The sequence below is a fragment of the Psammomys obesus genome, unplaced genomic scaffold, assembly GCF_907164565.1.
Source record: "Psammomys obesus unplaced genomic scaffold, mPsaObe1.curated_primary_1811, whole genome shotgun sequence".
Taxonomy (NCBI): Eukaryota; Metazoa; Chordata; class Mammalia; order Rodentia; family Muridae; genus Psammomys; species Psammomys obesus.
Genome location: NW_026585895.1, coordinates 53,494,631 through 53,635,084, shown reverse-complemented (window position 1 = coordinate 53,635,084; position 140,454 = coordinate 53,494,631). Strand labels below are relative to the sequence as shown.

Here is a 140,454-nt window from a genome sequence, read left to right as displayed (position 1 = left end):
TTTGAAATTAGTTTCACTAGGTTGTCCAGACTGGCCTTTCAATACTTCTGCCTCAGTCCACCGAGTACCTGTGATTAGGTAGGTAGTCAGACACTAGAAAACTTGGTGGTCTTTGAGGATATCTCTCACATAATCAGTTTTGAACCCCACTTCATGTATCCTGGCAACATAGTTTTTAAGGAAGTATCATAGTTGCTCCTTAAAAATAAAAATTAAAAAAAAGTTTTGAGACAAGGTCTCAGCACCCAACCTATAGTGCCAATTTGGGACAGGCTCCAGCCTCTCTGCTGCTCCCCTCCCTTCCCCTAAATTTGAGCCAGGAGCACTCTTGGTTATGGTGGACAAGGGGAAGAACAAGGTATCCCAGTGAGTCAGGAAGAGGGAAGAGGAAGTTAAAGGCTTCACCTACCTACATCACATCCCACAGCCACTGACCACATAGGAGCATGGGGAAAAATGGTTAGAGACAGGGAGCTTGCCTTGCCAGTAACCTGCTTAGTCCTGGGCTCGTGAATGGTTCAGTGGAAAAAGATGCCTGCTGCTATACCAGATAACCCGAGTTCAACCCCTGGGACCCAAAGGGTGGAAGGAGAGAACCAACTACGTACCTCCAAGTTGTTCTCCGAACTCTTCTCTCTTTATGTTGCATGTATGCGTGCGCGCGCGCGCGCGCGCACACACACACACACACACACACACACTTTCTGTCCTTCCAGTGGACAAAGCAGGTTTGTGTATTCTACTGGCAAGGCAAGCTCCCTGTTTCTAACCATTTTTTTCCCCATGCTCCTGTGTGGTCAGTGGCTGCAGATGTGATGTAGGCGGGTGAAGCAGTTAACTTCCTCTTCCCTCTTCCTGACTCACTGGGATGCCTTCTTCTTCCCCTCATCCACCATAACCAAGAGCAATCCTGGCTCAAATTCAGGGGAAGGAAGGGGAGCAACAGAGCAGCTGGAGCCTGTCCCATGACAAAAGATAAAGGCACTGTGCTGCCTTGACCATGTGCGTTGGTATATTATTCCAGGCCTCAGGATATCTGGAGGGAGGGAGAGAGAGAGAGAGAGAGAGAGAGAGAGAGAGAGAGAGAAAGAGAGGGAGAAAACATGTGAAGGTCAGTGGATAACTTGCAATTGTTGGTTCTTTTTTTTCTACCACATAGGTCCGAGGGATTAAACTCAGACCCTCAGGCTTCCCAGCAAGTGTCTTTACTCACTGAACCATCTAGCTCACTGGCCAAGTGCTTTTCTAATTCAGTAGATTTCAAGGAAGCTAAGACTTTAAGTCACAGTTAAGTGCTTTTAGTAGCTTTATTTATGAGAACTTGACTGCCTCACCAACATGAAAAGGGTTATCTCTATCCACTTTCTTCATATGTTCCTAAGATGAGAGCAAGGTCACAAACGGGGCACCACTACCCCTTCTTGCTCTTTTTTTCAGTGGCTCCTGCCCCATTGATAGTTTGTAAAACCAAGGATTGGGATCCAGGACAAATCTAAAGCACATTCTGGTGACATTTGTGTGTGTGTGTGTGTGTGTGTGTGTGTGTGTGTGTGTGTGTGTTCCCACTAGCTGAGATCAGATCTCCTTTTCTATCATGGCAAGGTGGGGACTCCTTTCCCTTGAGACCATGGAACTCTCTTCTGCTCTCTGCTTACAACTTCCTCTACTCTAGCAGTCTTGCTGGCTCTGGAATCTCCCTCACTTCCCCACTTTCAGTAGGACTCACCTCCAGTCACTTCCTTTTGCTCTCATTGTCCTCTTGGCTCCTACTATACCCATTCTAACCTGACTCAGTATCTTTGTGACTGTACTTCCCATGATATTTTCTAGCTGTTCCTACTGCATGGGACAAGGGCAGCAAGTTTTGTTTTGTTTTCTTCAGTCAGTGTTTCAGGCTAGCTGGCCCATGGGCATATGTGTGTGTGTATGTAAACCTAGGGTATCTATACACATAAAATAACTAAACAAATTCTGTTTTCTAAGGAAACAAGAGGAAACTAAAGCTATTGGAGCAAGATGGAGCAAAAACAGGCAACATGAGATGGCCAGGGGCTCCTCTTGAGAAAAAAAGCTGGCAAATAGATGCTAGACCTGTCGGGAGGCTGGAAGGGACAGTACATGGCCAAACATTGCCCCTGCCCTGGCCTCCAGTTGGCCTCTGATCTACCTTTCCACCCCCCACCCCCAGTTTCCTGTAACTCAGGCTGGGCTGAAGTCACTCCATTGTCAAGGCCAAGCATGGCTGATCATCGCGCTTGCCTTCCTGTGCTGGCTAGTTTTATGTTACAAGCTAGAGTCATCAGAGAGGAAGAAGCCTCAACTGAGAAAATGCCTTTAAAAGATCCAGCTGTACACAACCCTGTAAGGCAATTTGTTGGCGGTGGGGTTTTGTTTTGAGACAGGGTTTCTCAGTGTAGCCTTGGCTGCCCTGGACTTATTTTGTAGACCAGGCTGGCCTGGAACTCACAGAAATCCAACTGCTTTAGATTCCCTGAGTGCCGTGATTACAGGCAGGCACCACTGTGCCCAGCTTGAAGGCATTTTCTTAATTAGTGATTGATGGGGGAGGACTCAGCCCATTGTGGGTGGTACCACCATGGAGCAGGTGGTCCTGGGTTCTGTAAGAAAGCAGGCTGAGCAAGCTGTGATGAGCAAGCCAGTGAGCAGCACCCCTCCGTGGCTTCTACATCAGGTCCTGCCTCTGGATTCCTTCCCTGTTTGAGTTCCTATGCTGACTTCCTTCAGTGATGAACAGTGATTCTGAAGTATAAGCCAAATAAACCTTTTCATCCTCAGCTTGCTCTCTGGGTGTTTCATCACAGTAATAGAAACCCTGACTAAGATATGCCCCTCCCCCAAGTGCTGGGATTGCAGGCCAGGCATCATGTTTGTTTTAGGCACATTTATTTATTTAAACTTATTTATTCATATATGGGTCTTTTCTTGCATGCATGTCAATGCACCATATGCATGCTTGGTGCCCATGGAGGTTAGAAAATGCTTCAAATTTCCTAAGGCTGGAGTTACAGATAGGTGCTAGGAATTGAACCAGGGTCCTCTGGAAGAGCAGCTTGTGCTTTTAACCACTGAGTAATCTTTTTAGTCCATGGGTAAACTTTTAAGTTCTCTCCTTGATAGCACCCCCTCTAGTCAGTTCTTCACTTGTGTTGAGGACACTGGCCTTTGACTCTTGAAGATGACCACTAGTGGCACTCCAGTGACAGCCTTTCTGTGTGTTTTTAACACATCCTGATTACAGGCTACTAAGATAGGTGGGATGATCGCAGCCACTCCAGCTATAAGCAGATTAAAGGACTCTAGTGCATTTCTTTGGCCTTGTCTCTGAGTAGCACTTTACCCCCAGATCATTAAATTCCTCTGTTATGGGCTCTTAACTGGTACTCACTCAGCAATACCCCAACGCTGGCCATTAAAATTATCCCTGGATTTGATCTCCTAAGATCTCATCAAAGCTATGGACCTCCCTTATTTCATAGATCACTCAGCCTATGGATAAATAGCATCTTCATTGCTCTTGAAGTCTCTAGTTCTCTGGAAAGTTCAAAACAGGTTCTATTGTAATATTGTACAGTTCTATTTGTCCCTGGAGCTGTGTAATTAGCTGCCTCCTTAATTTATTTCCTTCTTTTTAGAGCTGATCTACCCTCAGGGGTAGATCAGAGAACCCAACTCTATCTATCTGGGTCCCCTGATCTTCTTCCAAGGGCTGAAGTCCAGCAACATTGAAGACATAAACCCTTCTACCCTGTTTCAGCCTGAAGTAGCCAGATCAACTCAGCACTGGTCGCCTATGTGATTTTAGTGTCTACATCTTGAGGGAGTCTGTTACGAAGCTATTAAAAGTCAAGACATTAGTAGGCTTGGTCATTGATGCTGGTTCCTTGCAGTCAGCTTGGACTCCACCTTCTGTTACTCTGACAACACTCTGGTTTTAAGGATGGAGAAATATCTTGATTATTCTTTTTAAGAATGAAAATGTGGTGTGAAAAGGAGGTGGATTAAGGAACCAGGATTCAGTGTTCTACTACAGGAAAACTATTTTCTTCTGGTCAAGCGGGGATAGTTTATAGATCTATTTATTTATTATTACATTTATTTGATGTGTATGTTTGTGTGACAGAGAGTAGAGATCAGAAGACAACTGTGGGAATCAGTTCTCACCATTCATTATGTTGGTCCTCAGAACTGAACTCAAGTCATCAGGCTTGGCAGCGGGTGTCTTAACCCACTGAGTCATCTTACTGTCCTTAGATTCCTTTTTTTTTTTTTTTAATCTACTTGGTTACATGATTTTATATATTTATTTATGTATTTATTTGTTTTGGTCAAAATAGTAAGATCTAGGGAAAAAGAAAAAGGAATGGGTTGTGATTTTGTCTTTGGCTCTGGGTAGAGAAATGGCATTCTAAACTGCCTAAAATATATGATTTGATAAGGTGTGGTGGCACACGCCTTTAATCTCAGCACTTGGGAGGCAGAGGCAGGCAGATCTTTTGAGTTTGACTCTAGTCTGGTCTACATAGAGAGTTCTAGGTTAGCTAGGGCTATGTAGTAAGACCCTGTTTCAAACCAAACCAAGCTAACCCCCCAAACCCCAACTCTATTAAGGTGTATCATGTTAAGTCTGTCTATTCATGGGTTTTGACAATTTGGAGAGCCTCTAGCTAAGACACACATCACTGCTGCCCAGAAGGTTCTTTTGGGTGTCTGCTCTCTCCTCTCACTGCCCCTCCCGTAGGCTGTGTGCTGTGGTTCAGATCAGGCTTTCCAGGCTTGCAGCAGTCCAGTGCCCATTGGCTCAGGCTTCTTGTGGGTGGGTGGGGAAAGGGGGAAAGTGCACACTTCTGTGCTGTGGTTTTGAGGTTTGTTCCTTTTGCTTGTGGTGTAGCGGTTCCTTTAAGTGGACAGGTGTTTCTGGATTGAAAAGAACAGGAAGCTGGTAAGGGGCCCCAGGCTCTGTCCTGCTTCTGCTGAGTAATAAACCTTGATTTTCTAATGGTCTTCTGTTGTGGGTATTTGTGTGGCTTCAACACTTTTTGTTTGTTTGTTTTTTGAGACAGGGTTTTTCTGTGTAGCTTCGGCTGTCCTGGAACTCACTCTGTAGACCAGTCTGGCCTCTGCCTCCTGAATTGCTGGGATTACTTGCCACCGATGCCATTGCCACTACAGCCACCATCACCACTCAGCTAACACTTCATTTGGGGGGGGGGGGGGGGGGGTTTTTTTTTTTTTTTTTTTTTTTTTGGGGGGGTGTGTTTTTTTTTTTTTTTTTTTTTTTTTTTTTTTTTTTGCTTTGTTTTGTTTTTGTTTCTTCAAGAGAGGGTTTCTCTGTGTAAGAGCCTTGGCTGTCCTGGAACTTAGTCTGCACACCAGGCTGGCCTCAAACTCACAAAGATCCGCCTGCCTCTGCCTCCTGAGTGCTGGGATTAAAGGTGTGCACCCCCCCTCCCCTGCAGCACTTCATCTATTTAATTTTTAAAAAGATTTATTTATTATACAATATTCTGCCTGCATGTGTGCCTGTAGGCCAGAAGTGGGCACCAGATCTCAATTTAGATGATTATGGGCCACCCTATGTTTTCTGGGAATTGAACTCAGGACTTTTGGAAGAACAGCCAGTGCTCTTAACCTCTGAGCCATCTCTCCAGCCCCAACACTTCATTTCTTTAACTGAAAAATTTGATGAACATCTGTTTTGAAGGTTATTGACCTCCGCAAGGATCTTTAAGGCTGCCTTCCCCTCTTGCTGGGGGCTTGCTGCATTCTCTTGCTTGTGTCTGACTTAGATGTCTGGGGACCTAGCCTCTGGTTATGTGTGAAGGTCTTTTCCCCTCTGCTTACCCTGCGTCCTGCACAGCACTGGGCACTACAGCATCTGGAAGCCCCTTGCTGACTTCAACTCACAATCTCCTTTTCCTGAACCCGCCACTCCCTGGTATAAGACTCTGGGTTACAGGTAATGGATAAAGGCTGGCCTGGGAGGGGCCCCAGCCCTCCTCTGAGTTGCTAGCTGCCCCTCTCTGTGGACACACCCACACAGGTGGAGGTGTAGCACTTGGCTGGTTCTCTCAGTTTTCTACAGCCCAGCTCTATCTAGTTCTTTCCCAGGCATGCTGCCCCTATCCATAGGTGGGTACTGCTGAACAAAGGCCTCAACTGGAACCGCTCAGAGGAGGTGGTACAGGGGCACACTCCCCCAGGATATGAGACCCCTGTGGCTTGAAGGTAACTACTCTAAGGGTTGTACTCCTAAAAGGTAGATGCCACACAGGGACCATGCAGGTGAGAGGAACGTGGGGATCCAGCTTGAGATAGATCTCAGAATGGAAACACCTCCTCCTGCTTCCAGCACACAAGATCTCAAGTCCTTCCCTGCCCTGAAAAGGGGCTCTTAAGACTGGTTGCCTGGAAGCTACCTGATATAATCCAAGTCTGAGGCGGCCACAATTGCCTTTGTAGATGCTTGGAGCCTCGTAGGAGCCTCCCTGCTGGCTGAGCCTCTGGCTTCCCATCTGTAGGGTGGATGTAAGCTGGAAGCCACTTCACCTGTAGGTGGGGGTCAGTTGGTAGGGTGAAGTGTATCTCCTTCCCAGGCTTCACCCAGCTCCTTCCAGACCAGCCTGACAGCCTCTAAGTGCCCCTGGGAACTGGCAGAGTGGCATTCCGGGACTGTGACTGTGGGGCTAAGTTCTCCAGCATCTCAAGGGGAGGTATGGAGGGTGAATTGAAGCCAGTGGTGGTGCGGAAGGAGGCTCACCTGACCCTTGCCTTCCCAGGGCTCTTCAACAGCCCCCTTACAAAGGAGAAAACAGGAGTATAGGGTCCCTGTCAGGGCTGGGTGGGGTACCTAATGGCCACTCTGGTCTGTAATTCTAAGCAGGGAGTTGGACAGAGAACAAGTGGTGAGTGCACAAATGCAGAAGAGGCCCCATCCCTCACCCTTCCTCCTTCCCACAGATGGGCCGCCCTGGACCCCCAGAGGAGAAGGTCTCTGACACCCAGCTGTCTGGGGCTCCTGATGCCCCTGGAGATGCTCCTGGTGATGACATACATGAGACAGAGGCTTCAGACTTGGTGCCCTCTGTCACCCTGGCCGCAGCCCTCATCCTATTGTTCCTCCTGATATCATTCTGGTTGGCATGGCCACCCTGCCAAACCTCCTTCCACTTTGCCAAGCTTCCTACTAAGTGGTTTCCCGAGTGGAGGGCAGAAGGACAGCTGGGCTTCTAGTCCCGCTCTAGGACAATGCACTCAGTGTTGTGTGAAACTGTCTAGGAGACTCCGTTGGGGTATGGGGGGCTCATACAGCCTGGTCCACAGCTGGACCACTGTTTAGGCAGCTCATGTTCACCTGGTCCACTCTTCTTGATGCCTGGCTTTAGTTGTGTTCCCTATCTTTGGAAAGCCTTGCTGAGGGCTTCAGATAAAAGCTGAATGACTCCAAGCACTTGTGTCAATGAGTGAGGCTAATTGTGTAGTCAACTTCTCCATTTTAGGCCTTAGTTTCCCTACTTTTCAAGGTGTGATGGTAGTGCCTTCTGGATGTTTTGAGGAAGATGCCCAGTGGGTGGCCTTCTCTGTGGGTCATCTCTGTGATATATCCTCTCCCAGTACAATAGCCCCTGACTCTACAGCACTCACCCAGAAGATTGATGGGATGGAGGGGCGGGGGGGGGGGGGGGGGGGCAAAGGAGCCGCCTCCAAAAGATGCACTGGTCTCAGCTGCCACCTGGTGGTCAAAGCATGCAGCTCTATCGCACCTGCATAGATGTTCCCTTTGGGGTGTTCCAGGGATGGGCATTTTTTTTTTCTTTCTCTCCTTTTTTCTTTGTAGGCATGGAATTTTGAGGTTTTTGGCTGAGCACGGATGCCATTGCCCAGTGAGAACTGTTTTGACATTTGCTACTTATGTCTGCTCCCCATCTCAGTCTCTGTGATTGTTGTAAAAAGCCACTAGGGAGAGAGGAGGCAGTTCTCCTGTCTTGAGGTCTGTGTGAAGGGGATTGCTGGTGGTCCCCTCCCCAGGACACTGCCTTCAGTTGAGTTCCATGGACCTTTCTCAGGCATGGCTGATCTTCAGGTAGGGAATCTACTGGTTGGGTCTCAAGGGCAAGACTGTGGTACAAACATATCTCAAGAACCTTGCAGGTATCCACATCCCACAGGATCACTGCTCTGCCAAGCCTGGACAAGGGTTCACTAAAGTTTTCAGAGAATGGAGTAGATAATCCGGGGCTCCTATGGACTGGCTGGTATCTCCAGGAGGGATGTCTCAGACTGTGGGATGTTCTTGTTCCCCAGATGCTGGCTTTCCTTCAAGGAACTCAGAGTCTTGGTGGATTCATAGAAGCAGGAGTGGAGGGGCTAGTTGCAAGGGGGAGTGCTGAGATGTGTTTTCTGAACTATTCTTTGGCCATACCAGGGGCCCAGCGGAGAGTGCTGCTCCTGGGAACATAAAGCACATGGCTGTGTACCCCACTGGGGACAAACTCCTCTGGTGAGCATGACAGCAGCCTTAGTCCAACACTTGTGTCCTGTCTTCCCAAGCAAGGTGAAAAGTGGACAGGGGTTTAGGAGGCCTCAGAGAGTTTTAGAGGGGTATATGGTAGCCCCTGAAGCAGTGCGGATAGGCACTTCAGGTGGTAGACTGAGGGCAAAGGCTGGGAGCTGGGTGATGCCTTTCCACCAGCAGGATAGGAGCTGGTATGCTGAGGAGGGCAGTCAAGGGAAAGAGAAATGGAACTCTCAAGGGACTACAATGGGCCAGACTGCCACAGTGAGGCTCTGAGTGTGAGAAATAACAGAGCATCAAGTATGGCTCCTGGAGCCTCTGGTCTTTTTCTCTCACCTCTATCCCTGTTGGAGAAGAGAGATACCTGTTTCCTCCTGTTCTCTAGGTTTTCTGTCTTGGGCCCTTGGGTGAAGGTGGTTGTCACTTCCTGTCAGGTGTGATCACAATCCCCTCATCTCTCTTAGCACCTCCCCCCACCCACACGGAGAGATGACCAGGTGCAGAGCTCGAGCATGAATGTCCTTTCTCTCGATGCCTGAGATCACTGAGCAAACTTCAGGCATTTGTATCAGCATCATCCTGGAAGTCATGAAGATTTCAGGCTTCAGGGAGGCTGGGGAGAGCTGGGCATTGGGCAAAGCTCTTCCCAGCTTGCCTGCCTGAAATCCAGGCTCTGCTCACAGGTCCAACGCCAACAAGCTCAGCGTGCAGGCAAGGGCATGTGCATGCATTGTTGAACAGGACTCGTGAAAGTGCTTTGTGGTTTCCTCGTTTCCAGTGGCCAGCTCACTCCATCTGGCCTTGTTCCTGGATTCTCACATGCCCAGCCGATCAGCACAAGTACCTGGGGAGAGTACAGGCCAGGAAGAAATTGCATCTGCAGGGAAAATATTGTTTTGTATAATTCAGTGGCCCATTCTGTAAACATTGTGGTTCTGCCTGTCTCCTCCCTTTCGGCTCTTCCAGGGAGCACAAGGCAGCCAGATGCCTGAGGTTACAAAAATATGTGCTTCTGGTGAGCTGGCTGTTACAAAGGGTGACAGGATGGGCTCAGGGACTTTACCAGGTGTGTCAGAGAGTCCAAGAGTAGGGCTTGTTGGAGTCATCCTCCAGAAGCCTGCAGAGAGAGGGTGTTGCTGTAGGTGTGCGTAACAGTGTCTGTACACACCCATATTTCTGTGCACGTGTGTATGTGTCTGCCTTTATCCATGTGGTGTTTCTATGGTGGCAGCAGCAGGGGCAGAAAAGTGGTGTAAGGATGGGGGAGGAGGAGGGGCATGTGTAGCTCTCTTTAGGAGATGAGTATGGATCGGAACTGTCTACCAGCCAGGTCTAACACAGGTGAACATTTACAGGGAGAATTCAAGGGCTCACAGAGGGGCAAGGCCAGTGTCTCCTTGGGGTATAAGTGGATTTCTGTTGTTGGTTTGCTTTTTGTTTGTTTTGCCGGGGGAGGTGTTCTCTGTGTAGCCTTGGCTGTCTTGGACTTGCTTTCTGGACCAGCCTGGCCTTGCCTGGCAATCAGCTTGCCTCTGCCTCCCTGAGTGCTGGAATTAAAGGCATGTGCCACCATGTCCAGCACAGATTGTTAAGAAGGGTAGCTGAAGGCAGGTGGACACTGAATATGCTGTGGTCTTTTCTAGTTATGAAGTGGAGGCTGGGCTCTGGGGCAGGGTTGGCTCTAAGCCCTTGATGGAAACATCTTGGGCTTTCTATCTGATAAACTAGGGCTGTTTGCTTCCTTCTTACTTGAGATAAAGGGCTTGAACACTCTAAGTTGCATGTGGTATTCTCCAGATCTGGGTAACCTCCCCCCATCATTTGTTCATCCAGAGGGAAGGGGGTGAAATAGTGTCACTGTCCTCAGAGGCAGGCAGAGGTGGCTCTCAGGACAGTCTGATTATGCTACTGCCTGGCTGCCTCTCTAGATGGACCAGCAGTCATCTGAGAGGAGAAAGACAGGGAAAAGGAGAGCAGCCCAGGGTAGGAAGCCAAGACCTTCTTTGTGGAGGTGGTGAGCAGTGCCAGGTCATGCACATATGCTACCAAGCACCATCTATGGCTCCAGGGCCCTGGGCCAGCCTCCATCTTTTTTCTATCCTCTTTATCCCCTGTGAGATCAGTTCCTTGTGCTGTAAGATCACAGGCTCTGGGGAGATAGGGATGGGAGTGACAGATGGGGAAGGATAAGGGATCAGCACTGTAGATGGGCAACTGGGCAGAAGTAGGTGGCCAGGGGTGAGTGACTATGTTCATCCTTGAAAGGCAGACACTTGCTTGGGAGCCCTGTCCTGGGAGATCCTTCTGTTTACCTGTATGCCCCCTCCACATTGTACACTCCTGACTTAAGTCTTAGAGACATCTTGCAGAGGGGCAGGAAGAGGGAACAGGTTCTGTCCCCTCTGCTGCCCCATCCATTATTGTATGTGGGACCCCAGGGACAGCTTCTGTTTATTCCAGGGTTCCTTCCCAGTGATCCAGGCTTGAGCCCTCACCGTGTGCTCTTCCCCCACAACCTCAATTTCCTTATTTATAAGATGGGACTGGCCAAGCCTGAAGTCCCAGAAGGGGCAAAGCTACTAAGTACCTGTCTGCCTGCCTGGCACCCACCTCCTTGTAGCCTCAGTTAACAGCCTCTCCTGGGCACTGCCAACTCTTCACAGCTGCTAAGTAGCAAAGCAGCTGCTTTTCTTGCTCAAGAATGACATTACAGTTTTTGGATGGCCAGATATTTCTGGCCGGAAGTGGGCTAAGCAACAACCCTACTGCTCTGTCCTGCTCCCTTTCCTTAGTATTCGCCTCTCCCCTGCTGTCCTGACCAGCTAATGTCAGGGTCAGGCCAAGACCCCACCTGCTTCTTATTCAGACTGAGCCCAGATGGAGCCCCTGGGGCCACAGGTGGCCTGGGATACTTCCTTTGAGTTATTTTTGGCTGGAGCTGGCCTGTGGACTCCTAGCCAAAAGCAATTACTAAATTTTCATCTTGTTTTGCCGACAGTTTAGACTATGCCAAAAAATGTTCTGCTGGGAGGCCTGAGGGCACCTCAGGGGAACAGAGGTGGACGCACTAGCTCCCCTGGGACGGACTATGTGTGGTTGATGAGATGGAGATGTTCAGGGCATCTGAGGTCTGTTTCTTTATCACTATTGTATGACCTATCTGCCTCTACCCCACCCGTCACTCCTCTCTCCTTTGTCCTGTACCAGCAGGAGGCATTGCCTCCCACCTACAGCAGAGGACCCTGGGATACCCAGGATCTGGCCACCTTCCTGGAAGTTAGCAGGAAGGCCAGGGCTTGCTTTAGGAGATAAGGCCTATGAGTAGGATTGACCCCACTGAGAGTGAACTAGATGGGTGTTGGAAAGCTCCAGAACCCAGCAAGAATGTGCCTCTGGGTATTTTCCTTACCCAGGACCCAGGCAGCTTTCCTCTTAGAAGCAAACTGAGATGAGCAACAGACATATCCTTCTACATGTTTACACTGCTGGATTCCATTGCCTGTTTGCACCTGGTGAACTGCTGGGGGTGGTGGGGCAAATGCCTCGGTCTAAAAGTACAGCACATTCTTCCTGGCTAGTGGTGGGAGGGAAGACTTCCCTAAGGGCCCCTGTCATTCTATGGGGACCCATCAGTCAGCACCCTCAACACCTCCAATCTGGGCTCTGGGAGACTGGCAACTGCTCTGTGACCTGACACACTGGGCTAGTGGGAGCACTGGATTTGGAACAGAGTTTTTAGCATCACTGGCTGGCACTACCAGGCTGGTCCAGCTCCTAGATAGCCTAGATTGCAGTACACATACTGTTGAACATTTGTTGAATTTGGCCTCATGGGTGTACTCCATACTGGCATCCCTTTCCATCTGATCTTCTTGCCTTTTTCTGTCCCCTCTCTCCAGTTATAGACCTCACTGTAAGCAGTGTTGAGAGGGGCTGGAAAGCTAGGAATCCTGCCTCGACAGCGGACATAGCCCAGCCCTTCATCCACCAAGCCAACAGCTTGCGTACACAGCTGCCTGGCACTCTTCCTTCAGCCACGGTCTCCTAGGGTACTGTGTGAATGGCATCCATGTGAATATACTATCCTAGTATCAAAGACGGGCTGGCCACACAGAGGAGCACGTCACAGAGATTCTCCCATGGAGACACTGCTGTGGCTTTCTCTGTTTTCTTGAGTTCTCTTAATCTAGATACAGATGGAGAGGAAAATCACAGGCTACCTTTTACTGCCAAGGAAGAGTCATGCCCATCAAGGACGTCCTAGTGTGCAGGGCCTGTGAGTTTTAGGTATGTGTAGCACATGCTGTGCAACGCAGGCTCTATGCAGGAGTTGTGGCCAGCAGGGGGTGCTGCTGTGTTGAGCCTGGAGCTCTGCTGCTGGCATGTCGCAGGGCCCACTGAGATACTGGTGCTCCCAGGCTCAGCACCCAGGCGGGAGGGGCCAGGCTCTTCCACTTCTCTCTCTTGCTTTCCTCTTCTCTCTAGGTAGTACTATAGGTCCTTCTCCACACTGCCCCTCCCATCCTAGGCTCTTGTCCGTCCCTCCTATTTAGAAGTCTAGACAACATATCTACATTAAGGCCTCCAGGCCCTAAGGGCTGGACTGCAGAGGCTACATGGAGTAGCCTGCAGCTCACTGGTACACTGGCTTGAAAATCCATCCCAGCTGTACTTGGAATGTACAAGGACTCCCTCTCTCCTAGATCTAAGTGTAGCAAGCCTCACACACTCCTCTGGGTAACTGATACCCCAGGACATGTAGGCTCTCAGATGAAGGTTAGCCCCTGTACCAAGAGGCCTTTTAAAAGTGTAGGAGGAACTCTCTTGGATATCTGGGGTCCCTAACCCCAGGATCCAGCGCTCCAGCTAACCCATATAATGCTACACTGGTGCTCAGGACTGGCATCTACATGAGTTCTCCTCCCCCATCCCACCCCCAAAGCTGGCTGGCCCAGTCCAGACTTGATGGCCTGGAACCAGCCCCTGGCCTCTGGGAAGCCCAGCTGCAGCTGACTTGGCCTTCCCCCCAGCGGGAGCTGAAACCCTTGACTCCTCCAGTCGCTGGTAAGCAGCAGCCAGGCCTCCTGGAAGAATTTCTGGGGTGTGGTGGCGGCTGGCTGGCCTCAGTACAGGGCATGCATCCCTGCAAGACAGGCCCCCTCCTGGGAACTCCTGTCTGCCTGTCTTGCTCCGGCTGATCGGGTGGTCTGGAAGGGGACAGATGTGAAGCAAGCATGTGTGGCTGCTTAGGTGGGTTCTCATAGGAGATGGCACTGCAGAGACACAGGGTGTTTTAGGGATGGTCCTAGAACAGACACTGGTATGCACCAGGAGGATTGTGGTGGTTAGAGCCTGCTGTCGGAGCTCTAGTCACTTTCCATTGACCTTGGACACAACAGGAAACTTCCCTGCCCTTTAAAAGCCTCAACTGTGGGATCAGGTAGCAGCCCACAACGAAGGGCTATGTTAGAAGCTGGGTGGGCTATTTCCTGTAGTGGATTGGGAACAGCAATGACCAAAGAGACAGACATGAGGGTCAGCAGACTGTTGCAATAGTTGGCTTATCAGTGTGCCTGAAGTCTTCCACCACACATGGGTGACTGTGCAAGTTTCGGAACTCATCCTGAATCATCACTGACCTCTGTGTTGCTTGCAAGTTGGAAGCAAAATTTAAAGTAACGACACAACCTGGACAGTGGGTTGTGGGGATGACTCAGCAGATGCAGGGCTTGCTGTAGAAGCTTGAAGACCTGAGTGTGGATCCCACTCCGTGCAAAAGCTGGGCCCAGGAGCGTTTGTAACCTCACTGCTGCGGGGCAGGGAGAGGCAGGCGCTTGCTGGGAGCTCTAGGTCAAGTGAGGGGCCTTGTTTAAGAAAAAAGATGAGGTGGTGAGCAAAAGAGGAAGACATCCAGGGCTAATTTTTGTCCTTTACATGCTATGGCAAGTACGCCTGCACACACACAAAATAAAAACACAAATAACAAAGAATTTCCTCTTTCTTTTTTCTTCCTTCCTTCCTTCCTTCCTTCCTTCCTTCCTTCCTTCCTTCCTTCCTTCCTTCCTTCTTTCTTTCTTTCTTTCTTTCTTTCTTCTTCTTCTTTTTTTTTTTTTTTTTTCCAGACAGGGTTTCTCTGTGTAACCTGGGCTGTGCTGGAACTTGCTTTGAAGGCCAGGTTGGCCTCTACCTCACAGAGATCTGTCCACTTCTGCCTTCCTAGTGCTAGGATTAAAGGCATGTGCCACTATGCCTAGCTGACCTGGATGTTCTTGACCTGTCGTTTTCTGAGATTGCTAGCTCAGGGTTGAGGAGCTGGAGGGGAAACTGAGTCTGTGACACTGGGTACTAGTTTTTAGGGTTCTGCAAGGTGGAGAGACACCTCCTGAGATGAGTGATAGCAGAGGGAAGGGTTTTCACAAGGCAATCTGGGGGCGGGTGGAGGAGGATGGGAGCATTTGAGCCTTTAAAATTTCAACATCAAGAGGTATGTATGTGTAGGTGACCAGGTGAGGATTATTGTCTTTGCACACATATGTAGACAGGTGGACAGACCACAAAGAGAGAGAGAGAGAGAGAGAGAGAGAGAGAGAGAGAGAGAGAGAAGAGAAGAGAAAGAAGAGAAGAGAGAGAGTGGGTTGAGAGTACATGATGCCTGAGTGGAGGGTAGACCGTGAAATCTGAAGGCCAGAGTGGGTGAAGCTGCCTGTCCTGTTCACTTTTGTGAACTTAAAACAAACTTAGACATACCCTGGAAGAAAAAACCTCAACTGAAGAATTGCCTCCATCAGACTGGCCTGTGGGCATGTCTGTGGGCATTTTCTTGATTGTTAATAGATGCAGGAGGGCCCAGCCATGTGGGCCACAGGGCCTGAGCAGTGTAAGAAAAGTCACTGGGTGAGCCATGTAGAGCAAGCCAGTAAATCGTATCCTTTTGTGGTCTCTGCTTCAATTCCCACCTCCAGTTTCCACCTGCCTTGGCTTCCCATGATGATGGGCTGTAAGCTGTAAGTCAAATAAACCCTTTCCTCCCCAAGTTGCTTTTTGTTGTGGTATTTGACACGGCAACAGGAACCAATGAGGATTCTGCCCCTAGGAGCCATCCAGGCCTGAGGAGGCCAGCAGAGAGCTGAGAAGGGATCAGGAGCTGAGAGTGGATGGTTGTTTCGGGTCTCCTGGTGGTATGGGTGGGAGGGCAGCTTCCTCAAGCCTTGGCTCATAAGCAGAAGGCTGGGCTTTATGGAACATGTTCAGGATTCAGGGACAGCTTGACCACTTTCTTAAATTCCCACAGTGAGACTTCTAGCTACTTCCAAGCCCTCCCCAGCTATCCCCCAGCCCCTTTGGGAGAATGCCAGCACCCTGATCCTGCTTCACAGTCAGATCCAGTTTGGGAGGACCTCAGAGAAAAGCATGCACGTTCCTCTAACTGGGATAAAACTGTCCTCCCACCACAGGCTGGGGGACTGCTTTGTGAAACTGGGATGGGGCCAGGCAAGCCTGAGGACACGCTGTCCCCTGGCCTGGCTTGCTGGAGTGGGGCCCGTGAAGGGAATGGTGTCTGACCCTGTGTTCCAGGCAGGGCTGGAGCAGTGTACTTGGATGCAGCTGTGCCCAGCTGTTCCCTGAATGACAGTGGGAAAGTTCTATGTCTTCTTTAGCAGCTCTGCTGACCAAGGAGTCCCCCACCACAGGTGCCGGCCCTTTTGTGGGGGCTATGACCCTTGAGTAACAGAACAGAGGCTGAGACCTTTTGGCTTAGAGTTTAGGGAATAGCACTGGCGGCTCAGAAGTTGTGTCCACAGCTCTGTTTGATGGTACTCAGGCCTATGAAGCCAGTCAAAGGCCTGCCACTCTCTGTCTCTACCCTCTCAAGTTACAGCAGAGAAAAACCACTGTGACCTTCAACCTTCCTGCTCACAGAGAAGGGTCTTCCAGCCAGAGATTTTCCCCGAGTCTTGCTTGTAGCATCTATCTTCAGGCAAGAGGAAAAGTCTTTGGCTGGGCTGCAGACCTCTACAAGCCAGCCATCTCTGGGCTTTGGGTTTCCATGTGGCTGTCTCCAGGGACTTAGTAGAGGGGACCCACCTTGAGAATCGGGCTGGGTTGCCGATGGGTCCCCAGGAACACTGCTATGTGTTCCAACAGCAGCTTCTTCTCCTAGGAGCCTTCCGTTCAACCCTGTGTCCACTACCATGGGCATGTAAGCACAGCAAGGAGTGTTGCTGCCACATCCAGATGGTCCTCCAGAACCTGGAGCAGGGCTGACTGGGGAAGAATGACTGAACCAATTGGCTCAGTACTCACTCATTTGAGGATGGTAGACATTAGTACTAAAGACCTCAGGGTCAGGATGCCTGGCTTCTGAGGTCTGAACTAATCATTTGCTGGCTTGTAGTGAATTAGAGAATGCCCCATGCCTCTGTTTCCTCATCTATAAAATAAGAGAGAAAATCCTCTCGTCCTGAGAGTAGTTGAAAATACAAATGGGGTTTATGTTTACACAATGGGTTTACAAAGTTGAGTGGGTAGGGAAGAAAGGTGAGGGTGGATCTGGGAGGAATTATGTGTATGGTGTGTGTGTGTGTCTGTGTGTGTGTGTGTGTGTGTGTAAAATATTGTCAAATGCATTGTATAAAATTCTCAAAGAACTAATAAAATATGATTATGAAATAAGACCATAAAATTCCTATTAATATAGAAAATTAAGAGCCTTATAGGGGCTCAGGGTACAACCACTAAGAGGAAGTATCCTGCCCTTCAAATGTGATATACATCTGCCCCCTTGATGGCTATCCTTAGGGATTCCACCCAAGGCTCCCTAACAAAGTCCAGTGGAGGGCTGGAGAGATGGCTCACTTGCATTTCTTGCAGAGGATCTAGGTTTAATTCCCAGCACCAACACTGTGGCTCACAACCATCCTTAACCCTGGTTTTAGAGGATCCAGCTGGTAGGCAAGTAGCACACATACATGCACACGGGGAAAACACTTATACAGCCCAGCATCTACCTCCCTGGCCAAAGCAGCAAAATACAAGCTCTTTCACTAAAACTGAGAAACATTCAGATTGAATAAAAGGTTCCCAGCATACTTGGTTCTGCCTTGCTGCCCTGGCCAGGAAGGGTGAAATGGGGAGAAAGGAATGTGGAGAAGGAAGCTCAGTGGTTAGGCCCCCAAAGAGAGCAATGGGTGAGTTTGGGGGTCGGTGGACAGTAGCCATGTGGACTAGATTGTGGCTAAGCTAATTGTCACTGGTATGTTGGGATGGGCTCAGAGCTGGCCTGTGTTTACTCTTGGGAATAGGTTTTTCTCATGGAAGCTAGAGAATCCAAACTCACTTACTCTCACAGATACATTAGAACATCATGGTTTTGCTGATTTGTCTTTGCTATATTTGGGGCTAAGTATAAAGGGCAAAATGCAGGGCTTGGTCATGTTGGGGAGTGTGGTGGAGCCACCTCCATCGTTGGTGCTGCACCTTACTGTCTAGGTAAACAACAAAATCCATCTGCCCTTGAGTGCTGCATAGACCCTGCCCGCCTCAAGGGCTGGTGCTGTGGAGAGGAGGAAGAAACCTCTCTCTGGGTTAATAGATATAAGCAGATCCTCACGTGTGTATGTGTGTGTGGTATGTATGTGTGTGTGTGTGGTCTATGTGTGTGTGTGTGTGTATGTGTCTGTGGAGGTGTGTGTGTATGCAATATTTATGTGTATGTATGTGTATGTGGTATGTGTGGGTGCTGTGTGTGTGTGGTATGTTTGTCTGGGTATGTGTGTATGTTGTGTATGTTTCTCTGTATGTGTGTGTGATTGTGTGTGTGTAGAGCCTGAATTTACATTTCCTCAATTATTCTGAAACATCTAAAAGAAAGGATGCTAGGGTTCCTACCTTAGAAGCACCCCAATCATTTGTCAGAAGTAAATACAAGCATTCCTAAAGGAATCTTCTTTCACCTCAAGCCTAAACTAACAAAAATCAAAAACAAAATTTAAAAACCCCACAGTTACTACCAAGTATCACAGCAAACAATTTCATTGTTAAAACTCAATGGATTCATGAGAAAACAAGGTAATCAAGATTGACAGCTGCAGAAACACCAGGTGGTAAGGTTCAGTTAGCTGAACTTCAGATGTTAGAAATACCAGAACCAGGAACTGAGATGCATATATTTTGTCCAAGAAATAGAGCCAGTTAGATGGCTCAGTGGGTGGAGGCATCAGCTACCAAGCCTGCTAACCGGAGGTCGATCCTTAGGGCCCCGAATGATAGAAAGTGAGAACCTGAAAGTTGTCCTCTGCCTCCACATACACTGTGGAGTACATGTATGAATAAAATAGATAGATAGACAGACAGACAGATAATAAAAAAACATGACACTTAAAATGAAAAAACTTTAAAGACAATCCTAGCAACAGTTTAGACACAAACTGGGACTCAATGAATTGTAAGATAAAGACAAAAATTGGGGATTTGGCTTGTCTAGTACACACGATATCCTGGGTTCAATCCCCCCCACACACACACTGCATAAAACTGTGGCGTTTATTCATACCTGCAGTCCCAGAGGCGTGTGTTAGCAAGGTCCGGTATTTTCTGCTCATTTGCAGCTGGACCTAAGCTGCCTTGAGGCAGCTTTGAAAATCAATCCCCAGATATTATTTCAAACAGAACCCAGGGCTTTTCACAAGCAAGGCAAGAACTGCATCACTGACCTTCAAACCAGCTTAAAGAGTTCACTTCTCAGTAGCAACTGTGGGAGCCGTAAAAGTGGAAGCGCTGCCTGCAAAGTGCTGAGAGCCCAGAAGTCGATATCCACGAAAAGGGTAAGGACTAGCAAGGGAAGGAAAAGATCAAAGTCTCCCACAATCCTCCATGGGGGGCATTTTACAGGAGAACAGGAAACAGGAGGGAGGTGGCCCCAGACCGAAAGGTCAGGGTGTGTGGTAGGATGAAAATCAAGAGCAAAGCTCTCCTTGGCCAATTGCTCCAGACACTATCAACAAACATTTCGCATGGGGCTTAACAAGGTCGACAGAAAGATGTTCATCACAGAGGAGCTGGGGAGCTGCATGGACGTGAGTTCAGTCCCCAGCACCTATGTAAGCCTGGGTGCTGTGGGGGTCTATAAGCCCACCGGCTAGGTGGAGGTGGCACACCTGGAGCTCACTGGCAGCCGGGCTAGCTGAATGGGTGAGCTACCGGTTCAGAGAGGGAACGGTAGAGGACACCCAGTACCTGCCAACGGCCTCTTTGAGCACACACAGACATAGGCATGAGCACCACCTACTCCTACAAACATGAACACATAAAAATAACTCGTGTCCGTGAAACCGCATCTCAGTGCTGTCCACACTGACTAAGGGTGCTGGAGCTGAGCTGTAGCTCAGTGGCTGAGTGCTCACCTGGCATGTGAGTGGCTCTGGGTTCCATCCGCAGTACCATAAGAACAAAGTGAAAGCTCTTTACTATGTATGTACACCTTGGGCCATTTGTTAGCTTTTGGGGCATTTTGCCCATTTTAAAATTGATTTTTATTATATCTTTCGCTGTTATTTTTGAGAAGTCACTTATGAGTCCTGCTAGAACTCGTGTGTCGAATAGGTGTTTTTCTCTGGTGCTTGTCTTTTCCTTCTTTTTCTTCTTCTTCTTATTCTTCTTCTTCTTTTTTTTCTTCTTCTATCTTAAGTAAAGGACAGCAAAATGGCTGTCTCAGTGGGCAAAAACATCTACTGCCAATCCTGATGAGTGGAATTCAACCTTTGGGTCCAACTCCTGAAAGTTGTCCTCTGTGGTGTCTTCTTGGCACAAGCTGGAGTCATTTGAAAAGAGGGCACCTCAGTTGAAAAATGTCCCCAGTAGATTGGCCCTAGGACAAGCCTGTAGAACATTGTCTTGATTAGTGATTGATGTGGGAGGCCCAGCCCATTGTGGGTGTTGCCACTTCTGGGCAGGTGTTGCTGGTGTTTATAAGAAAACAGGCTTCGAAAGACATTAGGAGTAAGCCACTTAACAGTGTTCCTACATGGACTTTGTTTTTGTTCCTGTCTCTAGGTTCCTGCCTGGAGTTTTTGCCTTGACTTCCCTTTATGTTGGACTACAAGCTGTAAGCTGAAATAAACTCTTTTCTTCCAAAGTTACTTGTGGTCATGGTGTTTTATCTCAGCAGTTGAAATTCTAAGGCAGACACATACACACAAAATTTTAAAACGTTTTAAAAGTTAAAAAAAACTTGTTAGAATGTATTTTGAAGGGTAAAACATTTTAAATGATGGTAGATTAGTTAATTATTATTAGTTAATAATAATAATTATTATTTTAGCCTAGTGACGCTTGGTATCCTGTCGAGGGCTCTTTGCTTAATCTGAGGTTACAAAGCTCTTCTCTGTGTTGTCATATAGAAGGTTCTAGTTTTTAAAGTTAATTTTACAGTTTGGTGTGAAGTAAAAGTTGAGGATTCTTTGCTTCTTTAAAAATGACTTTTAGTGTGCGTGCACAGGTGAGTGAGTGTGTGAGTGTGGAGTCAGCATTCCACATTGTCTTCCTTTATGGCTCTCCACCTTACTGTTGTTGTTGTTGTTGTTGTTGTGTGTGTGTGCATCGCATGCGTGCACGTGGTGCCTTCTGTGTGTGGTAGTCAGAGGACAACTTTGTGTAGTTAGTTCTCTCCCTTCCACCTTTGAATGGTTTCTGAGGCCTGAACCCAGGTGCTCAGGCTTGCATGGCGCCTCACAGCCCTCTCTATCTTGCTTGGTTTTGTGGGACAGGGTTTCTCTATGTAGCCCTGGCTGTCCTGAACTCACTGTGTAGACGAGGTCGGCCTGTGCTCACAGAGATCTTATTGATTCTACCTCCCAAGCACCACCACACCTGGCATCCTTTGTTTTAAAGGGTCTCTTTTCAAGAAAAGGGAGTCTTAAACCATTCCCCAGTCACTGACAGGAAACAAGCATTTTCATAAAGAGAATATAGAAGATTTATGCAACACAAACAGTAAGCTTGATGAGAGAATCTCATCTAGACCGTAGAGACAGGGGCTAGAGGGAAGGCTTCACAGTTAAGATGGCGCAAGGGAGATGGTTCAGTGGCTGAGAAGACAGACTGCTCTCACAGGGGCTCTGAATTTAGCTCTCAGCACCCATGTTAGTCAGTTCATAACTGCTGCAACTACAGCTCTATCGGAATTGACACCCTTTTCTGGCTCTGTAGGCATTTACACTCAATGATACACACGTACACACACATACAGACGCACTAGCATGCATGAGGGCATACATGTTCAGAGGGGCCAGTGAGATAGCTTAGGGTTAAGAGCCAATACTGCTCTTCCAAAGGATGTGAGTTCAGTCCCCATTATCCAAATCATGGGGCACACCACTGCCTATAACTCCAGCTCCAGGGGATGAATATGACACCTTATCTGGCCTCTGTGGGCACCTACCCTCATAAGGCATGTACATGCCCCCCCTCCCGAGAAATCTTCAGTGTGAAGAACAAACATTTCTTGGTATCACACTGGCATTTAAGAGAGTCAACCTGTGGGTCTCAGGCAAGTTACCTGTTTTGAAAGACTGGCTTGTAGGAGACACTTCTCAGACCTAAGTCCTGGTTAGAAGTGAGTGATAACCGACATTGGTAAAATATCTCAGAAACCCCCTTTTCTGAAAGTTAAGCAAGAAGACATTGCAGTGACACTTAAATAAGGGCCACACAGTCCCTTAGGGAGCTGGGTGATAGGAGCGGCACCATCCACACAGCTCACACCCTCACTTCACAGGCCTGGCGAGAGCTCGTGCTGGCCATAGTTGCATGTGCCCATGGTCACTTCGGCTTCGTTGTTCACTTTCTGGTTTATGCAGTTGTGATTTTGCAGGATGCTGCCTGACATGTACCAGGCCAGAGGGGGCCACTGTCCGGCCCAGACAATGGCATGGACCTAACAACCAACTTCTCCCCCTTCAGCAAGCAACGCACAGCAGCTTGTGGTCACAGCAATATCTTCCATGTGTTACCAGAACAGGGTTCCAGGGCAAGGGACAGGACCACAAATGCTCTCCAACTAGGGACGCTTGTGGCTCTTTCAGGGTACTGTCTCAGGTACACCAAAATAGGACAGCTGAGATGGCTGAGATGCCTAATAAGGTTACAGAAATGAGTCTCCTCAGGTGTGTAGTTCACTGTGGAGTGACTGTGATGAAGGGCAGGGTGTGGTTCCTGGGGCCTAATGTGTCTGTAGGAGTGATGAGCCAGACCTCCAGGTCCTCCAAGTTATGCTGTGGTATGGGTCTTTTCTGTCCCTACTGTCCTATGATTTCTGGCTGCTTGGAGGCAGAGTGATAACCTGCTCTCTCTCTCCTCCTGTCAATGGCTCCAGTAGCTTGGTCTGAAGCCATTGCTTCCCAGGAGTGTCTGGAGCTGTGGCAGTGCTTATCAGCTGCTCTTCTGTGGCTGACACTGCTGTTGGTGTGTGTGTGTGTGTGTGTGTGTGTGTGTGTGTGTGTGTGTGCACGCAAGAACATCTTCCAGATGTACCCAGTAGCCTGGCTCCAGCTATGATGACCAGAGCCATCAGTCTTCAGTTGTCCAAACTATTAGGAAAACAAAACCCAATGAAGGCGAGGGAGGCTCAGCACCTGGGAGGGAAGGGAATCAAAGGGAAGGGATGGGAAAGGAAAGGGAAGCCCAACCTGGCCGACCAGGTGTCATGCTTATTTCTTTTCCCCTTGCAACTTCCTGCCTTTGCCAGGCTGCCTGCTTGACTCTGAATGTGGGGTGCTATCTGCCACCAACTCCTACAAAAGAGGCTGTCTTGTGGATAGCCAGAGCCCCTATCCTTTCTATGTCCCACAATGCGTGCTGGTTGGAGAAGTGGAGTTTACAACAAAATGCATCTGGAGAATTTGGTGGCAGCAACACGATGTTCCATGTGTGCCTGGCCCAGAGTTAGGATGAATTCTCTGGATGTTCTTGGGGGGGTGGTAGTTGGCCCCTGTACCTCCACTGTCTCATTGGGTGGCCCTGGCAGAAGTAGCAGGTGCTACTGCTGGAGGTGCTGGGGGCTGCAGAGTGGACACTTCAGCACTGTCTCCATTCTGCTGCTAGGGAGTGCACAGGTCAAGATGGGCCAAAGGCATGGCCTCCGCCATCAGTGGCTCATTTGCTGAGAGTAGACTCATCTCAGAGGCAGAAGTGTACCCTAATCAAGGCCGAGGTGAGAATCTATCTTCCCACCACCCAGTCATCTATGCCTGACATGTCACTCTGGAGCATGGGATCCTGTTGCTAGAGGTGATGTTCTCACAAAAACCATGCTTCTAGACATCCCCGAGTTTCAGGTGTCCCCTGGCCTGGTGGGGAGACAAGTGCTGTAATCTGCTCTGTGTTGAATAAGCTGCCCCTTCCCTCTCCCTCCCATTCCATGAAAGGTTCAGGGAAGCAAGACACTAACGAGACAATGGACATGATGCTTTGTAAAGCAAGTTGTCCCCACAAGCTTTGGGGACAAATGGCCTCGACAATATTCTCAGTAAATGGCAGTCCTGGCAGGCTGGGGCCAAAGCTGAGAGACTCCGTGTGGGTCATCAGCAACTAAGGACCCTCTGGGCTCGGTACCACAGACTGATCAGAGGGTAGCCAGGAGGCCTTCTGGCTTTCACTTCCTCTCTGCCCTCACAAGCTTCTTTTTGCTTGGCGGCATCTAACCACACCTCTTTCTGGCCACCTTTGTCCATGTCTTCATTCAGGTCAGAAGCCCCCTGAAATTTCAGACCCTGGGACCAAGTCCATTCACTATCCCCAGAACAGCCCATGACCAAAGCTCATCTACCTGTCATTTTGCTTTTCTAGCTTTAGTCCCAAACCTGCCTCTTCCAAGATGCCCTCCTGAGTTACGCAGTCTGCAATTCTTAATTTAGAGCATGTTGCTTCCTTAGGAGTGAGACGTTTGGCAGCTCTACTGGGGTGATCCCCCGTAAGAAAAATCTTTTATTTAATTCTAAAACAAATAAACAAACCCTATTTTGGTCTTTGAAAACTTTATTAGTTACTTTTCTGTCGCTGTGATAAAACAAAACAAAACAAAACAAAACAAAACAAAACAAAAACACCTTGACCAAAGGCAACCTAAGGAAGAGAGAAGTTTTTTTGTCTCATGGCTCCAGAGGGATGAGAATCCAGCATCGTGAGGTGGAGGCAGGGTAGCAAGTGGCAGGCGTGGTGGCAGGAGAAGGGAGTAAACACAAAACAGAGGGAGCAGCTGAAAGCAGGGTGTCACTAAACAAATCCTGCCTCCTAAACCCCCTAAACAGTGCCACCAGCTGGAGACCTGGTATTCAAATGCCTAATCCCAAGGGAGCACTGAGCATGAAAAAAAAGCCGATGGTCACCACTGAAAAGCATCATTAAAGGGTGATGGAGATGGCTGAGTGGGCAAAGTGCTTGCTGTACCTGAGTCCAGATCCCCAGAGCTCACTGTAAGGCTGGACATGGTGCCTGTCTGCAAGGCCAACACTCCCACAGTAAGACTATATCAGGTAGAGATTGGAGAAACCCTGGGAGTTCACAGGCCAGAGAGCAACGAACAAAAAGGCCCCATCTCAAGCAAGGTAGAAGCTGACGATTGACACCTGAGGTTGTCCTCTGACCTCCAAATGACCTGCAGTGATGTACTCGCGTGTGCGCATACTCTCAGATATTACAACATTGTAGTCATTAAAAATATTGTGTTGGGACTGCAAAACGGACCAGTGGGTAAAAGCGCTTGCCCCGAGAGCCCAATGGCCTAAGTTCAATTCCCGAAATCCCTGGAACCAACTCCCAAAAGTTGTCCTCTGATCTCTACACATGTGCTGTGGCATTTGTGTGCCTACACTCTCACCTCTCTCTCTCTTTCAATCTCTCTCTCTCTCACCACACACACATGCACATGCACACACACAAATAAAAAGTAAAAAAAAAAAAATCCTAAAAATGGAGAAAACACTGCACTTCAGCCCATTGAACCATTTCCCAGCCCCTACCTGTCTCATTTAATCTTGAAAAGATTTAAATGTGTCAAGTTCTGCTAAAATGCGAAAACTGAGGCTAAGAGGACCTATGATGCTTGCTTGAGGTTGCAGAGCGAGGACTGACCCAACCTGCCTGGATTGCTCTACATCCCATGCCCATCTGCCTAGCCCTCTTCCCTCTGATTCTTCTTAATTTCCTAACACTTTTCCATATCAGCCTATTTCTTAACTCTCTTCAAGGAACAGTAGGCTGAGCTGAGGCTGCTGTCCTATTTTTAAGGGTAAATAAGCAGAGGTAGGAAATGGCTAAGGTCAGCTGAGGTATTGGGGCATGTGATGTATGTGGTCCTGGGTCCCCATGCATGTGCCTACCCAGCTCACCAGCCAGCAGGATGGACACATGGTGCATAGAGCCCGTTCCAGCTGCCCTGGGCCACTCTAGCTCCTCAGCTCCTCCCTCTCCTCTTTCCTTCTGGGCCTCCTCAGCCAAGACCCTGTGGTTGGCCTGCCCACAGAGACCCAGTGCCCAGCATGCTGCCCCTAACTACAATACCAGCTCTTCAAGCAGGACAGTCTGTGGAGCGGGTGGGGAGCCGTAAAGCCCTTTTAAAGGAGCAATAAAAGTTTTGGGTTTCAGATCTCTTCCTGAAGAGGAGAATAACAGAGACAGGAAATTTCAGTAGCAGACTGACAGAGGCAGGCGGCAGCACGCAGACTGCCTCAGACAAAAACACCTCTGCGTGCAGGTCCTGGCGGGCGCCCAGGCGCTCTCCTGCGCCCCAACTGCCTCTCCCCTGCTGGGGGAAGCCAGGCTGCTGCTACAATGGACTGTTGTGTCTATCTTGCTGTAAATGTTTACACTATCCCTCTCCATTTGCCTTGCTGTCCAAGGTAGGGCACACGCTCCTTCGGAGCGGGCCCCAAGTGCGTGTGCCAGGAGGGTACATGTGCACACTTAACAGTGGGACCAAGGCCAAGGCGCACGTGCTCTGGACACTGGGATGAATGTGATCATGCCCATGCCCAGGCCCAGGACGGCTATGATGGTTCTGTGCTCACTCATCTTCCCAGATTTAGAAGTGACAGACTGGGAGGAGGGCCCACCCTTCCAACCATATCCTGTCAGGGAAGCCCCAGCCAGATCTGGGAGTCCCAGACTCTCTGCTTCTGCCCCTTGTCTTAACTTGTGATTTCTCAAACATGAACATTCAGGGAACTTAGAAACAGGCTTCGGGAGCGGGTGTGGGTGAGGGGTGGGAACATAAAACACTAGGTTCAAACTGAGTTAACAACGTACAGCATTAGATTTTGTGTTGAAGTATGTCTTCCGTAAGTGTGCTGGAGTTAGGACACGAACAGGAACCAAGTGAAGGTGGAGGGCCCAGGCGTCAACTCAGGGAAGGCTACCGGCTGAGAACACAGGATGTTCACTCCGGCCTTTCCTCAGCAGCCACAGCAGCCCGCTCTTACTACATACCAAGTGTTTAAGGAGGACTCAGGACCACAGTTCCTCAGATACAAGCTGGGTGTTCTTCTGCACGCCGCCCGGGATCGTCGCTTGCCTAGGTTAGCCCACGCCTGCACATAGAGAAAAATTTCTCTTTCTTTGTCAGGGGCAGCTTGATATCTCTCAGTGCCTCTCCCCTCTCCTCCATCTGAATGCCCCCATTAAGACTTTGCCTGCTCAGTTTGTGCTTTGTGTCCATCGCTAAGACAGAGGGTCCCCTACCACACCTTTGGCTGTGTGTGTGTGTGTGTGTGTGTCTAATTTTCTACCATGTACCTGGCATTCAGACACACCCTGGCATCTGCAGTCCTGCGCATGGCTGTCTCAACCTGAAGTGCTACTTACAGCCCTGACTTGGCTTACCAACGACCACTGCACACATGGTCGCCTGCCCCAAGGCGGGGCCCCGTACTCATACAGCAGACTCCCCCAGGCAGTACGGCTCCTCAGCTCCTAGGAGCAGCCAGAATGGCTTTTCTAAGCACTCTACAGATAGGTGTCTGTATGTATGATTTGGATCTCCCATTATGAGAGATAGGAGAGGAAGTTCTGTCCAGAGTCTTAAGCGGCAGGATGACCTTGGAAGCCCTCTTTGGCTCCTCATGCCATGACTCCCAAATTCCAAGGACACAGAGGCCCTGGGCTGGACAGCACCAGTGTACAGAGTCATTGTCAACTTGCTAGTTTTAAAGCACCAGTGGCCACTGAGGAGCATGGTGGCTCATCTCTTCCAGTTTTCCCCTCCTGATCCAGGTTGGCTCCCAAGATGTCAATGTAGCCCTTGGAGGAGGTGACAGTTGGAGAGACTGGGGAAGCCCGGGGTGCTGTTACTAGATCTTCAGCCACTGTCTTGTATTAGCATCCCTGGTTCTCAGTGTCCTTATCTGCAAATGAGCTCAGTGCTGTATCCAGGACCCTCAAACAGCAATGATGGGAGCTGAGATGCTTCGGAGGGTAAGGCTACTTCTGGAACCTTAGAGGCACAGACTGAGAGCTGGAGTGTGCCTCCTAATCTTCTGTGACTTACGGACTCGGCTGGGTGCCCAGAAGGCTCTCATAAACCAGCAGCACCACCAGGGAGAGCCTTTGAGTGTGGCCCCTCCCTGCTCTAGGGCATCTTGCTCCCTCCAATTTTCCAAGAGTAGCTGCAGAGCTGGAGGCAGGATTGCTTGCTGGGGGTGGGCTAAGACAGAGAAGTGACGGGCTGGGGACACCCTGAAGACACCTGCTTCTGGGTGGGCCTCAGAGGTCTCACCTGGCCTGTCTCACTTGGGACATCCAGCTCTGATTCAGCAGTCTGTCCTCTGGAAGAAAGTGATGACCCAGGAAAGACTTGGCTCCAGGACACCCTGTGACTTCCTGGTGTGTGAGCTTATGTGATACGTGTTTAAAGTATATATGGATATGTCACTGATGGGTGTGTGTTTACATATGCCTGGGTGATATGTGCCTATACTTGACTGGAGACCAGATGAAGGGCGTAGCAGGAAGGTGAAAGAGGCCTTCTTATCTTAGTGCCTTTGTCCCCACTCTGTCCCTTTTCTTCCCCCTCTGGTTTTTCTTTTACTTTATTTATGTTTTTAGATTTATTTATTTTTAATTTGTGTGTGTGTGTGTGTGTGTGTGTGTGTGTGTTTGCTTCCAAGTACATGTGCACTCCACATATGTGCCTGGCCCCTTGGAGGCTAGAATACAGATCTGATCAGATCGTCTAGAAGTTACAGATGTTTGTGAGCTGCCAACTGGGTGCTGGGAACTGAACCTGGATCGTCCATAAGGGCAGTAAGCACGCTCAACCACTGAGCCATCTCGACAGCCCTCTGCTTCTCTCTCCTCTTTAAAGGAGCCCCAGAGTCCAGACTGTGTGGTCTTGGCTTCCTTGCCTGATAAGTCAGATCTAGTTTTCAGGAGCCGGGTTTGAACATTCTGAGGTGCCCTCTGATATTATGGGCGGCTCTATCATTAAAAATCTCCAAGGCCAGAAATGGAATGAGGCCTATGGGTACCACCAGGACCTAGAGTGGTGGGGGCATGGAAGGTGAAGATGCCTGAGATAAAAAGAGTTGTGGATGGTCTAAATGGAGGTAGGCATCCAGAAGGCTTGGCTGAGGGGTCAGCTGGGAAGAGAGGACCATTCAAGCCAAGTGGTGAAGCTGGCTTCCTTAAAAGGTACAGGAGGAGCCAGGCATAGTGGCATATCCCAGTAATCCCAGCACTCGGGGAGGCAGAGGCAAGCAGTTCTCTGTGAGTTCAAGGCAACCTGGTTTACAAAGTGAGTCCAGGACAGCCAAGGCTACACAGAGAAACCCTGTCCAAAAAAAAAAAAAAAGGTCCAGGAGGTGACTGAGGAAAGATTGTCGGCTGTCTGCGTGTGGGTAGCTGCTCCCTTGAAGTGGTACCATCTGGAAACATAAACAAATCCCAGACAGGTGTAGGTAACTTCCTGCTGACATCTGGGCCTTGGGTTCTTGGGAAAGCGGATAGCTGGGGGTGTTGTGGAGATTTAGCCTTGTGAGGTGATGTCTGAAAGCTGCTGTTGTGACTGCAATGCCCTGCCATGCCCTGACCCCCAGGCTGTCACCAACAGCCCACACCATGGCATGGGCCCAGTAAGGTCTGGCCCAGGGGTATTGCTTGCACCCACTTTTCCTTTAGGACCTCAGAGTAAGCTTCGGGCCAACGTAGAGTAAAGACCAGCACTGTACCCCACCTCCAGCCCAGGTACCCAGGCCAGTACTCAGCTCTCTGCCTACCAGCACCTGGCCTTAGGCCAGCTGCCTACTCTGAACTCAGGTGATCTCCCAAGACCAGGAGAGCACACAGATTTGTTCTAGGAACCAGGATGTATGTAAGGTGTTCTGTGTGGCTAATGACTAGTGGCTGATCAGGAGTTTGCGGAGAATGGCTTGATCTGAAACCCGCAGAAGTGATGAGACCCAGGCAGGGGCATGAAAGCTTGGATCCAGGCCAGAGCCGATCCCCCTGGCTTCAGCTTCCTAAATGGGGAGCTTTCAGAGCCTGGGCGAGGGGTAGAAATGGCAATACCAGTTTCTTAGAGAAAGCAGACCGTCCTGGCATGCAGTGCCTGGGAAACAGATAATCCCTGCTGTGAATGCTGCTGGGTTAGGAGTTGTGGCCAGTATCTACTGGCCTAGAGCTCTGCCAGGTACACATGCAGTTATGGGGCCTTGGAGGAGAATTTTTCTTTTCTTTTTTTCTGCAACAGAGTGAAGCAACTGGTGAATATAGTCAGTGGGTCCCTAAGCAGCATTTAGCAGAGATCAGCAGGCCAGCTGGTCTCTTAGGGTGGAGAGGAGACCAGTTCTCATCGACACACCACATGGGAAAGCATAGAAAATATCTTGGGAGAGACAGCAGGGCTGCCAGACAGGAAGGCAGGGGCCTGGAACAGGGGGCTGTAGTCAGACACAAGTGCAGCAGAGGGTGGAAAAGGTCAGCTTGGCGGGGGGCCCTGCATTCCCAGCCTTCTTGTTGACCTTGGGCAGCAGCAGGACAAAGGACATGGCCAGGGCACAGTGGTAGAAGCTGTGAACGTAGGTATAATCCCATTCCTGTGGAGGAGAATGAGTCAGTCTGGGGCCTCAACCCTTTTCCTAAACTAAGTCCTGCTAGCCATCTGGTGCCTCTGCCAGCCACCCCACCCTGAGAATATGGCTGAGAAAGACTCCCTGCCTTCCTTTGTTCGTTGTCTCCCAGGTGCTGGGCACCAGGCCCTAGTCCTTTCCAGGGCATGCATCTTGGGTGCAGGCTTTCTAAAGTCAGGGCCTGACTTGACTCCCTGTGACCTTCCACACAGGATGTGATGCTGGTACACTGGAGATGGAAAGCACCATCTTCAACAGAATAGAACTCATGACTTAGAGCCTCCCTGTGAGAATAGCCTGCTATCCTCCCCATTGACTTGAGCCATTTCCAGAGGGCTCTGGAGGACTTGATCCACTCCCCACAGGCCTGGTACCTCAAAGAAGAAGCGAAGCATCAGGGCCAGTGCCCCAAAGCAGAGGCCAGGGCCTATCTGCTGGGTGTAGATGCTCTTGTCGGGATATAGGCCCTTCTTCTCCTTCATCTTTTTCAGCTGCAGGGGCAAGATAGGAACATCAAAGTTCTCGGAATACAGTTAAGGATCCGTCCATGAGTTGTCTGGGCACAATCCCACTGCTGTCTTCTACCATCTTCTACCATCCCTATTCCTCTATATACCTGAGCACCTCCGTGAGTTCTGCAGAGCCTGCCACCACCACCATCTCCCTCCCCTGCCCATCAACACAGAAAGCAAAACTGGTGGAGAGAGCTTTGCTGAGTGATAGGGCTGGGAATCTCTGGACCAGTTTTCCCTGGGTCCTCCACTGCCCTTACTGGGGGAAGTAGCAAGGCCATTGATGTACTCCTGTCTCTCAGCCAGAGAGGACAGCCATGGAGATTGTTAGCAGTGAAAGGATATTTGGGACTTGTGAGCCCTGCACTTCTCTCTAGGCGGTTTGTGCAGTGGTCTTTGGGACTTCAGTGGCAAATACGATCAGCTTTACCAGCTAAGGGGTCTTCTTCCATTAACCCTGATTTCTCAGGCCCTGATGTCTTATGTGAAGGTCTAGTGTGTGCTCAAGCTTGATAAGATAGGGAGTTACATGGAAGAGATGGGGTGCCCATGGTTCCTCCCTGCAGTGCAGACCCTTGGGCCCAAAGGTATTTTAAACTCAGGATTGTTCAGGTTTCAGCAGGGTAGACCATTACACATACCATTGTCAGGTATAAACTGTGGGCACAGGACAGCAGTCCTGACCTGTGCTGGTCAGAGCAGACTTTGCCACCAAATGGGTGATGATACAGTTTTCAGTATTCTGTAGCTGGCATTCCTAACAGGAGTTGGGGGCTCAGTGAATGATGTCGGTGTTATAGGTGCAGCCGATGAGTGGAGGTGGCAGTGATGATCAGTCTCTCAATTTTAACAGTGGGGCCCCAGAGAAAGGAAGAATAGCGAAGATCACCCATAGGCTTTGCCTTGCCCTGGGAACCCCTATTTTTCATTCCACTCAGCTTCTTCTTCCCAAGTGTTGTTTTCATACTTCTTTCCCCAAAGGGTGAGACATGGGATGGAACTGCAACCCCTTCTAAAAAGTAAGTCCAAACCACCTGCATATCCTGTGGTCTAGGTTATGAGATCTATGCCCCAGATGTGGGTGGCTGCAGCCTCTCTCACTCCCATTCCCACCAGAGACCTAAGCTTGGCATTTGTTGAGGGGCATTAGCACATGTATGCCACCCTGGCTAATCAAGATCTAGTCAGGACGGGCATGCTGGGCTTCAATCCCAGCACTCAGGAGGCAGAGGCAGGCAGCGCTCCATGAGTTGGAGGCCAGCCAGAGATACAAAGTGGTACCCTGTCTTAAAAAAAAAAAAAAAAAAAAAATTAGTCAGATCCAGATCCATTAAAGAGCAGCAAATGGGCCATACAGGACAAAGAGGCTGGTATCAGAGGAAGCCTTTGTGTTTGTGCATTCCAGCTTGTTAATTAGCCACGCAGAACCTCAACACCTCTGCCACAAAGAGGCCCTGGCCTCCAGGGTCAGCTAGGGCCAGATTCAGCTCCTCAGATTAGAGTGAAATGGAAGTTTTCATCTCCCTGAAGCCAAGAGCAGCTCCCACTGCCTATTGGGGCTCCAGGTTTGGCTGAGGAGCCTCCTGTTCACGTTCGCTTCATCCTTATCTTGAAATCAGAATAAATCTGGGTTCCTCAGGGCCCACAGAAGTAGGACTTAGAAGCTTCCTGCCTGATTTTACCTGTCCCTACTTTGCTGCCGATGGATTGGAGCCCCCTGAAGTACTGCCTGCCCTGATCTGCACTGCTGCCACTCTTTGGGGGAACCCCAAGATCCCAAATGGTGTTACACGAGTAAGGCAGAGCCTGGTGCTTGGTACCTACTCTGCTATACGGGCTCCTAACACCTCTACAGTCCCTAGGTCCACCTACCATGTCCAAAGCTGGCTTCCTTTAGACAGGCTCTCCAGATTAATTTAGCTGCTCTCCAGACTAAAGTTGTATCTGTAAGTAGCCGTTGTCTCTTAGAACCGTAATGCCGATAATGGTGAAAATGATGTGGATGAAAAGACTGACAATGATGGTCAAAATGATGAAAGGTCTCCTCATCTCTGGATACATTAAAAAAGATGTCTGTGCCTGTGCTTAGAAGCATTCTGTATGGGTATTTGGACACAAGGCAGAGGCCAAGAGAAAAGAAGTTTTGGTTTTACCCAGGACCAGTAATTACCGATGAGCGAGCAGGGCATGGGCTCCAACATGAGTCACTGTTCTTTAAGGATTCTAGGTGACTGGCCAATTCTTATGTTAGTTCACCTTCATACAAGAATAGGAGGTATAGGACCTCATATAGGAGGAACACAAGGTCAGAGGAGAACTGAGGTTCCCAGGGCCCTGTCAGCTGAGACACATAGTACTTACCCACTTTACAGTAATGATGAGGATGGCCGTTCCTATGGGGCCGGAGTACACACCATAGCCCCAGCGGTCATGGAAAGTCCGCACGGCGATGGTAAGGACACCAAGCATTGTGAAGGTTGATCTCTGGGGTTCATCGAAGTCGGCCAGTGCTGGGGAGAAGCACAGGAATGATGAGCAGCTTCCTTTCTCTCCACCCTTGGGAACCCATTGGGATGTTCTCAGGACCTCAAGGCCCAGCTTGGTCTCCACAAGGTCTGGATTTTGGTTATTTGGAGGAAATGGGAATGCTGCTTCCTTGGAGCAGGGTGGGTGAAATTAAACAGTAGATTGAGTGATCAGTATTTCCTGGGAATCTTGGGACAAAAGTATTAAGACTAGTGAGTGGTGCATAGGACTGAGTCTCAGGAGGGACCCTCAGGTAACATGAACCATCTGTGACAGCATCCACAAGAAACAAGGTTGAGGGTGTTTCCTTTCCTTTCCTTTCCTTTCCTTTCCTTTCCTTTCCTTTCCTTTCCTTTCCTTTCCTTTCCTTTCCTTTCCTTTCCTTTCCTTTCCTTTCCTTTCCTTTCCTTCCTTCCTTCCTTCCTTCCTTCCTTCCTTCCTTCCTTCCTTCTTTCTTTCTTTTTCCTTTCTTTCTTTCTTTCTTTCTTTCTTTCTTTCTTTCTTTCTTTCTTTCTTTCTTTCTTTCTTTTCTTCCTTCCTTCCTTTTTTCATTATGCTTCCCAATTTCTTCTTTCTTCCATCCCTTCTTTCCTTCCTTCCTTTTTTCTCTTTCATGTTTTGGAGTGCTGAAGATGGAACCAAGGGCCTACTGCTCACTAGGTAAGTGTTCTACCATTGGGCTGTACACCAGGTCCAAGATGAGGATTTTGAATGGTCTACTTTCCTAAAACCTAGAGCTGAGATGACCCATGACAGCAAATGCTTCCATGAGCCTGGAGGACACTCTGGGAGGCTAAGTCCCTGAACTGCAGGCAGCAGTGGTCTCCATAGGGCCAAGGTGGGGATACCTTTTCCCTTTCCTTGTATGTCTTTGCATTTCAGGTGTCACAGGTGTTTATTACAGGAGTCACTTAAGAATGGGAAAAGTGAGAGTGCAGACATCTGAGAAATATTCATGTGTCTTTTAGTAGATTAAGCTCTTCAAAGAAGAAAGGAGGGAAAATCCCCCACCTACTGGTAGAGATGACCACTTACCCATCAGTGAGACCCATATGCTCAGGGCTGTCCCATAGATGCTGAAGTACTCCAGGATGTCACGGCGCATGAAACACAGCATAGACAAGCCAGGCCCCTCACAGGCATGGGAGAACTGCAGGGAAATCACATGAGGTCATCAGGCAGTGGGCATCAGTGCTGCCCAGAGGTGGTGGAAACTGGTCCCAAACCTCAGGTCCCTCACTAGCTGTGAGACCTTAATGGCTTTGCGCCTCAGGACATACGGCTGTATACTCTCCTTGCTAGGTCTTGTGGAGATTAAACAGGTTAGTCTACCAGGGAGTCCAAAAGACTTTGTAAATCTCACTTTCAGACTCTCTTAGCACTGCTCCAAGGCTGGTAGTCACTCAGATGAAGCCTGCTGAGGGGGAATTCTAAAATACACCTCTTGCCCCTGGGCTGACTGGAAGTGCACACATGTTCCGTTGTCAGTCTTTGCATGTGAACCTCTTATCCTGGACCCCTGTCTCTTCAATTAAAAAATAAAAAAGGAAGACCTTAGGCTCCCTGAAGCAGGCGCTGATCCTGATACTCTCTTTCTCTCCCCGATACTCTAGCAGGCATGTTCCCCACTTGTACTTGAACAGATTTGCTTTTAAGCAAAAGGTTCTATATGAAGTATTTCCAGGCAGTCAACTTATTTCTTACAGAAAACGACTCACTGTCCCTTTGCTTCACATTTCATCATTTTAAGTAATATTTAATTACATGACATAATTATTTTGACAAGTGCGACTGGCACAAACAAGCCCGGGAGCCAGCACAATCGGCTCTTGGTAAGCCCAGCTCAGCAGGAGGGAGCAGGCAAGCTGGAAAGCAGCCTTGTTTGGAGGCAGCAGGGGCACCATGGGGGACGGGTGCTGGAGACCCTGGATGATGAATGTGTCAGTCAAGCACGTAGAGCCGATTTAGAAGCTTAGGGACCTCCTGCTGATCACAGTTGCAAGGACTGTCTGTCAATCAATAGAGAGCAACCACGGAACGGATGAGGTGGTCTAGCCTCTGTGTTGGGTCAGCCCCACTCAGAGGTTTGGTGTTTTGAGATTTGGATACTGCACCTTTTTAAAGGGACGTTGGCCAAGAGGAGGTTAACCAACCAGGTATGAGCTCTGACTATTCAGCTCAAGGAAAGACAAGCTTTAGGTTGGGCCAGATCAAGGTACTCACTCAAGAGGAGAAAGAACAAGACTCAGCTCTGTGAGGGGATCCTACCTTTTGGGTCCTTACAGAACCGTATCACTCATGCCAACCTGAGCCCTCCATTTGTAGCATTTGTGCTTCCTTCTATTGTATAGGGCCCGTGAATGAGCAAAACTTATTCACCGTGAGATTCCGGGAAACATCCATGCCTCCCCTCATGAGGAACAGAAGAGTCTCACTAGGCCTGATTGTGACACAGAGTACTTGCCTGTGTGTGCCGGCCAGAGGAGCAGAGAGGAGCAGGCTTTACAACAGGGATCTAACTGCTCTCAGGCCCAGACATTCTTTCAAAGCCTGTATGACTGTGAACTTCCTGGGGCATCTCCTGCTCAAGGAAGCAGGGCAAGGGAGTGTGATTGGTACCCTCTCTCCTCAGAGGTGGTGGATCTGGCCAACTGGGGCTGGGCTAGGATGGGCTAGGATGGGTATGGCTGGAGATCCAAGCCTCTAACCAAGTTAGAGGCTTGTCTCTCAGGGCCTCCTTTGTCCAATGGAGTGTAAGCACCTGTTCTGTGGGGCTTCCAGGGGGAACCTAATGGTAGCTGTGTGGTACAGAGCCCCACACTGCAGGAATAATTTTTCTGAGAAATGTTGTTTAAAGTTTGCCTTTAGTAATCAAACTTTCACCCAACCTGAAGCCAAGTTAATATGTGCTTTCAGGTAATTTAGAACAATGGACTCGCCCTGATTGGAATTAGCTCACCTCTGAGAGAAACCTTTAAATCAATCCTATTACGGTTTGAATTTCTATTGTAACTGAGTCTTGCAGGCTCAGATGCATGCATACACTTTGATTAATGTATATGCTCTATTTCCCCTTTGTGACTTTTTCGTGCCCCTGACTTAGAACAATACACGTTTGGGTGAGATGTGGTGACCAGATAGGTCTAAGACCATGTGTTAGAAACAGCAAGGCACTGGAAACATGTTGAAAGCAACATGTGGGTAAAGACTGAAAACATGTGACTGTGGATTTGTGTGCTGTTGAGTCTACAGGGCCAGAGAAACAGCTATCCCCCTGTGAGGCTCCGATCCCTCATTCTTTTACCTTGTTGTGCTGTTCTGCATACAGATACGATACTGTTGTCCAAGATTCTTTGATTATAGACCCTGTTTTTAGACTAGATGACTATCAGATTAGAGCAGGAGTGAGCCGAACTCTTTGGAGTAAATCAGGCCCACTCTTGGGTAAGTAACACCAAGAGTCATTCTTCTTATATTCCACATCATCACACATGCAAGTAGGAGTTGTCATGCAGGGTTCTAGAGGAGCCAGGTGGAAGGCTGAACTCTGTGAGGCCAGAGGACATTTGTCATAAGAGACAGCTGGCCCTGTCACTCTGGGAGGGGTGAGTCAGGCTGAACCTCCAAGGCCAGTGCAGAAACAGCTGTAGGTGAGCCCAAACCCAGGCAGGCACAAGTGACCTAACTGGGGCCTGCGGTTTGCTGGGCTATATCTAACAGGGACCTTGGGGACAAGACCCTGGCTTCTGTCCTTGACCTTTGAGTCTCATCTTGGCTCTGACCTTGGCCAGGTCTCATAAAGAACAAATATGGGACAAAGTATTGTGGGTAGACCAAGATCTCAGAGTAGTGTTCATGGTGAGACTAGCCTTTCTGAGACTTCAGTTTCCTCTTCTAGCAAATGAAAATCACTACCCTAGGCTTATGGGTGATGCTGAGTCTAACCTCACCCTGGTTTCTACCTTGTGGCTTGTCATTGGCCTAATGTTCTCTTCCCGTAAAGTGAACTCAGAGCCCTAGAGTCTCCAGTTCCTTGGAGAAACACACTGTTACCGATAGGACCACCACAACCAGGAGGTAGAAGCATGCCAACCCCTCCCCCACTGTTCTCAGCCCACATATCCTAGTGGCTTCTCCCATCACTAGGAAATCATGCCAGCTGACTCAGGATATGGGGTGGTATATGAGCATATACGTGTAAGCTCGTGGCCTCAACTCACTGAGAGGCAGCTGGATACCCTCACATACTCCATGCTCTTGCCTACTGAGACCTGCTGTAGGAAGGGCAGGCCTAGGGACAGGATACTCTTTTCCAAAAGCTTGGCTAACATGGTACTTGCCAACCTTGGGCACATATCCCATCAATGTGGGGGTCACACATCATACACACTAGTGAGGGAGAGGTGTGAGGAGAGAGAAAGAAAGCTTACAGAACAGTAAAAAAGGTGGTGTGACCCTCTGGTTGGAGGAGAGCAGTGAGGGGCAGTGTGAGTACTCAGAAGGACTTAGGAGCATATTGAGTGGAGGATGATAGGACAGAGAGAGAATAAACGGGTAAATGAATGGATAGGAAGAGATGGTTGGTTAGCAGATAATAGAGGCTAGATAGATGATGGATAGATACATAGAACAAGAAAAATGTAAATGAATAGATGATAGATAAATATATAATTAGATAGATGATGAAATAGGTAAGAGAGACAAAACCAAGTTGGATGGATAGGTAGATAAAGAGACAGACAGATAGGTAGAGACAGAGAGGGTCAGGAGAAGAAACCAGAAAAGAGCAGGCCAAGGAGAAGAGCTACTAAACCTCACAGGGTGTAAGTCTAGAAATCAAAAGAGCTGGATACGGGCAGAAAGAAGGAAACGACAGAGGCAGGGAGAGAATTAGATACAGAACCAGGGAGAGATGCAGAGGGAGAGAGACATGATGGGGGTGAGGAGAAGCAGAGGCTTTAGTGAAGCTGGCCCAGTGCCAGACATGCCCAGGACTCACCCCAGGACTGTTGCCTGGGAACAGAGGGGAGAGGGAACTAAGAGGCAGCCATCCAGACACATAACAGGAAGAGAGAGAAGGACTCAGAAAGAGAGAGAGGCTGGCTCCCCTCAATGGGGTAGTCCCAAGTTCTGGAGTCAGATCCACTCAGGCCCTCTACCTTCTCTGAGCCTAGTGGGTCCATTCCTGGGCTTGCTCACTAACCCCCTGTCCTCTCCAGCTCAGCAACTCATGAAACAGAGTTGGTATAAAGGAGGGTGGAGGGAGCACAAAGCTTGTCTTAACTCACACAGGACTGTCATGGGCTTAGCTTCAGTCACATGTGTCAGCCACTATCTCCACCCCTGCCTCAAATTCCCCGCACAGATGGAGAAACTGAGGTCTATAGAGGAAGACAGACTCCAGGAGCCCTCTGTCCAGTCACCAGGGACGCCCCCCTCCATACAGGCTCTCTCTCTGTCACCTCTCTCTCTCTGACAGTGGTGGTGGCCCTCCCCGTGAGGCCTCTCTCCTAGGCCCCTCACTTACCGCCACGAAGAACATGGTGAACAGATAGACCATGGCCTCCATGTAGAAGCGCCTCTTGGCAGCAATGCTCACGGTAGGGAGGAAGGCCAGGCTGCTGAGGGTGGGCAGGAGCAGTTTGGCTACAACTGTCCCCATGGACCAGGAGAAAGGCACTGGCTGGGGAGAAGGTGCGGAAGGCCTCCTCAGTCTCCAGGGCAAGAAGAAAAAGCCCACTTCTTTGCTTCTTCAGCGGCCCTGACTGCAGCTGTGGCAGTGCCCACAAGGAGGGCTTAAGTGCTCTGAGCCAGCATGTGTCCAGTGACACATGGAGAAGGTCCAACAGCTGATGTACCATGTGGTATGTACTTGCCTCTGATATTCTCTCCTCTCTCTCTCTCTCTCTCCTCCCTCTTTCTCTCCCAGAGGAATTCCCCCAAGAAAGCAGTATTTCTTCTTTTGGAGGTAATAATCCTGGGAGCAATTCCCTATGAATGGGACCCCCCCCCCCAATCTTCTGGTTATTTACTCTCGGGATCTTTGTCCCAGGGTGAACATGTCAAGGGTGCTCCTATTTGGGTCATACATCAAAGGGACACATGAGGTGAGAAAACTTAAAAGTTTAGCCAATTCTCAACACTCAGAGGACCTGTAGATAAGTGTCCCCTTTCTCAGGCCCTTTTTACTCGGAACTGATTACCCACAGCCTTCTCTGATTGGTTACATTGTTTCTTACCGTAAATCAGCAGACAGGACCCCTCTCCATTCTAAAGCTGTTGTCTGGCTTTTAAGCTCTTCTTCCCTCTTTTAACAACAGCTCCTTGGCCTGACTCCAGGAAATCACCTTCTCCTGTTGCAAAATGTCTTAGGGAAGCTGTCTGGCAAGGACCCCTCAGCCCCCGGCCAAGGAACAATGGGTGTGTGGTCTGAGCTTCTCAGGCCAACTCTTTCTCCTGTCAATTTCTGATCAGCTTCTATTGCCATCTGTCCTTGTGCGCAGGGTTTAAACCCACAGCCTGAAGGGTTCTGGCAGGTGCAAACACCTGTGTAACCCTCAGTGCTCACTCCCAGTGCTCTGGGATGGGCCATTCTTTTATGCCCTTTCTGGTAAGCTGTTCTCCTCTCCCCAACGGGGACAGCCATCATTACTGATTTCTGCCTTCGTCTGACTTCATTAGAACTTAGTAGTAGATCACACAGTGTGCACTCTTCAGGGCTGGTTCCTCTTTCACCTGCACAATGACCCTGACATCTGTCCATGCTATTATTCTGGGCATGTTACGCCCAGTTTCTTTGGTGGCTGGCTGGGTCAGAAGGCTATCCCCTACTTCCCTCCTCCTGGTACCTAGACCTTGGGGTGTAGCAGACTCAGAGGCTTCCTCTAGGAGAGGTTGTGGGCTTCCCTACTCTGTGAGGCCTGGCTGTTCTGTCCTTGTTTAACTGTCAGCTCCCACATCCCTTTCTGGAAGCACCTTGTCTGAAGTTGGCTGAGGCCCATTTCTCCTGCTCACAATGAAATATGCGACTTGAGACACCTGGTCCTGTCATTTTTCTGCTTAAGACTTTTCCAATATTCTCTCAGTCCCTGCAGGAAGCGTAACTATTCACAAGATGCCCAAGCTTCTCATATCCATACCTAGCTGTGCACCCCAACCCTTGCACATGCTAGTCTCAGAAGCAGCTTCTGCCCCAGCTGCAGATTCGGGACAGCACTTCCTATTCCCTGCTGTTCCAGCTAAGGCCTGGTTCACTGCCAGCCTGGACGTGTCTGAGGTGAAGCCTTCTGTGTTTGACAGTTAGTGAGCCAAGGGGTCTCTTCGCTCTTCCCCTGGCCTGTCCCCCGACTCCACATCCTTCCTATCCCAGCACTCACCATTCTGATAGAGATGCTTGTGTTGAACTGCTTAGGTTAGATCTGTCTGCCTGGCTCCCTGCCATAGTCCAACCTAGTATTTTGTGGGTCTTCAAAAAAAATACCAGAGGAATGAATGGCTGTTAAAAGAATGAATGAAAATCCAGGGAGGTGGGGCTGATTTCAGTCTGGCTTTCTAGGGTCCAGTTCCCTTTCTAAATGGGAAAACCAGTCCTTGCTATATGAACGCTGGTGATGGGGGCTGGGGAGGTCCATGGTTTCCCCTGAGCAACTCAGGTGGGCTCTCTCATGACTCTCACTGCTCCACAGTCTAAACTCAGCCTCAGCTTCCCACACGTGTTCAAAAGGGGAGCAGGAGACTAGATGTCAGATACTTGGGGAGGTGGCAAGGAGCACATGCCCAAGAGCCATAAACCCCAGAAGCAGGAAAACATTCCACAGCTGTGTGTGTGCATGTGTGGGTATGTGCATGTGTGTTGCAGCTATGAACTCCAAGCCAGGCTGTAAGCTTCAGGAAGAGAGGGAGAAAAAGAAGTGGGGCTGTACATATGTTATAGCCATTAAAAAGGAAGGGGCTGAGGAGGGGACATCCAAAAGCAAGGAGACAGGTGGCTGGGCCTGGGGTAGCAGGAGAAGCCCCATATACAGGCTGGACTGCAAGCTGCCCCCCGAGGGGGTGGATGTGTGTGGCTCCCGTCCCAGCCTGGCCGCCTGGCCCCAGACCAGCTGACTCTGGAGAAGACATCCAGTCTTGAACAGGACTGAAATGACCCTTGGGTCTCTCCAGGGCAGGAGAAGTGATTTGCCCAGGGTCTGGGGTTGGAGTAAGTAGAGTAGAAAAGGCAGAGAGCTGTCCTGGAAGGAGGCCTTTCCTTGGAGACACAGGGAAGGTGCCACAAGTCCACCTGGGCAGTTTCAAGGCCAACAGATGTAGGAACTAGCTATCCTGGTCCTTACCATCTTTGAAGTCCCCACCTACCAGTCCCCTACCTGCTCTGTGCTTTGCCCAACAGACCCCAAGAGCTGTGCCCCCAAACCATGAGTGTCCTGAAGAACAGGAGCCTGGTCCAGAATGTGGCTGTTTCTCCATGGCACTGAATATGCACATGGGTCTTGAAAATTGCATATACACACAAGGTCCATCCAGGGCTAGCCATTGGCCAAGCTGTCTTTATGCTGTGCCTCATAGGTCTCTTGGCAACCAGCAAGTGAAAACCTCTGTCTTTTCCATTTTATGAGGGAAATGAGGCTGAGGGAAGAGCAAAAACTCATTCAAGGTTACCCAACCATATCAGACTCGCTGGTCCTGCCACTTCCTCCCATTTGTCCTGTAAGATGAGAGGGGGCAGAGCTGTTGTCTTCGTGTCTTGGTTCATGAGTGAACCCAGTGAGCTTTTGGAATGACATGGCTTCAGTGGCCAAGGGTCCCAGGTGGAATCTCTTCTCTGCCCAGCAGGTGGCATAGCCCCAGTGGAACCATGTAAGGGTCAGCCTCTAGGCCATAAAGCCTAGAGGACTGACAATTTGGTTCCCCTTTTCCTAGCCCCTCGGCTGAGGGAGTGGCTGGATTTTATAGAGGTGCTGACATGCATGGAATGCTGAGCTCTCAGCCTTCAGGACAGCTGTCTGTCTGCCCAGCCCAGGAGTGCCTTGCCAGCTGCTGTATTGGCCTCTTCCAAATTTTGAACACCCAACCCATAGTAGTGGGTCACTCCAGAGCACAGAGGCCTTGTTCCTGTCTGGGATCTACTGAAGTTACCTGGAGGAAAGGAACAGGTTTTAAATCTCTCTAATTCTATCTTTGAGGTCTGTGCCTAGGCAGGCATTTGGGGCTCTGTCTGTGCGCAACACAGGGATTATAATTGGCAGCACAAGCAAAATACCCCAGCTCCTTAACACTGCTGGAAGGCCATGCAAAGGCCTGTCACTCCTAGCATGGAGGTCAGAGCTGCTTTATGGCCCCATGAACTTCTGCTGACAACTGCAAAGGGCTGAGTGGCTCAGTGTAGGCCAGCCCTCCACTAAGTACTGTGTCGTCTGCTCCATCATTGCTTCACCCTGAGAAGAACTGCCACCTTCTGGACCTGGGTGCTGGAGCAGGGGTGGGTTTGAACTCCAGATTCCCTGCTGTTACCTACCCCACAGACTGTCTGTCAAATGACATCCACTGCATGTGGCCAGAGGAGACAGCCACAGCCAGGGTCTTCTGTGGACCCAGGAACATGAACATGTCTGTGTAAATCTTCCCTACAAAAGTCACATTCTAAGTTTTACTATAGCACTCAAGCTTCTAGAGTTCAATTGAAAAAGCTATTCCAAAGCCACTTTCAATCATTCACATTTGACCTCAAAACTCCTAACTACCAAAAAGGCCTAATCAAATTTTACTTTTTGTCATTCCTTATCGCATGTCTTTTCATCTCTGAATTAGAGAATACAGGCTAGTGGTAGAGGAGTCTGTGGGGATGACCATGGGTCCTTTGGGCAATGGACCTTCTGAATTTGCAGGTCCACTGGGATGTCTCTGGCTTTTGCTGGTGTGTCTTGAACAACCACGGGCAAGCTGTGCTATCCCAGGAGGCTGCAGTACCAACATTCCCTGGCTAGCAGTAGCTTTGGTGTCTAGCCCCTCTGCGTTCTGTTTATTCAGTGCCAGCAACAGCTCACTTCCAGCTACACTAAGATTTCTAATCCTCTCCTTGATTAGATTTGAGGACAAAGAAACCCACCTTTCTTGAGGAACTCAGACAGTAACCTGAGGAGTCTTGCCTAGCCACAGGCCTGGGTTCCTTAGCTTGAGCTTCATGTGTGAGCTTCACAGAAAAGCCAGTATTCCTGAATGAGGTAAGTGGGAAAAACCAGCATTCCTGAATTACATAGGTGGGAAACCCGGAAGTTTGCTTTGTGGTCTAGCTCAGAACATACTACATATTACATGTCAACCTCTGCTCACCCAGGAGTCTACCCACTTCCTGGGCAGCCTGCAGTGGGTGGAACAGCAATGACTCAAGAATGTCCATCCTCCAAGGGAGTCCCAACCTCAAGTCAGAGAGGCCATTCCAACCAAATAAAGTTATGGGTCCTAGTGGGGAGCTTCCCAGAAAAAGAAGCTCCAGAAGAGCATGTTGGTGGTGGGGGGCTGTCTGAGCATGTGGGGAAGAATCAGACAGGACCAGACCAGAGGCCTGGAGCCTCTGGGTCCTTCAGTGACTCTAGGATACCTCAGGCTCCAGAAGCTTGATGGATTGAGTGAGGAACAGGGACACAGTGGCTCCTGGGCTACATGGGACTCAGTATAAAATGTCCCCATTCAGAAAGCAGGAAGACACTTGCTCCTTATCAGTATTTTTCTCTTGACACATCATCACTTGTTTAATGCTATACTTCTTCAGCTCAGGGGACTTGACAATTGAGTATCCGCCTTCATGGTGCAAGGGAACCCTCCGAGTGTAGGGGGTATCACTGTGTAGGGGAGGAATCTGGTTGGCGTGGTGTCTTTGAATCTGTTTCTCTCTCTCTCTAATCCTCAGCCCATTGTGGACCAGGAAGTTATGTCATGGCTGACAGGGTGTCTTGAGTCTTGAATATGAAAGTTCCTAAGAGTAAGGTGTGGGGAAATGATAGCATAGCTAATGCCAGGGCCTAGAGGGTCACACACTGGTGGGGATCACAAAACCAGCAAAACTGCCTCCACACGTCTGTCTTCCAAGGGGCCAGGCTATGGCCTGTGCATTGCCAGGCCAAGGGATGATGCTGGGTGGTTGTGACAGTTGGCTGTGGGGTCCCTCCCAAGGGAAACTGTTAGTCACCTTGGCACTGGGGCATGTGGGAGCCTGAAGTGCCAGGAGAGCTTGGGTCTGTTCCAGGGTGTACAGAGCCTGGTAGTCAGCCAGAGTGGAGGAGAACAGTGGCAGAGGCTTTAAAATGAAGGCGATCTGTTTTTTGTTTTGTTTTGTTTTTTGAGACAGGGTTTCTCTGTGTAGCCTAGGCTGTCCTGGACTCACTTTGTAAACCTGGCTGGCCTCAAACTCACAGAGATCCACCTGCCTCTGCCTTCCCAAATGCTAGGATTAAAGGCATGTACCACCACGCCCAGCTAATAAGGGAGATCTGATCTGTGGCTGTGAGTGAGATCCTACCCAAATGTGTGTTCATGTGTGTGTAGTGTATCACAGGTTACAGAATGTCTGTGCTTCAGCTCACTGGCTCCAGGGGGCAGTGTGGGCCTGAGTAAGGGTCAGGGGAGGTCAGGGTGACAAAGAGCAAAACTGAATAACTTAAGGTCAGTTGCTACTGGACACGGAGAAAGTGAGACCCAACCCCCAGTCCCATATCTGGGTCTAAGACAGAAGAGCCAGCCAGCACCTTTGAATAACCAGGCAGAAGAAGGTATGTGACAGAGGCGCACTGCAACCCATATTTGTCACAGCTTTGAAGTGTGGCCTTAGACAGGTCACTCCATTTCCCAGCCTCAGTTTCTCACCTGTAAAGTACAGATAATGAAGATGCTTGCAATCCAGCAGAAGCCTCACGCCAAGGCTGGGTCTTTGTTGTTTTCACTGGTTGTGTTGCTTCTGGACTGTGGTGCTCAGACACAGTGCTTCCCTATGGTACAACTCTTAGCAGCACAAAGAGGCAGCTGAAGAAGCTCACCATCTAACACAGAGGGGGCAGGAGGGGGAGGGAGGGACACAGACAGGAAGAGGACTTCCACTCACCATTATAGAGCTAAACATATGCATTGTGGAGACAGGGGCATGGATGAAATGGCTCAGCCATCTTATGAGAAGTTGTTTCAGTAATCACTTGCCCTTTAAAGGTGCCTGTTTTCCAGAATGAGGTGCTCTGCAGAGGTGGATATGTCAGAGCAGACACCCCAGAATCCAAAGTCTGCTGGAATTCATAGGTGGGCTGAAGCTGTGTGCCCTTCAGCTCTACCTCAGAAGACCAGAGCCCTGGATTCCAACTTGCTTGCCAGTAGCTGCCCAGCTTCTGTGGGGTCCAGTTAGGCTGGTACCAAACATCTGCAGAATACCCCATGCCTCCCCTCAACCTGATCCTCCCAGGTCAGCAGGCTGTAGCCACCTCTTCCTCTCCCTGGAGCCACTGGTTGTTTCTCTGCAGTTGCCCCTTAGTCCCTCTGTTGTTTAGGTCTGTTTTCCAAGGACGGAGGGTAGCCTGGACACATGTAACGTCCAGACCTCTGTGTCTTCCCTCGAACAGGAGCTGGCAGCCTGCACACCATGGTTTCCAGACCCCTCTGGAAGCTGAAGTTAGATGGGTGGGGCCAGAGGTTCTGCTCTACCACTGCCAACCTCCCTCCACATGACCTCAGGGTAGTTGATTCATTAGGGTCAGGCACTGTGGACCCAGGCAAACCAGTCTCAGGCTCACTTAGTGCTCCTGGACTGTGGCGGCAGCAGCCAGCAGGCAGCTGGACAGCCTGGCCGCGCTCCAGAGGCGCAGAGCGGGTTAAAGTGTGCGCCCGGCCAGCCGCCAGCAGGCTGGGCGGGGGAGCGGTGGTGGGAAGTGTGAGTTCCTCCCCGTCTGCCTGACAGCTATAAAGGCAGCTGCGGCCACAGAGCAGCCACTGGGCTGAGCGCCCCTCCTGGGAACCCCCTCCCTTGAACGCTCTTTGAAGTGGGAGAGGGAGGCAGCTGGGGAAGCAGGACCAGAGACAGGCAGAGCCCGCACATCTCTGCACTCACCTTCCTGCACGGTGCACCTGGCAGCTAGCTCTCACTCCTTTTTCTGGGAGGACAACCTGCTGACCCTGGGTGAGGTAGGCCCCACATACTCGCCCCGGCTCATGCTGTGGTCTCTGGGAGGTGTGAGATGTAGCTCATTCCAGGCCGGCCAGCTGTTCAGAATGGGGCTGGGGGATGTCCTCGCCCCTGGTAAGGGGTGTTCACCCACAGAGAAAGGGGGAGCAACCTGTACCACACAGTGGCAGGGTGGCCCTGAGGCCACAGCCTTGGTGCTAGCAGTTGCTGCCCATGCTGCAAACCCATGCTGTGGGCCTGTTGAAGGTTTTGGACCCTAGGGAGAGATGGATCCTGTTTGAGCTGAACTTGGCTGGAATCCAGCAGTGTCTGGGAGCCTTAATGAAAACCAAGTGTGAGGCTGACTGGGCACCTGTCTTTGGCGGCGGCAGGAACTGGGGAACCATGGAAGCCAATGGGACTGTATGGGACGGGGGCTCTGCTGGAGTGGAAATGGGATGTAGATGGAGTCCTGCAGGGGAGGATTGGACAGATGGGGTAGGGAAGCTGGTGAGATAGAGGGGTCTTGAGGATGAAGAGCCCCATTTCAAGATCTACAGTGTCATTGCAAGTCTGTCTGGGTGCAGCTGGGTGTAAGGGTGTTGCTGGCCTTGTTCCCACACACCTGCAGCTACTTGGGGAAAGAAGGATGAAAAGAGAGAGAAGGAGGGAGAAAAGAAGGAGAGAGAGAGAGAATGATAGAAGTACAGCCGGCATCAAGGCTTCCAGGGTGCAGGCAGTTTCCAGACTTTCTTCCTGTGGAATTACGGGGTTCTGGGCTGAGCCTTGTGTTTGCTCTGTGGTGTGGGGGCAGGAGGCTGCCTTGCTGCGTGGCTATGGGCAAGTTGACTCTTCTCTCCAGGCTTGGTGTTTTCTGAAACCCATTGTCTAAACTCACTGGCAGATGAACCCACCTGAAAGAAGCTCTGGATAGAGGCCATTAGCTTCCCTTCTTAGACAGGGCTTACGCTGGTTTAGGGGACCAGTTCTGAGAGTTAGGAGAATGGGGCTAGAAGCTGTCCTTGATTTGATTCATCTTAACCGTGGATGGGTGTTTAGGTTTGAGGGGCTGGTTTGTTGAGAGGGTTCAGAAGCGGGGGTCCTGGGCCATTTACACACAGGCATAAGCTATATCTCCTTCTGCACCTCTCCGACTTTCATGTTCTCTCAAGAGAGTACGGCCCGTACTTCTGAATTGTGGCCCATCTCAGGACCAGATTGTTGGATACCTGGCTTTGAGAGTAATCCTCTGAGAAGGGAAGGCTGCCATTACCTGAGGACCATGGGGGCAGGGCAGTGACAAGCAAAGGCAGGGAGGAAAAAGGAGAGAACCCTTTTTATAGCTCATGAACTCTAGGGGGAGGTCATTCTCTCAGGTGGCCAGCCAATGCTAAGGAGGCAAAACTTCCAAGGTGCTCTGGACAAGGTAATGAGCTGAGACTGGTTCATATCTCTCCTCACACTGACCTCTCTACAAGGCTGGGCCTCCAACCTCTTCAGCTGTCTCTATTCTCCTCAGCCATTCTCCAGGGGCAAAGCTTGGCAGAAGCCCTCAGATGAAGGGTGGCTCAGACTTGGCACTTATACCATGCCTTTGTGCCTAAGCAGGGCAGACATCTGTAATCATTTACCAAGCTGCTTACTGAGCCCAGATAGATGGTTCAGTCCCTCTCAGATGCCAGCCACTGCCGTAGGATCCCAGATAACCTTACCACTCAGAGTGCTGGGAGAACCCTGAGGGCTTATCCCTCAGAGCCTGGCCTGGCAGTGATGGGGTCTTGCTTTGTAGGATGGACTGCAGATGGCAACATTCACACTGGGTTTGGTCTCTGCTGGCCATGGCAGTTGTGGCTGGGGGTACAGCATCTACTGAGGCCTCGGTGAGTAGCATGCCGTTGTCCAGCCGTCATTGTCCCCGCCTTGCACCTCCCCTGGGTTCTCAGACAGGCGTTGACCTCACTCTCAAGTGGGCTGACTTTGGAGGGTTGTGTAGTAAAGGCAGGCACATGGCCAGGGGTCCTGGTGTTCCCTTTGGCTCCAGAAACTAGTTCAGAGAACCAGTCAGACTAGCCCTTTACCTGGCCAGAGTCCCTGACCAGAGAGTGAGGTGTGTCTGGTGTCTCTCTTTCCAGCAAGGGCCTAGAGGGAGGCATGTGGACAAGAGGCATGTGTGAGTGAGCCTGCAGATGCAGGTGAAGTGTGGGCTGTGAGTGAGAAAGCCTGACAGGTTAGATATGCTGGCCGAATCCCAAGACTCTCAGCCCGTAAGATGGGGGGCACACGTGGTCACCAGTGAGTTCTCCCCAGCTGAGAGACACACCAGCAGCCCTTTAGGAAGCTGCACCATCTCCTTTTCCCCTCAGCTGCCAGTGGTACCCTGCATCTTCAGAAAGTAGGTTTCTTCTGTGTTGTGGTTGAGCCTTCTGCTCACTATTGGGGGCTTTTCACCCAGGACAACAGTCCCACATCCAACAGCCTGGAGGGAGGTGCTGATGCCACTGCTTACTGGTGGGGGGAGTGGACCAAGTGGACAGCATGTTCCCGCAGCTGTGGGGGCGGGGTGACATCCCAGGAGCGCCACTGCCTCCAACAGAGGTGAGTTTGTCTAAACTTCCAAGGGTGGGTGGGGAGGGGCAGCCTGGCTGGTGACCTGCTGGCTTTTCTCCTGAGCTTGCATTTGATGTGCACAGACCTCTTTTCCCATTGGCCTCCACTGGGCATAGGGCTTCTGACAAATCCTTGGCAAGAGTGTTCTGGGGTGCTAGAAAGGAAATGTCAGAAAACAAGGTCTGTTTTTAGGGCTCTGCCACTGAGGAGTGAGACCCCCTTTACTTCTGAGGCATGAACTACAGAAGCAGGAAAGAACACAAGACAGGCAAGGTGTTAAGAGCCTTTGCTCTCAGAGGGACCTGGGTTCAAGTCTTGCCTCTGCTACTTCTAAATTGTGTGACCTTGAACAGGTCACTTAACCTCTCTGAGCATCAGTTTCTTCATTTGTGGCATTATGTGGAAAGCATGATGAAGCTAGCTCATGTTTCTGGGCACACGTGACACCACATGTATTTGCATGTTAGCACACGTGTTTGCAAACATGCTTATTACCTATTGGTTCTGTACAGTGCAACTCTGTTGATGCTGGGAATAGAGAAGGGAATCAGATGTCATCCTAGGGCGTCAGGGAAGCTACTGGAGGCTAGAACATGGCAGAACAGGTTTCAGGACCCATGGCTGTTGCTCCAGCCCTGGCTCAGTACCACATTTTCCCACCAGGAGGAAGTCTGTTCCAGGCACAGGGAACAGGACCTGTGTGGGCACATCCAAACGGTACCAGCTCTGCAGAGTGCAGGTGAGGCCAGCTGTCTGCAGCCCTGAGGCCCTGCTGTTGTCCCTGGACCACAGATATCCTATGTTGGCACTGTCCTGCAGGGAGAGTCCAGAGTAGGCTGACTGACTTCCGGGCTCACACTGAGTCCTTCAGGCATTAGATACTGCATGTTCTGCCCCTGCATGTTGGGGGTGTTAGGAGGGATAGGGCTCCCACCTGTTTCTGGAACTCTAAGCACAGCTTCAGAAGCTGGGGTCTCCTATCATATTCCCACTCTGCCTTGGACATCTGCACAGCAGGCAGCCACAACAGCTCTTTCCACCCACAAGGCAGTCTTGCTGCAACCACCCCAGGCCTCTCTTGCCCCAGCTCTCAGGTGTGCACCGTTCATTGGCCTTGGCTGGACACTAAGGTGGCAGAGGCTTGGGGAAAGGCACTGGCTGCGTGGGTCGTGGGGCGTGCTCTCTGTGGCACCAAAGGCATTTTGAAACCTAGCTGCCTTTCCAAGGGCCACCACGGTGTAGCGGTGGGGGCGCCAGCTCTCCCAGTCTTACTTGGCTTGCCTGGCTGAGCTGCTCGAAGTCTGTGTGGTCACACGTGTGGGGCGTCAGAGCTGAAGGAAAGGTAGTGGCCGAAGCTAGTCATGGTGTAGGATTCTGTGGACATCCATGAGTTCCTGAAGGAGACAGACTCTAAGCCAGTTTGGACTCCAGTTCCAGCATGGGCAGTTGCCTCCTGTACCTCCCAAGGTTCTGTTATAGAGTCCCTCCTTCCGGTTCAGTCCCTATGTGTAGCCACTGAATACACTGGATTATCATAGGCTACCTGGGGATGTGTGCACATGTGTGGAGACGTAAACATGCTGACAAGGTCTGTCAGAGGACGTGGGTGTGGGCAGAACCATTCATTCCACACAGGATTGCTGAAAAGGTCAGAGTGGTAAAGGGTCATATCCAGAGTAAGAGGGAGGCTGGTACCCAGTGGTGTCGGAAGAAGAGTCACTGCTCCATTCTGAGTAGTTGAAAATGAGGGGGATGGAGTGAGACCAGGAGCAGTAGGTGGTGACATGGCATATGGTCCCCAGGGTCATCTGGTTGTAGCCACTTCCTGCTCAGCCCCTCCTGGAGCCCGCCTGCTTTCTTCTTCCAGGAGTGTCCACCGGATGGGAGGAGCTTCCGTGAAGAGCAGTGTGTCTCCTTCAACTCCCGTGTGTATGATGGCCAGGCGTACCAGTGGAAGCCTCTCTACCCAGGTACCTGAGCCTCAGGATTAAGCTTTATGGGTGGGCATGTGGGGAAACAGGCTTAGAGCCAAGTCCTGTTGAAGGCTATGGTGGTCATTTACAGAGTTTGGAGCAGACCCCACTTCTCTAGAAGAGGGCTGGGAGGTTGTCCTCTCCTTCCCCCATGACCTGTGACATCACCAGGGACAGATTATAGAGCTGAGTTTCCTGCAGGGCTGCCCTCCAAGGTCATGACTCTCCCACTGTCTCCAGGGCTTGCACAGGAACCAGCCCAGACAACCCCAAATGAGGAATGGCCAAAGTTCCTTCGGACCAGGGGCATGCTTGCCTTTCCTTCCCCACCTTTCCACCTCCTTCCCTCTCCCCTCGGGGGGGAAAAAAACAAATTGTTCGGGCACAGTGTAAATGCTCTATTCTCCCCCAACCCTGAGATTGTCCAGTCCCTCTATCATGGAAAACCCTTGTGTGGATCTCAGAGGGAGGCCTTCTCATAAGGAGGCAAAATTTGGAATTCAGAGCTTGAACTGGGCCAGAGAGCCTGTGTCTCACTTCATTTCTTCTATCAATGCTTTGTCAGGTCCTGTCTTTTCAAGCCTCAGTTTCCCCATTTATTTAATGGGAAGGGAGGTATCTCAGTAGGAGGGGCAGACCTAGCATCCCCTCCCCTAAGACCCTCTACCTCACCCCCCAGATGACTATGTCCATATCTCCAGTAAGCCATGTGATCTGCACTGCACCACTGTGGATGGCCAGCGGCAGCTCATGGTGCCTGCCCGAGACGGCACTTCCTGCAAGCTCACCGACCTGAGAGGGGTTTGCGTGTCTGGAAAATGTGAGGTTGTTAAACATTGTACCAAAAGTATGGCCGTCCTCACTGTGCTGGCCACCCTGCCTGTCAGAGGCAGTGGTGCCCCTGGGCCAACCACAGTGCCCTCTCAGCAGCCTCTCTCATTGCTTTTTGCAGCCCATTGGCTGTGATGGAGTGCTCTTCTCCACCCACACACTGGACAAGTGCGGTGTCTGCCAGGGGGACGGGAGCAGCTGTACCCACGTGACAGGCAACTACCGAAAGGGCAACAATCATCTTGGTAAGGGAGGGTGTGGCTGCTTGAGTGGGTGTTCCCCTGCCTCCCACGTGACAGGTAGGCGTCCAAAATCAGCTGCTTCCTCTTCTGGGTCCTCTCGTTCTCTGCCCAGGCCCAGGCAGAGGGATAAGCCTCCCTCCTAGTGGCACAGAGAAGGGGGTCTTTACCATCCTTGCACACGAGAGGACACTTAGCATTGGGATCACATTTGACCTTTGAAGCAAACTTCACGGAGAGCTGAATGCTGGGAAGAGGGAAACTGAGGCACGAATCTTGGAGTGTGTGAGACTTGACCCTGAACATGCTGGATTCTGGGCCCAAACTGAGACCTCCCTCTCTAGTGTTGAATTTATTGACCTTGTGTTTGCATCTGGCTCTAGCCTGACCCTTGCATTTGGGATATGTGCATTAGACAGACCTGCATGCATCCCTTGTCAGTGCATTTGGCCAGTGCTGTGTCCCAGGAAGTGTGCATGGAGCCAAACTAAGTTATTACAGAGGAGGGTAACTCGAAATCCACCTAGCATGGGGAAACTGAGGCCTAGTGTGGGAAATGCCTGCTCATCTTCTTTCAGGGAGGCAAGGGAGTCCTATTGAGATGACTAGAGAGCCCAGGAGGCCAAGAAGTCTTGGTTGCCCCCACATGAGGAGCCATCACTGGGTTAGTGTGGGCTCCAAGAGTCCCTGCAGGAGGCCACCAAGAATGAAGCACAGATATATGGCCTAGGGATGAGATTAACAAAGAAGGGGTGGACACAGCAGCTGCTTGTGTATAGGGTGAATTGGTATGCTAAGTGTCTCTCTCAGGTTTGGAGGCCTGCTAAAGAGGGGATGTGATGAAAATAGGCTACTTTGCTTGTCCCTCCTTTTGTCCATACACCTGCCTGCACAACTTTCTGCTGGACTTGGGGCTAGAGTTGGAGGTCAGAGGTCAGGGAGTGCCTCTTCTGGGCTCAGTTCATATCAGATGCCACAGGCTGTAGCAGTACCCATCAGACAGGGCCTGTGCTCTTAGTGGAGCTCCCTCTGGGAAGGCTGGGGCTGACGTGAAAATGATCCCCCTAATACGGCTGAGTGTTTCCCAAAGAGGTGCAGAGCCAGGTCTGGCCAGCATAACTCATTCATATCTGGGGACATTGCTATGAGGCAGTTGCTGCTACTGCTGCCCAAACCTGCAGAGGGAGCAAAGGTTTAAAATGCCTGAGATTCTAAGGCTCTGGGTCTCAACCTGGGCAGCTGGGCTCTGGGGCCTAGCTACAGAGCTCCGTCTGCCCTGACAGGTCTGTGCTCCCCAACCATGTTCAAGGCCGGGCCATATCCTGAAGCTCATGGGAGTCAAGTGTTAACTGCTCAGGAGTCTTGTGAACCACTTGCTAACTTAAAAATTAAAAGCCAGGTGTGGTGACACATGCCTGTAATCCCAGCACTTGGAAGGCAGAGTCAGGAGGATCACTGTCATGATTTACATAGAAAATTCTAGGCCAGCCAGGCTCACATAGAGAGAGACCCTGTCTCAGAAAAGTAATCAATCATTTGGGCCTCAATTAGTAAGTTTGTCTTCTGGCTCTGCCATCATGAGCCTCTTTCCTACTTTAAACCTAGAGATACCACACGGACATTTTGTCCTCAGTGTGCTACAATGGGGCAGTGAGCATCACATAAATAGTTCAGTGCTACAAATCAGAGCTCCTTGGGCTCCCCTGGTTCCCAAGAAGCCCAATGGGAGACACTGTCAGGGCAGGATATTCAAGAGCCTGTAAGGTGAGGGTGAAGCCAGGGCCAAGGCAAGGACCTCTATTCTGGGTGGCTTGAGTGTAGACTCTGCAGCCTTCAAAGAAGGAATTCAGGGAAGAACTACAGTCCCTGTGGTCCACTGTGTCCCTTGGGGCAGGGCTGGGACAGGCCAGTGATCTTTGTGGGCAAGGGTGTGTGTGGGCAAGGGCCCTGAAAGAGGGTCAGCTTCTTCTGGATGACATGACACCAACTCTACCAAAACCTGTCCTGAGACTGCTTTCTTCTGCCAGGAGATAGCTCTGTTCTTATTAACTCTTTTTTGCCAGGGTCCCCTCCCCTGGCAGCTGGTAGCACTTTGTCTCCTGACCCACTCCTGCTCTCGGTTAAAGTTGTCTGTGGCTGCCTCCCCACTAGATCAAGGCCTGGATTGTGGGGTCTGAGCCAGCTGGTGGTGCCTCTTACAGCCCTTGTAAGGTGGTTGGCTTCCATTTGAGGCTCTCTGTGTAGATGCATGAAGCCTTGACTATCAGCAAGATGTTACAATGAAATGGAACTGGACAAAGATCATGTGTCTGCATAGCGTTGGTATTGGTGATGTCTCTGGACTAGATGAGAAAACTGAGGCCCAAGGTCTCTTAAGTGATAAAGCAGGGTATGATCTAAGTCTGTGGACTTCAGCATGTTTAATGTCCCTGTAGTCCACTGTGTTCCTTTGTGGGTAGGCAGTGCTGGGGCAGGCCAGTGGCCTTGGTGCAAGGGCCCTGGAAGAGGCTCAGCTTCCTCTGGACGACACGAGAAGTTCATCAGGGCCAGGTGAGACCACATACCTATGGCTGAGGCAACCCTTAGGCAGGGGCCCCTTCCCATCCAGGGCTCAGAGGCAGCACTAACACCCAAGAGGGGCCTTGCAGGGGAGAAATGTCAGCTCCCTCTGTGTCCTGCCCTCTCTGGCCTTGCTCACAGATGTTCCTATGCCCACAGGTTACTCTTTGGTGACCCATATCCCGGCTGGTGCCCGAGACATCCAGATCGTGGAGAGGAAGAAGTCAGCAGATGTGCTAGGTGCGTAGGTAGAACAGAGAGGCCCGTGTATGAATGGAGCAGGGCACCGGACATTTGACCTCTTTTGGGGGGAGTGAGACAAGCCAGGTGGCAAGGAACAGGTGCAACCAGCTGTGCAGGAGGGAGACTCTGCCTTCACCCTGTGTGGAAGGACATTGTCCTTAGAGGGGCTGGACAAGAGAAAGGGTATGACATCAGGCAGCGAGTTCCCCATCAGTAGAGAGCCTGACCCACAAAGAATCCATCTATTTGAGGAGTGAGTCCCAGAGCTGAGAGGTGGGTAACCAGTCATGGTTATGAGTTGCTGAGGAAGGATTTGATCACAGGTCTATCTGTAGTTTTGACCATGTCCAGTTTCCTATGGAGGTGGTACTCTAGAGCAGAAGTGGCTTCCTTAGATATTCTGGAGATGTTGCACAGACGTGAGGCCCCATATTGATGACAGTCTTTGCATGGGTCGTGTATGGAGCTGGAGAGTTGACATGACCTGGTGGCTGAAACTCCATATGGACAGGTACCAGTACCTGAGCCATCCTGCCCTTGGCTTTGTCCTGTATGGGACAGAGACAGGTTTCAAGCTGTGTTAAGGAGCAGTTCTCCAAAATGATCAGCCTCAGTCTTGACTCAGAGTCCCATCATCCACATGTCTTCCCTCCCCATACCTCAGGTACGTGAACAGGCCTGAGCTCCGCCCCAGGGATGTAGAAAAGGGGAGGTGTGTGCTGAAGCTCCTCAGGCTGAGCTCGACACCAGGCTCTCCTGTCTCCTGCCAGGTTCTCAGGGCATTTGAAGGCCCAACCCCGGCAAGTTTGCATATGGCTGGCCCCAGGCCCACACTGCTGGGGACATCTGTGGGCTGAGCATGGAGAGCCAGGCCTCCAGCCAGGCCGGTGGCTCTGCTGTCTGCTAGCTCACTAGGGCTGCAAGGAGGCCAGGAGACGTTGTGTTTTCTGAGCTGGCTGCAAAGTTCTCATTCTTGAAGCAGACACTGGAAATACCAAGGGCCGGGAAAGCCGCAGGAAGGAAGGTCCTTGCTGTCAGGAAACAGGTTTTGGATGAGGGCCTTGAGCTGAACCCTGGGCACAGATCTGGAAGTTGAGTCGGGACAACCAGGCCCCAGCCGGACTTGGACTTGACGCTATGTTCTGACATTATTACGTTAAGGGTATTTTTCAGACACGTCCTGCTTGTTGCGTCTGTCTGATAATAAATTAATTGCCCCGGCTCCTCTGCTTGGATTGCATCAGGGCCTTTGGAAACTGCATTCACTTCTCTGGCAGGCCAATTCCTGGAACTGGCTTTAAGGACACCCTCTAGAAGACAGAATGTCCCCCAGTGCTGAGACTGCCTCCTCCCTTTCTTCCCTAGTCCTCAGCTGAGCTCTGAAGGCTTTTGCTTAGCCCCCTTAGCTCCAGGAAAGGCCAGCTTCCAAGGCAGTGTTTAGCCCCTGGGCAGCTGGAAAATGGGCTGTTGGGTGTTGTGAGCATATTCCTTTCTGATCCTGGCTTTCAATTGCCCACAGCCATGTCCTGAAAGTGTCCAGTCCTACCTGGCTGAGGGAAATGGTGATACAGTGTATCCAGACCCTGCTCATGCCTGATGGCTTCCCCAGTATGTGTTAATCTCAGCAGGATGGACAGGCTAATTAGGTGACAGTGAAATCAGACCTCTGAATTCCATAGTTTGTAATAAGGAGAGCAGGGATGGATAGGCTTCGGGTGGTCCGGTGGTCCCAGGAAAAGCCTTCTGGAGAGCATTCCACACTGGCCAGGCCAGGCTACAGTGTCTCTCACTGTGGGCCCTGGATGAGGCACCGAGGTCCCTTTCTGTGGAAACTGGAGTTGGTACCACAACCAGTGTCACAGTCAGGTTGTACAGTCTAGTCTAGTATCTGGCTGGTACCTGTTGTTCACGGCTGCAGACCCTCCTGGCCCAGACTGGCCACTTGGCCATGGTTCTAGTTCATTACCTTACAATCCCTTTGGCCCATCTGAGGCAGCCAGAAGGGCAGGGCCAGCCTTCCCTGTTGGCTCTCCCAGCCACCCAGACAGGCCTGTGGTTGTTTGTTTTAGACTGATAGGAAAGTGTGTTTGTGTCTCTTAGGCCCTCACTGGCCAGGGCCACATGCTGGCCCCAGGCACGGTGTCTGTCTGATTCCCTGTGACATTGAATTTCCTGTCTTTGGGTCATTTTGGAGAGGGAGGGCAAGACTGACCACCATTCTTGGAGCATGTTTGCTGGCTCCTGCCTGTGTCTCTCCTTTCTGCTCAGCCCATCTAGCCCATGTGACTCAGTGATTTTTTTTTCCTCTTTCAGCTCTTGCAGATGAAGCTGGTTTCTACTTCTTCAATGGCAACTACAAGGTGGACAGCCCCAAGAACTTCAACATTGCTGGTACAGTGGTCAAGTACCGCCGGCCCATGGATGTCTATGAGACTGGCATCGAGTACATTGTGGCACAGGGGCCCACCAACCAGGGCCTGAATGTCATGGTGTGTGTGCCATAGGCTTCAGAGACAGTAGGGGTCGTGGGCACTGGCTTTCCAGAATCCAGCTGCAGGTGGGGGCTTGAGGGCCTTGAACACACAGCTGTATTGCTGCAGGCTAGAGTGGTAGTGGGGGGGGGAGGTTGTTCATTCATCTATTCACTGTTCACTTTCTCATTCACTCACTCACTCAGATTTTAGTTCAGAACCACTGATTTATTAATTCATCTATTCATTCATTTGCTTACTTCTCTCATTCATTCATCCATTTGGCCATTCATTCATTCAGTACCTCTGTTCTGTGTCAGCCCATTCTGTGATCTTTTGGAACCTCATGGGAAGCTAAGGACAGGCTGGAGCCACTGCCCTTCTTCAGTTAGGACTTTAAGTTCTTTGGGTTCATACTACCTCTGCTGCTCATATTGCTGTGGCTCCTTCCCCCCTGGAGTCTCAGGGCTCTGCACAGCAGGCAGGGCAGAGTTTGGACCTGATGTGTGACTAGTGTTTTTCCATGCTGGCCTCAAGAAATGCAAGCCACTGTGGCTTCTCACCCTAGATCTATGGATATACAGAGTGACTGTCCTTTGAAATCAGGGCCATCAAGATGAGCAGTTCTGACCTTGTCTAAGACCTGCCATCTGTCTTCAGACTTCTAGATCTCATCACAAAGGGCTCTGTGGCCCCACATTGGAAGTACAGAACCTGGAGAGGTTTATGCGGTCATTTACCTGTAAGTTACAGGAGAGCGAAGGCAGGTCTGTCTGGGCATGGGCCAATTGTCTGCTTCCCTGCTGTACTGGAGATATCTCTAGGACATGCAGAAATTCCATGACACATTCCACACCCCACCCACACAGGCATGTCTGCTGTTTCTGAGGCAGGCTGTACATCCCAACTGGGTCTACACAGAGCCTTCTCTGCTTTGTTCCACACAGCATAGGCAACATTTTAAGTTACCTGCTGTGCAGCCTAGGCTCATGTTACTGCCTGTGGAATGAGCCACCTCAAGGATTTCTGCTCAAGGTAGAGGCTCCAAGCTGCAGTACCAGCAAGTGTCCTATATGACACAATGGTCCTGTTGTTTTGAATTGCAGGGTAACTGGATCAAAGATGTGTACATATGCTATGGTCTACCCAGGTAGATGAAAACTGCTCTTGGAGGAGTAGGAGACTATTTACCACATCTGAGCCCAATGTGCTCACCCCGGGCCATGTTGATATGCTCTAGAGAATCACCACATCTGTACAGACCTCAGTAAGGCCCACTGCTTGGCTGGGCTTACAACACCCACTGATGACAGATCACTGTAGTCATTTTATTACTGTCAGGGAAATATGAGCTGTGGGACTGAATGTGTGTGTTTTCTGCTCCTTTGTCCTTGAGGTCATGACTCATGGCACTGATATCTGTGATACCCCAGGAGACAATGGTATCTTAGATTTTCTCTCTTGGATATGTCAGAGGTATTCTCTTAGCACTGTCAATAGAGGGCTGCGACCATCATTTATGCATTTGTGGATGAGAAACCCAGTGGGACACATTGCTGGCCAGACCTGGGCCACCCCTCTGGTCACTACTTACTCAAGTGCTTGCTCTGAGGACAACAATCAATGGTGGGTACAGTCCACAGTCAACAATGACAACTCAGACATGACTCTTGGAATGTCAAAACTTCTCTACAGGCAACAGTTGAGAAAGTAGACAGTTGTTCCTTTAGGAGAGAACTGCGGGTTCCTTCCTCATTCAGTGGATACTGGGTCTAGAAATTGGTTCAAGAAATGGAGGAAAGGGTCATACCCTTGCTTGGACAGCTTCTTCTGTCTCCTTCTCCTCCAGCTTGGTCTGTGCCAATCAAGAAGGACCTCTTTTGGCCCATCAGTTCATTCCCAAGGTGTGTGTATGTGGTGCTTTCCTTTCTGTTACCTGTGTCTCTGTGTCTTGTCACTCTTACTGACTGCCACTGAGATACTGAAATCTGCCTTGTGATTGGAGTGTGGGGGGAGGGAGACAGAGACAGAGACAGAGAGTGGAGAAGAAGAGGGAGAGGAAGACTCATGAATGCACTAGGAGGCCACAGGAAGATTTCAGATGCCTTCCTCATTACCCTGCTCTCTTGAGATAGGGTCTCTCACTGGGTCTGGAGCTCCAGAGATCTGCCTATATCTGCACCCAACAGTGGTGTTGTAGAAGTACCCAGCGGTTTACAAGGGTGTTAGAGTTTTGAACTCATGTCCTCATGCTTACACAGCAAGTGTGCTTACCTGCTGAGCCATCTACCCAGGCCCTTTGTTACTATTTTCTGTTACTCACCTTTACTAATTCAGGGCTTGCTCGTATCTACAACCACTGGGGAGTCCAGAATTTGTCATCACCCCTTGCCACCAGCTCTGTCATGTCAGAGTGTCCCACATTGTCCTTCCAAATGACACTGGTGTCTCTTAGCCACCCCCTAGTGAATAGAATGTTCTGGGGCTTTCTGGTAGAAGTGATCATGGAGTGAATTGCCTGCTTTTGAATCAACCCTCTTGCAATTGTGCTCAGTGTGGGCCTCATTCACTCCACTCTCCCTTAGCAGGCCAGCTTGTTATTCCAGAGTGTAAGAGTACTCCTAGGGGACCCGTGATGTCCTGAAGGCTCGGGACCAACCATTCTCTGTTCTCTAGGGGAGAAGCGTATGACTTTACCAAAGCTGTTGGTCTGGTGGTCAGGAGTGGAGGCCACATGAGGCTCAGAGAAAGGCCAAAGTTAGAAAGAGAAGCTTTCACGCCAGCGTTTCAAAGGCAGTATTAGCTGCTGAGGGAAGGACAGTCTTTTCCCAGTCCTAGACCATACAGGACCATTGAGATGTCACCATTTCCAGGTATCTTTTCCCAAATCTCTTTATGCAATAGGCCTCACTGGCCTAGCTTACATCTATCTGTCTGGTGAGACGCTGACCTGGGCTCATTCTCTCTCTCTCTTCTGCCTTTTTTGCCCTGAAGCTTTAGGCATCAAAATTTCTTGACCACACCTGCAGCTATCTGGTTATCCTGAAGTGGTGTTGGCTGCCTTCGCTACCTTGTTCTGGTGAAGTGCCTTCCATAGTCCCTGCTCCTGTCCCTAGCTATCCTTGAGATGTCGTCCAGCGGTGGCCACCCCTTCTTTGTTGTCTCACTATGGCTTGTCTTGGCACTGCTTAGCTTTCGGTGGTTCGTTCATTGCCACTCTTCCAGGGCCTTGGTGTGCTCTGTGCTCTAGTCAGGCAGCTCTATGGCCCCATGAGCAGTTAATTCTGCTGCCAAATTCACTACTGTCAGCTTCCAGATCTTAGGGTGGTGACTCTGAACAAAGCCTTTGAAGTCTGTCTAAGGGAGAGGTCACACTGGCTTGTGGTCTCTGCAGAGGCCCAGGAACTCCGTGACCAGCTGACCCTTCAGTGCTGTCCTGAATGAGGTGTGGTCTGGATTTTAGTTCCTCATCAGCTGCCCTAGAAGTCCTGGTAGATGCAATGAGACCAGTGCTATTAGGATCCCTGGCCTGTGATGGCAGGGACATGCAGTGTGTCCCCAGTTCCCTGCTCCCAAGGTGACCTGCCCCCCGCCCCTTCTGGTGTGCCTCAAATTCGTAGTCTCTGGGCACAGCTGCTGTAGTACATTCTCATGAGACCACATTCTTGGATCAAGTGTGATTCCCTGGAAAAGACTCAACTGTAACCAGGGCCACTGGGTCTCAAGGGGCTTTTGGTGCTAACATAGGCATGAGGGAAGAAGCTAGGTCTCACTTCTTTTCCTTTCCCAGGTGTGGAACCAGAATGGCAAAAGCCCCTCCATCACCTTTGAGTACACGTTGCTGCAGCCTCCACACATGCACCACCTGCAGCCTGTCTATTACAGCTTCTCTGAACCAGGCTCGGAGAGCACGGAGAGCACGGAGAGGCAGGAGCTGGACAGTGCCAGGCTGCTGGGCTTCATGCAGCACAATGGCTCACTCTACCGCCAGGCCTCCTCAGAGAGGCTGGGCCTGAACAACCAGCTGTTTCAGCCTCCAGCCCCTGAGATGGAGCTAGGACTGAACAGAGGCCAGGAGACCAACGAGGTGTGCAAGCGAGCCAGTGGTGGGGTCTGTGAGGGACCTCCCAGGGGCAAGGGCTTCCAAGGTGAGAAAGAGGAATAGTGGGTATGGGAAAGGTCCTGGCTCCCCAGGGCAGAGGCTTCAAGTGAGAAGTGCTGTTCCCCTTTGGTGTCTGCAGAAGAGGCTGGGGAGAATTTCCAGTTGCTTGCACATTCTCTCTGGCAGGCATGGTGTGAAGTCTGAGGTATACACTCATAGCTCAATATCTGCTGATTGACTATAAGATTCTCCTGGACACCAAAATTATCAGCTTCTCGAATCCCTGTATGCAGTGGTGTTTATACAGAACCTAAGCTATCCTCCATGTATCACTGATTACTGGAGCTGACCCACAGTACTAGAAGCAGTGTGTGTGCTGTGGATAGCAATGACACCAAGTCATGGCAAGGTAACATGTGACAAGACATATGCATCAGTGGATTAGTTACTTGTCTTGTTGCTGTGACAGAATACCTGAGAAAAGCAACCTCAGGAAGGAAGGAAGGAAGGAAGGAAGGAAGGAAGGAAGGAAGGAAGGAAGGAAGGAAGGAAGGAAGGAAGGAAGGAAGGAAAGCAGGAACCAGGAGCTATACAGTCCAGCATGGTGGCAGGAGTTTGAGGCAACTGGTCATATTGTATCCGTGGTCAGGAAGCAGAGAGGTTGGAAGCTGGTGTTCACTATCTCCTTTTACATGGGATGGTGCTGCCCACAGCTCTGGTGGGTCTTCCCTCCTCAGCTAATTCCTCATAGACAAGTGCAGACGTTTGTCTCCTTGGTGTCTCTAGATCCCGTCAAGTCCACAATCAAAATCAGCTGTCAAAATCAGTTTAATATCAATGCAATTCTTCCTCCTCCTCCTCCTCTTCTTCCCTTTCCTTCTCTTCCTCCTGTGAGACAGGATCTCACTAAAACTTGTTATGTAGACCAGGCTGGTCTCAGTTTCATAGAGCTACATCTGCCTCTGCCTCCCCTGTGCTGGGATTAAAGTTGTGCATCATCAGACTTAGCCAGTATGAAATTCTTTGTCAAAAAATTCAGTTCTTCACTATATGACTCTTAGGATGTAGACCCCACATTTGCAGAAGGAGAAACATATACCATTAGAGAGAGGAAGTGATCTGCTAACTCTTCCACAAGGTGGAACTGGAAGCCAAGGGCAGCTCTTCTGCCCCGTGGAGCACTTGGATAGCACCGGGCCCCAATAAACGGATGTTGTTGGTGGCTCTGGCTGTGTTGGCTCACATACACTTCTTTCCTGTGCTGGACCTCTTGAGGTTTATGTGTTTGTGCTCTCTCTTCATAGCCAGACACTAGTCATTTAAGACTCACCCTAAATCCATGTTATATCATTTCATGAGCCTATAAAGATCCCCTTTCCAAAACCAGATCCTATGCTGAGCTTCCAGCTGAGTCTGGGCTCTGGGAGCAACTGCCCAACCATCTACAGTGACCACTGGGTTTCCTATCACTTGATGATGTTGGCCAACTGTGTCTAATGGGGTAGATCCTGGGGTTCCTGTTTTTTCCCTACCCCATGAAGTCATCCCCGTTATGTAACTCACCTGTCTCACACACAGGAATGTGGAGAAGGAGGAGGGGCAACAAAGATCAACACGATAGCAGTCATGGCTGTTAAAACATCTGTCTCTCTGCAGACCACAATGCCACTGGGATAGCTCTCTCAGGGGACAAGGATGATCAGGAGGCTGATGCCCATTTCACCTCCCAGGAGCTCCTCTCAGCCAACGCCATCTCCGATCAGCTCTTGGGCACAGGCTCTGACTCAGAAGAGTTCTCTCTCAACGAGACCATGAATAGCATCTTTGCCCAGGGCTCCCCCAGAAGCTCCCCAGCTGAGAGCCTCTATGTGGATTATGAGGAAAATGAAGGGCCTGCAGCCTACTTGATCAATGGTTCTTACCTGGGGCTGAGCAGTGACAGGCTCAACAATACCTCCTCTGAGGCCCCATTCCCCAACACCAGTGCCAGCTTCCCCACCTTGGCTGGGAACAGGACTCACAAGGCTAGGTAAGAGGTACTTCCCTTTGCCCTACCTTAGTGCCCTCCAGAATAGGAGGAATTACAGGGGATCTGGATAGAAGATACAGGAACTTAGAGGTAAGTGGGGGAGAATGGGTGAGTGACCCTGACACTAGGTTATGGTCCTGAACTGTAACATATCTTTCTAAAAGGTAGGTTCATGGGTCTAAATGTCCCCAGCTATGATTGATTCTACTCATGGTGCTGACCGTGAGTTGAAGCATGCTGGAGGTATGTTGCTAACAGCCTCCTGGTGCTGGGATGGGCTCAGCATTTTAATGCATAGATCAGGGAGTGATCACAACTACCCTTATCGTTGGGCTCCTGGGAAGGAGTTCAGAAAGGGAAGCCATGTTCAGCTCACAGAGCCTAAGGATTTGGGATCCTGGGTTCTGTGTCTCGACAGCCTCTGAGATATGGCTATGAGGCTAAAGGTGGGTTCTCTATGTAGCCCCTCAGGTGAACACAGAGCCTGAACAACAGCCTTCACCCCGATCAAAGAGATGATAGAAGAATCTGGGGTCCCTCCTCTCATAGGGAGACTCTGAATCAAAGTAAGAAATAGACTGAAGCTGCTAGGGCAGTGGGCCTATGCAATGAACTGCAAGCAGACAGCTGCTATGGCTGGGGATGCCTATAGCAGGGCTAGAGACACCTGCTGTGAGAGTGAGGCTGGAAATCCACTAGTGGAGGGCCTGACGATGCCTGGACAGCCAAGATTAGCCTAGAAGGGCCTGAGGTCTCAGCCTTTCTGGACTAGTGTTGTTTGGGAACAGGTGACCCTGGCCCTTCCATACCAGTACTGGAGCACCTATCCAGTGACTAACATTATTTCTCAGGTGCCTGGGTGTGCATCAAGGCTTGTGGAAATAGTTAGGACCAGAATTTTTAGTCTCTGGTGGTGGATGAGGACTGAAGATAGGAACTAGTCCATTGACTTTTGTTTTGTTTTCTGGGAATCTGCTCAAAACCTTGAGCTGAACTCTAGCTAGATAAAGGAGGCCGAGGCTGAGTTTGGAATGGGGTTGATGAAATATCTGACAGTCACCCTTAAGGTGACAGAGTTTAGGTTACCTCTTCCACATCTCTAGTTCTGAGAGTAGTAAAGCTGGAAAATCTGGTGCTTTCTCTTCTCTCAGACTGTCTTCTGAAGCCCACGGTTTGGGGTGCACACCAGGGACTCTGCTGATGAGCTCTGGCTAGATGGGATTCTTGTTCTCATCTCAGGGCTACACATGGCTAGCCACTTAAGATGACTTTGGAGCTATCAAAGCTTCTAAGGGTCTCTGCTTACTTTGGGGAACCCCAGTGGCTGGCAATGAGTGATGGGTTTTATCCTAGGGGCACAGGATCGAAGTCTGAGGGAAGTCAAAGGCAGTGTACATGTTTTGTGGTTCAGCCAGTTACTCTGCACTGCTGCCTCTCTTTGTATTTTCCTGTGGGACAACAGGGATGAAAATACATTCTTATATGATGCACGGCAAAGGCTCTAGGTATAGATGCTCCCAGTTAGTCACTGAGCCTCCAAGGCTTGGGGGAAGAACCTCCCAGGACCCACAGCTCAAGTGGTGACCCCAACGTGGTGCTATGTAGGTTTATCAGGTATCACAAAGAAAGGCCTTCTCCTTTTATTTGGCTGTGACATGGGTCATGTGGGTGACTGTGTGGTATTGTGAAAGAGCAGAACACCCTATGGGAATTGGGTACATCTCAGTTCTCTTTTAGGTCTCAGTTTCCCTGTCTGTCAGAGGCCTGGCTGGGGGCTCAGCAATGCCACCAGGCCAAAGTCATACACAAGCTATTGAGAGAAGGGTAGGACCTAATCTACCATCTCCATGTTGTCTGGATCAAGGTTTAGGTTTTGTTTTTCCTCTGAGAGATTTGGCTCATTCTGAATGGATGCTGTAAGTGTGTCCCACTGGAATCCCCATGGTCCAGAATCCTTAAGCCACGTTTCAAAGTGTCTGTTCTAACCCTGCCCCCATCCCTGTGGGACATACTAGATTCCCAGAGTCAGTCATTAGAACAGATTGTCAGCACTCAGAAAAGTGCAGCTCAGTGAGATGCCCAACCGGCTGCCATCAAAGGATGCTGCTGGTGGGGACCAAAGATGGTCTGGGAAGATAATGGACTGAGGGAGGCCGTGGGGGAAACTACCAAGCCGAAATAGCCACATCTCGGTGTGTTGTCCAAACACAGGAAGTCGAGTCTGCTCTGGGAGCGGGTGAAATCAAAGGGGCAGCCCAGAAAGGAAGGGCTATTTTCATCTTCTAGAGAGGCTTCAAACAATCCCGGGAGGGGCTGTCACCAGATGCTTTGGGAACAGGCGTCTGGGATGCAGAGGCACACATCCCTCTCTGAAGCCTGGAGGGGGGTAGGAAGAGAATTTCTGGTTCATTTATAAACAAACACAGTCATTTCAGAGCTTCTGCTCTCTGGGGATTTCAGGAGCCTGTGTCCCACCAGGCATTGGGCAAAAAACCAAAAACAGTGGCCACCGGTATCTTGGAAACCATCGAAGCTGAGGGCAGGGCGCTTCCATATTGGGGCAGTGATGGTTTCCAGGGTGTGGTGCTTCTTGGTGCACCTTCCAGAAAAAACAAAACAACAACAACAAAAAACCAAAAAACCTGATAGATGCTGCACTGCCATTGAAGCAGCACCCAGCACCCCACACGTGCTGGAGAGTGGGTGTAGACAGTCCCTTCCAGAAATACCTTTAGGGCTTAAAATCCGAAGCGTTATTTTGAACCTGGCGGCTAGCTCTTGAGTGGAGGATGAGTCATGCAGGCTGTGGCTGGGAAGTGTGTAACTATATAAAGATGGAGGCTTCTACACCAAGCGCATCTTCTCTCTTTCTGTTCTGGGGAGGAATTCAAGGCTGCTGAAAGTGGGGGGCACAACGGCTCCGATGTTGTCTGGGTTAAGCCTTGGGGACTGATTCTTCTCCCCAATCCTTTCCCCCGAGAGGTTTGGCTTACCCTTACTTGGTGCTCTAAGTGGTCCCACTGGGAACTAACTCGGAAAAGGATCCTTTGCTTTGAGGAGCCTCGCCTGCCCCATGTTAAAGTTTTGCTTATAACCATGGAGGAGGGCAGAGCTTCCCCTGAATAGAACCCAGCTCAAGGGTTGGTTTGAGCCTCAGGAGAGGTTGCCCAAGTCTCCCTCCTTTCTGCAGCCACCCTCTCCTGAGAATTCATGGACTCACATCAATAAACTCATGGCTGAGGCTCCTGTTGGTAGATCATTTCCTGGGTTCTCAGAGCATGACGTGCTATCAGGGACAGCATTCATCCCCAAAGCACTCTCTTGGGAAACATGAGCCAATCAGAGCAAAACACAGACGCAATTCTCACCCATTTGACTAACAGTCCTGACAGATGTCTCTACCATAAACTCAGCCAGAATGACTTTTAGAATGTAATGGCCCATAACACCCACAATCCTCCAGTGACTGTGGTCCCCAGGGAAGAGACTGGTCCATTAAAGTTCTGTGAAGCCCTTAGCTAGCTTCTCTTAGTTCTGAGGAAAGTGGAGCCAGGCTATGCAGCCTTGGGGAGCTGCTGTGATGGGCTTGCCTCCTCAACTGCTCCTCTTGGCTCAGGGTGCCATGAGACTCAGGGGCAGTGTTCTTATTTGAGGGGCTAGGTCTTGAAGCAGACCTAGGGTAGAGGTAAGTGCAGCGGCCACTTCCTCCCCCTGCAGAGTCCCAAATAGCCTGCACAGCGGGTGTTGAGGCTGGTTCAAAGAAGCTAACAGTCCTAACAATACTTGGCTGTGGCCACCAGAGTTCTGGCCAAGAATCAGAGCTGTTAGCTGGCCGGCCCCCAGCATGCCTCTTCCCGTCAGCTGGCCTGTGTAGCCATCACTGACCTGAGCTGCAGTGTGGGACTAGACCCCTCTTCCTCCTGCAGCTGGGCTTTATGAGTTTGAAAATTGGAAGCTGAATGGCTGGTGTCCCCATTCACCAGAACCCCAGCTGAGGGAGGCAGCTGGGAAAAACTCTGGAACAGCCCCTAAGTGCCTTCTGAGATTCCTTCTCAGGTGGGAAGTAGGAATCTGCTGGCCTAGTGAGAACCCTGTGAGTGTTGAAGGAGCAGCTGCAATGTTGGTGAGACCCTTGTTGTTCAGTGCACCTCTGAAGGAACTACTGCCTCCATGCAGTCTGTTCAGTTTCTGAAATGGGAAATGCTCGTGTCTGCTCAGTGCCAACATGTATGTCTCCCTTTCTGTTCCAGAGGGTGGGAATCCTGGTCTTCATAGAGGGTCCTGGCTGGAGCCCAGGAAAGCGTGTCTTTAAGGAGCATCACAGGGGGACCCAGCCACCTGATAGCGAAGCCTAGAAGCATCCAGCTTTCTCACTACACTCTCTGTTTGACTGTGTTTCAGGACCAGACCCAAGGCGCGCAAGCAAGGTGTGAGCCCGGCTGACATGTATCGGTGGAAGCTCTCATCCCATGAGCCCTGCAGTGCCACATGCACCACAGGTACCGAGCCTGGGCCACCTTCTCTGAGTCACCTTTACAATGACTGGGGTTTAGCTGGAGACTCACCCATTCACTTGCCATCCCAAGCCACCCCAGGAAGCTTGCCTGGCTTCTTGATCTTGGAGGTAGGATGGGATGGCAGGAGCTGAGGGTCACAAAAGTATCCTGTTCCTATGGCATGCTGGATGACAGTCAGGTCCAGGCTCCTTTGGTGAGCCCTAATTATTCTCTGACATCTCAGGAGAAGTAAAGATGGGAACCTTCCACCTTTGAGGCTCTGCCCATGCTGTCCCTGCCCCCAAACACACAATACTGCCCTGTTCCTAACAATCTGGAAGCACACAGACAGCTTAGGGAGCATTTGAGGCCTACTGCCTACCATGTCACACCTCAGGCTCTCAGGAAATTGCTACTGATTTCTACCTGTGACTAGAATGTACCATGGCAAAGGTGCTTGTGGGATAAATGGAAAGAAGCCATCTGCCTGGTCCAAACTCAGCCAGTGAGCACCATTGCTACAGCTCTGCTGTGGGGTTCTGAGGCCAGGCTGAAGCTGGCCCTAGGCCAGACATAGTAGCCCCGTGACCTGTCTTTCATAGGGATGGCTTGACGGAACCAGACTTTATGGCAGGTGCTGTGGCCTCAGCTTCCCAGAGCCTGCTGAAGCTGGGTATGGACATGCTACAAATTCTTCTAGCCATTCTGGCTGTGGGACATTGCATGTGTTCTGACTGTGTAAACTCTCTGGAGGCTGGGGAGGTGACATCACTTGAGATATCTCCGGGTTGAAGCAGCCATAGTGGCAAGGGACCTGATGAATGAGCCCTGGTAGGTGATGTCCCCAGGGAGACATGACACCAATGTCTTTCAACACTCAGACGGTGGCCAGGACAGAGAGGATGCCTGTCCTATGTGGCCACAGTGCAGAGGACACATAAAGAAAGGAGATAGGACAGGTCTGATACTGGGGAAGGGATGAGCTCTGCCTTAGACAAAGATGTCAAAAGAAGAGGAGCCCCTGTTTAGAGGAGGGTCCACACTGTGAACACTTCACTGCCTCAGCACCTACTGGCCTAGAGCTGTCCTCAGGGCTTGAGTTTGATGTGCACAACTGCAACCTTGCTGAAGAGGCGAGGCTAGGTGTGTGGGTGTGGCCAGCTGTGGATGCAATGTCTGCAGCTGTCCTGTCGAGAGTCATGGGAGCACCCACTTCTCTCCCCCTTCCCTCATGCTGCGGGCTGTTCTCGAGACTGTGCTGTGTTGCAGGGCCTGCCTTCTCTGCACCCTGAAACCACAGCCACGCTGAGGATCTTGGGTTTGTTCTTTGGAACAGCAGTTCAGGTGGTCTTGGACTTGGCTTGGGACTCAGGGGATGGCTTCCAGACTGTCGCCAGTCCCCTGGGGCACAGCAAAGTGTCTCAGGAGCAAAGGCTGTTGGTAGGATGATTACTGAGGATGGACATCTGGTCTTGTCTGTTTCCTGTATCAGGGCTCAAAATGCAAGGCAAGGGCTCTGTGGTTAGGAAATTTTGAGAGGCTCCTCATTCAAGACAGGTGTAGGGAAAAGGTTCTCAGAAAAGTGACATTTTGATCTTGCAGTCTTTCTGGAAATGAGCAATCTGGGGCCATAACAAATGTGGTGGTCCTGCTAGGTGGGATTGAGATTTTCTTCTGTGTGTTCCCATTCCATGACGACAAGCCAATACATAACCAGGTACTTTGGGCAGCTGCACAAGTCCCCACCCTGTCTGCATGTCCCTGGGTCCCCGAGCTAGTGTCTTGGAGGTCTGAAATGTTCCAAGTAGACCTGGCCAGGAAGCTGCCTCCTCCTCCAGCAGGCTGAAGGCTGCACAGCCCAGTGCTGGCAGGGGAGGAAGCAATAATTGCCGCCTGGCTTGGCCCTCATGGAAAACAAACAAAACAAAACACACGCATGGTTTCTTCCCAGACTCCATGGTTCTCCAGGGCCAGGGCTTTAAGCACCAGAGGCCCACTCAGACACCCCAGGCAAGGTAGAAACATTGAAAACCTCAGGAGCTTCTTTCGCATACAGCTTCATACTGACCTTCTTGGCAAAGCTCAATCCTGGAACACAGTGCTCCAGAGTAGGGGGTGCTCACAATTTAGAGAGCACACATGCAGGTTTGCTGTTAGGTGTAGAAAGTAGGCCCAGGGAGGAAGGAGAGGACGTGTGGACAGGGAATCCATATGGTTAAGAGAAGGCTGGTCGTGTGTGTGTGTGTGTGTGTGTAACTTTCTCTATCCCCTTAGTGTTTTAAAATTCAAGAATCTCAGAAAAAGCCACAGAGACAGGTCAAGGCATTTGGAAGGTGCTGGTTGGGTACCTTGAAGAAGAGCTGGGGCACCTAGTCTAATGTCTGGGGGCAGGGCATTACTGCAATGGTACTCATCTGCCACAAATGGGGTTCATCAGACAGGTAAACATCAGGGTACCTGGCAGTATCCAACTCTGCCTCTATAAGGCCCACCTGGGTTTGTGGCAGGTGAGCTAGATGCCTGGGCTGGGATAGAGGGGCTGGGCAAAGAAAGAGACTCCAGCTCACAGAACTTCCCGCCCCCCCCAACTCCAGGTTTTTACCATCCCTAACCCAAGAAGCAACTCTCTGAGTGATTATGTGACCCATCCAAGATCACAAGGCTCCCCGACCTGCAGGTGTACAAGGTCCTCACTGTTAGTCACACAGTTTACAGACCCTTCCCTTGTCCTGAATCTAGGAGTCATGTCCACATATGCCATGTGTGTTCGCTATGACGGTGTTGAAGTGGATGACAGCTACTGTGATGCCCTGACTCGTCCTGAGCCTGTCCACGAGTTCTGCGCTGGGAGGGAGTGCCAGCCCAGGTACCTGTCCCTGAGCACCAACTGGGTGTCAGAGTGTGTGTGTGTGTGTGTGTGTGTGTGTGTGTGTGTGTGCATGTGTGTGTGCTCACATTAGGGCTCTGTGTGAGCTGAGCTCTGGGGCTATGTGTGGGGAGCATAGCAGGGCACATGGGATGGTCACTAAACACTTTCCACCATAGTTACTTTCCACATTAGTCTCTGTACTAGATGGCCATCTTAGCAAGGTTGTGCTGTGCAATTAGGATCTTTATAAACTAAGAAGGATTGCTTCCCTGGGATGTGAGTAGAACCTATCTTCCTAAACCCCATGTCTCTTATCTTGTCCTCAAGGCAGTCAGAGTTTGGGTGTTATTTCCAGGAAGCCATGTGTTTCTTGATCCTTGGCATGGTCGCATTCCCTTTTTACTTCTGGCTACTACATCTGGGCATTTGTCCCTTTCTGGAGCAAAAGAACACAGAACCAGCTGACCTGCACTCATCTTCTCAGAGGACCTGCATAGAGGACTCCATTCTTTTATAATCCCACTCAGTAGAGGAGGTAGAGATGGGTGGTCATCCTGCGCACTGGACAGGCCCTTCTCTGGGTATAGAGCTGGACACACACCTTTGCTTCATTTCCACCTTTGCCTTTGAAGAATCAGAATCCAGAGGGGCCACAGTCACCTATATCACCCAGCAGGGCAAGTGAGGCCTGGGCTAGGGCTCTGGGACACTGGAGTGAACCTGAAGAGTGGCAAGTGGGAAAGGCATGGGAGCAGGGGACAGAAAGGACAAAGGAAGAAGGCCTGGGGGTGAGGGTGACAGTGACAGGTTCCTGAAGGCCATGGACACCTGCAGGATATTCCCCCAACATTTCACTTAGTTTATCTAACGCAAGTTATGATGGGCACAGTCCCCACTGGTGGGTCTCACCTCCTTCCAGTCTGTTTTGGCCTGTGTGATTTGGGGCCACTGAGGGCTGTCCTCGCTCCTGAGGCAGGTGGGAGACCAGCAGCTGGAGTGAGTGCTCACGCACCTGTGGCGAGGGCCATCAGTTTCGCATCGTGCGCTGCTGGAAGATGCTGTCCCCTGGCTTTGACAGCTCTGTGTACAGTGACCTGTGTGAAGCCACGGAGGCTGTGCGGCCTGAGGAGCGCAAGACATGCCGCAACCCGGCCTGTGGGCCACAGTGGGAGATGTCCGAGTGGTCAGAGGTGAGCATTGAGCAGACGCTGGGGCGGCGGCCTGGGCCTGAGAATGGACGCATCATGATGCTTCTCACCCTGGCTTCCTCGTAGTGCACGGCCAAGTGTGGGGAGCGCAGTGTTGTGACCAGGCACATCCGCTGCTCAGAGGACGAGAAGCTGTGCGACCCCAGCACCAGGCCTGTGGGGGAGAAGAACTGCACAGGGCCTCCCTGTGACCGCCAGTGGACTGTCTCAGACTGGGGACCGGTGAGGGGCAGGTTCAGGGCGTGGGGCTAGTGATGGGACCCTGACCCTGAGGACTGCTTTTCTATGTCTGTTTTTTTTTTTTTTTTTTTTTTTTTTTTATCTGGAGTAAAGGCAAGAGAAGAGGAGTAAAATGACCTCCCTTCCAGTCTTTTAGGAACTCAAACCCCTGTCCAGAAACAAGAGTGGACATCACCACCCCTCCTGACTCCATCTCTCCTTGTCTCTGTCCTTCTCTGTCTCTCTGCCTGTCTTCCCTCCCTGTCTCTGTCTCCATCTGTCTCTCTTATCTGGAACAGAGCTACTGATATGCAAGGTAGGGTCCTCTCTGATGGTGGGCCTAGATGACCTTTTGAGCTGCGCTTTCCTCTGTGTGTGTTTTGCACTGAGCATGTTATTTTTGTAATTAGAACAACAACAACAACAAAAGGTTATTTAAAAAGTGGTTACTGTGGCAACTGCTTCCACACAGTGCCCTGGAGGCTGTTTCTCTCCTCTGGGGATGATGCAGTCGGGGCTTGCAGCATGTCCCTGCTACCCTCCCAGCAGCCCCTGTTGTTTCCTCTTGCAGTGCAGTGGAAGCTGTGGGCAGGGCCGCACCGTGCGGCATGTGTACTGTAAGACCAGTGACGGACGTGTGGTCCCCGAGGCCCAGTGCCAGATGGAGACAAAGCCTCTGGCCATCCACCCCTGTGGGGACAAGAACTGCCCAGCACACTGGCTGGCTCAGGACTGGGAACGGGTGAGTACCCAGGAGCCTGCATAGGGCCTCCTTATGGATCACAAAGGGAATGGGGGAGAATTTGCCTGAGTGTCAATGGCTGGTCACAACGATAAATCCGTAACACCCTATGAAGAACATTTGACTTACAATTAATTTGGAAAAAAGCCAAAAAGAAAGTAAAACCACTTCTTGTCTCCCCCCTCAGGGGTATCTGCAGGTCCTCTTTGCCTTCTTACTGGGCCCTGTTCTGGTAGACACAAAGCCAGAGGCAGGGAGTATTGGCCACACGTACTTTCAGCCCATGGGGGCCTTCATGACCTTTTGTTATCATCACCTGTTTGTCTTCTCTCTCAACCTGTCATTGTCATCAACTTGCCATGTCAGACAGTTGCTCTCAGTCAATGGTTTCAGGCAGCCACTATTAACTAAATAATCTTGAGCCAAATTGCTTTCAATTGATTTTGGCCTGATCATCCTTGGCCAAATTACATTAGCCAATTTGTTTCAAAACAGATGGTTTGGGGCCTAATTGCTTTTGATCAAATCTGGATGGGGCCAAATGGTTACCGAAGAATTCTCAGCCAATCCTCCAGCTGAAAGTGCTTATACTTTCACCCAAATATCATTGACCAAACCTTTAGCAGCAGAGGTGCTGTGGTCAGGGTTCTGGTTCCCTGGCCTTCTGGTCACTGCCCCATCTTGTCTGGCCCCTCTCAGTGCAACACTACCTGTGGGCGTGGCGTGAAAAAGCGGTTGGTCCTCTGCATGGAGCTGGCCAATGGGAAGCCTCAGATGCGCAGTGGCCCTGAGTGTGGGTTAGCCAGAAAGCCCCCTGAGGAGAGCACATGCTTCGAGAGACCTTGCTTCAAGTGGTACACCAGCCCTTGGTCAGAGGTAAGCAAGCACCCAACAAGCTCTGGCGAGGCTGCTTTAAACCAGGCCTGGGCTCTGATCCTATCACAGAACATCCATCTTGGCCCATGTCTGTCAAGCCTTCCTCTGAGCCTCAGTCAGCCAGGGTGCTTGTCCCTGGATCCTTACAAATGAGCTGGTAGAAAGCTGCCAGAAGCATTTCTGATCTTACCTTGGTGTCTCTGCAACTCTTCGTGGGCCTGTCTGGGCCTGGTCACTTCCAGTTTAAGTGGCTTGTAAATGGTGTGTGTGGCAGAAAGTATGCCTGGTGCGCTCCACAGTGTTGCCCAAATCCCTGGTAGACACAGAGGGTAGGATTGCCTGAGGCATGGCTAAAGCAGGAACATGAGGCTTGGGCATACAGGGGCAGGATGTGAGACCTAGGTTAGGACGCTGAATCAATGGGCAGAGCAGCAAACTGTCCTGGCACACCCCTGAGCCCTGTTCACTTCTACAGACTCCTTAGCATGTTAGGCAGGATAGAGCTCTCATCTCTGAAGCAAAAACAGAGCCCTCACTCATTGTCACAGAGGTCACTGAGGGCAGCTGTGGCCCAGCACTTGTCCCCAGATCTCTTTTCCAATTAGCACTTATGAAGAGAAAGAAACTGAAGCTGAGAGAGCTTTCCAACCTGGGGGCAGAGTTTGAAGTGTGTTAGACATGAGGCCCAGGAGCCCAGGGCAGGGAGCCTGAGGTGTGAGTAGCCTCAGCTCACAGGCTAGTGATTAGCAGGCAGAGAGGAAGTGAGTAGCAGGGTGGGAGGGGCTCCCTGTGTAGTCTCTGATTGGCAGAGCAGTGACTGAACCTCAGGTGCTCTTCACCCTGCCTTGGAGTCCTTGGGGCTTGTCAGCACCCCAAGCCGTCATAACATCACAGAGGCAGTCACACCTAGATGACAGCTTTTATTAATTCACATCAACATCTGCATATTATTTCCTCCTCCATGTCTGCCCATAGCAAGGGACAGTCTGTCCTGTGTAAGGACATGAGGAACTCAGAGCCATTTTTAAGCATTCCTGGGCAGGCTGAGGAAAGGACTCATGTGGCCAGGCTGGACAACCCAGGGTCTCCAGCTGCCTGTGGCTTTGGGTTAACTCTGAATGCTTAGGGACAATGTGGAGTTCTATAATGTTCAAGATCCTAACATGTAGGTCCTCCCTAGGCTCAGCTGCTGGGATGAGTTGGCTACAAGTCCAAGACTTGAAAGTCCAAGGGCTCTGTGGGGTGAGGCTCCAGCAGCTGCCTGTCTCAGCTCTAGGATTCTTCTGTACACACACACACACACACACACACACACACACACACACACACACACACTATAGTGCCCATTAATGAATAGCATCCCCAAGTTAAGAAGGAAGGGAAGTAGGGCTGTGATTGCCTAGAGGGTGCATGGCAGAGCTTGAGGGCCAGCAAGCATCCTTAGGGGAAGCAGGCAGAGAGACACACACAGGTGTCTCTGGAATGAAGGTCTTCTCTGAACTGGCTGAGCATATCTGGAGGTCTGGCTGTGGTCTAGGGCACCCAACAACTCACGTACTTTAAGAAGAACACTGGTCTCAGGGTAGCTGTGTAGCCAGAACCTAGTAAGTCTGGGACTGTGTGGGACAATGGTTGGGAAGGAGAAGGAATAAGGAGGATCCCCAAAGCAGCCAAGAGGGAGGGGTGCTTCCCATATTGCCCTGAGGAGCTAGCAGGAGCAGCCTGGAACATACAAGTGGTAGACATGTGGGAATCTGTCCTTTGAGGCCCTGGCTGGGACAGTGCCCTTCTCTGTGGCCGCCCCCTCATGACACATCAGCTCAGTGTTTGTTTATCCTAATGTTGTGTTCCATGCACTCTCCAGGGACAGAGCAGCAGGTACCAGGACCTCTCAGGAGTCCACTTAATAACTTCAGGGGCATCTGCAAAGGCAGAGTGTCCTCTGTGCCTGTGCCAAGCCAGCCTCTCTTCTCAGGGCGGGTGAGCAGGCGGGTGGCCTTCTGCCAGCCTTCATCAGCTCCTCTGTGTCTGGTAACCAGACTAGGGGTGAGCCTGGGGCAGGGGCCTCCCCATACCTCAGGTCCCAGGCATGCCTGGGCGATGTGGGGCCACCACTTCAGGGAACCACTGCCTGCAGGATCTTGGCAGGGGGATAGCAGGGTAATTGGGGTCAGCAGATGTCCCTGGTATTCTGGGTAGCTCAGGCTTTCTGAGGGGAACATCTGGACTCAGAGTGATGGCTCTGGAAGTTGCATTGATTGGCCGATGGCAAACTCTCTGTGTCACTAATCTGGGACAGATGGAACCTGAACACCCAGCAGGTCACAGGAGGGGCCACCCCCTCACTGTGAAGCTGGGAGAACTGAGGCAGAGAAGCCAGACAGTGCCTTTCTCTCCCTTACCTCTACTCAACCCCAGCTCAGGCCCTAGGTTCTAAGGAGCTGCTGTGTCCTGGCCAGCCTGTGGATGGCTAGGGTGCGGAAAGGAGAGTGCTGAGCAACGAGATTTCCTATCTATGTCGCTATGGAAAGCCTTGTTATGCACCTATTTGTCTGTCTGTCTATCTGTTCCACACCAGTGCACCAAGACATGTGGGGTAGGTGTGAGGATGCGAGACGTGAGATGTTACCAGGGAACCGACATTGTCCGCGGATGTGACCCTCTGGTAAAGCCTGTTGGCAGACAAGCCTGTGACCTTCAGCCATGTCCCACAGAGCCCCCAGGTGAGAAGGGAGAGGCTGGGCACAGGGCAGGGACTGGCTAGAGGAGTTGTGGGCAGAGCCAAGTTCTAGAGGACTGACAGGCATCTGTTGGGAAACAGCTAGAGAGACACAGATGTGCCTACAGGAGAGGTCTTCTCTGAAGAGGGAGGACTAGCTGGGGTTCAAGGAGCCCATGCAGAGACCTATGTCTTGGAAAAAGCTCTGACCTGAAATGTGGTGGAGGAAGCTGTGGGACCAGGGACCAAGATGACCTGGTCTGCACACTAGGTACTAACTCCCAGGAGGCAGGGAGGTCTCAGGCATGGTCTCTGGCTTGGGAACCTGGAAAGACAGACAAACAAGATCTGGTCTCCAAAGTGGATGCCAACTGTAGAAGGTGAATTATTCTTTGGTAATACTGAGACAAAGAGAGAGGAACTCCTGGGCCCTGGAGGTGTTTGGACTTTTAGAGGGGATTGGAGACCCCCCAAATCCTAGGGTTTTATCCCTCAGGTGATCAGATCAAATCACTTAGATCCATACTTTCCTGGAGAGGGATTTGGTTTAGGAAAGGGGCAGCTGAGCCACAGGACTGGCGATCTATAGTAGCTGGGCCCTGGACAAAGCCTGCAGGGTTTTTCTGCTTACCCGTTCATAGTGTGTCTGCTGGGCTGCCCTTAGTGAGATTCTGCCTTTGGGAAGATAATATGGCAAGAGTTGGGAACCCTGGGAGCTGTTCTCCTTTAGTCTTCTGGCATTTCATCCTTTCTTCTTGTACTGTGTCCCATCCCCAGATGATAGCTGCCAGGACCAGCCGGGCACCAACTGCGCACTGGCCATCAAAGTGAACCTCTGTGGCCACTGGTACTACAGCAAAGCCTGCTGTCGCTCCTGCAGGCCTCCTCATTCCTAGCTGGTGCTGTAGCCTTGAGACATGAGCACTCCAGCCTGGGGCTCTCTTTGGACACCCACCCTCCAGGGCATTTGGGCTGTGAAGATGTGACACAGAAGCATAACTGACAAGAAGGGACTGTGGCCTTGTCTCTGCCTCAGGAGAAAGCCTCCAGTGCCTACAGGCCCCTTCTCAGGTGGAGCCATCCTGCTGCAGGAAGACAGGAGCCTGTGTCTATGTCCACCCCAGAGGGCCCAGAGTCCAGAAATCAGAGTAGGCAGTACCTGCCCAATTTTCCAGGCCCTTCTCTGAGGTGGCAGAACTCTCTCAAGATGACTTGCAGATGACCTAGGAAGGAGAGAGTCTCCCTTCTTTGGCTGCCTTGGGTGAGGAGGGGCCTTGGGTCATCTGAGGAGTGCAGGCTGCCCTGTTTCTTGAATTATTGAAGGTACCCCTTCCTAAGACATTAGCGCCACTGTGTCTCCCCTCCTGGTGTTCCTGTGCTAGGCGGGAGGGACGACCCTTGTTCCTGTGGTGTCCCTGCCAGCATCCTCATTACTCACTGGTGCATTTTAATAAAGTGGCTGTATTTATGGCAGCACGCTGGGGTTTCAGTCACTTTGGGAAGAAATGGTGGGCGTTTCAGGGGCTTTGAGGCTGTGTGGGGTCCTTTGCTGGACAGCAGGTGCAAGGATGGATAGGAAAAAGGCAGTCGGGTATAGAAAGTAGACAAAAGGCAACCAGAAGAGCAGGGAGTGCACAAGGAGAGACACTGTGGGCAGCAGGACAGTGCTGAAGTAGAAACTGGCATGAATCTCCAGCCATTTAAGCTGACCCGGGTCTGGAGCTCATGGCCAGGATGGAACTCAGGGCTGTAGAGATGCTGGAGGAGCAGAGGGAACAGGAAGGCTAGAAGATACAGGACAGGGCCACCAAGGTGTCATGTAAGGCCATCTACTGCTCTCAAGGACCACCTTCAGGGCCACGTACCTAGCTTCCCACATCAAGGGGGCTTCTTGTGGGTGCAGACATACAAGGGGCTACTGGGAGGGTGAAAGAGAATGAAAAAGAAAACAGCACTCATACGCACCCCCACACACGCACCCCCACGCACATGTGCACACACAGTGCCCAGGAGGGCAGGGAGGACAGGGCTGAATCTGAGATGGCCACCATCGGTCAGTCTCAGCACCCTGGAGGAGTCCTTTGGAGACAAGTAGTAGGAAGCCTGGTGGCTATCTCCTGTGCTTTGGGGTCAGTCTGCCCAAAAGGCTCTGTTCCTGAAGGGCTTAGGGTTTGGGGGGAAACTGAGGCAGTGACACAGCCCAGGGCATTGTTGCTTCTGTGTATGCCTGTACACAAGGGCTGAATCAGAACAGCTGTCCCTGGAGATCTTATTTTAGTCCCTCAAATACAGAAGTTAGCCATTTGGGAGACGGTTGTACTTTAGCTCACCAGCTGGGCTCAGATAGAGCAGTGTCCTTGTGTCTCAAGAGCTGGGGCCTCTGCCACACCTGAGTCCCTCCACTCTCTTCCAGGCTCCTTCCCTTCCTTATCTCCTCCTCTCACTTCATCCCACGCTCCTTTCTTATGCACCTACCTATGCCAGGCTCTGCGTCAAGCATGCCACCAGCAGTGGCTAGTTTCTGAGGTGGGTATCGTGAGTACCCGCTACACTGATGCACGCTCAGGGACAGTCAGCCACTTGTCCTCAAGCAACATAGCCCATCATATTCAGCCTCTTCTCCATATTGGTTAATTATGAAAGCTACTGAGGGCACTGGAAAACAAAGGTGGCTTGTTCTGATACCTCCCCACCCCAACCCCACCTGAGAGCTGCTCCCAGCCCCTCTGGGTATAGCTGGAGTTCAGCAGCTTGAGGTGGACTCTGTCTTGTTCCAGGGAGGGTCTGTGCCTGAAGGTGCCCAGTAAATTGGATGGATAAGCAGCCACACACCATGCTGTGGGAAAACAAATTTATTGGCTTTTACTCTTTTCAGGGTGCTGTGTGGGTCCCTGGCAGGTCCCATGGCGGTGTTGAGTGAGTGGTAGAGATGGATGCTTAATTCACTTTGAAGATGTCTATGGATCTATACAGAGATAGTGAAGGTAAAAAAGAAAGTGGGGGTAGAAGGAAAAGACAGAACAGCCCAGAGAATCCCTCCCTACCTCACCCATACCCCAAGCAATGCAAGGGACAGATGTCATGGGGCAGAATGGGACAAAGGAAGTAGATGGGAAAAGGGTAGGCTGAGGATTTCTGTGATTCTAAGGATGGATTCTGTTAGCAAGACCAGACTGAGGCAGGAAAAAGAAAAGGAGAAAAACTTCAGAATGCCAAAGACAGCAGATCCTCACTTGCATGGTTCAGCTGCCTGTAGAAAGGGTGGAGGGCCCTGCTGTGGTATCTGGCTCGGGGGTGGCCACTGTCCTATAGGAAGGCACCTTCACAGGGGCACTTCTCCCCTCTGGAGCTCCACGGCTGGGCCTGGGGATTAAAGAGGCCCCCAAGAGGAAAGGATTCTTGAGGCTCTGCTGTCAAGAATGGTGCCTCTTTCAGAGCAGAGAACTGTACTCCTGATGGCTAGGGTCCTGGGCTTGGGGCACCAATTCCTCAGCCAGATGAGGACTTGGAGCAGCATGGGTAGAAAGGAGGCTTCCACACAGGGGCAACAAGCCCTGCCTGGCTGGGCCTGTGGCCTTATTCCAAGCAAGAAACAGGAAGTATATGGTCTATAGCTCGGCTTCTCCCCAGGGATCTCAGCTCCCACTGAGGGCCAGAGTTCAAAGGGTTTTCTGCAGCCAGCCCCCCATACCCAAACTGCTTGTACGGGGAGACAAGCACATGGATAGGGTAGCCTGCCTAAAAGTCATGGCAAGTCGAAGTCTCAGACCCCTAGCGCATAGCTGAGCCACCTCCAGTGCCCCCGAAACCTCACTGGATGTCTGCCGGGTGACTGGGTTTAGGGATAAGTGCCGGATGTGTAAGCTTTAGTGTCATCCCTCCCAGAGCTGTGTTCTCTGTGCCTATGCCTCTTCTCCCAGAGAAAGCAGATCGGGGCAGAGCAAGCATCCAAGAACACCACTGTTTTCTAACCGATCCCTTCTATAGGGAAACTTGTCCATCTTCAGGAGGCTAGGGCAACAGGCATCTCCAGCTTGGGGCAGATGCTTGGCACCTAGGAGTGTGAGACAGAGAGGCTGGGGGATGGAATGGAGAGACGGTGGGAAGAGGGATGGGAAAGGGACAGAATATTTATTTGGTCCACAGTCTCTAAGGAAGGTTTACGCTTGGAGCGCCACTGGCAGCCAGTGAGGCCCATGCTCCCTTGAGCAGGTAGGAAGCCCAAGGCCTGGTGAGGGAGTGACAGGCTAAGACCACGAAACCAGAGCCAGACAAGTTGCTGGGGTTGACATTTCACTTCATGGAAAGAGGACCTGGCCCCTGTGTCCCAACATAGCCTCACCTTACCCTCTTGTCCTCTGCCTCCCGTCCCGTGCCAGCGGTCCCTACCCCCAGCTGCTACATCTGGTTCATTGGGCTTTATCCCTGTAGAAGGCCTGGGAGTTCCCCATCCCTGGAGCCCCTAGGACAGGGATACAGGGAAGACTTGGCTGAGCAGATGTCTGGACATTGGGCAAGGGTGTGCCATGGGGATCTTGCCATGATCTCAAGACCCTCCAGGGCTGGGAGCCTGGGCAGGATGGAGGCCTGTCACACGTCGGTGCTCACGCTGCGGCTTCTGGAAAAGGCCTCACGCATGGCAGAGAGGCGGTTGGGGTTGAGCGCCTGCAGGCCCCCGAAGCTTGTGGGGGGCAGCTCCACGTCCTCCTGGCTGATGCTTCTGTAAGCCACTCGGCCTCCACCGTTGCGCACACCCTCAAAGTCGCTGTCGTCTGGCTCCTGCAGGAAGAAGCTGGGCGGCTCGTAGTGGGAGCAGCTTCGGCAGAGGGCACGGGCCTGTGGGGATTTTTGGCTGAAAGAGGTGGTGGCAGCTGGGTAGAGAGCAGGCCCGTTGGTCAACACAAGGTTGCGGTTGGAATGCAGGGGCGGCAAGTGTGAGTGCACTGCGAAGTCGGGCTCTTCCTCGTCCTCCTCGGATTCGTCCTTCTTGCAGCAGTAGTACTGTGGGTAGAGGGCCAGGTGACCACAGTGCATTGTCCACCAGTGTTGACTGGAGGGTGGCCCTCATGAGTACAAGGTGGCCCTGCTCAGTCACCCCCACCTGTTCCACCACCACCAGAAACTACCCAAGACCACTTGTAGCTGAGGTCCCTCCAATGCATCACTTATCTATCTCGCCCAGACAGCTGGAATGTAACTCTAACTTCCAATTTGCAGGCGGGTAAACTGAGGTATAGATAGTTAAGAAACGTGAAAGTGGCAGAGATGGATAAGCCATTTCAGATCCTACAGTTGAGTTATAGGCACTGGGTGCATCTTGCACACAGGCTCCCCCCTTCTCAGGAAGGCCTGGGGCCTGGGGAATCTGAAGCTCAGGTGGGGACAGAGACAGAAGGCAGTGTGCTTATCACTGCTGCTCTCCTCAATGGTGGCTGTGTGCCGCTGGTTAAGTCCTTGGCGGTCTCTAAGCCGTAGCCTCAGCACTGAGAGAGTGGGCAGCTGGCCACTGAACTGCACAGAGATACCCAGCCGCATTGCTGAGCATCTCCCCTGAAGCTGGCTATACCCTCCTACACTCCATCCTGGACGCTGGCCCTGTCTGTTTTTGGGGGGCTCTCTCTGCAAAGCCACCCTTCAGATTCCATTCCAACCAGATCCCCTTCCCCACCCCTTGGGAGTAGTACCTGAAGCCGACAATAGCACAGAACAGCGATGATACAGAGCAGAATCACAGTTGCCAAGATGCCCCCAGTGATGACCACAGTCCCGGCTGTCATCCGCCCACCTCTCCATCAACAGCCTGCAACAGATAGCACAGGCCGCAGCATTGTTAGCGTGTCTACACAACAGCCACTACCCTACTCCACAAGACCAGAGGGAGGGGAGAAGGAAACTCCCTAGAATGTGCACACCACAGACCAGATATCAGCCTTGAATTCGGCAGGCAGGAAGAGACTCAAGCCTCCAAGCCCTCTCTACCTCTTAGCCTCAGTTTCCCCATTTGCAAAAGGTGTCTGCTGACACTGAGGTTTGTTTTAATTTTTATGTGTATGGGTTTTTGTCTGCACACCATGAAGGCTGTGCTCATGGTGGCTAGAAGAACGCATTAGATTGCCCTGGGACTTGAGTTACGAACAGCTGTGAGCTGCAATGTGGGTTCAGGGAACCAGGTCCTTTGGAAGAGCTGCTGGTACCCTTAACCACGGAGCCGTCCTCAATCCAGCACCTGACCTTAACTAGTCTGTCTCTATCTCTATCTCTGTCTGTCCGTCCCTGTCTCTTGTTGTACGTGTCTGTGTACAGCGTCTTTGCACGTGTGTGCACATGATACATAAGTGTGGAGGCCACAGGCCAACCTCAGCCCCAGGTGTCCTTCCTCCAGCGATTTCTACCTTACTTTTGGAGACAGATCTACTGAGCCTCACAGATGGGCTGGTTTGGATGGCCAATGAGTTCTTGTCTTTGATTCCCCAGAAATGGAGTTACAGATGTGTGCCAACACACCAGGCTTTTCCACAAGTGCTAGGAAGTGGAACTCGGATCCTTGTGCCTGCAAGGTAAGCACTTCACTGGCTATCTTCCTAGTCCAAGAGCAAAGCTGTAATACTCTTCCTTCCAGCCTAGCCTGCCACTCCCACTTTAAAGAAAAATGTACTCAAAGCAGGGCGTGGTGGCCCATACCTGTGATCATAGCAGGGAGGTGAAGGCAGGAGGCTCAAGAGTTCAAAGTCAACTCCAGCAACACAGCAAGTCTAAGGTCAGCCTGGAATACACGAGACCTTGTCTCAAAAACAAACAAAAAGTAAGTGCCAAACCCAATTCAGCCAAATGCTGACTTCAGACCCGGCCTATCTGGCTCTTTGCCTATTTTTCCACATTTACACATTTTCTTCTGTAGTACAATTTCTGACATATCACACCACTTAACACAGACAATCCCTATTACATATTTAATGGTGGCAAAATGCATAACACATAAATTTGCCATCTTTACTGTTTCAGTGTAGTCGTGTATAGCTCTGTATTAGAGAGAGAGAGAAAGAGTGTGTGTGTGTGTGTGTGTGTGTGTGTGTGTGTGTGTGTGTGTGCCATGTGTGTGGAGGCCTAGGTCCACCTCCAACAGTTTGTATTAGGAGCTGTCCAACTTGTTTTGTTTTTTTGACTTGATTTTTATAATATCTATTTATTTGTGTGCATTTGGGAGTCAGCTCTCTCCTACCATGTGTGTCCCAGATGGACCTTGGGTTGTCAGGCTTGGCCACAGGGTCTCCACCCACTGAGCCTTCTTGACGGCCTCTGGTGTGTAGGGGCTGAGTGTGGGGTGTGGCACTGTTTGATTTGATTTTGTTTTGACAGGTTCTGTCATTGGATTGGCATTTGCCAAGTAGTTGAAATGGCTGGCCAGCGTGCCCCAACCCTGCCCCCACACCCCACCTGCTCATGCCCCCCATCCACCTCTCTCCACCTCCCCATTGCTGGAACTACTAATGTGCACACCACACCTGGCTTTGTGTGAGGGGGTGGCATGGGAGATAAAACTCAGGTCCTTGTGTTTGAGCACCAAAGGCTTTTTTGAGTGTGCCATCTCTCCAGTCCTATCTTCACCATTAAGTATCCAATTTTAATACCACACATAGGTTTTCTTTCCAGAACTGTTTCATCTCATGAGACTGAAACAAACAAATTATTTTTATTCAGGAAATTTATATTTAGAAAAATATATTCCCAGTGATGTTGGGAATTGGTCTGGTACTGTGTATTCTAGTGGTAATTATCAGCCCCCAAGATGGCCGCCAACCACACACTGGGCTTTGTTATGTAAACCTTGCTCTACCTAATTTAAAGTTGATTGGCTAATAAAGTTGCTGAAGCCTGTAACTAGGCAAAAGAGAAGTAGGCAGAACTTAGGTTCCTGCGCTTGGGGTCATGACACTGGGAGGAAGAGAGAGAGAGGAAGCAGAGGAAAGGGAAGCCGGAGAGAAGGAAGTTGCCTCGGGACAGTAGGGACATAGCATAGTGGGAGTGCATAGCCACAAGGGCTGCCCTGATGGAACAGAAGCAGCCCAGGCAGGAACAATTATGGCAAGTAACTTGGGATGTGCAGCTTGGAAATAGCAAAACAGCTTAGAGGCCCAGTTACTGTGCCTTAAAGCTTTTATAACTCTGAAAGGTCTCTGTCTCAATTTGGGAACTAGCTGTGGTAGAGAAGCCCTTTAGAGTCTAATATATATTCTGCAACACAGTGACATTAAGGGAAAGTGATGGAGAGGCCCCCGATGTTGCAAAACCAACCTCGATGACTTTTTCAGGATAAATGCTTAGAAGACAGACTTCTGCAGCCTTGATGGCATGAGCTCTTCATTAGAAGGAGCCTCCAGCCTCAGTGTGCCACTTTCAGAGCTCGTCCCCACAGAGCCTGTGCTGATCCCAGCCGTAGCCTCAGGACACAGACTCTCCCTTGGGCCTCTTTTGCAGGGTGACCATTCCCATTATGGCCTGTGCCAGCTGAAGACTTACTAGCTTCCCACAGCCCTTCTGTCTTCCAGGGTCCTCCCCTGACTAGCCCTCTATAACCTGGGCAAGCCCGTCTCCACTCCTAAGACTTCCTGGTTTTGTGAGGAGTGTGGGAAATGAAATTTCCTTTCCTTCAAAGGAAAGCTAGCATATATCAATCTACCCATAAACAGGGGGGACTCCGAGAGGACAGAAAATGCCGCCACTCCTCTGCTTGGCCTCCCCATCCTCTGCTTGGCCTCCCCATCCTCTGCTTGGCTTTCCCATCCTCTGCTTGGCTTTCCCATCCTCTGAGGCGCTGTCCTTACAGTGTGTCTGCATACATTAGAACCAACTTGTGTTAGAACCTTTCATTCCAGAAGGCCTTAGTTCTTAATTGTTCTCCATTCCATATGGCTAGAAAAGAAAGGGAGTTGTTTATCTCACAGAATTTTCTGTGTTAGAGTTGGCATGTCTCCTTGTCATGGCTACTTGACACTAAGCTGGCCTTCTGACGCATCACCTTCAAGGCCTGAGGTTGGTTCCTCTACCTTGGATGTTGTGTTGACAATGGTTCAGTCCAGTTCTTCTATCATGGGGTTTCCCTCCTGACTGTCACCTGGCTATTGTACAGCAGGTACAAAACAGTGATTTCCCCAAAGTTTCATTTCTCTCACATTGTTTACTCAGGTTCTGCCAGATAAAGTTACAAAGAGCTTGCTGAGCTTGTGCAAAGCCTCATCTGAAGAAGGCACCCATGCCCAGTTCTTACCCCATCACTTTCTAGAGGAGACCTGGCTCCCTGTGTCTGAGGCCCACTGCAATGCCCCCGAGAGACGTGTTTCTGTCTATCACAGCCATTATTCTGCAGTGTTCACACTGTCTGAGTGGGGCCGTGGATTGGAGGCCTCTCCACGGCTGCTGCTGTGTCACCCCAGTGACCTCACAAGCCCTTGATGGAGTTTGATAGGAGGGTCCTCACCATCTCAATGTTCACAGCAACCAGAGCATGGGGACCTATTATTATGAATTAACTCATTTATTAATTTGTGTTAGTGCCTCGTTTCCTTTAGACAGGGTTGCTCACTGAACCTGGCTGGTGCTCACTATTTGTGAGGCTGGGGAGCAAGACAAAGCAATCACCTGTCTCCAGCCCCCACCCCCAGTGCTGAGGCTACAGGTGCATGGCCATGCCCCTGGCATTTTACATGGGTGCAGGGATTCCAAACTCATGCGTGCACAGTTCTTACCCACTGAACCACCCCACAGCTCAACACTTTGGTCTTACTGTTTTCGAGGTACAGCCTCACGAAGACCAAGCTCAATCCCCCGACCCCCACCCCAGTCCTTCTGGCTCTACTTTCCAAGTGCTGAGACTGCAGGCAGGCACCATTTTCAGAAGTAGAAACCTAAAGCATGAGTTCCTGTTGATATTTTCACTTAAACTTTGGGATTCTGCTTTTACTTCTCTTTTAATAACCTGAATTTAACTTGTATCTGTAGCAATTTTGAAATGACATGTTATTGTCCCCAGTGAAGCCTTCTGTTTATCTCTGAAAGTCTGCTGTTTATCTTTCTCTATGTTTGCTCCTAGGGGATGGAGTAGACTTTCAAAGTCACCACAAATAATTCTTAACAGTGGTTCCCCACCAACTCCACATTCAGGTTCATTTTTCTTCTCATTTGCTTTTAATCTAAAATTTAATTAAAAATTGCTTTTCAATAATAGAAAGTGCTTGTTTCTACAGACCACAGCATAAATCCAGGTGCATTTAAAGCCCTTTTTTCCTTCCTTCCACCCTCTCTCCCTTCCTTCCTCCCTTCCACTCTCTGCCCTTCCTTCCTCCTTTCCTTTCTACCTTCCTCCCTCCCTTCCTCCCTTCCAGCCTCTGCTCTGCCCCGGAAACAATGATCTGTTTTAGGTCTGCATTTCTCCTTTCATGGTCTCATCCTAAGCACACACACACTTTTCCATTCTCTTCTCAAAGAAAGATGCTGCTGTCAAGATGCTCCTTCGTTCGCTTTATGCAGTAGTCTGGCCCAGTGTTACAGTCTTAGGGAGCCCTTTGAATCCATTGTGGGGCTTGCCTGGTCTCCTCACACCCAGGCCATGCTCCTCGAGGTAGAAAAGCCTAAGATCACCCAGCTGGACCCTACAGACACCGTTGGCCACCTTTTGCTGTCACAGAAACTTGCAAGGAAATTCCCTGAGGTGCATATGTTTTCAAATCTCTGTTAAACCTGGCCAAAGCCCTGCTGGGATTTGGGTTCATTAATTTTCTTCCAGGCGTGCATGACAGCGATTGACAGATGGGTGTTTTGCTTTCAACTCTCTGGGTCCAGGTGTGGAGGGTGTGTGTGAGGTGTTGCCACATACTTTGCAGCTGGACTTGGGAAGGTCAGGTGTCTCAGCAGGGTCAAACGGGGGGCCTGGGTACAGATGGAGGAGACATGGACATGTACTGTCATGGAGAGTCTTGCTCGGGCCATGCTGTAAGCCAGAGGCAAGGCTGGGACTGGAAGACAGACCCCAGAAGACAGATGGACAGACAGATGACAGGCAGGTCCAGACAGACCCAGAGCAACAAGGCAAGAGATACAGACAGACACAGGGACAACTCCAAATACAGGCAAGTCCAGACAGCCCCAAAGTGTGAGACAATGGGGTGCAGACACGCTGAAGGCACAGAGAAGGAGCCCCAGGGACCCTATACATTCCTGGGCATGCTGCCTGGCAGCTCCAGCCCCTCTTGGCCTCTCAGGAGGCTGGGGCCAGCTGGCTAGCTGGCCTTGCTAGGGCTGCAAGCCTGCAGAGCAGGATCTGGGAGCAGGCATACAGTAGAGGTGGCTGGAGGGCTGTCCAGGTACGTGGCATGCTTCTCACAGTAGGGTGAACCCAAACAGGCAGTCACTGTGGCCACCGGACTCAACCACCCTGCTCTCCCTCTGTTGGGGTGCAAGAAACATTGATTTTCTGGGTCACTAAAGAGATTCCCCCAAAGCCCTCCTTAGTGGTCAGAGAAGCTGGAAAGGGTGTGGTAGACATAGGAACCCTGATGCCGTAGGAAGAGGACTGAGAAGGGTCCACCTGGAAGGTGGACCAAACCAAACAATGGAATTAGGAAATCCGATGGTCCCTGCTGGTCAACGGCCTTCGTAAAGCACATGGAGCGAGGGCTGGCATTTGTGGAGAGCAGAAGGAGCTGCACAAAGGAAGAAATAGACACGATGTGGGAATGTCCTGATGCAGTCTCCAGGACCCTCTGAGCCTGTAAAGATGCCGCTTTAAGTGGGTTTCTGCTGCTCACACCCAGGACACATAGATAGCCCCATGGGCCACCATACCGGTGGGAACTTGTTGCATTCAGAGAAGCCAAAGCAGAGGCAAGTGGCTAGCAAGCTGGACTTCAGTGCCCTGAATGGCAAGATTCAATGCAATGCAATGACCCACCCCACCACCTCATGTGCAGGCTCATTGCAACCACAGGGCTGGAGCTGGATTTCATGCGCAGCGTATGCCCCAGTCAAGGGTGCCCCCATGGATGCAGGGTTGGAGCTGAGGGAAGGACAGGACTCACAAGAGGCATGGCAGGGCTGAGGGGCCTCCTCAGGACAGGGAAAGGGGTGCTCCATACAATGTACACAAAACCTGAATGACAGCCCAGCTCTTCCCCAGTCAGTCACCAGACAGGCCCAAATGCCTCATGCCTCAGTTTCCTCTCTTGGAAGGCTAGGGAAACACTGACGATTCTGTGGGGGGCAGGATGATGTCATACTATAGGCATGAGTCCTTCTTCGGGTGGGACTCCGAGGGATCTGGCTGCACTCACAATAGAGCCTCTCCCAGGTCTGAGAGACACATCCCTCGCTTGGCCCTCAGGACCCAGGCTGCTTTTTGCTGTTCCTTGGGGCCTGGGTCCTCTCCAGCGGCAGGCAGCCTGGCGGCATGGTGGGAAGGGTGCCAGCTCAGGCCAGGTGCCCAGGGCTGTCAGCAGCCGCTGCTCCAACACCCAGGCCATCCAGCTGGAGCGCCTCAGCATCGCTTTGCAGATACACACGCACCCACAATGAGCGCCAGGTCCCAGGGCTGCCCCAGCACAGCCACACAGGCCACTGGCAGCTTTGCTCGCATCCAGCCTGACATCATCTATAGTTAACCACCAACAGTCTCAGGGTGACCAGACCTCCCTTGGCTTTATCCACCTGCTTTCCCTCTGGGATACCCTTTTCTCACACTTCCGCTTCCATCAAAGCCCAGCATATGTTTGCTTAATCCAGAAAGCCTTCCTGAATTTCTTCAGTGTGTACCACATATTTGAAAAACACCAGAAGGAACCATGATCCATGTTTTTAGTCGATGAAAGGAGGGTATGGACCAGAGGCCACTTCCTTCCACCTCACCCCACTGCCCTTAAGTTCTTCCCTATCCTCAAGGGCTGGGACTTTCCACGGCTGCACCCTCTACCCCACCTCAGGTCAGAGGCCTCCTTCTGGGCCCCAGTTCCCTCATCTGCAATGCTCACTCGGTACAGTTTATCCAAAGGCTTCCCTCTACGCCACATTGTTTGATTTTTTTTAAAAACTAACCTGCAAGGGGTCTTGGTGATTTAATATAAACTAAATGTGAGGGCCATGAATGGAAGAAGTGCCTAGCACTGAGCCAAGGTGGCAGGGAAGGGCTTCTGGTTCATTTGTTCTTGCCTGGAGAGGTTTCCCAACAGGTTCTGAGAAAAGCTAACCTGGGAACCTAACAGACCAGGAAGGCTTTGAGGCTCAGTGATGGAGCTAGGTTTTACCCACTGGGAGGAGGAGCCAGGGAACTTTCTAGAGGAGGAAGAGGAGGCTTCTATGCTGGTCCTTGAGGGATGGAGAGGAGGAAAAGAGTCTGAGGGGCCCAGGACAACCTGGCAGAGACCACCCTACAGCCTGTCTGAAACCCCAAGGCAATTCTGCAGTCTTCTTATGCCAGCCAATGCAATTTGGCAAGGCTCTTGCTAAACTGTTGATTGCCCCCCTGGGACCATAAACCGGTTTACGGCCTTATAAACACGTGCTCCCCATCCCCATCCTGATTTCTTCAGGGACAGAATGTGAGATGGTGCCACTCTGTGGACCCTCCACCCATTTTTGGAATCTTTGAGGGGGGAGGGGTCTGGTGAGTGACAGCGTGTTTCCCATAACCCATGTCTAGGCAGCCAGCCTGGAGAATAGCCATGTTACAAGCTCCTGTTGTCGGGGGCTGGGACAAGGCAGGAAACACCTGGCAGCAGAACCAGACGCCTTCACCTGCCTCCTCCCGTGAGCTCCCTCCTCTGGCAGGAGCCCCCCACGTAGCTGCCATCTGGACTATGCATCCCTCCTTTAACCCACTCCTTTCTCTGCTCTCCTCACTGAGCCCACTTTGCCTTTGAAGGCTTTTGTGCTCGGCTTGTAACTCCACCCAGTGCCTCACAGGATACAGGGCACACAGGAAGGTTTTGTGAAGGCTGGTGCTCTGGGCCAGCCTCACTGTGCCCAGGGACTTTCAACACCACAGGGCACCAGAATTGATAGCCTAGCAAACACAGCTGCCTGGGCCATGGTGGCGCAGCATGAGACCCTGAGACTTGCTAGTTTAATGAGGGTCTCTTCCAACCCAATGAGGCCACTGCTACTGTTCACTTGTAAATGGAGAAACTGAGGCTGGGATAGGGAGCAATGCTCTGTCTGGAAATCCAGGATGGCTGCCTCACAGCCTCTTTTCCTTGCCAGAGTCTGGGCAAGGGCTTATGGGGACTCAGAACCCTTTCCCTCCCCCAAACACATCTGTCTGGTTACAAGTATTTCTGCTACCTGGAAGCCCAAGGGCCCTGCGGTCCTGAGTGCACGGAGAATGGCCTGCAGGGTTCCTGTCTAGACCTCCTCTGCATTTGTTCCCAATTTCACGCTCTGCGAGCTCCCAGATTCCTGCGTTCGTTCAATAATAAATAGATGGGAAAGCGTTCAGCAGCTCTGTGTGGCTGGATTGGTCTCAGAGACACTAACCAGAGCCCACCACAAGGGGAGGGCTGACAGGAGACGGCTGGCTGGAGGGCAGCTGCCAGCAGGGTTGGAATGTGTCCCCCTGGCAGCACTAAGCCCCATGAGTGCCCCCAGGATCCAGGAAGGTTTCCAGGGGCTTATAATCTGTAGAAGACCCCCAGAATATCTTACAACAACTCAAGGGGATTAATGCACCTAGACTTAGGGTTGGTTAGGGAGATGGTGACGCAGGAAACACAGGGATGCCCTGAGCTTGCCTGTTTGGTGGCTTGCCTTCCCAAAGGGTCCTCAGAAGGAGCATAGGGACACATACATTCTACCAGCCATCTCCAGGGTGTCCTAGGTGGAAGGTCTTCTTGGACTCCAGCCAAATAAATATCTCAGTGAGCCCCAGACTGCTGAGCCGAGCCATGTCTGGTGGGCTGAGCTCATTTCACCCTAGGCTCCCCCTTCATAGCAGATTCACCCCAGGCCTCCACATACTGTTTTGCAGAGATGACCTGACACATTCTGTAGGAATAAATGGGCCAGAAGGGTGAAACCATCTGCTGAGCAAGTAGATTCTGATACACAGGGACTCTGAGACTGTATACCTGGAAGGACCTTCCTGGAGCTCAAAGTCTTTTGGAGTCCACTCTGGAAGGCCACATGCTGACCTGCTCCAACTAATGTAAAGCCAAAAAGCTGCACAGACAGAGGATTCCCAAGGCAGAAGCCCTGTCCCCACCCACATGGGAGTGGCTCAGAGCCTGCAGGACAGCCTATTAGGGGGTGAAGATGGAGCAGAGAAGAAGCCAGGCATATCCAGGGTGAGAGTACAACCTGGTGAAGCCCAGGCTGAGAAGGAATCGGGAAATAGGAGGGAGCTGAGCTTCCTCACTTCTTGAGATCCCTCCCCAGCTGGGATTCCTCAAGGCTCATGGAAAGATCCTCCATTCTGCCTGAACCCCAGAGAACCCACTCCCCATCCCAGAGCCACAGTAAAGGGCCCAGGCTTGGGTTCAGAGAGAGTGAATGCTGGTTAGGCAGGGTACAGAGGAAATGATGTTGTGGCTGAGGGCTGTAGCTGGCTCCTTGACTGGGTGGTTGCTGGCCTCAGGAGCATGGCTGAAGCCTGCTGGTCCCTGCTTTGGTGGGTTTACTCCAGGAGCCAGCCTAGACAAACTGATCTAGGACTCAGTTTTCTAGACTGGGGCCTTTATGTCCTTCTCTTGGGTCTCTGTGAGGCAGAGAGAGATGGAGAGAACAGGAGGAGGAAGGGGGAGAGCAAGAAGAAAACTTGAGGGCTGGAAAGATGGCTCCATGGGTAACGTGCTTGCTGTGAAAGCAGGAGGACCAGAGTTTGGTCCCCAGTACTTACGTAGAAACCTATGTGTGGTGGCTCGGTGTATAGTCCCAGTGCCGGGAGGGAGCTAGCCAGATAGTCTGGGGGAATCGGCAAACTGAAGGTTCAGTGAAAGACAGTGTCTCAAGAAATAAGAGAGACACAATGTTAATCACACACACACACACATGCACGCACGTGCGCACACGAGTGTGCTCTCGTGAGTGTGTAAAAACAAAGTAAAAGACATGACCTAGTGGGAAACCTTGAGCCTATTCCCACCTGATCCCCCTTGGCACACAATCGGGGAAAAAGTGAGATGTTTTCTCCTTGGGCTGAGCCACACTGGCAGTCAAGCCTGGAGCTGTGGCCTCAGGCTGAGGATCAGGCTACTGTGGGCTGTGACCGAAGTGAAGCTCAGGGGCTGAGCCAAGGGGCATAAGAGGGTAGAGCTCCCTCCCTCCTGTAGAGAAGGGTGGCTCTGCCCCACTAAAGAAGCATCTTTGCCTCAGTGAGGGGTGAACTGCCTGCAGGCTAAGCGGGTAGGAGGAAGTGCATGGGGAGCACGGTAAGGGACAGTGTCTCAGCTAGGGCCTCTTTCGCAGTGAAGAGACACCATAACCAAGAAAATTCCTATAAAGGAAAGCATGTAACTGGGGCTGGCTTATAGCTCAGAGGTTTAGTTCATTATCATCATGGCAGGGAGCATGGTGGCACGCAGGCAGACATGGTGCTGGAGAGGTAGCTGAGAGTTCTGCATCTGGATTCACAGGCAGCAAGAAGAGAATGAGACACACTAGGCCTGGCTTGAGCTTCTGGGACTTCAAAGCCCACCCCCAGTGATACACTTCCTCCAACAACACCTACTCCAACAAGGCCACACCTCCCGACAGTGCCATTCCCTATGACTGTATAGGGACATTTTCATTCAACCTCCCACAGACAGGTTTCTGGGGCTGAGCTTACCTGCTGCTCAGAGAAGTGCTCAGAGGTCCCCCTCCCAGCTCCCGGTGCTCTGAAATAGTCACACGCCTGTCCAAGAACATGCGCGCAGTTGGCCCCCATCTCTGAGACTGGCTCTTCAACTGCCAATCTTGCTGATTCTAGCCAAGTTAAGATAGCCATTCTTCAGCAGGAGGATGCTCAGAAACATCCCAGGCGTGAGCAATCGCCCAGCCTGGGCCTCTGATCTTGCCATTGTGTTGTACCACTGAGCTTCCCAAACCCTCACATCCTTACAGGTCATCGCCTCACTCAAACACCCTGGCTGTATTCCCAGTGCCTCTTAGTAAACACACACCCCGCAGTTACTCTAGACACTAGGAGAGATGTCATATCCTCCACCACCTCCTTCGGTCCCCTGGGCAGAGCTGTTATTAGTCTATTCTGTACACAAGAAGTAGCACAGGTCGGAACTGGAAAGAAAATCACACACAGTCACACAGGAACGATACCGGTGACTGAGAGTAAGCAAGCTACCCAGAACGGATGTCTTCCTCACCCCCAGGTCCAGCTACCTGCAGGTGTGCGGACATGGGTACACTCTCCCCTCATCTCCAACTCCACCCCAGGAAAGACAAACAAAACTGGCTTCCCACCTGTTGGCAGTCCTCCGGCCACAAGGGGGCAGTACTGTAGCATGCAGTGTAGCAGTAGCACCTAGTCTAAGGATGGACCTAACCTCTGCAGCCCCAGTCCTCACCTGCCTGTTCCCAGTCAAGAGAGCTCCCGCCTTCCCCTTAAAAAACAGGTGCAGAGTTCAGCTTTCCAAAACCCTTTTGCTGCTGTTAGCTTTCTGGTTTTGTTTCCTTCTTTGTTTGTTTTTTAATTGCAACTTCCTCTCCCAAGAGTTCAGCCTAACTCCTGGTTCCAGCCTGGAATGTGGGTGAGGTGGGGCACCCCCTCTTTTAACCATGGGTCACGTGCAGTGCCCTGCTCATGCCCACAGCCTGTTATGTGTGGCTGGAACACTTTCACAAAGAGAAGAGGAAAGGAGGGTGCAGGCACGACCAGGGGCCAGGTCTAGGTGCCTCCCATTCAGGGCCCACTTTTAGTAAAGCCCTCACTGACCTGAAGAGGGGCCCTGAGACCCCTGTAGCTGCACCCCTGCACCCCAAGCACTCAATGATGTGAGTCCTCCAGGGCTGGTGAAGGACCTGGTTCCTGGCCCCTGTGTATGATGGCTATAGAAAGGAAGGGTATCAGCTTGGTGGGCAAGGAAAGGTTAGACCAGTTGCGTCCAATCTGGGTGGGCATCCATCCTGTTAGTCTCCCCTGTCCTGGTCTAAGATGGATAGTGAGCTATGGACCAGGTCCACTCCCTTGGCTTACTTGAGCCAACTGGGCTTTTGGACCAGACACACCAACTCATGTTGCATTTACTAGGCCTCTGCCTGCCCTACTACCTCTGCCTGACAGTCCTGGGGATGCAAGAAAACCCCCAAACCCTAGCTGGCAGCACAGGTCAGAACTCTGACCACAGCCAGGAAATCTGGGCTGTGCTGAGGACTCTTCTGTGAAGGGCCCTAAGTGCAGAGTGGCTGGCAAAACATGTGCGGAACAGGGTGGAGGGAGCCACTGGACACTGTCCCCACGCCTTTCAGAAAATGAGTGTGCCAGGACACCGAGAGGGCCTGGCTCATGGACTCAGCTCTGCGCCAGCATGTAGGCTTCCCCAGCATCCACACAAAGCCATGTAATTATGCCAAGACTGGGGCATTCTGGGCTGTCCTCACAGTCCTAGTACTCGCTCCCTGCTCCATCCTTCCTAGGCTACCCTGCGGCACTGCATTAGCTGCTGCCTTACCCCTGCCAGGTGCTGGCAACTGTGAGGTCATCAGTCTTGTAAAAAGCAGAAGGTTTGGCTATACCTTGGCCCCTGCACTGTGGCCTTTAATCTACCACCATGAGAAGCTTGACATTTACTTAGAATGGAGGCTCACTGCACACCAGGCACTGTTCTGGGCAGGAACTGAATAAGACACATCCAGCCAGTGCTCCCTTTATCCAGCACCCCATTCACTAGCTTGTTACCTGCTGGAAACACTGCCAGCCAGTCCCCAACCATAGTCTGTCCTGGGGCTCTATGTCCTGTGGCTGGCTTCTGAGTGGGTCCCCAGCTCTAAGAGGGTTCGGTGCAGTCAGCTCAGGGGCAACACTCAAAAAACCCTGTGCTAACCAAAGAAGCCAAGCATGGAGCTGGAATGGTAGTGTACCATCATATCCTGGGGATGGATGGATGGATGGATGGATGGATGGATGGATGGATGGATGGATTTTACAGGGTCTCACATTTCCCAGGCTGGCCAAAGATGACCTTGAACTTCTGATCCTCTTGTCTCTGCCTCCTGAGCACTGGGGTTAAGATATGTATTACCATACCCAGTTCATGAAGGTTGAACTCGGGTTTTCCTGCATGCTGGGAAAGTGTTCTGTCAAGCCGAGACTTCCTCTTGCATACAGGGAATATGGATAGCTCTCCCTGCACCTGCACCTCAGGATGAAGCCCTCCCCTGGGTTGCCTGAGGAGAGGCCTTACCATGGGCCACATATCAGAAGGCAGGAGGGAGGCCTGAGCAGAGCTGCTTCTGGTCCTCACCAGCTGTGTGTCATTGGGAAACACTGTTGCCCAAGATATCTCAGTTTATTTGCCATTGACACTGGCATGGTGACAATTTAAGCCTTCACAGTACAAAGGCGAATGCCCTTGACGCCCTACTAAAGCCTCACCATCATTCCTGGAACTGGAGTCAGTAACCTCATTTTGCAGGACAAGAAATCAGTTCCTGAGCCAATGTCTCTTGCCAAGGGTGCATGGCCAGGAAGAAACACAGTTGACAACTGAGATTGGGACTAGACAGAGGCTGGGTCTGACACCATATCTGGGGCTGGGATCGGGCTCGGACTAGAGTTGGAACTAAGTTGTGGCTGTGACTAGCACTGTTAGAGCTTTTACTTGGGGCTGAAGCTGAGGCAGGACCCCCATGCACCACAGAGGTGCCTCTGCCTCTAGCATCTCCCAGGGCTTCTCATTTCTGTAGCTAAGGACCCAGTCAACCACTGAGCGTAGTCATGGGTCTCTGGTTTGATACTCGGTCCAACCCTGGATCTGGGTGGGGGACTTGGAAAGAGTGGGTGGGAACAGATATAAGTAGAGTGAGAGCTGAGTCCATTTGAATCAGTAAGTCAGGAGGGCTTTGGGAAAGGAGAAGGCTTCAGCCAGGCCAGGGGATGGGTGGAAGTAATTGCGGTCAGGTGGGAGCGAATACTGTCACAGGAGGCCGCCCAGCTGGGAAACAAACCGGCCCCTTCAGCCCTGCGCAAAACCACACCTGTGTGGTGTGCGCCAGGAGTGGGCTTTAGCCACGCCTACCACCCCAAGGGACCGTGTGCTCCAAGCAGTCCATGCTCAGGCCTGTGAGCGTCATCTTTCCCCTCACTCTTCTGGACACCTTCACATATCTGTCTGGGTATCAGAAAGACTTGAACAGAAATCTAGACATTCCTCCTGTCCTAGCATTCTTGTGTCCTGGTACCTCGCCTTATTTTGTTTACTGTGGCAGAATCTAATCATGCAGCTCAGGCTGGCCTAGAACTTTCTGTGTAGCCCAAGTTGGCCTCAAACTCAGGATCTTCCTGTTTCATCCTCTAAAGTGCTGGGATGACATCACTCCTGGTTCAGTCCCTCATTTTAAGACAATTACGGCACTCTTCAGGTAGCCCCTCTCCATTGGCTGACTGTGTGATGAGCACTGGGATGTGTTGGGTGTCTGCTGATAGGCAGGGACACAGTCCTTGCTTGTTGAGCCCCAGGGAGCAGGACGGTTGAGCAGGCTAGACACAACCCTGGCTGAGGCCTCAGGTGCAGCCATGGTCTGGCAGTGTTGAGGTCTTAGCAGTGCCACTGACTTCCCCTCTCTATTTTTTTTTTGCCAAGTCCGAGCTCTGAGCAGGCCTGTCTTGGTCACATTCACGTCCCTGAGCCAGCACAGGTGCAAGAGGTGCTCTAGGCCAGGTGTTCAGTTCCTGGCGGGGTGTGTGTGTGTGTGTGTGTGTGTGTGTTCTGTTCTCTGTGCTTAAGAATTGACAGGCTGCAGCTCACACTTTCCAGAACAGCCCCCTTGGTTTTCTCTGCAGCAGTTCTATTGTGTCCCCACCAGGCTCTGAGCACAGAACTGCTGCTGGTCCTAGGCCCAAACATCTGTGTTCCTAGGCTCTCCATGGTTGCCCTCCCTTCCCATCCCCACCCTATGTTATGCTTAGAGGCTCACTATCCCCCAGGACTCCTTGAACTGAAGAAGCTTATTTCCCAGCCTGCCAATCACAACTCTAGTATTTTTTTTCTTGCCGTGGGGACTTCAGCCCTGAACTCCCTCCAGTTCAGCTTCTTATTCAAAGGCTTGATTCAGCCAGTTCCTTGAGAAAGTCTTCCCCGAATCCTACCCTTGCTCCCTCCTCTGGAATCCAGCAGCATTCACTGTTCACGCCATACACTTGGCACTTAAAATCTACCTACTATTCAGATGAGATCAGGCACTTTGAGGGTGTTAAGGCAATAGACATCTAAGCAGGACCCCTCCATGGCTTATACATCAGCTCCTGCCTCCAGGTTCCTGCCCTGTTTGAGTTCCTGTCCTGACTTGATGGACTACAGTGTGGAAGTGCAAGCTAAATAAGTCCCTTCCTCCCTAACTTCCTTCTTGGTCATGGTGTTTCATCACAGCAATAGAACACCTAAGATACCACCTTTGTGTGGTTTTAGTCTTGTGGGCAGTGTGAACATATATTAATACTAGGGAGTGGAAGGAGGAAGAATGGAGGAAGAAGAGAGCAAGGAGAGGGCAAGAAGCCCTGAAGGTAAGGGGTGATGTGGGAGAGAGCATTCCACAAAGAATGTGACAAGCATGAAGGCCCAACGCAGCCAGAGCTCTATGGATCATTAGAAGAGTCATTCTGGAGCTGGGAGACAGAGCTCAGTTGGGTGAAGAGCTTGCTGTGTAAGCATGAGAATTGACTTTGGTCCCTAGCACACAAGGAAAACCTGCTCGTAGTGACACCTGTCTTTAATTCCAGTGCTAAGGAACTAGAGACAGAAGGATCTTTGGGGCTTCTAGGCCAATCAGTCTAGTGAATTCCAGGTTCACTGAGAGGATCTGTCTTGAAACAAAAATCCCCATTATGTAGGAAGGATCATAATTCCTGGAATACTGGAAAGTTCTGAAAGGTTTGGGCTAAAAGCTGCTCTGGCCTTACTTCACAGAATTGTCTTCACTGTAGGTGGTTTGCTTCTCTGACATTAGGTGATTGTCTCCTGGGCACAACACATCATGGATTTTTACCTGGTTGGGAAGGTAGGTATTTCAATATGTTCTTGTGCCAGCGAAATGGATCAGTGACTAAATGTGCTTGCTGGCTAGCCTGATGGCCTAGCTGGCTCTGTAAGTTGTCCTTTGGCCCTCACAAGCACACCTTGTCACATGCGAACATGCACACACATAAATAAATGTTTAACAAAAACAGTTTCCAATCTGGATAACAATGATAAACCTTTAGATCCCGGAAGCTCAACAAATTGCAAACAGGAGGGGCTTAAAGGAAACAACAGCCAGGTACATTTACTACAATATCCAGAGAGAGCCTGAAAACCACAGAACAGGGCACTCAGGAAAGGAGGCAAGGATGACAGCAGACTTTGGCAGGTGACAGTGGCAGAGAGGAGATAACAGAATGACGGTGTCAATCAAACACAAAGACAGCGCACCAACTTGGAACTTATTGCCCAGAAAAGAACAAAATCCCCTCCAAAATGAATGGTAAATCTGGGGTGACTTTAGGAATGCCTCCCCACCTAAGCTGCAAGGTCCCAAAGTACAGGGCCACAGCGCAGCCAGACACCGGTTTGGACCTGATACCAGTAGATTTTTCACGTTTACTCTAGTGGCCCAAGGGCAAGGGACGATGTCCAGGTGAACCAGCCTAGGGCTTCCCGGGAGGGCTTGAGCCTCCCAGAGTTTGGCATGCACTCTGCTCACATAGCAGTTGGTGGTATCTGCGTATTTCAGGGGATGCCCAGGCTGAGGGCAGTGTCTCTGAGGGGTTCTCCACCCTGAACACCCTCACAAAAGCAATGTGGGTGGGGAGTGAGGGTGCAACGCAGAGTGATACGAACATGCCCTTGTTCTCACCCATCATTAAGGTATATGAATGGAGAAGAAACCTGTCAATCTTCTCAAAAGTCAGGAAAAATACATTTTAGTTGTTCATAAGGTCCCTTGTAGTTTCCATGGCTACTGAGGTGCCCCAGGTAATGGGATGAGAAGGCGGTGCTGTCTTCAGCCAAGCACATGACCCTGTCACTTCTATGCTGGAGTAAAATCTGTGTATGCTCCAAAGTTGAGGCTGGAATCTCAGGCCAGAGAGTCCCAATCTGGCTTTTTTCATAGGTGGGAAACTGGGACAGGCAGCCAAGTCACTGTAAACAGCAGAAGGGTAACATGAACCTCAAGTCTTCTAGGGCCACTCCACAGGCTGATCAGAGAGGGGCACTCTGAGACTCTCGTCCAGCAGAGCCCTGGTCTGGTGAAGAGCAGGGCTTGTGCCCACCTGTGTCCCAGGCCCTTCTCTCCCTTTCACTTATATTCCTTGTCTGCTCAGGTTCATCACTGCCTCCCTCCTGACTGGACTCACACACTCCTCCATTCTTGCTCCTTAGAGCTTCGCCTGCACTAAGTCCTTGCTTCCACCTGCCGCCATCTCCCCGGAACCACCATAGGCCTTACCATTGCCTCAGGCTTTAGACTGCCCCTGTGGGGAGCTCTCTTGACCACTGCTTATCTGCCCTCTGGGCACCCTCTCAGTACAGGGCCCTTGTACTATGTGCAATGGCCTGGGGCCCCGTTCCAAGCCTGTCGGAAGCTCTGTGCCCAGTGACAACAGGCAGGGTAGATCTGCCTACCTGCCTGAGCAACTTCTCCTTTCCCTTGCTTCTTGCACACCCAAGCTCTGCCTCCTCTCCTCCTCACCTCCCTCCTGACTCCTTCTCCGTGAGCCACGACTTTGTCTGGATTCTCATGTGGACACATCAGCAGGACTGGAGTGGTCCTGAGCCAGCAGGGGCAAGGGGGATCCTCAGTCCTCCACCTAGTCTCCTTTTCCCCAGTATCTGTTCAAGTCTCTGCCAAGCCTGGGAAAGCAATGCCAGCATTAACTACATGAACATTTACGGAGTGCCCATTCTGTGCCAGCCATTGTGTTTTCCCCAGCCATTGGTTTTTACCAGCTGTGGCTGCCACAGTCATTCCCTCTGCTCAGGCTGGGGGAAAGGTGAGGAAAAGGATCCTATTCCTTATTCCTCCCCATCACTTCTCTAGATCAGTGGAATTGGGGCAGACCGAACAGCAGGTGCCAGCCATAAGCTTTCATCTCTGTATGACCTATTCATGATATCACATCTGGAGTGCTTGAGCCAGGCCACTCTTGGGAACTATCTAAAAACACAGACTCAGTCAGCTCCCTTTCTCCCCTGATATGGACCTTGTACTACCATGGACATGGCAGAGTCTTATTTTGGTGACTTTGGCCTCAATCATATGACTTAACCAAAGAAACGGAGGCAAAAGGGACCACATCCCAGTTCTAGGCAAAGTCTTGAAGAAGTATGCATTATGCATTCCTGGGATTCAGAGAGTGTGCTGAGAAAGCATATCGTCACAGGCTGTAGCTATGAAAGAGCCCTGAGAACCTGGACTGGACACCCATAATGAGTGGAACAGCCCCAGCTACTTACAGGCCTGCGGGCAAGAAGAGCTTTGCTTGCTATTTGTTGCTAAATGTCAGGACAGCTTGTTGCACAGTCACTATGCCAATAACTGATTGACACAAACATGAGCTATCAGCCTTGCTACTCAGCCTGAGACATAACAATAAAGCAAGGCAGACCAAGAGAATGTCCAGTGGTTCTTTGTTTCCCACAAGGTAGGCTTGATGAAGCTTCCCTAAGAGTTGGTGGTCAGAGAACAGAAGGGTGCCATGCTGTTGGAACAGCTAAGTGAAAACAGCTCTTCCAGAGGCATGGGATCTTCCAGAAGCCTGCATCACATGCCTTCAGAATGGCAGCTAGGCAGTGTCTCCAAAGCGGCTCCTTCCTGTCCCTTGTCTGCAGAGGGCACAGGGTAAGACTGGGTGTGTCTCTGGGTGTGTGCCTGTGTGTACATGTGTATCTCTGCATGAGTGTGTTTCTTTCTTGTAGTGCTGGATAGAACTCAGGGCCTCCTGCGTGTTAAATGAGCATTCTACTACTGAGCTACATCCCTTCTGTGTGCATATGTATCGTGTAGATGTGTATGCTTCTGTGTGCCTGTTACATGCATGTACCTGTTGTGAGTTTGCATATGCGTATTTTGTGTGTTTCTGCATGTCTGTCTCCATGTGGATGTCTCAGTTTGTATCTTCTGTGTGCATGTGTATCTGTCATGCGTGTGCATGTGTGTCTGTGTTTATCACCACATGCATGTCTCTGTGTATCTGCTAAGTGCGTGCCATGTGTGTTTCATGGGTATATTTGTGAATGTCTCTGTGAGTGTCCATTTGTGTGTCTGCATGTGCATTGTGTCTCTGAGTGTATTTGCTGTGTGTAAGTCTTCCATGTGTGCATGTATGTGTTTAAGTGTGTCCCCATATGAATGTCTCTGTGTGCCTGTGTGTGTTTATGCTTGTGTCCCCATATGCATGTCTCTCTGTGTGCCAGATGTGTTTTCTGTTTCTGTGTGTCTACTGTGTGCATGCCATGTGTTTGCATATGTCCTCATATTCATGTCTGTATGTACTTGTGTATTTGTGTGTATGTGTCTGCCTTTGGCCCTGTTGTGCATGTCTGTGTGTGCATGTTTGTCTTTGCATGTGTCCTCAAGTGCATGTCTCTTCATGTGCCTGCTGTCCGTGTACATGTGTGTTTGCATGTGTCCCTGTGTCTGTGTCTCTGTGTATGTATCTGATGTGTGTGTGTGTGTGTGTGTGTGTGTGTGTGTGTGTGTGTACTGTATTGCTGACACACAGGAAGAAAATAGGAACAGAGTGGGGTCCAGGGTTCCTGCCATCCAGTGGATATCAGCCAGCCTTCTCAGCAGTAAGGGAAGGGCTACAAGTCCTCTAATACCAAGCTGAGTCTCTGCCTCCTTTTCTTCCCTAGCAGCACTTCAAGTAGTGGACATATGAGGTCCCAAGAAGGCCCCACCTGCATACACACTCTATAGGGCCAAGCCCTGAGCACCAGAGTCCTGTGCTGTCTGCCCAGCATGCAGCCTCGGTTTCGCTGGCACCTTTGTCTCCTCCCTAGCTGACTGGCATGGCTCATTCCCTCTGGAGCACCCTGACCTGCCGAGAGCATTTTCATTTTAAGAAATGGGGCTCAAGCCAGGTACAGTGGTGCATGCCTGTAATTCCAGCACTCAGGGAGGCAGAGGCAGGAGGATCTCTGTGAGTTCAAGGCCAGTCTGGTCTACAAAGTGAGTCCAGGACAGCCAAGGCCAAACAGAGAAACCCTGTCTTGAAAAATCAAAACCAAACCAAACCCCAAACCACCAAAACCAAACCAAACAACAACAACAAAATGGGGCTCAACTGGATGTGGTGACACACATTTTTAATATAACTACTTTTCCAGACAGCCTGGGCTACCTGCTAAGACCTTGTCTCAAAAACAAAACAAAACAAAACAAACTAACAAACAAAACCACACACAAGACATAAAAACCACCAAACGAAATAAAACAGGATTTGGGGATTTTTCAAGTAAGCAGAAGCATCTTGCAGATTAAATAATCTTCACAAGTCATGGTAATGAAGTGGCAGTGTTGACCCCAGGGTCTGATGGGGTGAGTTGCCCTCCGTCAGGAATGCTGAAATGAAACAATAGGCCCCGGGGCCTACAGCCATGTAGCTGTATCCTGCGATACTCCTCTGTCCTGAGGACACTGGGCAGGGATGCCCTCAACGGGAGTCTTTCCCAAGGCAGATGCCACTTCTGACTCTAACAGCGGGTATCCTGATCTGGAGGCCATTCAGGGACACACACTAGCCACTACACCCTCCGGAAGATGGGGTTGACCCTCATTCCACATGGAACGATCATCGTGTCCCAGGCACTCTACTGGCTGCTGGGGTTGGAGCAGCTGGTAGAGTAATGAGTAACAAGCAGCACCTGGCTCAAGACCTCCCAGCTTCGATGCAGACAAGACCAGAGGGGAACAGACCTGACACTGACAGGCAGCAGGCAGTAGGGAGAAGACTCCCAAAGGAAAGGTCTCAGAGAGTTCCAGAGATAGCACAGAAGCCAGCATGCAGAGGTAGGCAACAGGCTGAGGTTGAGAGTACGGATCCATTCCATACAGGGCTCCGTGGGCTGCACCAGGGTGACTGAATTTCAGTAGGGATAGCATTGGTTTTAAGTAATGACTTTCAGCCACACATGGCAAGGAGGCTGGTCAGCAGCCTCTCTCCTTGATCCATGCCCAGAGACTCCAGAATCCACTGGGTTCCTACAGGGCCGAGGATCATCCCTGGTGACAGAAGGGGAAGCCACGCCTGTCTTTATATGCCAGGAAACTGGAGCAAAAAGAGGGTCAGTAACCTGGCTATTTTCACCAGCAGGCCCTCAGTAACTTCCAAGGGTATGGTTGACTGCAGACCCTATCTCTTCCCATGCCTCCCATTCTTTTCTCTTCTTTTGCCCTCCCTCTCCCCATCTCCTGATCAATGAAGTAGGGCTTCCAAGGAGAAAGCAAGACACAGACCAGTGGGAATATGAACAACTACGAGAGTGATTTCCCAAGACACCATGCCATTAAACAACCTTCTGCAATGGAGTTCTGTTTTGTAATTAGAGGGTGTCTCATGTGGGAAGCCTCATGAAGGTAAAAATCACAGACTGTATTCTTTCATTTTGTAAGTAGGTTTATATGGAGCTTCCCACGTAATGAGTGTTTTAACCAAACAAAGGCTAGACACAGGTAAACACCAACAGTCCTTACGTCAACCGAGTGGCAAAGACAAATGCATTTTAGAGAAAGAGACACAGACTACCCCCCACATCCCCATCCCATCTTCTTCCCAAGGAGATGTGACCACGGTCTCTCACATATAGAGGGATAGTGCCAGTCCTGGGGTAAGCCAGCCTGGACTGGGGGGCTCTGGAATGGGCTCATTCCAGAAAAGGAAAAGGAACCGTAAGTGGGTGTCTGCCTGTAAACTGGAAAAGTGAACATCTTTATTTTGCCTTAGGAAAGTTCCTGGATGTTCCCAGTGAGACTGTGTATGCCAACCCTGAGTGAGAGGATTTGGAAAACACAGTATAAATATTATATTTCAAACACTATAAGGTGAGCCCAGACATGCTTCGAGGAGTTAATGGTACTTCCAGTGTCCTCCTCACTGCTACCCAGAGCTCTGTAGCCTTGCCCTACGCACCTCCTGCTGCTCCTGGCACACTGAAAACAAACAAGAACTAAGGGGGCATACTGCTAAGCATGATGGGTGGTCCAGCAGCAAGTGAGATGACCTAGCAGGGATATGTGGGAGCCTGCAATAGGGGGTCCTTAGGCCAGCACCAGGAGGAAGAGATTGGCCAAGCCTGCCTTAGGAACCAAATCATAGGAGATGAGATTTCAATTGCGCCCATAGAGACCCAGTTAGAAGCCAACGGGATACCCTGGAGTATCCCCATCTGGTACTTTCTTTCCCTCAGAGAAAAACCAGGGCTATTTCCAGAGCCCACTGGTTGCCAGCAAGCATTCTTAGATGGCCTCTCTTGTCTCCAGCGACAGCAGCAGTGTCTGGCCTGCGTGCAATACCTGCTCCCTTGACTATATATGTACCCAGAGGGACTTGGCTGATTTTGCATGCAGGGTGCTCTCCCTGGCTGCTCCAGCCTGAGGTGATTTTCATAGAATTTAGAGTACCTGCCTTCATGCCTCATGCTGCCATCCACACAGAACCTTCCCACACTACAGTTTAATCCTGTTCACATGCCTCCTCCCACTCTCTCCTCCCCCGGCCAGCCACTAGGACTTTCCACTCAAGACCCAGTCAGTCTCTAACAGACAGACCCTGTGGATGGCACACAGGCCTGTTGCCAATCTGTGAGTCAACAGCCGTGCCCTGCAAATGCCTGGACCAGAAAGTTGGGCTGGGGCTTTGTGACAGAGGATAAAGACCTGAAGCCTGTCCCCAGTATGGGGGCAGGGGTCAAAACAAAGCACAAGAAAGGATCACTCTTGAACAGGAACACTGAGGTCCAGTGTGGCTGCAGGGGAGCATGTAGGCCACAGGAAAGGATTCGAGGGATTCGAGGGCTTTTAGTCTGCACATAAATAAGCCAAGAAAAATTGAATTGATTTTCCTTTTGCAGCAAACACACACTTCTTTTAATAAAAATATTTGAATATATTATAAGATGAATATATATTAGGTAAGCACACACAATGCATAGCATAAAAGAGACAAAACCACCCATCGTTGCTTTGTGTAAGCAGGGGCTGTTCCTGTCATGGTGGCTGGCATGGGAGTTTGCTAACCCAGGGTCAGGGAGGCAGAGCTCCCACTTCCAGAGATGTTAGCTGCTGGGTTCCTAGGCCACAGGCCAAATGCCAAAAGCAAGTAAGAGCCAATGATAGACGCCTCTTTCCCAGACCTGGAGCAGGCCCAGCAACCGGGCAGAGCAGCCTGGGCCTACCCAAGGATCACCTTTGTCACTGGGTAGCCTGCAGGAAGCTGGGAGCTGGTTGTAAGAGCCAAACCGCAGGTAATGACAGCTTTGCCCATTGTGGTTTTTGCCTGTTTGATGAGGGCATCTCTTGTCTACTCTGAGGCTATCTTCTGGTTTGGTCAGGAAGTGAGTACCATGGGAGTTTTCCAGCAGTGTGCACTCTTCTAAGAAGCTGAACCCATATACAAGGTAAATAAAGAACCCAGGACCAAGAGGTTAAGTAACCTCACTAGAGATACATACTTTAAACATAAACACTGTCCTCATCAGTTCGTAAGGCTGTGCCACAGTGCCACCCTCAGCAGCCATGGAGGTGATAGTCTGTGACCCTAGGAGCCTGGCTTGTTCCCCAACAACTGCTCAATCCTCTCCTGATTTCCAGATAGCTGTGCAGCTCTTCTCCACAGACAGAGCTCTGGCTCTGTCCACCTTGTGTTTGAGACAGGGCCTCTCACTGGCATGGAGCTGTCCAAATGGGCTAGGGTGGCTGGCCAGCAAGCCCCTAGGATCTGCCTGTCTCCATCTCCCCAGTTCCTGGATTACAAGTATGCATTACCATGCCTGGCTGGCCCTACTCCCCCTTCTGGGTTCTAGAGATCAAACTCATGTCCTTCTGCTTGCAAGCAAGCACTTTACCAACGGGGCCTGAGCCGACTCCTCAGCCTCCTACTGGAGGAGTTGGACACTAGCACAGGTAACTGGCTCAGTCTGGCTGGAGCCACTCCCACCGATGCCCCTTCGGGTGTGCTGGGAGGACCCAGAAGACCAGAAGCAGTATCCCACTGGAGTGGAATGTGTAAACAAGGGCCACATTGGTGCTGAAGGAAAAGCCCTATTGCAGGCCCGCAGGGATGCCTCCTCACCGCTCACACAGCTCATCCCACGCTCCAGTGCAGGCCAGCCGGGGTGATGTTTGCTTAGTCCTGGGCCATGTTCCTACTACTCCAGCCCACCACAGCAGCCCACACAGCTGGCATCTGCTCAGTGCCTACCGTCCTGGTCCAGATAGACATAGTGACCTCTTGCCTTTCCTCTCCAGTCAGGCTCTGTATTGTTAACCCACAGTGTTAAGGTAAAGTCTGACCATTGTTCACCAAGGTTTAGATTTCCACATAAAGACTACTCACAGATCATAGCTTACAGGCTAGATCTGACCACCCAGCCCATCTCCAGCCTCCTCCCCTACAAAACCTTTGGACATTAGGGACACAGTCCCTGTGTCGTGTCTTAAGAGTGTAAATCAAGAACTCACATGCCAGGCTCTGCACCCCAGCTTCCCTTAAGGGTTTGGGCCACAGCCTCCCTGTGCCTTGGGCTAGCAAAGCTTATCCTTCCCACGCCTTTCAGAGCAGCCCCCAGCGAGGGAGACAAGGCAGAGGAGTGGGTCAGAAGTGGCTTCAATAACTTAAGTCTCTTCCAGGAACCCAATTCCTGGGGGAATGGAGAGCTTTGGGAGGAGAGAGGAAGAGGAGCTGGCAGACGCAGCAGCTCTGGCCTGGCTGAATCCCCTTTGGAGTGAATCCAGAGGGACCAAGACTGCGGGGAAGTCATCACAGGCAAGGCAGCTACAAGGTAGGCAGAAAGCTCCTTCCCATTCCACTATGTCTTCATGATGCCACTTCCCGTCCCACTACATCCTCATGCTGCTCCAGGTCACGCCTGCACAGGTGCCACAAACACCCACAGGAAGGCAAAAACACCTTATTTTCGTAGATGAGGATGCTGAGTGATTTGCTGAAAACCTGGGCCTTGAATCAACATGCCCACCATACAAATCACCACTTTCCTGCCACCCAGGTGAGGGCTTGAAAAGGAGAATGGGAGTGGTGGCAGGGTGGGAGTGGACTGGGCAGTCTGGGCAGTCTGCCACTCTGCCTTCCCCAACCCCTGAGAGTTTAAAGTCCAATATAATTGACTGTGAGGTGATAAATTTCTGCTTTGAGCACTATCATCATTCCTCGCTGGATTGCTGGGTCTGCAGGCACCAGTCCCCAGACAGCAGAGCCTCACTCCAAACCAGCACCTGGTGTCTAAGCACCAGGCTTAGACACTTAGATCCAGCCCCAAAGTACAAAACCTGGGTGACAACATACTTAGAAGATGGGGTCATCAGGATTGGGGGTGGGGGACGACTAAGAGGAACCTTAGGGGATGTGAGACTATCTGGGATCTAGAAAGGAACAGGGACTGGCCCAAGGTCACTGAGAAAGATGGAAAGAGCTGGAAAAGTCTTGACTCCTCCAGCTGTGCCCATGTTCTCTGTAAGGTCTTTGTCCATGCTAGCTGGCACAGCAGAAGCCTGGGGCTCTGGGGCTCTGGGGCTCTCTCCCCCCTACAGGGAAGGTGAGGGTGGAGAAGTCACAGCATATCCTGGCCTCCCACATCTCATGGTGCTGGCTTGCCCCAGAGAGACAATGAGGTTCTCCAGCTCACCACCCCAACAGGTATCCTAGGCACACAGTTTGGGAGCTGTGCCTCCTCCCAGATCCTAGACCATTCAGGAGGCATCTCCAAGCTTTACTAGTGGGTCAGCACCTACGGAAGCTCAGGTGACAGGGACAAAGACCCCAGCACAAGACCACTCTATGTGTCTCTTCTATGGCATAAGGTAAATGTACCACACATGACCACCAAAGAAAGGGAGAGAGAGAGAGAGGAAAGGGGCAAGTGAGACCCTGGCCTCAGGAATAAAAAGAACTTCTCAAAGCCACACAAAGTTGCAGGCACTCGGCAAGCCTGTAGCCCACGTATTCATGAAGGGTTTCAGCCTCCTCCTACTGGCCAGAGGTGTGAAGCCTGGAAAGTCTTAGCCTTGGCATGGTGGCTTAATTCTCAATTCTACCTCGAGAAGAGGAAGGTGGGAAGAGGGGCCTTTGCACTTTTCTGCAGCCATAAACTTCTGGGAGAGGAAAGCTGTCCCTGGAAACCTGTCAAGAATTTGACCAGCATAGGAAGGAGGGACCACAGGGCAGCAGCCCAGCACTATCCAGGAGGGATAAGGGGACATGCTGGAGCATGTAGAAAGGTCTGGGAGCTTGTCACTCAGGCTTCTTGCCCCAGAGTCATACCAGCAGAGCCATGTGCATCCATGTGACACTGGCCTGGGGAGAACAGGTCACTGAGTGGAGGAGAGAGTGGAGCCAGGAGGGTGGATGCGAACCTGCTTTCGGAGTCCCGGTGTCTGGAGTGTGTCGTTTCCGGCTGGAAAAACACAACTGCCTGCCTGTTGTGCCCCTCCTGTCCTCACTATTTAAGATGAGGTTTCCAACAGCATAGGAAAGGAGTGACAGAGGTTCCACCTGTTAACTGTGACCTTGAATAAGAAGCCAACTTCTCTAGGCCTCAGTTTTCTAAGCTGTGGAGCTTTCACACAGGGGCTGGACAGTCAGCAGTAGCCCACGCAACACTGACCTGCTGAGGAGCAAGACTCACCACATGGAACGAAACATCTCAGCTCCAGGCAGGAAGGAATGAATGGAGCCAGGTTTCCAGTCTCTTCCGACAAACTTTCTCTCCCCACACCCCTTCCCCCAAGCAGGTCACCCTTGGAGGGAAATAGAGCATTTCTTCTGTCTGTGGCTTCCTCTGCCTCTCAGCTAGGACCCCACTGCCTGTCTCAGAGCACTTGTATGGTGAGTCGCAACGGGAAGGGAAACGCTGTACAGGCACCTGTACAGATAGGTCAGGGCACCTGATGCAAGGTGGCCAGGGCAGGCTGCAGTGGGTATTCCAGGCGAGGTGGGCGCAGAGCCCGGGCTTCCCAGCCTGCATCGCCTGCTCTCACACCGTGACCTGCGCAGCCGCTTGGCCCTTACCTTGAACCATGGGAACCACGCTGCCCCGACTAGCGGAGGACTTGGACACACGTGACGGGGCGGGCGTCCCTCTGTCCAAGGCACAGTGAGTAGCGGCAAATGCAGCCCAGGCCAAGGCCGGTGGAGCCTGCTGGGGCCGGGCTGGGAAGAAGAGCGCCAAGAGGCTCCTGGAGGCCCCAGAGGAGGCAAGTGCGTGGCCAGCCGAGAGTCTCTGCCAGCTGCGCGCTGCGGCCGCGGCTCTGGACGCCCAGCTGCCTCCCTGCTAGCTGCACGCGCGACTCCAGCCTAGTCCCAGGCGCGGGGCGCGCGCTGGAGCGAAGGGCGCGCACGCGCTAGCCTGCTGAGGAGTGCGCGCTGCGGCCCGGCGCGCGCGCCGTCGGCGGCGGCTACGGGGAGCAGGCGAGGAACTGTCCCTGGTGCTGACGCTGGTCTGCGGTCCCCTGCGCTGCGGACACACACAAGGTCTAGGGGCCCACACCCCAGTGCGCGCCCTGAGGAGTCACCACCAGCCCATTTCTTTCTCTCTGATGTCTGTGGTCTCTGTGGCGATGGGATTTACCTGGCTGTGGACAGCACAACCCTGGAACAGGTCCCTGGTCCTTCTTGTTTCTGAGGTGACTAACAGCAGGGCCTTTAAGGCTGATCTGAAAATGAAAGGCAAAAAATGCTCAGAGGCATAGCATACATGTTTGATAAATGCTCACCTTTGCTCTTATTTGTTTCCTTTCTCTGGGTCAGTCTGGTGTAGCAGTGCCTGGTCTGTAGTGGGCTGGTGGGTGACTGGGGCCTGTGCTTGACTCAGGTCTCCAGCCACTAGGGAGGAAGCAAATCTCTGCTGCTTTACTCCCAAGTACAGCACTGGGCTAGTGGTTGGGAGTTAAAGCAAGGCAGATTTGAGCTGGATGTGAAGAAGAACTTTCTGGTCTTACCTCTTGAGAAATATGTCCCCAGGACAAGCCCCTATCCCTGGAGATGTTCAGGAGTGGGCTGTGACTGCAGACCCCAACCTGAGGGGAATATATATTGAGTGAGGCTTTGAGTTAAAACACACCACACTCGGAGAACCTTCCTGGATCACTAGGCACTCTCTACGAATGCTTGACTGTGCTGGGATTGACTGGACACTCTGTAAGAAGCACTGTCCTGGTGGGAGGAAATACGTCAGCCTATCCTGAGGGGCCAGAGAGCCGGTGGAATCTCCTTCCCCTTTGCCCACTGACTGGGCATAGAAGGACCAGCAACTCATTCCAAGACATGCCACAGTGCCAAAGAAACAGGTGCTTCAGCCAGACACCTGCGCCCGCGCGCGCACACACACACACACCCTGCCCACTCCCCTGCTGATCCTTCCTCATCAAGCTCCTCAGCAATAGTCAGATCCTTGGTGCTTGAGAGTTTCCTTATAACAAATTGGGAATATCCTTCATCCCACTTAACTACCAGAAAAAGCTGGCCCTGCCTTTAAGTATCTCTACCCCTTTTGAGATGGGTAATTAATTGTCACCTGTCTCACTTCTCCAGGGACTGGTGGCTGTGTTTGATTCATTAATTAACTTCTCAGAGCCTGCTTGCAGCAGGCTCTTATCTCACAGTAAACATCACTTGTTATGTGCTCAATGCATTCCAGATGCAATGCTAAACACTTGCACACATTGTCTCATTTAGCCAGCTCAGCAACAGCCAGGGAGAGCCAGCCAGGACCCGTTTTGCAGGTGAGAACAAATAACAGGGTCCTTGGCAGCAGACCAGAGCTGGGGCTCAATGACTCCCAAGCCCGAGCTTATCAGCCTATTTGTAGATCTCCCAAACTCGCCAGCATTCCCACTCAGAGACAGGACAATAGACTCCATAGAGATGATTCTACATAAGAGGAGGACAGAGAGCCCAGAGAAACCAAGAGGAAACAGCACGCTAGCCAGCCAATCAACTCCTGTAGCCATTTTCCTTCAGACTCAGTCAGGACTACTTGGCTTTTGGTGATTGTCTCAGAACCTTAGATGCTGTCAGTCAAAAATTTCAAAAGAAGCCGCGCCATCAAATCCTGCCTTTTCCCACCAGCTTATCCACACTTTCCCTTGTTCACATGTCCACATCTGCCACAAGATAGTGAATGTGGTAGCCATGGTCTGAGCAGCCAAGCACCCAGGAAGTAGCTTGGCCTTTGCCTCTGGGCTTCCTGTGTAGAGCAGAGAGATGCATTCCCAGTTCTTGGGATGGTGTGACTTTATTTAGTGGTATCCATCTCACTTAAACAGCGATTGGCTTCAATGATTCACAGCATGCACATGTGTACCAATGTCCTTGCATGTAGAGGTCAGAGGTCAACATTGGCTGTTTTCCTCTGTTGCTCTCCTTATTTTTTGAGAAAGAGTCTCTCTCTGAACCTGAAATTTACTGTTTTGGTTAGATTGGCTGGCCAGCAAGTACTCAGGATCCTCCTATCTCTGCTTTCCCCAAAAACTGGGGTTACAGACACATGCTGCCACACCTAGCTTTTAGTGGGTGCTGGGAGTCAACACTCAGATCCTGTGCTTGCACAAGGGCATTATCTTCTGAGCTGTCCCTCCAGCTCTTGTTACCTTTACTTCAAAACATTAACAGAGGGGTGACCTGTAGGCAAAGATTTTTTTTAAAGCCCACTTTAGGGTTCTTAAACATTTCTCCCTCCCTTCCAACCCACTGACCAGAGGTAGGAGAGAAAGAAGGTTATTAGGAAACAGGAGTTGTATACCTTTTTAGGCATAGTTCCACTTTTCATTGTCCAGTCCAAATGCCAATATCAAACAGCAACAGGAGTCAGCACAATTCAGCAGAAATAGCAAGGCTCCACTGAATCAAAACCAGTCATCAAAAGTCACGAGACTCAGATGGATTGCCCCAAGAAGTTCTCTGGAACATTTCGAAGGATAAAGACCATCTAAGCTATATAGATCCAAAAAGCATTGTCTCACTGTCTGTGGGCTTCTATATATCTTCTCCCCTTGGAGTCCACTCATGCATGTTCTCAGTTGGCCAAAACCATGCCCCTCACGTGCTCACAGCAAAACATTCTGTTCCCTCTCACAAGACAGCTTCTAACAAAAGATTACATGACACATCTGAGTCTTCAAATAAATCAGAAATATCAGCTTCAGTGATGTGACTTTCCTAAAGTCACACAGTCAGCAGAGAAATGCACAGAGCAGATTTCATCTGGATAATGGACAGTGGTCACCACCCAACTTGCTTTTTGTGTATGGAAGCATGCCTTGATTTTACTTTTTAAACTCTTTTCTAAAAATAGAAAAGGGAGGAATAAGGAGAAATCTCTGAGCTGACTTCATAGAAACAACATACCATCAAGTTTCCTGAAACAGCAAGTTCTAGTATAGAAGAAGCAGAAACAGAAGCAGAAGAAGAAAAGAAGAAGAAGAAGAAGAAGAAGAAGAAGAAGAAGAAGAAGAAGAAGAAGAAGAAGACTTCTTAAAAAAAAAAAAAGTCCTCTAGCCCCACTCAGCTCTGCAGGCCAGGCAGCAGCAGGCTGCGAGGAGGGAGAGTGGGAGCCATTCCTCTACAGCAGGCTTTCCAGTTGCGTGGTAACTTCTAACCCTATGCCCAGCATCCTTCACTAAACATACAGTTTAGTGGATGTAACTCACACCTGAAAGATGGTGGAGGTGTTGAAAAGTGTCTAACACACAGCGACATGTGGGGCAGTTTGCAAGGCTTGCTCTCCAGTCTGGACAAATGTGGCTTTTGTAAGAAGTCTTTGATGCTATGGAGATGGGACATTTGGATGTAATTATAGGTGAACAACCTCAGGGCTGAGGGTTGATAACCTCTTCATCAGAGGCAAAGATATCAAGTCCTTCTCTCCAGTGTTCTGCAAATATTCAAGCTCAGGGTGCACTCTTTGGTGGGGTGGGGGAGAAAAAAATACTAGTGACCATGGAGGACTATGGGCATCCAGCCATACTTACACATCACTGTGGGTTAATATCTTCAATATGACAGGACCTGGAACCAAGGCAGGACAGGACCTTCAACAGAACAGGACCAAGAGTTTATAGATGGGGTTAACTGAGATTGGAAAACACCGTCTGAGGATGAGAATACCATCCTGTGGCATCCTCAGGATCCTGGGCTGAATAAGAGAAAGAAGCGGACTGAACACCAACATTCATCCCTCTGCTTCCTGACCGTAGATGCAATGTGACCCATGTGTCTGCCACCATGCCTTCTCCACCATGCTGGGATGTGCCCTCAAACTGGGAGCCCACACTTCCATCTGTGAGTTGCTTTTGTCAGGTGTCTTGTCACAGCAGTTTAAAAAAAGAAGTAACACAGTCCTTCCACATTGTGAAATAGGCACTGGGTCCTCTGGCTGGAAGGGCCTCCACCCAGATTCTGCTCCTGATGGGCAGTGTCATTCTGCAGAGCAGAAGAAACAATGCACTCCTGGAAGAAGGAGGCTTCTGCCAGGACCTGCAGAGCCAGGGCCAGAAACACTCACTAAATCTCTTTCAGGGAACCCTCAGGAGGGAGTGAGCTTGTGACTCCAGACATATCATAGTGAAGGCTTGTAGAGACCCTTTCTGTCCTGGACACCTCGGAGACTTTGGAAGGGGTGGTGCTGGCTGATTGGCAGGTATAGAAGTTCCTATTGTTGAATATCGCCTGGCTCTCTCAGGCTACAGCCCTGAGGAGTTCAGAAGTTGATTGAACATGTCAGGTGGCAGAATCATGCGTCTACCCAACTCCAAGTGATCTGCTCAGGTCGAGCCCATTCAGAGAATGAATGAATTAAAAATAATCAGGAACTCAGACACCATCCAGCAACCATGGTTATTTTTGTGATGTCTGAGGCAGAGTTACCCTCAGGTCTCAGATCAAGGCCTGTTAGATTGCACAGCTGTGAGGGATGGCCGGGAAAAGCGAAGCATGTGAAAGATGAAGAGGGTTAGACAGGTGTGCAGGAGAATGGAGACTGTGGGCAGGAGCGGTGCACACAGGCGTGCGCAGCCCGAGGGACTGGGGTGCGTCTCTCGTAGTTCCCAGCAGAAGCCTCATCTTCTTGGGAAGCACCTGTGATGGCTTTTAATTACCGCCACATCCTAAAACATTGTGACAGTGTGCACGATGCACTCATTCTTGAGAGATCATGGAGGATGATAGATGAGGAGGTAGCAACGGGAACCAGCCCCAGATCTCCTGGGGTTCCTCATGTGAGTCACAGGCTGGAAAATCTTGGTGTGGGTGTTGCAGGGGAAGCCGGCATCTGAGGATTTATTATTCCAGGACCTTCACTGGCTCTCGGGATGCTTCGCTCCAGAGAAGCCTTAATCAGGAGGGCCCTAATCAGTCTTTCATTCCCCCAGGCAACTGGCTCCAGCAATCCAGATGGAGCATTCACTCATTCATTCATTCATTCATTCATTCATTCATTCATTCATTCAGCACACACTCTGGATATGGGGAGACCAAAGAATGAACCCTTGTATTTTGGAAGCTCAGAGGTAAGTAATGTCTCAAAGTAATGAGGTCCCAACGGGTGAGGTCCTTTAAGTTGGGAGGTGGTTAGTGACAGGTAGGCATCTCTCCTGTGCTGTTCTCTGAAATATGTCGACAGTGGTGAGTGGAGAGCTAGTCTTTCCTTTGACAACTTCACAACAAGAAACCTGTCAAAACAGACAGGTCCCCTGGTCTCTGAAGTCCTTGCTGGTGATATCCTGAGCCCAGAGTGACACCCTCAGTCTATCATGTTAAAATAATAATAATAATAATAATAATAATAATAATAATAATAATAAACAATAATACATGAACAATGAGAGACTGACTCTTTGAATTATGTGAACCCCAAGTTAAAGCATCCTCCCCATGCCTTCCTGCCTCTGTTAGCACTGCTTTGTGGGGAAGTATACACTGGGATGCACTGAAAGTATGACACAGAATCCCTTCTATGACTGACACATGCAAATATGGTGACATGACAATAGAATGACAAGACAGACTTGAAGCCCTTTTTTTCTCCAGGGAAAGACAGTGTCTTTCTCTTGGGATGGAGTCTCCATGGAGAGCATCCACAGGCAGCTTTGCTCCTCTAGGAGCTGCTGCCCAGACCCAGGACCCATCTTGGGAACAGAGAATGAACACTTGGATTTATTTCTTGTTCTCCGGTCAGAACTGATAACTATTACCTGCCTGACACCTGCTGACAATCTGGAATGGGGTGAGAGGAGGCAGCATGTGGAGAAGATGGAGGAGGAGAGGAGAACAGTGGGATGGAGTTGGGGAGCAGGAAGAAGCATGCGAGATGAAGGCAGGAGGGAACCCCAAATCTTATAACTCTGTCAGGGGTTATGGGGAAAGGGTTTGGATGTGAATTGCTAAGCTCTGGCTTTAGGGGCTATCACACTCCTTCATCTGGGTGACCTGGGGCAGCAGGAGGGAGATCTCTGTGCCCTAAGCAGAGATACAAGCATCGCCCATTATCACCCACCATAAAGCCGAGGACAGTGACATGCCCAGCATCCCTCTTAGCTCTGTATCCCAGTGTCTGTGAGTCTATCACACCCCACTGCCATTCCCAGTCTCTTCCTGGGTGGCAGAGCAGTGAGGACAGAACTCTGTCTCTTGCATCCTGCTGGCAGTACCACTTCTGTGGCTGTTTGCGGAATGAACGATAAAACTTCACAGAGAAAGCATTTGCCTGAGGCCCTGTGATGTCGTGTGCACTGTCAGCAGCAAACACCCTTGGTTCTAGATTTTAGCCACCCAGACAAGCAGCAGTGAGCAGCAGAGCTTCCCCTGGCCACTCTGAGGCCACCAGTCTCAGAGATGCTTCATGTGGGATTCGTAAGGGGCAGGTTGACTAGGTAGGCACTGAGGTAGTGGGCAGCCTGGCAGTGCCAGCTGCCAGACCTACCTGTCTCCACTTCCTCAGGACTGGAATTACAACTATGCAGCCACCATGCCTGGTTCAGGTGTGGCTGCTGGAGTTCTGATTCAGGACTGCATGTTTGTACAGCAGTCACTTCATGCACGGAGGCATCTCCCCAGCCTCCACGCTGCCCTTTCTAAAGTTGCCTTCCTTTTCTGCAGTTGGGGGCTTAATTCTATTTGAGCTGGGTGTCTGGAGCCAAAGAGGCCAACTAGACTGGTTCACACATTCACTGGGTGAACGTGTACACTGAGCACATGCACCTACTATGTGCGTGCACACTGTGTAGTGCTGGGAAGCAGCCTAAGCAAGATGGGCTGCATTGCTTTCTCAGGAGCCCTTGTCCTGTAATCCCGTGGCCTGTGCCTGCAGTCAGGGTGAATTTCTGCAAGTAGCTGCAGGATAAAGCCCCACCCGCCTAGCTCAGCTGTTGGGTGACTCAGACTTGCAGGGGGTAACAATGGGGTTCCAGCCCATCCCTTTCTTACTGGTGCCTCTTCACTTGGTCCTATCTTGACCTCAGTTTCCTCACATGCAGCATGGAACTGCAAACATCTTTTTTCTGGGTTGGGGGTGGAGTGACCCTCAGGCTTGCTGGCTCAGCTGGTCTTGACCAGCATAAGTGCTCTGCAGGCCAAGCAGGCATCTCTACTTTCCCTGCTGGGATCTGCTTCCTGCTCTGAAGTTTCAGTGCTAAGGAATTCAGTGATGCTCTGGGGGCGGGGCAGGAGATCTGGGCATAACACCCCAGGCAAATGGCCTTGGTGGTTATCATAAAAGGGGCAGAAGACTCAAAACTGCTCGAGCTGGCATTCTCTGCCCCTGGCTTCATCACTATGCGCCTTATGGGCTCCAAACCCCGAGAGGCTGCCCCTCCTCCACTGGGCTAAGGAAGGCTTTGCATCCTTTCCCTTGGCAACGCTCTGGTTCCTGAGAGGCTGGGGGTGGGGACTTGCACACAGCAGAGCCCTGAAACACCTGCATGCAGCTCCCGGGAACATCAGCATAAAGAACACTAGCCCCAATGTCGATTTATTTCTGCTTCTTTTCCACCCCAGAAAAACCCATCAGAAATGCCTAGCCCTACCCTGACCCTTCCTCCACCCTTTCCACTACTGGCCAGATCAACCTGACATAGTGTCAGACACAGTTCCGGAGGGGTTGGTCCGGTTCAGGCCTGAGCTTCTGTCAGTGCTACCTGCCCTAATTCTCCAGGCTAGGGAGAGCTCTGGCCCTGCCTCCCCTCCAGGGCAGCATTTTTCCTCATCTACCCAGGTCTCTCCTGCATTTGCTTGTCTTTTATTGTGATGGGAGGATTGGGGTAGATGTGACACCGTGAAATCAACTGAACCTCAGCTTGCGTTTCACACTGCTACTGAGCAGAGGCTAGCCTCAAGCCTTTGTTTTGTAGCTAGGACCCATCTGGGAATGGTCTTGGGAGCTTGGGAAAAGATGGGCTGAGTTTCCATTTCTCCTCAGAGCCAGGCACTGAAGACTCCTCTCGGCTTTCTTATAGGACTTGGCTTATGGCTTCCGAGAGTGGAGGCTGAGTGGGCAGAGGATCTCATGGAAAGGTGTCTGTGGGTCACCTGGATATAAAGTGAAAATGGTCACCTTTGTCTAGGTGCACTGCGGGCTTCACTGAAGCTGCTGTGACTTCCAGAGTCCCGGTAGGTATAAATAAGAGGGAAGGAAGAAAAAGCATGGAGTTATCACAGCCTCCTAGTGGGGGCCTGTTGTCCTCCCCCCTTCCTGGGTGAAGTGGGGTTAGAGGAACATAGGTAAGTAGGGACTGCTAAGATGGGCTCCCTGATACTATCTCCCCACCCCACCCAAGAGTACTCTGGGAGAAGAAATAGCAAGAAGGCCCAGGAGTTGGTAACCAAGCAGGATCAACAGGGGAAAGGGGAGGTCCCAGGGACCTTATAAAACACCCAAGCCAGCTCACACCCTAAACAAATAAGTTGCCACTTTTTTTTTTTTTTTTTTTTTTTTTTTTTTTACTATTATTATTTTTCCTCTGCTGTTTGGTTGTCTGTCTTCCCTGGTATCTGTTCATGCCAGGGAATTCCCTAAACCACAGCCATCACCTCCATTACTCTGGTGAGGCCTCATTCCCTTCCTTCCCCCAGATGTGCAAATGGCATTGCTGCTCACCTGTGCCATTTGCTGCCTGGCCCACTGCTTGCACACAGCCTCTTTCATTAAGGTCTGGCAACCCTAGTCAGAGTGACTGGCCATTTCCTTCACAGAGATGTAGCCCCCTCCTCGCCTCAGGCAGGACCACACCTCCACACCTTGCTTGGACCCTACATGTGCATGGCTCCTAATCCCCTTCACTTGGTATCTAGTGACACCAGGAATCCTGCTCACACCTTTTCTGGCTACAGTTCCAACTCTGTATTTTATCTTCATATTGACCCCAGATGCTGTTCATACATTCTGGATGTGAAGCCTTCCTGACAGGGATGGATTGGTCCTTCTCTGCCTATTCCTTCTCATCTGCCCAGGACAGCTATGGCTGCATGTCTGACAGCCTTTGTGGAGTTTTTATACTTATCTTTTTTAAAAAAATGTAATCACATTTACTTATTTATTCTGTATACATACCTAGTTTATGTGTGGCAGTCAGAGGACAGCTCCTGGAAGTTGGTTCTTTTTTCCATCATGTGTGTTCCAGGATGAAAATCAGGTCAGCAGGCTGGGCAGCTCTTAGCTGCTGAGTCGTCTTGCTGGCCTGATAGTTTTCAACTCATCCAAGATTTCAAGATAGCCGCACGCAAAATAAGTTTAACCTTTCTCCTTTGTTCTGCGCACATAGGAGCTGGCTGTGTTCTTCTCCACTGTGCCAGCAGAGGTCTGTTCTTGGACCCTGTGCTGTCTACTTCATGGATGATGCTAGAAGCCTTTATCTCAGCTCTGCAGGTCAGTGTCACTTAGAAAACTAACATTCCCACGCCAGTGACTTTTTTTTTCTGTCATTTCTCCTTAGCTCTCAGTTGAATGACTTTTTATAAAGCAACCTGTGAGGTTTGGTCCTCTCTGACTTTAATTAAGATTGGGTTCAACTCTAAATTAGGTAGAAGAAAGTGACAAGGGGAGCCAAGTGACAGATGCTCAAAGGTACTACCATAGGTTCTGTCTATGCCCCTCCCTGTGCGATCTTACACAAGTTAAATAAGCTGTCTGTGCCATAGCCCCGTCATCTATAAAATGGGCTAATAGTACATAGATTATTCTTGTAGGCCTAGCACAGAAAAGCCTAATGCTATCACTGTGTATATTGAAACAACATCTCTTTAAGATAAGTCATTATTAGCCGGGTGTGGTGGCTCATGCCTTTAATCTCAGCACTCAGGGAGGCAGAGGCAGGCAGATCTCTGTGAGTTCGAGTCCTGGACAGCCAAGGCTACACAGAGAAACTCTGCCTTGAAAACAAAACAAACAAACAAAAAAAGGTAAGTCATTGTATTTACTTAGAAAAGGAAGAAAATGGAGGTAAGAGAGCTATGATGCACCCTTGATTACAAAGTACCTACGTTTCATATGTTCAAGACTTGTTTTCTTTCCTACTTTTCTGGGGACAGGGTTTCTCTGTGTAGCCTTGGCTGTCCTGGACTCCATTTGTAGACCTCAAACTCACAGATGTCCACCTGCTTCTGCCTGAGTGCTGGGATTACAGGCGTTCGCCAAAGCCTTTTCTGAGGTAACTTTAGTGGTTATTAACTTGCATGCCGGTGCCAGCCCTGCACAGAGACTACCCATTATTTGTACTTAGGTGCTTTTCTTCAACTCAGGAGAAAACTTTATGGTCCTCACACTCATCCTTAAGGGTCTTAGAAAGGTGTAGGGGTCTTGAACTGAAGCTGCTGGAGAGACAGAGTCCTTCGTCTGGTCTTCAAGGGCGCTGAGGAAGCAGTCAGTCAAGGTTGTGACGCAGACCTGCCAGCTGTGAAAGGATATCCAGCCGGAAGTAACATGAAAACAAGCTGCGCTGTGCATCCTCACTCCACAGCTTCCCCGTGACAGAGGAGGACAAGGACCCTGAAAAGAAAACGCAGAAAGGAAAGTCGCAAATATCGACCCAGCAGAGGCCCAGCCCTGACGTGTGGAAAATTCCACTTGATAAATTTGAATGAACAAATTGAAGATTTATTGGAATAAATTATAAGCCTAGCAAGATGACAAATACAAGACAAACACTTTTTAAAGATTAATGCTTTGGGCTGCTGAGATGGCTCAGCAGTTAAAGGCACTTGCCACCAGGTCTGATGTCCTGAGTTTGATACCCAGGACCCACAGATGAAAGGAGAATAAATTAAGTCCTGAAAATTGTGCTCTGTTCTCTACACATAAGCCATGGCAATCACCACCCTCAAAGAAAAGAATACAAAATAAATTAATACATAAAATATGAAATATAATCAGTTTTGTACAGTTTCCACATCCTAGGAATATGAGACTTGGAGAACCGATTGCAGATAAGCAGTCTAAATGGAGTGTGCTTGAGTCTGTGATGCAGACACATTGTGATAGACATACACAGCTTCTGGATGACGGTGGCGAAAGAACTCTTGTGACCTCGTTCACTCTGCTTTTCTTACGTTTAAAGTTTTTCTTAAAACAAAGAGAGCAACAGAGTCCACCGATGGCAGTTGCAAGGTTCCTTTTCTTGACACTGTACCCCTCTGGGTTTCTGCTGTCCCCCTCACTCTCTGTCTTTGGGCATCATCTTTTTTTGTGTTAGCGTTTTTGTTTCCTCAGAGCACACCTTGGACTAATTCTTTCAGAAAGGAGAGTACTGTAAATTAACTGAGTCTGGTTTTTATTTCATTCCAAAGCTAGAAAGCTAGGTTTAGAATTTGCCAGAAAGAAGCTGGTGTGGGTCTCTCCCCTGCAAGGGCATCTCTTCTTATGCCCAAACTCTAGGTATTTATTCCTTTGTGTCTATAAGTGCATATTTATGAAAGTGAGGAGCAGGAGGGTACAAGGTCAGAGGTCAATGTTAGAGATCTTCAGTCACTTTGCATCTTGGTTTTCTTAAAGTGTTTATTATTATTATCATTTAATTATGAGTAGGTGTATGTGTCTATGTAGGTATATGCACGTGAGTGCAAGTGTGTCTGGAGACCGGAGGCACCCAGTCCTCTGGAGCTGAAATTACAGTTGGCTATGGGCCAACTAACATGACTACTGTGAACCCAGCCTGGGTCCCTGGAATAGCAGCAAGTGCTCTTACCTGTTGAGTCATTTCTCCAGCTCCAAACCTTACCTTGTTTTTTGAGACAGGGCCTATGAGCCTGGAGTTCATCAGTTTGATGAGACTGGCTGGCCAGGGGGCCCTCGAGCCCTACTATCTGTGCTTCCTAGTGTTATTGTTATAGTCAACATAGGGCTCCTTGGTTTGTTTATGTGGGTGCTGGGGGCCAACCTGGGGCCCCATGCTTGCTTGGCAAGCACTCTGCCAGCCCACTCCTCCTAATTCTTACTCCCATTTGGCTTCTCTTGAACTTTCTCTTTCTTTACATATTCTGTGTCCTGGTGACTTGGGAATACTGGTCATTTTCTCTATTCTTTTCTTACACTATCCCTTTGGGAATGCCTACCATCCCCATGGAGACCTCTAGAGCTGGTCCAGGTCCCCCACCTTTTTCCTTCTGCCCTTTGCACTGAATTCCTTGGGCGGTACCTGCCTGATCTTCCAGCTCACTAATTTGCTTCTCAGATGTCTCTCTCTCTCTGCTTTTCAGACCATCTATTTTAAAATCTCCATGATCTCTAATTAGTTCTTTTATATAAAAGCTCGTTCTTGCTTCATGAATACAATAACCACATTTCTCTTTAAGGGCGGTAATTATACTTATTTTAGAGTCTCCTTCTGTTGATTCGATCAACGCTGTTTCCTCAGCCATCGGCGTTTCTGCCTCTTTCCACGCTGTCCCAGCTCACACATTTGGTCATGGGGGCAGCGTGCCCAGCTCTGTGGTTGAAATTCACCATTTACCTGTCTGTCACTGTGGAAGCTGTTTCTGCACTTCTAAGAGAAGTTAGAGAGGTATAGCCCCTTATCTGAGGTTTTGCTTTGTTTTTTAGCTACCAGAGGTCAACCGGATCAAAAAAAAAAAAAAAAAAAAAAACATGCCAGGGAAGACTCCAGAAATAAACATACATGAGATACATGAGCTACAATGCCTTTGAATAAGAATCTGGTTTGAGTCATTGTTCTGAGTTGCTATCAGTCTCTTACTGCATTTGACTTGTAAGTTAAACTTGATCCTAGGTATGTGTGGCCACATACCTGAGCATTTGCACAAGGGTTTCTGTGCATGTTCCCAGATTGGATGGTGGAGAGTTGCTCTCCTTCCATCATGGTTATCTTTCCTTGAAGTCATCAGGTGCCTGGTAACTGCTCTGCTTTGGCCTCTGGGTTAAGGAATACAAATAACAGCCAGGAACAAGCAAGTAGCCAGGCTGCTGGGCCAATGCAAAAGATGAGCAGCCCTAACCATGCTCTCCACAAAACTCCCATGGCCACTGTCCACTCCACCCTATGGCCAATGTATACTCTCTGCGATAGCCCAAGGCCACTTTTCACCCTACCCCATGACTACTGTTCTCTACAAGATGACCACTGTGCACTCCACCTCCACTGACCATCCATCTCCACTGTCCACTCCACACAGTCTACTCTCCCTGATGGCCATTATCTATCCATCCAATGAACACTGCCCATGTCACCCATGGGCACTGCCTACTCCACTCCACTGCCACTGTTTGCTGCACCCCATGGGCACTACCCACTACTCCCCATGGCCACTCTCTTCTCCATCCCCTGACCACTGTTCACTCCATGGCCAGTTGCCATGACTCTGTATCAGTTCCCATATCTCCCAAGATACTCTTTCCTCTTGTCTTTGCCTCCCTCTTACTGTGTGAATCTTACAGGAGTCTGATCTTGCTGAAGACTTTTTGTGTGGTACTGGTTGCTGAACCCATCATCTCCCAAAGGCAAATGAAGTGTTCTACCTGAGCTACATCCTTATCCCCTCCCCCACAAAGATAACACTAAACATAGCTCCTCTCCAGCACTAGTGGGTCCTCCAGATCCTGCACCTGTTGTTTGGATGTCACAGGGGCATTAAGGAAAAAAATTGAATCTGTTCAACTGCCAGAGACCACCCAAAACCACCAGAAATAAGACACAAGGCTCACACCCAAATCATGGTCCATGGCCAGCCGGTGCAGAGCCACCTACTCACCAACTAAGATCTGATCTACCCCATGTCTTAGGGTTTCTGTTGCTGCAAAGAAACACTGTGACTAAGACAACTCTTAAAAAGCATTTAACTGGGACTGGTTGACAGTTCAGTGTGTTAGTCCATCGTCAGCATGCTGGGAAGCATGGTGACATGCAGGTAGACATGATGCTGGAGAAGGAGCTGAGAGTTTTACAACAAGATCCACAGGCACAGAGAGAGACTGAGCCTGACTTGAGCATTTGAAACCTCAAAGCCCACCCCAGTGGCACACCTCCTTCAACAAGGCCACACCTTTCTAATTTGTGCCACACCCTTTGAGCCTACAAGAGTTTCATTCAAACCACCACACTCCATTTTCCCATTTCCCTTTAATACACACCTCTGTCCAGTTGACAATTGTACAGACAACAGATGCTGGTGATTCTGTGAGGTGCACCCTCCTCGAGCCCTGTAATGGACCAGAAATTCTTAGCAGTAAGCACATGATAGCCTCAGCCATCCCCGACACTGAAAGCTGTAGTTCGAAGAGTCTTGTTCCAATGGGGCAGACTTTGGGCATTGACACTCAGTGGTGTTTGCCCTCCTAGGATACCCCATCCCTCCAGAGATCGACAGGTTGTTCCCAGAAACACGTCCTCATTAGCACCCAGGCTTGCAGGTCTCCTTTCCACTTCAGTGGAGCTCCTCCACCCTGGCCATTTTAAGCTGCCCTTTCCCTGGTGCCTTAGGCTGAAACTCTCTTAACTTGATCAGCAGCAGGAAAATTGGATCAGGGCGCGCAGATGAAGGCCACTTCAGCTGTATGAATGTCAGAGGCCCCCAGGCTCAAAGACCTGTTCTTTTCTGAAGCTTCATCTTTGACAGGCAGATGGCGAGCCTCGGAGGGCCTTATTGAATTTGTGTTTATGGAAATGATGTGTCCGATTATCGCTGGAGGGAAGCAGTCCAAGCCAGAAGCTAATGTGGCCCATCTATGATGCTTAAATCTACTTACCTTTAGGAAGGCCATGTGCTTCATGGGGACAGCTGGGTCTTCTGTCTGGTGACAGAAGAGTCAGAGACTGAATGTTCTCCTTGACATGGCCTTGTGACCCTGGGGATTGTCCTCCTTTGGGAGCTGAGATATAGCTTGTATGTACTGATGCTCTATCCAAAGTGGACATAGAAAAGTCAGCAGCAAAACAGAAAGGAATAGTGATAATCCCTGGAGCCTGTCCTGTGGTGACTTGAGTGAGTCCTTGATTGGGGGGTACTATTTGGGGTGGCTTACAGGGTGTGGACTTGCTGGAGGAAGTGTGTCGATGGGGGAAGCTTGAGAGTTTGAATCCCCACATTACTTCTTTCTGGCTCTCCCTGCTTCTGGCTTGTAGTTCAAGATGTGGGCTCTCTGAACCAAGAAGTCTTAACAGCAGAATCTGTAATGGCCGAGAAGCACTTAAAGAAATGCTCAATGTCCTTAGTCATCAGGGAAATGCAAACCAAAATGACTCTGAGATTCTATCTTACACCTGTCAGAATGGCTAAGATCAAAAACTCAAGTGACAGCAGATGGTAGTGAGAATGCAGAGTAGAGGGAACACTCTTCTATTGCTGGTGCAAGGGCATACTCGTACAGCTTCTGTGGAAATCAGTCTGGTGTTTTATCAGAAAACTGGGAATAGTTCTACCTTAAGACCCAGCTGTTTCACTCCTGGACATATGCTCAAAAGATGTTCTATCAAACAACAAGAACACTTGCTCAACTATGCTCATAGCAGCTTTAATTGTAATAGCCAGAAACTGGAAACAACCTAGATGTCCCATCAGTTGAATAATTGATAAAGAAAATATGGTACATTTACACAGTGAAATACTACTCAGCTATTAAACACAAGGAAATCATGAAATTTGCAGGTAAATGGTCATCCTGAGTGAGGTAACCCAGACCCAGAAAGACGAACATGGTATATACTTATAAGGGGATATTAGTAAAAAAAAAAAAAAAAAAAAAGCTACAATCCACAGATGCAAAGAAGCTAAATAACAAGGAGGGTCCTAGTAAGGTCCTCTGTAGATGGTAGCTTTTAAACTCTACTTGATTTGGGATTCCTTAAAGCCTCTCCCTTCCAATTCCCCCACCCTTGGGAGGAGAGAAAGAAGGTTAGAAGGGAAAGGGGACGTAGTTCTCTTTACTTTTTCCAGCTGGGTTCCTCTGGGGGCAATACCACTCTCAGTAGTCATGCTATCCAGCAGTCCCGGTAACCAACAAACCAGCAAACACAGCAAACAGTCCTCTGTCCATCTCTTCTAAGCTGCCGTGCCTTCTCTCAGGGCTCTCGTATTTACACCCCTCAAAGTCCTCAGAATTCAACTAACTCCAGCTGGAAGAAACAGGAAGCAGACAGAGGCTGTCTTGGTTGGTAGAGGCTTATCACTTTTAATGATTAGTTTTGTTAATTTGATACAACCTGGAATCACCAGCAAAGAGAGTCTAGGTGAGAGAGTGTCTGGATGAGGTTGGCCTGTGACATGTCTGTGGAGGTGGGGGGTTGTCTTGATTGCCTTAATTGACAATTGGGAAGACTGTTGAAAAGCTTACAGAAGAAAGTCACTTGGGGCTCATAGTTCCAGAGGGTAAATCCATGACCATCACGGTGGGGATCATGGCAGCAGGCAGGCATGGCACTGGGGCAGTAGCTGAGAATTTACCACATGAGGCAGAGAGAGCCAGGGAAGAGAGAACTGGGAATGATGTAGGATTTTGAAGTAGGCTGCTGCGATACATCTCCTCTAGTGAGGTCCTACCTCCTAATCCTTCCCAAATGGTGCCACAAATAACTCAAATATATGAGCCTGTGGGGACCAATTTAATTATCATCACTACAAAGACCAACCCTGAAAGTAGGCAATGCTATTCCTTGGGTTTGGGTCCTGAATTATATAAGAGTGGGAAAGCTGAGCCAAGCATGAGCATGCATTCCCTCTCTGCTCTTGAGTGTGGTACAATATGACCAGCTCTCCGAAACCCTGCTGCCTTGAGTAGCTACAGCGATGAACCTGCAATTGGGAGCTAAAAGAAACACTTTCTTCCCTAAGCTGCTTTTTTATTTTTATTTTTGGTCAGGGTATTGTATCACGGCAACAGAAATCAATCTAGGATTTATGCAAGCAAAAGGACCTGCGTTTGATCCCCAGCACCAAAGTCAGGTGTGGTGGCACCCCAGTAATCCCAGTGCTGAGGAGGTGGAGACTGAAGGATCCCCAGGGCAAACTGGTCAGCAATTCTAGCCTACTTCTGAGTGAAGACACACACATCAACTTCTGGTGTCCAAATCCATAGGTACCTGTGCACAGACACTCATACACATGTGTCCATCCACAGATGACAGAGAAGCAATGTGCTGTCCATCCACACAGTAGAATATTATTTACTTTTCAGCACAGAGGGCATTCTGACACAGGTTGCCACACGGATGAGCCCTGAGAACACCACGCTGTGTGAAATAGCCCAACACAGAATGCGCACCTGCTGTGTTATTTCACTTGTGTGACATCCCTGCATGGGGGAGGTCATAGAGACAGAGAGTAGAATAGTAGGTGCCAGGCCTGGGAGGAGAAGCAAAAGGATTACTACGGACAGAGTGTCACTGTGGTGAGGAAAGAGCCCTGGACACAGACAAGCAAGGCTCTTCTACAAGATGGATGTGTCCCGAAGTGTTTAACAGCTTTAATGGCCGTCAGTCCTAAGAACAACATTCTAGAGCTTCATTTTGTGATTTTAGGAACATTTTCAGATTTGTAAAGGCAAAGATTACTGACTTGATGGAGTCCTTAGCACAGGCCCATCCTAGCCTCTGCCTGTGACAATTCACAGAGCCCCGATACCCTAGTGCACCCCCCACCCCACCCTCACACACCTGTCATGTTGGTTCCATCCATGCCTTAAACAGGGAGGACACAACATTTGGTTTTGCCTCCTTCTGCCTGTCACAGGTACTTCCAGAAGAGGCCCACACTCCTCCCGACAACACTCATTTCAAGTGCTGATGGAGAAGCTGGAGGCTGCATCCTGTCGGGGACTTCTGTTTTCCTTTCCAATTTGCTCAGATCAGGTTTCCAGGGGCCCATCTAGTGGAGGTAAAGGTTAGGGCTGGTGACTTCTCAGACCTTGGGACCTCAGACCTCGTCTCAGCTTAAGCAGTTGAGTGAGTTGGGAGTCCCAGGGCTGCTCGGCACCAAGGGTGCCAGGCAGCAGCTAACAGCAGCTTTCATCGGTGTCATATGGAATGCGGTGGCCCTAAGTGGGACAGATGTGGTATGGGCCCAGAGATCTGGGCAGAGATCTAAGGGACAATTATTGGCTTGCAGCTCAGGCAGTAGCTACCACTGGGCTCTCTGGGGCCCTGGTGAAGTCATCAGTCCTGTGAGATACAGTTAAGGCCAGCAAGGCCCTCTTTGCTCCTTGCTCCTCTGTGGACATAGAAACCCACCCTACCCAGTAGGTGCTCTGTACTGCCATAGACAGCACTTCACCACTTTCATGTGGCCTTGACCAGCGAGAAAGGAAGGGTCAACACACAAGGACAACCAGCACACCATCTTCTAGGGAAGACTCAGGGCTGCACATGGACCGGAAGAGAGAGCATAGGGGACTTGAAGGCCCAGGCTACAGCTGTGACAGCAGTGCCGAGCAGGCTCCTTCCGTGTGCCAAAGCAAGTATCATTTCCCTCTCCTGGGTCTTCTCCAGAGTGGTCCTTGGTAGCCATCATTCTCCATGGATCTCTGCCCACACTCACTCCCCTCACTAGCTGTAGGCAGGCTTGGCCCCCCTCTGAGCACTGAACCCTGGTAGCTTCCTTCACTGGTGAGGGTGAAGCCTGGCTCTTTGTCATCTGTGAGATGGTTTTGGGGAGCACTTCAGGCTTGACAAGTTGCCCTTGGGAAACTGCTCGCAAGCACACTCATCTACTTGCCTCTCTGCGCACATCCTGGGGTTGTCTTTCATTTAGCCGTCTCATGTAGCAATTCCTTACCGTAGTGTCCATTTCTAGCCTGACTTGAAAGTGCTCAGTGCTGAACCGGCTAGATGAGTTGGAGGAGGAACAAAGGTTGGGGAAGTGAGGCAGGCTGGAGTACACACGAACCCTCTGGCCACTGTGGTGATCCCCAAAACATGCAGTCCTGAGGGTCAGCAGGGCAGGCTCCTCCTAAGCCTGAAGAGAGTCCATTCCTACCTCTTCCTCATCTTGAGAAAGCCACACTCCCTGTGTTGGCTCATTCAGCATCAAGCCAGCAATGTGTCTTCCCCAGACCTCACTTCTGTTGTCATAGCCACTCTGATTCTGAGCCTCCTGTTACCTTATTTCAGAGCTTCCCTGGCTCTGTTGGGTTTACCCATATAACCTAGGACCATTTCTCACTTCAAGATCCTCAACTGAGTCTGGGGGATGGCATGGTTAGTGAAGTCCTCCCTGTATATGCTCGAAGACACGGGCTCAGTCCCCAGGACCCACTATCCTGGTGCCTCGTACCCCTAGTGCTATGGTCCAGGCAGAAGCAGTTGGGCCGCATGGGCTCTCTGGCCAGCCAACCTAGCTTACTTGATGACTCCAAGCCAGTGAGAGACCCTGTCTCAAAAACAACTACAAAATGGTGGCTGGCACCCGAGGAAGAATATCTGAGGTTGTTCCCCATCTTCTCCATACCCAAGCATATGCACGCTCACTCATGCATGCACATACAAACAAACATACATAGACACATGCATACACAGAGATCCTCTACTAAGTCACACCTAGAAGAACCCGCTGCCCCGTGACTTTACCTTTCCCTGGGACTGGATACGAGCATGATTGTGTCAATCCCGCCACACCCTGGGAACGAGGGACACCGTGTGGGTGGGAATGCCAATCACGTGTCCCTCTGGTACTCTCCTAGGCTTGGTGTTAGGCAGCATAGTTGTAACAGGGAAATCCTTGGGGACAGGCTTCACCTCTTCAGATTGGCAGATTTGGGTCAGCAGTGGAGAAAGATTCCTGTGGAGCTGGGGGTCTCTGAGAGGACTAAGCTGTTGACCTCCATGTGCCGTGCAGCCTCAAAAAGAGGCAGGGGAGTTTGTGAAAGGTGTGCCTGTGTGCACCTGCATGCATGCGTGCACGCATGTTTGCATTCGTGCGTGTGTCTCAGGGCTGCCTGCCCCTTCCCCCTCTTGTTGCTCAGCACACTCAGAAGAGCTGGGACCTGAGGGAGACGTCAAGGGTGCAGGTCAGGTTCCCATTACGGTCGGGCACCACACATAGGCCTTGACTCCTGGCCCTGCAGGGAGTGGGATGCTCCTGAATGCTGCCATGGCTTCCATCACAGCTGGAATGGGCCCCATTGGTCCTGCTAACCCTTTTGTGACTACTGTTCCTGGTGCCAGACATCTCGAAGCATAGATGTACCGTGGGTTCATCATGCTTCCTCCTGAGCTTTGTCCCTGGGAGGACATGCCCCTCTGACTTTCAGTGCTTGGATTGAGGGAGTAGCAGCCAGCTCCCCAAGGGAGGCATGCTGCCTGTCACAGCTTGATGTTGATCTGCCACCAGGAAGCCCCTAGGAGCTCAACTTCAGGCCGGGGGGGGGGGGGGGGAGGGGTGTGGTCCTGTGGCTCTGCTGCAGAGCTGCCTGCCTGACTCATCTGTACCAGGTCTCCAGGCCAGCCTCCATGCCCCACTCCAGTAGCTGCACTGCTGGTTATCACCACCCACGGTCAGGACGTAGCCGCAGCGGGCCTCACGTGGCAGAGCCAATGGGGGATTACAGCTCCCGAAGGCCTCCAGCATCAGAGAAATTCGGAAAGGCAAGGGGCTTATTAAAACGCTGAAATTGGTTCTAAATGAGGTCAGCCGTTGTCGCCCATGAGCCTTGGAATGAAGCCAGGCACTTAGCAGTACACTGAGCCTATTTCCTGACTTTGTGACAGTGACGTCCTGGGCACCACCCCCAGCCCACCCCCACCCTGGGAGGGCAGCTGACACAGTCAAACCCTAGCAGAGTCATCAGGGTGGGGATGCAGGCGAGAGTAGGAGAGGCATGCAGCACCCCCTCCCCCAGCGCTGGACCTCCCAGACACTGCAAGGAGGTGTGTCCAGCCAGCTCAGTGTCTATAGGCGGTCAGAGCACTTAGGACACAAACAGGACAGCTGGACACTGCTCCCTCTCCAGGGTCAGATCACTCTTCTTCAAGATTAATAAAAGGAGGGGTAAATAGTACAATAATAAGTAAACTTAATAATTAAACAATAATAAATAAACTTTAAAAACCAACATTGAAATATAGGGGCTGGATGGCTCAGTCAGTAAAATGCTTGCCTCACAAGCACGAGGACCTGAGTTCAAATCCCAGCATCCATGTTAAAATGCCACGCCTGGATGTGGCGCATACTTTTAATTCCAGCACACAGGAGGCAGAGGCAAAGCAGATAGATCTTTATGAGTTCATGGCCAGTCTGGTCTACATAGTGCCAACCTGTCTCAAAAACACATACATACATACATACATACATACATACATACATACATACATACATACATACATACATACATACGGAGGAAGAGTAGCCATGTCTCAACCTCTGGTTTTTCTCTCAGGATGTAGTTCTGGTCAGCACATCCTCATGACTCCTGTGGGATTTTTCTGACCTTGGCAACCTGTAAGAGAACCCACTTTGTGATTCATGAATGCTGTCCTGTCCTGCTCTCCCTACTCTGCCCTTGCCTTCCCTGCCCCACCCCTGATGGCTGAGTGACCCCGGGTACCCATCTTCCCCTTGTGTGTCAGATGGGGACAACCACAGGCTGGTTTCTCACAGCCAGCAAAGCAGGCAGCCTGCTTCCCTCTCCCACTAACTACCAGGACTGGGTAATTGTTACTTCTGAAGTTGGCTGAATCACTTCTGCCAGCATTCAGCCTTGTTTGGAGCTGCAGAACTTGAGCACTCTTTTAATCTGTTAAAAATAAATGTGTGTGTGTGTGTGTGTGTGTGTGTGTGTGTGTGTGTCACTCTGCTGTTTACTAAGACTCGTGCTTCTCCTCTGAGAACCAAGCACAACTGTTGCTCTCACCCTGGATCCAGGAAAGGCCCTCAACCTGCTGCAGTCAGGCCCCTGCCCAGCACTCCTGCCCTTCCTAAGAGCCTGGGCATGGGGAGGTCCAGGGGCCTCATGGCCCCAGCTGGCCCCAAGGGCTCACTGACAGCCAGGCGGTAACTAGCTAAGTTACACCTCACCTCAAAGCTGTGACTCCTGTACTGGCTTGTGCAGAACAACGTGATAAGTAGCCCAGGTCATTCTGCCTGTCCACTTCCCAGGGCAAGGCTGGACAATCTGGAAACTTCACCTTTGTGCAGAACTGAGCTGAACAGAGCTCAGCGCAGAATCAGCCTTGCTGCCAGAGGCTGGGCAAGGCTACTGTGTTTCTGAGAGAAGCAGGAGAAAAAAGAGGGGGAGAAGAAAAGCGGGAAGGACACACAAGTCAGTTGGAGGGACATGTAACCACAGTCAGGTGCAGAGGTGGATGGCTCTGGATACAAGCAGGAGGCCAAGTAGAATTGGCCAGGGGCTGGGGTGTGGAGTAACTACTTCTCATCAGGAGAGGGACAGGACCGAGCAATGGGAAGGTTGACACTTCCAATTGGTGGTCAGCCTGTGCAGAGGCCCTGTAGTAGGTATACGAGAAAGTGCTGGGGCCAGCTGACCTGAGAAGCAAGAGGAGGCCCTGGGGTTGAGAGCTTTGGTGAGAGAGGAACAGGTGCGCCCCACCCTCCTTTTCCCCAAGGACTATCCCCACAGCCATGCTGAGTACCCATTTCTCCATTCACCTCCCTTTCTGCCTGCCCTGTGCTGTCTTCCCCAGTGACGCCCTGCGCCAATCAGTACCCCAGCTATGCACCCACTCCTGTAGCAGCCGTGGTGCCAGCTGGAGCCCGTGGGGAAACAGGAGAAAAAGTGGGAACAGCAGGCCTTGGAGAGGGTGTCTAAACATGGACTATTTGGGGACTGTCTTTTATTTTTAGTTTGAAAGCCGTCCACCCTTCAGTATTGTAAAAACAGGAGCCAGGAGCCCATCACTCACTGCTGCTTGGGAAAGAACCCTTGGACCTTGGCTGGAACATGTGGAGAGGGCATGGCACCTGCCTCCTCTGAGGTGGTCGGCAGGGCCTGGCTGGAGTGTTCTTAGGACCTGTGGCTGAAGAGAGTAGCTGCTTCCAACAGGCACAGAGATTTGTTGGAGGACATCAGCCTTCCTGCTTTGATTCTCTTGATGATGTCCATGTGTCATTAATGCCAATTAGGGGAGGATGGAAGCAAAGCGTTTGCCCCAGGGCACTGACTTGTGGGAGGGCCACCAGGACAATTGAATTCCCCACCAGACAAATGTGATTAGGTGCAGCCTGGCCCATCCCTGCTGGACAGGCATAAATGGCCCAGTGAGGCCGGGTTGCTCATCCCACCATGCAGGCTCACCATCGTTGCTGGCGCAGCCTCCCCAGCCCCAATGTTCGGGAGGCGGCTTCCATGTATGGTACTGCTGTGGCCATCTTCCTGGTCATCCTGGTGGCTGCACTGCAGGGCTCAGAGCCTCCGGAGAGCCCCTTTCCCTACCGCATCCCCCTGGACCCCAAGGGGACCCTGCAGCTCTCGTGGAACGTTAGCTATGTGCAGGAAGTCATCCACTTCCAGCTCCAGGTGCATGGGCTGACGGCTGGGGTCTTGTTTGGAATGTCGGATCGAGGCGAGATGGAGAATGCAGACATCGTCATGCTCTGGACTGATGGGGACAGAGCCTACTTGGCGGTGAGTCGTCTCCCACCTTGCTATCCTGTCCTCACACCCACACCCCCTAGCTGACTATCTTCTTAGAGCTATGCTCCACAATCAGCAAAGGAAGTTTACCTACTACTTCTGTGTTTGATGTCACTGATCTGAATTAAGCCTGTGTTCACTCTTCAGTCTCATAGGGACACTCACTAGATGACGAAATGGTAAGTGGGTTCTTCCTGGAGTCCTTGACTGCACCCACAAATAATGGTTGCAGCAATCCAAGGAGGATAAGCACAAATGGAGGGCCCACATGCCATGTAGCACCCTTGCTGTGTGAGCACAGACCCTGCATCTCACCCAGTTTTACAAATAACAACTCCATGCTACGCTAGCAGCACACGCACACCTGTTGTGAGCCAGGTGGTGGCACGCAGCTCAGTAGAGCAGGCAGCATGCACACCAGCCTGGGACACAGCACACACAGGCCTTCTGTGCTATACTTGACGGTGGTAGGTGCCGATACCACCACAACCCAGACGCAGGCAACCCCACCCTCAGCACATTAGCTGAGCCTAAGCCAACAGAATCCATCTGCTTCCTTCTGTTCAAAACCTACCTGACACCTGCTTGCAAGGATGGCGAAAAGAAAGTCTCCTACATTCTGGAGGGTCCTTCAGGGCTCCCAACAAGCTGCAGGGGTCCATAGAGAGGAGCAAGATCCCCACACAACATCCTCTGGGGCCTCACTCCTCCTCAGTCCTCAGCAGAGGGAATGGACCTTCAGGCCTCTTTGGGATGGAATCTAACTCTACTCCTACAGGGAAAGGATGGTCAAAGATTTTCCTTATCAAACCAGAAGGCACCTTCTTCATAGAAGGCTGGCCTCAAATCTGTGTTAATCCTCCGACCTCAGCTTCCCCAGTGCTGGGGTTAGAGGACTGAGCCGCTAAGCCTTACTGGGAAATGATCTCTTGAGCTGAGGATGGCAGCCACTCTCCATTGTGCTGTGAGGCCAGTCATTTGCTCTCCCTGTCAGGTAGGGTGAGAAAGCAGGGCTGGCTCTGGATTCACAGCCCCAGCTGAGGTGTGTGCAGGACAGAAGAGCCTTACTGGGCCCCAGAAGGCTTGCTGTTCCCCTCCCCTTTCTGGTGAAGCTTTTTCACACTGCAGCTTCCACAGGCAAGGGAGCCTGGAGTTTCACTTTTCCATGCCCTTCCATGTTCATTTGCACAATAAATTCCTTTGAACACCAGTGGCAGAATGGGGCTCTTTGGGCAGCAGTCTGCTCAGGAACACACACTAGATTCCCAGAAGCAATGTCAGCTGCTGGTCTAGTCCTGCTGCAAGTCAGCAAGGTCCACAGCAGGAGCCTCACCATTTTTGCAAACTCCTTGCAGGTTTCTGCTTTCCTCAAGCTGTGATAGCCTTGCAAGTAGGGCTAAATAGAAACAGCCCTACAGTCCTCACAGCAGAGGCCGATGGTGCTCATGAACTCAGAGGGAGGCCCACTAGCTGGATGCCACCCCATAGCTGGCCTCCATACACTGGCTTGGAGCCTTGAAGGGGGAGGCAAGGAGACCAGACCAGTGATCTAGATTCTAGGAACTATGCTGGGGAAATGCTCACTCCAGCAGCCAGTGTGGCCAGGGCAGCCTGCCGGCCCAGGCCTCAGTTTACTCTCTCCAGGCAAGGCTGGCACTAGAGTGAAGTAAGAGATTCCTAAGGTACAGTATTTAAGGCAGCTTTTGCTCTCAATGCTATGCAAGTGTGGGGTACTGGGAGTGCCACCTTAAATGCTGCCTTGCCTCTTCCCACTCTGGCTCTGTCATCATCGGTCTAGGTCCAAGGTTCTAGCCTCAAATTTGTAATCTTGTTTTGCAGTCCTTTCCGAAGGCACAGTATAGTTCTCCAAGTCTCACTCTAAGGCCTAAGAATCTGAACAGGCAACTGTCCCTGGGAGTCTCAGGCACCTGGCTCATGTGTGAGAGGTTGGAAGGAAGCTGGATGGGGTACAACTACAAGCAGGATGGGTGACAGAATGTGATATGGGGGCTAGAAAACTCGGCTCAAGGGACTGATCATTGTGCATACACCGGGCCCTGCGTTTGATCCCAATATTGAATAAGAGTGAGAACAGATAAGATCCATCAAGAGTGAGGCTCAGCAGCTCCCTGGCCCCACTGGGTGTTCCCATGGAGCTGGTGACCCACTAGGGGTAGCGGATCTCTCCTAGAGAAGAGCAACTGCACCCAACCATGAGTGTGGCCTCCTTCCTGCTCAGACCCCGAGCCTCTCTCTGCAGGATGCCTGGAGTGACCAGAAGGGACAGATCCATCTGGATGCACAGCAGGACTACCAGCTGCTTCAGGCACAGAGGACCTCAGATGGCCTAGCCCTGCTCTTCAAGAGGCCCTTTGTCACCTGTGATCCCAAGGATTACCTCATTGAGGTAGGCCGCTCAGTTCAGGAACACAGTTTGCCTGGACTATCCCAGCATCCTACAGTATTCAGCCAAGGCCGCTCCCTTCCTGGGAAGCCTGAACAAGCCTCTCACACACATGAGAGAGCGCCACTAGGCAGGTGGAAGCTGTTTTGAGAAGCTCCAGCTCTGCCAGCAGCGTGACGCTCCCTGCAGACATGTTACCAGTGTTCTTTCTGGATGTGAGTGTTGTTCAGAACCCTCTCTTGCTCTGGGCTGTATACCTATCCTGCTCTCATCAGCCTGTCACATGGAACTCTGCACAAAGCCCAGCATGCCTGGTTTTCTGCCCTGCCCAGCTGCTGCCTTGTGGTGAGGCTCAGGGCCCCTTTCTCCTCCATACCTCAGTCTGCTGTCTATAACATATGGCCAGCAGCTACTGTATTTCCAAAATGGAAGGCTGTTGTGTACTTCACAGCTAAACATAGCTCACAAACACCTTAGCCGCTCCCCAGTTAGGAAGAGCCAGTCTATCTTTCCCTTGATGGAACCCTTGCATTCTTGTTATCTTAGTTAATCTTTCCTGGTGGCACTGACAGGGGTTGGCAGTTTATAGCGCTAGCTGAGGTGTAGAGTGGAGATGCTGGTGCCATGGGAAGAGACTCACCACTCACAGTCCCCAGGGAGGGGTTGCCACAGCATGTGGGAAGCACCAGGCTTAGTCACTAAGTGAAGGTGAGGGCAGAATCCTGCCAATGAGCTTTACTGGGATGACAGGGCAAAGTCTAGGAGGGGCATGGGCGGCAGCAGCCTGGGTAATTCTGACTCTTCAGGCCTTCAGGTGCTGCTCTATGCTTACCAGTCTGGCCCTGAGGCAATTTAGGGCAGGGGAGGTAGTGGCTTGGAGTACAAGGGTTAGACAAAGAGGTGGGTGGTGATTTGGGCTCACCTGGGCTATGGGGTATAGATGTGGGCTATACCCATCCTAAAAGTGAATCTCATGAAAGGGGTAAACAACTCTGGCCATTTGTTTATAATAAAACAAATGGGGAATTGTGGCTAGGGAAGTGGACTAACCCAGGAGCTCATGGCATAAAGAGGCCATTGGGAGTCCCCAGCCTCCTGTAGTCAAGGCAAAAGTAGTCAGAGAACCATAAAGAATATGCCACAGGACAGGCTGATGATGTTTGCATGTTCCGGGGCCACAACTTCTGCATAGAACTTGTAAGATGTCCTCCCCAGAAGCAGTCCAAGGGATTCTTGCCAACCAGAGCACACTGGCTGTCCACCATGAATGCACATCCTGGAACATGGCTGCAGGTATTTCCAGCAATGTATCCACCTGGAGCCACTGGCCTTTGACCATAGCAACTTTTGAGGAAACCCAACCAGCTCCATCTCTGTGGCCTAGCTGAGCCCTCCAGCACAGGAAGGACATACAGACCTTACATGTACAGCTCCTGGAGGTTGGGGAAAACTGCACAACTCACTGTCAAACTCAGGGTTCCCCGGATTGGTTTCTCCACTCCCTAGGTGGTCACTGACTCTTCAGTTGTGAATCAACCAATCAATACCTTTCCCCTGCTCCCGGTGACCTTGGGGTTTGTTCACAGGGGAAGTAAGAGTCCCAGCCTGCCTCATAGGAAGGCCCAGTGATTGGATGCAGAGTATGTGAGAAAAAAAAAAAAAGTGTTTGACAGGTGGAGACAGGATTCCAGAAGCAGCCTCAGGTCAGGCAGAACTTCATGGTCTTGGTGTTTGCTAAGCTGACAGTGAGGAGCTTTACCTGGTAGGGGTGGATGGACGGGGCACATGGCTCCTTTCACTTTCCCTTAAACCTATGCTGGCTCTGACTTCGCAATGAACTGGTTCTGTCTGGGCTGCAGGATGACACGATCCATCTAGTGTATGGAATCCTGGAAGAGCCGTTCCGGTCACTGGAGGCCATCAACACCTCAAGCCTGCACACGGGGCTGCAGCGGGTACAGCTTCTGAAGTCTGAGTTCCCCACTCCAGCCATGCCTGCGAATGTACAAACCATGGAGATCCGGGCCCCTAATGTCCCCATCCCCAACAAAGAGACCACATACTGGTGCTATATCACTGAGCTGCCCCACGGCTTTGCCCGACACCACATCATCATGGTACACGGGGGTCTAGAGTTACTGTGGGTGCATGAATCTGAGGGGTTGGCCTGACTTCTTTAGAAGCCGCACATATGTACTGGTCCCCTGTGAGCCTGCGCACCATCTGCCTCAGGGCTTCTGTATTTCTATCTTACCTGCCTGGACCAAAACAATACTTTTTTTTTTTTCTTTTTTTTTTTTTTTTTTACTTTTACAACTGCCCTTGAGGTTAGAACTGCTGTCAATCTTTCTGGCCACCCACCCTCATGTAAAAGTAGCTCAACTCAGTTATTCCAAAGCTGCAACTAGGGACTTCAGCACAGTGGTGCCCAGAAACAAATACTGTCCCTATTACAAAAGAGGAAGAATAACCAGAAAGGTCATGTGAATGCCCAGAATCACACCGTAAAGAGTAGACAGGTTGTATAGCTGTGTTTGAGTCTCAGACTCTAACCTGGAGGCCATTTTGCCTCCCAGTGGAGCTTCCAAGGGTCCTGAGTCACCTAATACACACAAAGACTGCTGCCTTCCTAGTTCCATCTTATTAGTAATGATCTGTGTAGTTCCCTACTTTTTCCCTGGAGCTCCTCATGGGTTCTAGTACCTCCTGGGGATCACAGCATGATCCCTCCTGGTTTTGTATTGGCAGCCCTGCAGCACTTGAAGTTGCCTTACTTACCCTTCTTCTTTACAGTAGAGCAGCTAAAGACTAGCTGGTCCAGCAGAGTGGGAGGGTTAAGCTGGTACTGGCCTCCCAGCTCAGGGTGGTCTGTTCTTCTGCAGTATGAGGCCGTTATCACTGAGGGTAATGAGGCCCTGGTGCACCACATGGAGGTCTTCCAGTGTGCAGATGAGTATGAGACCATCCCCAAATTCAACGGACCCTGCGACTCCAAGATGAAACCTGACCGACTCGACTACTGTCGCCATGTACTGGCCGCGTGGGCCCTGGGTGCCAAGGTATGCACGTATTGGTATATATTTGTCCTAGTTTGCTTTCTATTGTGATAAATACCAGGGCCAAAATCAACTTAGAGGAGGACCTACTTGGCAAATGTGTCTAGGTTACAGTCAATCGCTGAGGGACACCAAGATAGGAACTCAAGGCAGGCCTGCCTCATTTTCTGTCCCAGGAACTCATAGCCGGGAGAGTCCAGCAGGGATCACGGAGAAGGCTGTTTCCTGGTTGGTTCTCAGGCCATCTTCTACTCGAATAGTGTTCTTACACAGCCCGGGGATGATGCTGCTCGCAGTTGTCTTGGCCCTCCTATATCAGTTAAGAATCAAAATAAACCTCCTAGATCCGCCCACAGGCTAACCCTCCTATACTGAGTAAGAATCAAGATAAACCTCATACATATGCCCACCGGCCAATCTGACGGAGGTAACTCCACAGCTAAGATCACCTCAGATGACTCTAGGCCTTGTCAGCTTGACAGTTTAAGTTACTTAGGACACCATTGCACCATCCCCAGGCGCCCTTTGGCATCCTTGGGATTCTAACTCCCTGTACTCATCTCCAAAA

At 50.7% G+C, this 140,454-nt stretch overlaps 5 protein-coding genes across 6 annotated transcripts in view; 3 read left to right on the top strand and 2 right to left on the bottom strand.

The window, feature by feature from the left end:
* Window positions 1–20,602, top strand: part of Cacfd1 (calcium channel flower domain containing 1) — a 38,571-nt gene extending 17,969 nt beyond the window's left edge. The window contains exon 6 of the mRNA XM_055599831.1: window positions 20,585–20,602. The gene's annotated coding sequence lies outside the window, so the exon portion shown is untranslated. The remainder of the gene's footprint in view (window positions 1–20,584) is intronic.
* Window positions 20,603–30,465: 9,863 nt separating this feature from the next.
* On the bottom strand, window positions 30,466–39,348 carry Mymk (myomaker, myoblast fusion factor). The gene is made up of 5 exons (XM_055599809.1): window positions 39,214–39,348; window positions 34,722–34,836; window positions 33,522–33,670; window positions 31,023–31,139; window positions 30,466–30,615 (listed from the first exon to the last, which is right to left on the bottom strand). Exons 1-5 carry the CDS (start codon window positions 39,346–39,348, stop codon window positions 30,466–30,468), a joined length of 666 nt encoding a protein of 221 aa, XP_055455784.1.
* A 7,374-nt stretch (window positions 39,349–46,722) lies between these two features.
* Adamtsl2 (ADAMTS like 2) lies at window positions 46,723–78,473 on the top strand. Of its 2 annotated transcripts, none has more exons than XM_055600476.1 (19): window positions 46,723–46,844; window positions 48,614–48,704; window positions 49,277–49,419; window positions 50,095–50,170; window positions 51,299–51,401; window positions 52,084–52,229; window positions 52,357–52,480; window positions 55,193–55,273; window positions 57,590–57,765; window positions 61,538–61,895; window positions 63,506–63,878; window positions 68,280–68,377; window positions 71,114–71,240; window positions 72,322–72,433; window positions 72,518–72,673; window positions 73,242–73,412; window positions 74,112–74,288; window positions 76,867–77,011; window positions 77,785–78,473. In XM_055600476.1, exons 2-19 carry the CDS (start codon window positions 48,615–48,617, stop codon window positions 77,901–77,903), a joined length of 2,775 nt encoding a protein of 924 aa, XP_055456451.1. In that variant the 5' UTR covers window positions 46,723–46,844; window position 48,614; the 3' UTR covers window positions 77,904–78,473. The 2 variants fall into 2 exon arrangements, with proteins under 2 accessions (XP_055456451.1, XP_055456450.1); XM_055600475.1 differs by having other exon boundaries at window positions 72,220–72,433.
* A 1,379-nt stretch (window positions 78,474–79,852) lies between these two features.
* On the bottom strand, window positions 79,853–110,708 carry Fam163b (family with sequence similarity 163 member B). Its single transcript, XM_055600435.1, has 3 exons — window positions 110,420–110,708; window positions 82,692–82,807; window positions 79,853–82,008 (listed from the first exon to the last, which is right to left on the bottom strand). The coding sequence occupies exons 2-3, from the start codon at window positions 82,782–82,784 to the stop codon at window positions 81,598–81,600; spliced, it is 504 nt and encodes a 167-aa protein (XP_055456410.1). The 5' UTR covers window positions 82,785–82,807; window positions 110,420–110,708; the 3' UTR covers window positions 79,853–81,597.
* A 23,367-nt stretch (window positions 110,709–134,075) lies between these two features.
* Dbh (dopamine beta-hydroxylase) overlaps window positions 134,076–140,454 on the top strand; it is a 17,723-nt gene continuing 11,344 nt past the window's right edge. Inside the window, exons 1-4 of the mRNA XM_055600751.1 lie at window positions 134,076–134,417; window positions 136,687–136,833; window positions 138,690–138,947; window positions 139,713–139,889. Coding sequence (XP_055456726.1) covers window positions 134,076–134,417; window positions 136,687–136,833; window positions 138,690–138,947; window positions 139,713–139,889 — 924 coding nt within the window. The remainder of the gene's footprint in view (window positions 134,418–136,686; window positions 136,834–138,689; window positions 138,948–139,712; window positions 139,890–140,454) is intronic.

What these genes read in the sequence shown, in the direction of transcription:
- Mymk (XM_055599809.1), bottom strand. Translation starts at nt 39,348, where the DNA reads ATGGGGACAGTTGTAGCCAAACTGCTCCTGCCCACCCTCAGCAGCCTG. An exon ending in TCATCATTACTGTAAAGTGG is followed by an intron (nt 31,140 to 33,521) that starts GTAAGTACTATG and finishes TTGCCCCTGCAG; the next exon opens with CTGAAAAAGATGAAGGAGAA. An exon ending in TGCTTCGCTTCTTCTTTGAG is followed by an intron (nt 30,616 to 31,022) that starts GTACCAGGCCTG and finishes TCTCCTCCACAG; the next exon opens with GAATGGGATTATACCTACGT.
- Adamtsl2 (XM_055600475.1), top strand. Translation starts at nt 48,615, where the DNA reads ATGGACTGCAGATGGCAACATTCACACTGGGTTTGGTCTCTGCTGGCC. An exon ending in GCGTGTCTGGAAAATGTGAG is followed by an intron (nt 52,230 to 52,356) that starts GTTGTTAAACAT and finishes TGCTTTTTGCAG; the next exon opens with CCCATTGGCTGTGATGGAGT. An exon ending in TGGCTCAGGACTGGGAACGG is followed by an intron (nt 73,413 to 74,111) that starts GTGAGTACCCAG and finishes GGCCCCTCTCAG; the next exon opens with TGCAACACTACCTGTGGGCG.
- Fam163b (XM_055600435.1), bottom strand. Translation starts at nt 82,784, where the DNA reads ATGACAGCCGGGACTGTGGTCATCACTGGGGGCATCTTGGCAACTGTG. An exon ending in TGTGCTATTGTCGGCTTCAG is followed by an intron (nt 82,009 to 82,691) that starts GTACTACTCCCA and finishes CTCTACCCACAG; the next exon opens with TACTACTGCTGCAAGAAGGA.